Raw genomic sequence first — 144,179 nt, 5'->3', positions numbered from 1 at the left:
GCCACTCTGGTCGGCAACATGATATAAATAGTGTCATAATGAAGTCGACCTATGGCCTATATGAACTAAGGGAGATTACACTATTGGTCTATCTGGCTTAACAATAGGCGATTCAAGGTATTTGTAATTATGTTTATGATACTTGTGAATGAATTTGAATGGAGTTTAATTTTTGGCTTGATGAAAATGCTAGGAGTTAAATGGTGGAGCACATAACGATCCGTGAAGGTATATATTTAGTCTTACATCAGTTATACACTGGGTAGATCTCGAGTATATATATAGAGCTGAAAATACTAAATAATATTTTTTGACTAGCTTTTTTTAGCTTGAAATCTCGGGGTTGTTACAAATATCTATTTTAACTATAGAAGGGCACCCATGCAAATCTGATGGGTTTTTTTTAGCATGGATCAAGAACTGCCTGTCTAACCTCCTCAGTGATATTGGGAGGTTTGTCCCAATTAATATCTCGAGACTATTTGGGATGCGAAGTTTGTTCAAGCGTCCCAATTCACACGCAGTTTCGAGCTAGCTTTGCCCTCAAAGATCCTTTTGAAATGGTCATCAACGGCTGTTCCAAGGAAACTTTAGTCAAACACCTAATTATCCTCAAGCTGCAAGTCCGAGATGAAGTTGCTTCTCCCTCCACCTTTAGCAATTCAATGGAAGAAGGCTGTGTACCATCTCCTTCTTTGAACCTTAACGCTTAAAATCTGTCGCCACCTTATCTCTTCACACGGTGGCACTTGCTCTGCGCGTTATGATCCCCATCTCGTCCATCCGATCCACATTATCAACGGTTTGCAATAAGTCCATTTTCTCTAAATGTACACTGCCGAATTCTTCCTTGCTCCACTACTTTTAAGCCATATCCTTAGCCTCTTTTAACCTTCTAATTAACCAGAACTGCAGCTGGATCCCTTCAAGTTTTTTAAGCTTACCCACTGTTGGCAGAGCTGATCATCCAAGCCTTCCTTCAGTGTCCGGAAAGGCCTTCCCATCTGCAGCTCTTCCACTGTTTCTGGCCAAAGTGGTGTGCGATCCAATCCGTTGTCTCATCCCCGCGCGCAGGCCGATGCCCGCGTCGCGCGGAGGTATCAGACGCCGTTCGCCCTTGCTGTCCCTTTCCTTCTCCCCCATTCCACTTTCCTCTGTTTCCCCTTCGGGGCCCAACCGTGGAACCAAGCGAGCTCCATTCCACGTATCAAATGGTGGATGGATAGCTCACAGATCTCGTGAAATACACCGATCTCCTCGTACCCTATGGCGTGCAACTCCATTGTCGTTGGGCCCAGACATGGGATTCGCATTAGGACGCAGGCCCGTGAGTCGGCCGCGCATTGCGATTGGCACTGTAGTTGGGCCCATATATAGAATTCACGTTAGGACACCCGTGACCCCTCCGACCGAGCACCGCCAGCGCCCACGTAGCCTCGTTCGCTTTGGAGTATTTCAGCAAACTCCCAGCGTTGCACGGCAAGCGCTTCTTCTTGGATTTTCTTAAGCGACCGCTGGATCTAAGTAATGTAGAACGAATAATGCTTCGAACTAGAGGATGCATGGTCTTCCCTGACCTGGGTCCAACGCTTGCTGCTGCATCTTTTTAAGGATATACGACCATGGTTGGCGATCGAGTTGGTCCTTGGCGTTCGGAGTTGGTCCGAACACCATTAAAGACTCGTGTGGAAGTACTGTTTTCATTCCTCGTAGAGTGGAAACGAAGTATATGTTGTGAGTTGTTAGATTGTTCATCTGCAGTCATTAGCTCTTCGTAGGAAAGAAAGAGACAGGTGAACTTGCTCCGTCGAAGCATGCGTTGAAGAGCTGCTTGTTTGAACTGTACATAAGGAATAAGATCTTTCCTCACCAGAATGTTGGTTTAGCGAGCTTTAATCGGTAATTCACAATTATACAAACCTTTTAATTTATAGAACTTACATATCATCAAACTGTGCGAAAAAGTGGGCCTGTGAATGCATTCATCTAGAAGAAAATGTTGCAAATTGAGAAGTTACCACCGATGAGAAGACAGAACTACTTTCAATTATTAACACAATTACTACACAAAGGTCCATCAATTATTTCCTGACAAAATTATTGGAGGCGGTGACATATTAGGACTAGAGATACCCGGTGTTCTGTGAAAGAACATGTTGGATTTGTTTGTTGACGTTCGACCCTTTTTCTTATCTTTTTTTGATATAAAAGATTCAAATGTTTTTCCATAATTTTGTCTTATGACAACAACAAACGCTGAACTTCGATTATATTTCTGCCAGAGAAAGCTAATACTTTTCTAGATATATTATGGAAGCTAATAATTATATTAGGTGTCATTACCCGCACATTTTTGTATATGCAATATGCATGGTTACCCTTTGTTTTTCTATGTTGTGCTTGCAGTTTTGTAAAGGGGCATGTTTCCTGCCGGGGTTAGTAACGTTTTTTATTTAATTTTATCTAATACCTTAGTCTTATTATTTTTTGATAAATATAATACATGATATAAAGGAAAAGGAAAAAAGGTTGTAGTTTTTATAAATTTTATGTTTGCCGTTTAAGTCCAACGTAAAAATTATGTATATGTGTAACAACTCAGGATCTCATCTAAAAATATTAACCATAAGTTATTATTTATGTTTTTTAATCCTGTGTATGTATCCAAGATTTACCTATCGAATAATCGATGTGGGACTAGATACACGCTCACACAGGTTTTTACATATTCCTCCCGTTTAAGCCCTAACGTCCGTATTTGGCTAAGAGTCCAAATCCATTCAAATCTAATCACAAGCACCATGATCGACCTGTGGTTAGTCTCAATGAGTTCGTGCTGCATTGTTCTCTAGTCCACATGAGTCATAGGCCGGGTCCATTCTGATACTATTATATAACATATTAATCAGGCTATTAGTACCTTATTAACTCTGAACCATATTGTTTATTAACTATTGTTTAATATGTTACATAATATCTTGGTTGGATCTCCCACTGAAAATTTTCCAACAAGTGGACTTTTTTGCATGTCGTGCTTTCATGGTGCAGAATCCTCAGCATCCTCTTGATCGACCTGCCTTTCACCTCGGTTCTGGCCGACCTCAGTATACCTTGAGCGGAGACCAACCTGAACCTCGGCTTTGGCCGATCTTAGTGTACTTCAAAAGAAAACCGATCTGAACTTAGATTCTAGCAGCAACAGCGAAATTGATGTCTAGTTTTCCCATTCAGTCTTCAATGTGAGACAACAAAGGAGACACGAAGAGAAGAGTAATATAATAGTTAAAATCAGTTCTATCTTTATCATGATTAATGCAATCACTACTAGAGAATGACTCCATATTTTCTATAGATTAGGGTAATTGGCTTTGGTTTTTTCTTCGAGAAGAACTGCTCTCAAAAGACTCGCCGAAGGGGGTGTAAAGTGGAAACGCCATGAGGACTAGGATGTTTTCAGGGACCTAATAATCAATTTCGCCCCAAACAAACCACGACAGGTCCGGATTTACACCTCTACAAAGCCTTCGAGCGGACAGGACATCATTTTCATTCTTCCGAGTAGTATAAGGAAAAAAAAATATAATAGTCTTTTGCTTGAGTCTCTTAAAATTTTTTTGTCTCATAACACATGGATCGAATCCATGGACCCAACCCCAGGCCCAAGGCACAAGCTTTGCTTCCATCAGGATCGTCCCGGCTAAGCCCCCTAAAAAAAATATAAAATATATAAATAAATCTATCTCTTTCTATTAGCATAAATTTTTGGGACAAGTGGTGATTTTAACGTGGTATCAGAAAGATCCAGAGTTCGAATCTTATTTTCGCATTCTTTAACTTCATTATTAAAAAATTCATATATTGGACTTAGAGCTGATCAAAACCCAAACCGGGCTCTACAATATAAATTAGACCCGATGGCTATGCTCAGGCCCGGCCCGGCCTGACTGTTGGGCTTAAATTTTTGTTCAGACCCGATCCGACTTTAAAAATCTGATCCCAGGCTCGACCCAACAGGGTCCGATTTTTTCTTTGTTTGGAATCTGGAAATGGGATGGAATGGCCCAACAGCTTAATGGGCTCTCTAAAACTGGATGTATTTTTCTATCTTTATATATAAAACACGACTCGGGCCGGTCCGAGTTGGGCTATATTTAAAAGTTTTCAGGCTCGGTCCGTTTTTTTGGTCGGGCCGCTTTTCTTGCCGAGGTCCAATCCATGGGTCTTTTTTTAATGTCCAAGCTTGAAAAATTCTGAGCCGAGCTGGGTCGGCTAGAAGGCCCGTGATCAGTTATAGCTGGATTCATCCATTAGAAGAAGAAAAAAAAAGACAAAAAAATATATATAAAAAATATAAATAAATTTATTTTATTTTATTAGCTTAAGTTTTTGAGACAGACTGATTCAACCGCTCTAACACGCGAACATCCTGCCGAGAACGGGGTTGTTGTTTGGCACCTCACAAATGACAATCCCTTGGTGGTCTCCAGCCTGACACATCATGTGGCGTCTTTTTCCCGACTGTTATGCCGTCAGCTCCCTCCCTAAATCACGACCGTTCATATCCGGCGTGCGCACGCACCGTGGCCCTCCAGTTCGGTAGATCTGGCCACGCGCTTTCGAACCGGGTCGTCCGCGGGGCAAATGAGTGGTCGGTTACCGACGATGACGGACGGCCGCTCGTCCGCACCGCTCTCATATCCTATCACCATTTCACCATGCCTTTTTTTATTTCATTTTTTTGACCTTTTATTAGTAGGTGCGGTTGCCGAGCCCACGTACCGCCCGCGTGGAACTAAATAAATGCGTATATGGCAATTAATCCGCACACGAGTCTATATTTTATTTTTCTTTTTTCCCATCACGTGTATCCTGAACAGGATTGATTTTCTCCGGCTCATTTCAACTCCAAATTATGTATGAATTTTAGATATAATACCTAAAGCAAATTTAAATCGAATAAAAAAATTAAAAATATATTATTCATCCTGCTTATATTAAAATTTTATTTTTTTCTATTTTAATTTTAATAAGGATAGTTCATCTTTTAATGTGACTTCATTTTAGTTAAGTTAAACCATATAATTAATATATTTAAGTTACTTTGGATAGTGATATTTTTGTCTTGTAATACAAAAGAAAGTGTAGCTTTACAAATAGAAAGAGAGAGTTACGTGGATGGTTGGGGATAGAATTCTTTTTGTGTGTAGAACATTTTTTGTGAGGCATCTTATATTTATAAGAGTAGTTGAAATTATTATTTCGATCTTTTATTTATTTTTTGAATGAATTTCTTATCTCTCCCATTTTTTTCTTCAACTATTATTTTTTTTTCTTGCAATTCTTTACTGCTACTTTTTTTTGGTTTTTGGTGTTTTCTCAAAACCTTGGGCTGGTACAACCGACTTACTTCGGATAGTGTGTCATTCTACGTAATATCAAAGACGGGCTTTGAGGTTGGACAATGGTTAAGTAGTGTGCAGCTTCGATCAAATTTATTCGAACCGCAATATTTGGGGTGGTGACTTAATTGTTGATACTTTATATGTTTGTAGTTCGGTGCAGTGCGGGGTGGTGCAAGCGTGTAGACTCTTGTGATTCAAGAGAAGAACTATTATGGTTTATGTTACTACCTTCTCTCTCAATAATTTCAACATGCTTAACCTCACGAATATTAATATGGTTATTTTTGTTACCATTGCTTCTCTTTTTAAACAACACCTGTCATCTAATGTAGAAGTCTAGTATCAAGTATTATTTTAAATGACAAGATTTATGGGATATCCTTGATGAGTCAAAGACGATCTCAATAGATACTCTTAACAATACCATTACAAGAAGAAAGTGGAATTTGAAACCTAAAAAGATGATGTGGATCATGTTGATAGAGAAAACTATCTTTATATCTAAGATATATAAGAGCCGAAAAAAGTATGGAATATTCTTACGACCGGCAACTCAAGTTCTAGCAAGGTGAGATATCTCAAACAAAAGTTGTTTGAAAAATAGATTTTGATTCTTGGTTTCTCCGAAAATCTGAAAGTGGAACAAAATTGGTTTTGAGATGAAAATCTAAAGTACAGGCAGCTTAATTAGGTAGAGACTAGATCAAGTTTGGAAGACTTGGAGCATAACAAAATTAATCAGCTTAACAATTACCCAGGTCCAAAAAAAAATATGGAGCAGGAGAAGCTTGATTAGATGGATTATTATATCAAGTTCAAAAAAGATCATGATTAAAGGATCAGTTGATTCTTAAACAGCTCACGAAAAGTCAAAAGATACTACAGTTGATATAGTCGTAAAAAGTTAAATTGAGGAATCAAATCATGCAGAAGAGTCTTGCATCAAAGCTATCCAAGATATAGATATTGCTTATAGAGATTTACTCAGTCTTGAGGATGACGAGCTAACTAAATTTGAAATAGTTTCAGATATCAAGCAACAAGAAGATATACTTGGTACAAATGGATTTTTGTTGTGCCTCGGTGTTCGACAAGATTATTGGAATATCATTTAATTTTGAAGTTACTTCAAAGTTCAAGCTGTTAGAAACTCTGTGCATAAGAAATTGATTTTATGTATAGAAGCCAACTGTATCCAAATCGTTGAAGCTGCTCAAGTTGATATATGTGAATACAACCAAAGTTTTTCTACCGATTTCATAGGTGTGTAGGTAATGGCCGATGCACTAGTAACCAGTGACTATAACTAGCAACTTGACGTTTGTTGATATAAGCTTGATATTTTATGAAATCTCGGTATAGTGACCATAAAATCAATATTGAGAGGAAGTGTCTGAGTATATCGTTAATTTTGATGTGCGTATTGAAGTGTATGAGCAATCAAAAGAGTTGGTGTTTGGGCCAATAAAGGAGCTTTATTATTTAATTGGTTCGATAGGTTATTGCATGCTGCTGTTAATATTGGCAATGGCTACTCTTATTGGTATGGACTTTACAATAAAGAGAAGTGGAAGTTCGTTGCTTGTCCGACTTACATTAGGATTCTGTTCGTAGTTACTTTTAGTTTTATATTCCTATTCTAGTTGGGATATTTTGTCTTTTAGTGTAACTCCATTTTAGTTGGGTTAAGCTTTAGGCCCCATATATTTGAGTTTGTTTTTTTAGTTAGAGTTGGATAGTAATATTTTTGTCTTATAGTAGGAGAGAAAGTATGATTTTATATATAGGAGAAGAGAGTTATATGAAAAGTTGGGAGTGTGTAGGGCATCTTTTGTAAGACATCTTTTGGAGAGAAGCCGAATTCATTATTTCGGCTTTTTAATTTTTTTTAAATAAACTTATTTTCTATGTCACTTTTTGTTCCACTATTTTCTTTTTGAAATTCTCTGCCAATATTTTTTTGATGTTTGATGTTTGTTCTGCATCTTAGTTTGGCACAATTGATCTATTTCAGTAGCATGCCATTCTAGAGGAAATAGTATGCCCCTTCCTGAATTCGATCCTATATAATACAACCTTAATCCCCTCTCTCTTTTTAGTTCACTCCGTAGAGGATGGCCTATCACAGCCCCATTAGCCCCTTTCGCCCTTCCTTTCTTTATTTAGAAATTTATTATTATTAAAATTTAGAATATATATATATATATATATATATATATATATTCTATAAAAATTACAATGGAAGATTATTTTTATTTATTTTGTTTCTAAGTCATCAATTAATTTAATTTATGTATAAACTATTTTTTATTAAAATATATTATAGTTATTAATGTATATTAATTTTTTTTCTATTTAAATCAAAAATTGAATTATAAAAAAATAAACTATAAATTTCTTCTATTCATATAGTGGCTATAATTTCATTAATTATATAGCTTATCGGATTCAAACCCATCCATTTTTTATATCCGTCCGTCACAAGTCACAACCCATCCTATCTAGTTTATTTTGAACACCCCCTACCCCATGCACCTTTTTCTCCCTATAAATGTCTCTACAGCCTTGACTTTTCTCTCCTTCTCCTGCGTCCCTTCATTTATTCTCTTCTCTATTTTTACATACTCACCAATCTCTCTAAGGTAAAATATTATTTTTTTCCTCCTAATTTGTTTCTCATCATTTTTTTCCTATTCTAGAATTTCTTCTATGAGTAAAACAAGATTATTTTTTTCTACATATCATCAAAAAAGATTAATTTTTCCCATTAATTTGATGCTTTTTTTTGGTGGATCTTGTACTGTTAAGGGATCTGGCATTAAATTCCGCCAGATCTGGCGTTTGTTTGAGGTGGAAATATTTGTAAGAGATTAAAGAAAGCTTGGGTTTGGGTTTCTCACTTGCAGATCTGAAGGAATTGTGGAGATGATGAATCGTTGCGGGGGTAAGAAGAGCGGCTTCGCTGCCTGCGAGGAGATGAGGGGCGTCGCCGAGCACCACGAGCCGGTGGCTTGCCCCAAGCCCCGCCGGCTCACCCAGCTCGCCGCCGGCGTCGACCCGCTCCGGCCACTGCGGTGGCAGCCCTGGTAATTTCCGTCTCACATGCCTCCTATCTCTTCTTTTACTTCCACGAAGAAAAATAATTAAAAAAAAACAGTTGATTTCTAACAAGATCTCTTCCAATTTATTTGACCCCAGTTCTCAAGCGGAGCTGCCTTGGGAATCCAAAGGCGACACGGAGCTTCTCGTTATTTTTCTTACAAAGGTAATAACAATTTTCTTTTTTCTCCCCCTTCTAATTTCTAGTTTCAAAGAAAAACTAGCTATTTTTTTCATGATATCAAACTTTTGGTGATATGATACCGATGGATCTGGGAATCTTTGCTCAAGTATCTGAGATCTGTGGTTTTTACTGTTAGATTTTTCCATTTTAGTTGCGATGAAACGGTTTAACTTGTGTTGGTCCAGAGATGAGATGATTCTTACCGGTCGATCTTTTTCCCAGGGTGGGGAGGCGAACCAGGTGGCGTCGTCGTCTCCGCCGCCGTTCTTCTGCGGGTCGCCGCCGTGCCGGGCGTCGAACCCGGTGGTCCACGACGCTAGATTCGGCGACGAGAGGGCCATCGGCCCGTTCCTCCTCCCGAATGCCATCCCCTCCGGCTCGCCCATGGGCGGCTCACCTGCCACGTCATCTTCCAGGAAGGGCTGCGGACCCACCAAGCTCGGGCTCAAGCCGGCCGCCATGAGGATCGAGGGTTTTCATTGCCTCGACCGCGATCGCGATCGCCGGGGCTGCGGCATCACCGCCATCGCCTAAAAGCCGAGTAGCCGTTGGAGAAGAGTAATTAACGGCATCCAAATCGACGTTAGGAGCTGAGAAATCCTTGTGATTACTGTACATAAACAACATTATTAGCCCTTTCTTGTTGATATTTGAATATGGGAAGGTGTGGATACGGGAATAATGGAGGAGGAGATTTGGCATGCCTTTTCTTCTCCTTCAATTTTCGTTTTCTTTTACGGTCCTTTTTTAAGCTAGTATTTGCATTTTAATTATTGTCCGGTTGGAGATGATCCAGTTATCTCCAATCCATTCTATTCTGGGTCTAGATTGAGGCGTGGAATTTGTAAAGAGAGTAGGTACGCAGTGTGGTCGAGCTTTCGAGTTATGGGATCTGTACATATAGATTTATTTATGCTTTGGTAATACTATTCATATTTTGCCCGGTTTAGCTGATTTCTGTAATTTTTATTTGTGGATTTGTTGTTTGCTCGCTAGAGCCGTTTGTGGTTGCAAATTTGACTGATTCAGATTTTGAAACTTAAATGCTTGGATTGTGGAGAGATTCTCAACGTTACTCTACATGAAACTGTAACGAAGTTGTGATATTCGAGGACATTGTGAAATAATTATTAAAGCATGAACATGCACACATGATGGTTTGTTCCAACCTTATCGGATCATTGCAAGTGCAATGCATGGTTTGAGTGTGCGAGATTCACACGCACATTGTGTGGAGATGGACATGATAGAGAATTGATTATTCCATCCTTGATACCATATCCTCCATGGGATATCTTTCATATTTGACATTCAGATCCAGGCCTGATAATCTGATACATTAGTTGGTTGGTTTAGGTCTAATCCGATTTAAGCCTCCATTCGGGTCGAGTTGCAGTTTTGCTCGCTAAACCCGTACTTTGAGGATTATCGCTAGCCCAGATCCTTGATGCTGATATGTATGGAGTTGGCCTAGTATTTTGCTATGCTGTATGTTATAAGTCCCAACGTACCAAAAATAAGAAAGAAAAGAAAGAAAAAGAAAAACTATTTTCTATTGGACAGAACTGGGGTGTTCTGGAGCAGCTCCAAATTTTGTGCAATCCATTCTCGCACCCGGTTTAAGTCCAGGACAGGGTCTAGAGCTTCGTCTAACATCGTCTCAACTTGGTTTAAGGGCGCAGGGTCGGGGTTCAGGCCATTCTCACCCCTCCTAACTCTCTATTCTACTGCAACTCAATTCTTGTGATATATTTCGTGGACCTTGACATTAGATCTATCTGATGAAATGGTCCCGTATATTGTTTTTGTTGGGGGAAATAAGATTTTTTCCCAAAATGACATAAATACCCCTAAGAAGCCGTATAACTTCCGACCCCGGACGGCCGAAGTCGGCGTCCGACTTCGGAACGCCCGACCTCGAGACCTCCGACCTAAGAAAAACCCCGATGTTCGAGGTCTACTCTTGTCAGCCACCTACTACGGCCGTGCGCCTCAGAGGTCCGGCCGAGGATCGTACCCTGACATTTATTGCGCATGGTCGCTGTAACCCTCCGGCTTACTCCACAATAAATGCGGATCTCCGGCTTACTCCACAATAAATGCGGATCTCCGGCTTACTCCATAATAAATGCGGATCTCCGGCTTACTCCACCATAAATGCGCATGGCTCCTGTCATCTACGGACTCTCAGCTCTCCACGGCAAATCAGCCCAGCAGAGTCTAGTCAACTATGATAAGTCTCCGACACCAATGCAATAATTCGTCTGACAGCGTGCTAGTTCTGGTTATACGACGCCCTCACCGCCGACATCAGAGCAATGATTCGCCTGACCATGCGCCGACCTGAACAACATGCCGAGCCGTACTACGGCCTCGCCCTGTTACATCGCAGGTAAACCGACCCCCGCCTATAAAAGGGAGCCGTGGCCTCTCAGGAGGGGGTTGGAAGATTGATACACTCTACAGACATTATTTATCTCCCTTTCTACACTATTTGCCCCCTCCCTGACTTGAGCGTCGGAGGGCCGGCGCCGGAAAACCCGGCCACCGGTTTGTGTGCAGGCACCCGGACGGAGGACGCCGCCAACTGACGGATCGCCGCTTCGCCAGGAGGACCTGCCGCCCCTTCTCTCCGACTGCCCCAGACGGAGGACGCCGCTCGCCGACGGACCGCCGCCCCACCGTGAGAACTCATCGCCGCTCCCTCTCCTCGACCGAAGACTGCCCCCGGGTCCAATTTCCAGCAACAGTTTTATTTTCTGAATGTAAACAAGACCACATAGGATCCTATACTTGAACACATCTAACTTGTCTCAAGTCGCAGATTTAATTAAGTGAAATATGAGTTTCAAAATTTTTTGTAACATGGCATTTGGATCCAATTTAAAATTAACGATTTGACTAACATTCTATTAAATTATGGGTTGAAGAATTGAATAGAAATAAATCTTAGGATAGTATGCGCATGTTTTGTATACTATTAGGTGCAAATATATTTTACTCCTAAACTTCCAAAGATTTTTATAATTTACTCAAAAACTTAGGTTTGGAATTATTGCAAAGTGACTCCCCATAGATTCTAAGAGTAATTAATCTACAGTCTTTGGAAAAACAAATCTTGCCTGCACCATAGATTTTTCTCCACACTATCGCTTCTATCGCGCTCCATGGCAGCTCTAGTTTGAATTAGATGCACAATAACTGGGAACCTCACTTGATGATTCTGAAACCAAATGCTTTCGTTGGCATGCCTTGCATGGACAAAGCCATTACTAGCTTTCTTCCGATGGGTCATGCAGGACCTCTTCTTGGATCAAAGGCTCATGAGCGACGAGTACATCATCCCAATATTCTCTTGGACAATCGGAGTTTGGTCGTACCGCTCTCTTTCCTGGCCAGTCTTTTGGATCCACAGCTTGGATGCCTAGTTTCTAACCCACAGTTTGGATGCATACTGATGGTACTGGGTGTGTTTATTCTCGGTGCCTGATGGATGTGGCCTCTTCCATATTCGGCCCGAATATGAAAGTTAGTCTAGTATGTCTGGTCTGACTCAGTCGACTTGCATCCCTGGGACAATATCATGGGACTAAAACAATTCTCGAGATGTTACTGTGCTGGACAGGAATTTTATTCTCCAGGGAACGGATTGATCATAAAGGATGAACAACAAGCAAGCACTTAGGATGCCCTTCTTCAAACTTTGGAAGTCATAACTTCAATTGAGATCCTCCTATATGATGGAACCATCAATAAGGAAAAGCCGAATATCTAGCACATACTTTTAGGATCGAATGTAAGTTTCTATAAGTAACAGAGGAAGTATCGACCCGTGAATAATAGAAAAAAATTTATGATCAATGCTATCAGAACACAAGTCAATATAAACATTGTAATTGCTGCTCAAATTAACTGACTTATTAATACCTGCAATAAGCTCATACTAATAATGATACAAGAAGCTGATACCACCGATGAGGGTTCATATTCTCGTTTTTCTGTTCCATAGATTGCTTGACTAAGAATAAGATCAAGAAAAAATTATTACTATTAGATTTGATGACTATTATTAGATTTGATGACTATTATGGGAAGGATCCAGAAGTCATCAAATTTTTTTTGGCGCCTTGTTTTCGAATCGTGTCATACGCGGCTTTATGACGTCCGCGATTAAACGTCATGGAAGATGCCTTGAGGCCCAGGTGGCGGCAATTATCGGGCGACGACCGGAGCAGCTCAAGGTCACCCTCGTCAACGTCTCATCCCTCTCGCAGGAATAGGATAATGCAAAGAAGCGAATATCTGCACTCACCAAGAAAAACGACCAATTTTGCGACACCACCTCTCGAGCAGCACAAGCTCCTGTCTTACGCTAACAATGGAATGCATGACAGCTACAAAAGGACCAGAGGTCACATTGCGGATCCAATATTGATACGAATCGACCGCGCACAAAAAAAAGGAAAAAAAAAAAATTTGGACTTCTCGTTCGGCTGGTGCCCGCCACGTCGGAAGATGGTCTCTTAATTTCCTCCATCACACAAATAACCCAGCGTGCTGCTGAGGTGGATGGGACCCGCAAATGGACGTGCGTCCGGAAATCCACAAGCGTCCATTGCTTGGAAAGTATGATCAATGGCCAGCTTTCCGCAACGTGGCGGATTAGTCATTGGCTTCCGGAATCTGGCTACATGAGAGAGCAGGAAAAATATCGGCCATTATTTTGTGGAAGATCACTGCAGGCTGGCATGTGATGAAAGAAACTTGTCACAAAGATACAGACCATTTCTTCAGTCGTTTGCAGGGCGCATTAACTTTGTTTCGATTTATAGTGTGCAGTTGGGTTACTTGTGATGTATATTTTTGTTCATTGACCTATATACCTGCTATGAGGTCCACGGGAGATGGTCCCATGCTTTGGATGAGGCTCATTGAAGGCCTTTTGCCATTGGCCGATTAAGATCTAGCTAACACATTCAGAAAGTCGCAGGATATTGTCCCATGATCGGGCACAACTCTTTTTGCTTTTGCCGTCTGATTCTTCAAAAAGAGACAAGCACTTGATACCAATACTGTGATGATTTGTGTGGGCGTATGCTTGGTTTCATATCGATTATTTGCTGGATAGATCTTAAATACTTATATACCTTCTGTCTAGCTATTTTAGGTATGGTTCTGAGTTGTGACAAATGTTATCAGAGCAGATCCGATCTATGACCTATGTGGATTAGGAGACACTGCAGCATGAGTATATTTAAGTAAATCTTGAGTACTTATATAAAATCAAAAATTCAAAAAAAATATTTCAGTTAAATAAGAAAAACCATATGACGCCCCGCCCCAATATGCTAACCCTCCTCATCTTCTCCTTTTAAATGGGTCTAGCAGAGATCGGAGCACCTGCGCATAGCACGTATCAATGATCCGTGAATATTGTTTAAAAATAAATAAATAAATAAAGTAACGGAGCCTTACCTTTTAAATATTCTACGACCGTTGTTAAAAGAGCCTTGGAGAAGAGCCGTTTGCGTGTGGAGCGGTGGTGCAGCTACGGAACTGAATATAATAATAAAAAAGGCAAAGCCGGAGTCCTTCGAAGCGTTGCTCTTGCTTGTCTATCAATTATGAGAAAGAAATTACCTTTAACGAGACAAATATAAATAAGATTAGAGGCCGACATTGTTTAATAAGTAGACCTAGCCACTGTACTGGTCCTTGATCAGTTGAACAATTCGTAGTTTATTATTAAAACCCCCGAATTTACAAATAGTTTACGAGCTAATAAAACAGTCGTGAATTATATGAATAAGAAGTCCTGTTTAATTGATGTTTCGCACATTATTCATTAAAAAATATTTTTTGAACCTTTTGCAATTATTCATTGAATGGTTATTTATTTAGTTATGAAGTAACCTATCCATAACAATTATATATTATTTTCATAATAGTTGCTCTTCTGCACAAACATAAAGAACATTAATAATTAATTTTTCACATGGAGATGATGAGGAAAGAGATAAAATCGACGTCAAAAGAAAAGAGAAGGTCACTTTTTCTTAGAATCTTCACTCTCTTTTTTTTTAGAAAAGAAAAGGCCGCCAATGAGGTTCAAAAGACGTCGGAATATTGGATCCTTCTTCTGGGAGCAACCAAGTTACGCGATACTTTTTCATAATATTCATATACTTTGCTTTCAAACTGGCAAATATTCCCATAATCCCATATCATGACCGGCAATATTAACTTCAAGTCCAAAAAAATAACTCCAAACAAGTTAGTAGGACAAGTCATTCCTAACTAAGGATTATAACAATTAAGCCAATCTGGAAAGCATTGTGATAAAATTATGATGTAACTAATATCATCCTTGATTATAATTAAGCATGAAATTTCTTTATTTTGGGAGAAAGAAAGGAAAGATCTACCTATTACCCAAGTTTCCAAGTTTAGATACTTGGGAATCCACCATCCAATTACAATGTAACTAGAATCATACTCTATTGCGAAGCTAATATTTTGTTTTTTGATAGACAAAGTGAATAAATCATCAATTAATTTTACTTTCAAATACCTGGCCGGCAATGTGCCGCTTAAGTGTAGATGGTAATTTTCAGAGTTGGTACCAAAGACCTAGACTTGAATCATGCTCTCACTCTAATTACAGCTGAAATTTTCCCCATTCTACATATAAAAATAAATAAATAAAACCATAGCAATTTTGATAAAGCATTCTTACAAAAAATTATAGTAAAATTAATAATGTACTTTATTACAAACATGGATATTATTTTCTTTAAAGAACAGGAGGAAAGATCCACCAATTTCGTTTGTTAAAATGTTCAAAAAATTGAGGCTGTACCATCTAAGACCTCTGTGACAATTCCTAGTTCATAATTTTTATTTTTTGGAACATGAATCTGATTGATCGTAAAATATGACTGTAGACATAAAATATGTTATAAATATTTCATGAAAAACTCAAGATTGAGAAATTGTTTAATGCGTTACCTTTTCTTATTAGAATTAAGCATTATTGTAAGATTAAGTTTTCCATTGAAGTATTGGGCATTGGATGCTGATGAACTGTGATTGCATAGAGAAACAGACACCCGTACTCAATAAGTCTAAAAAATCCAACCTTTATCCCGTAAGTAGAGAAGCGTGGCAAGCCCTCGACTCTTACGTACAGAAGATCATCGTTACAGTTTCTCATGCCTTCCAATGTACAATTTGAGACAGAATTAAGCTCACAAAAAACTACCCATAAAACATGATCTCCAAAATAAGAAGTCACCCACAAGCCTTCATCAACAAAAACATAGTTTCAACAAAGAGAAGCGCAGTTAGGAACAAAGTCTGCCATGAGAGCACAGAATTCATACAGTTACATAAAATCTTATTAATTCCAGTAAACGCTTTCTCTTTGTATTTTTTTCCTTCCCTAATGGAAATGTAAAGAGATTCACACGTGCAGACTGCAGACAAAGAGAACCAAAATGCTGAAAAAATCCTCACGAGCTCAAAGGTGGAAATGACGCGGTAGAATCACCTCCCGGTTCGGGTTTAGAGCGGCCCACGCCCTTGGTTTCCGGCTCCGCGTTCAAGTCGAGGCACCTCCCGTCGTCCTTCGCCACTCTCTCCTCATCCGCCACCTGCGTCCGCCTCCTCCTCTCTCCACCGCTGGTCTCCGCCTCGTTTGTCGGTGTCTCCGTCACATTAACTTCAACGACGCCACCCTCCTCGAAGTCCTCCCACTTAAACGCCGGCACCCAACTCGCAGCACCACCCCGTCCTCCGCATCTAACTCCTCGGCTGCCGTTTCTTGCGACGACACCTTTGGAAACTTCGCGGATCCGACGGAGGACGGCGTAGAACTCCTCCACCTCCTCCTCCGTCACCGTTCGATCATCGCCTTCGTCCACCTTAGGCTTCTTCAGCCTTTCCTCATCGTCGGAGCCGCTCCATGGCCGTTTATCGTTCCATCCCGTTTCCATTCTAAAGAAGACACACTTTGGCTAGTAACAGCGACCGTCTCTCTCTCGCTCGCTCGCTCGTTTGATTGGCTTGGATTCTTCGCTTCTTCTTATACTAAAATGGCCCAAAAGCGGCGGGGCCAACGGAAGGCGTTAGGTGATGTTGGAATGGCGTTGGTGACGTCCACATGGTGACGTCATCTCAGCGGTGAGCCTCCGTCTACTCGTGGCGCTGACGCTTCTGCGTCCCAAAGGTCAAAGTCGCTATCCCGGAGCAGATACCATCCCGAAGGTGACCGTGAAGCACGTGGGTAGAACGTGGAAGACTTTTCGATCATGAACATGCCCCGGAACAAAAAGTCCGCTTGGCAAGTTGGCATGCAGCCATCAAAGTTGATCGCAGATGGGCACTTTTTTTTTCTTTAAATATTTTTAATTACTTCATGCAGCATGTGCAGATTTAAACTTTTATTAATTAATCTCTGCCAACAAATGGGTTAGGGTGGGCTAATTGGGATTTCTTAAATGATCAATCCAACTTGACCTAGATTGTGATAGTTGGCGATCAACTGTGGGATGCCTAATCCTTTTTTTTGGTGTAAAATAGGAGGGGAGGGGGAGGGACCAGCCCACCCGCGTAGCAGCCCCATTACTGGGCCCCCCTTCCACTAGAGAATGTTCGATACAGGTCGCAGGTTTCGCGTGCCTTCTCCGACCCGTGGGCTCACCCCACTAGGTTCACCGCCTCACATGTGGGTACGTCACCCCAGCGCCACCTTGGTACAAGTGGAAGGAAAGCATAACCGCCAACAAGTTAGCCGGGCGTGGGGCATCCGGAGGGATGCCTAATCCTTACCAATGTACACAAAACCAAACCAGCATACTAATCTACTTTTGGTATTCAAGGATCTCAAATATAAGTTGATCATGTATTGATATGCCGATACTTGGCATTAGAAATGGATTAATGGTTTGACTCCACTTCACTATGATGCAACTCTATAGCAATTTTTATCTGGCTTGATGACTCTGTGCTGATGTAGAAAGTCTAAGTGATGACCGGGATGACTCTGGTCAAATCGAGAGATTGCCTTCTCTTTTGCTTCTAGGATCTTTATTAATTTGTTTTCTTACTTACTAGTTAGTCTTTAGATCTAGTTGTCTGATTATCTTATTTATTTTCATACATCCAAATTTATTACAAACTTTAACAATCATAATTTTATTTTTTTATTAGTAAAAATTCCTTTCAGGACAAGAGAGACCTTATTCGGGTTTTGCCATATTTATCCTAGCAGTTTGCATTTTAAATTATCTCTTATAGGCATCCTTAATCTATTGCTTCCATAAGATGAATTGCACAAACCTTTTGCTTCCATGTGCTATACTGATGGTATGCAGCCGGATCCCTAGTCCTCATGATTCCTGGCCTGCTTTAGCAAACGTCGACCTTCATCTTGTGTGCTTATGATTATTAACTAACCACTTGAACTCGAAAGCTTAAACTTGCATAAAATAGCTCGCCAATTTAAATCAAACTTAGCATCCTCCTCACATGCATCTGAACCACAAATAAACTAGAACCAGAATAATGAACAACTAGAAAAAATTAAACATAACCAAATGGCAGATGATTCAAAAGTTAACTAGTTAATTGATACCAAAAGCTTAAGCTGTAGTTGGTCTTATATACCAATGGACCCATTCATCTACTAGCATATGCTGTTTGGTTGGAGTTCAATGTGATATCAAAGCCAACTTTCCTATTTGCCAATTGATGCCTCACACTCACTAGTCCACATATGACCGCTATTCAGTTTCCATCCCTCGAATTATGCCTTCACGCCCTCATTTACTAAGTCACGTGTGATCCCTATTCCGGCCATACACATGAGAAAGGATATTGAGGACAATCTCTTATCATCGTAAAAGTTACAAATTCTAGTTGGTTTTATATACTTATAAATCTAGACATCTACTAGCTTAATCTTTTCGATTGTACTTAACAAGGAAAAAGTTTTTTATTTTTTTATTTTTTTAAGCAATAGAATTGATTGTATCCAATCCAAAATTTATTATGACTGCACGATTATGATCAAGTTTTGTCAACTGTAGGTGGGCTTGCTGCCTACACTAGCAACCAACGGAGAAGTGACCTTGCCCTTTCAGAAAGATGGCGGGGCGCCCCATCACCAATAGACCCCAGTAAAATGGCATCTCTTTGAAGTGTGGCAATCCTCGATCATCAGCGAGGGGATGCAGTTCAGGGCCGACCCAACCCTTAGGCGACTGAGGCAATCGCTAAGGCCCCGGCCGAAAAAAGACCTACCATAGGAAAGACCTCAAAAACAAAATGGAAAGAAAAAAGGCCTTCATATAAGTTCGCTTTAGATAGGCCCATTGCAGGAAATGCCTCAAAGACAAAACAACCTTAAGTCCCCAAATACATTGGGCTGCTCTTGGAACGCACAAGCGTTTTTGGTCTTCGGCCCCTCCTCTCTTGTTTTCGGTCGGCAGGCCAGTTGGCCCGTGCTCGCCTAAGCACAGTGGCCGCTCGGGTCCGACTTGCTTGCTTCGGAAATTATGGCTCCGGATGGCAACATAGATAGGTACGAGTCAGGTAGATCATTATCCATATTTATTCTGTATTCGTGATGGTACAAAATAGAACAGATCGAATTAGATGGATGGGTTGGATTAATCCTGTTGAATAATACTATAAAAATCATTTTTGGACATATAAATCAAACAAATAAAAAAATATAAAATTAAATTTTTGTACTTCACATCATATTTAACAAAATAAGAGTCGAAGATATAGAATATAATCATTCAATTTTCAACAATAATAAGAATATAACAGATAAATATTGTTATTTAAAAATAAAATATTTCTCGAACTAAGAAAATTAATCGACTAAAAAAAATGAACAACTAAGCATAATAGCTCATAATCTTTCATATGTTCAATCTTTCTCACGAGTGGAGCAACTGGGGCAAAAAGATTGGGAGGGGACTTATGAAAACCACAACTCCTATACGTGTCATTGAGAAATCACCTTTCTGGCAACAAAGGATGCATGCTCCTCTTCAAAATGCGATCAACCATCATTTCTGGGGAGTTTATATCCATTAAACAATGATCAAAACCTATAAACAGATCGCATAAGTTTGATGGTCATTAGTAATTGAACAATAAAAAGATTAAGAAAACACTTCATATATTTAACGGGAATGGAATGCTGAAATCCAAATGAAACAGTTGCAATGGCCTGAACATTTCTTTGCATTATAACTCACTGGCCTACCGGTTGACGCTTTATTGTTCAAATACTTCTCTATTTTTCAATAGGGGATTTTCCTTGATTTGTTTTGTTGTAATCATGTGAGTGAGATATGGGCAGTTTATTAATCAAATGATCAAGAGCTTGTTACTGCAGTATGTTCAATTTTTTTACACGCCTTTCATACGTTCAGATCTCCAACCTAGCACACCAACATGCCATCTTCACAGAGCATATGGTTTATTTTTTTTTAAAAAAAAAGGGGAAGTTTTGAGAGCGATTTAATAAAACAGATAAGTTTTGAACCAATAAATTGCATCAACATTTCGGACCCATAGATTTATATTTTCCAAGATGCATGCTATTACCAGGTGCTTACTCTGTCTATTGTTTCAACTCATTGTGACAATTTTCCATGATGCAGAGACAATTTTTATATAGTTAGTTCAAGAACATGTTTTGTTTCGGGCATCCTTACGAAACGACTATAATAAAATCTCTACTAACAAAAACTGTTTCTTAAATTTTAAAAATATATCCCGACGTATCATCGCCATATAGGCTGTTAAAATTATGGCAAATATAGTGCGGTGTGGATGTTTAATTTGCAAATTCAGACTTCAATTTTGAAATTTACAAAATGAACTTAGCTATATCTTTGCATTATATGATGGAAAAAAAATGTTATGTTTGTTTTTAAGGAATACAATTTTAGAGCCTCTCTTAGTAAATTCGATATTAGAATTTTTCTTTATGTTCATAATTTCAATTTCAATTCCATTCCCAACCTAATATTCATAATTTTGCAAATCCATTCTCATCCTGATTAGCTAGTTAAAGAAACAACCTTTTCAAATTCTATGATTAACTTTTTCACTGAGTGTTCGATAAAAATGATCCCTAATAATCATTATATAATATCAGCTCTCAAAACCAGTAGTCAATTGCATTTGCCAATATGAAAAGTCCTACTCCTTTAATATCTTTTCCTGAGGTGGGTAATTGGACAAAAAATTGAATCCAAATATAATCAATTTTTATCTAAAAAAATCTTATTTACGATATATTTTATATGTATATCAAGTTCTTGAAATCAAATCTGATTTAAAATAATTAAATACAGACAGAGTATATATATATATATATATATATATATATATATATATATATATATATATATATAAACAATTATTTTTGTATATTCATACATGTCACCAGCCGCGTCAGCCAGATGCTGGAACCGAGAATCTCTTCCAATTTCTCGCTTTGCAGCCTTGGTTGGATAGCCAAAGTCGTCATCACAACGTCACCAACCCAGGTTTGGCTGAGGGACATCCCTGACGCCATTTAGCTGACGCTGGACATTACTCATTTGGATACTAAACAAAAGACTCGGCCAACCCACTGACTTTCTAAGCTATCGAATCGCCCACCACCACCTAAAATCACCCTAAGGTTGCTTTCTTGAAAAAAAAATAATCTTATTAAAATATTTTTTAAAAAAAATTAAGATCTGAATATACGACACTTAAAACAATAATTTTTATATATTTAGTTAATTATGATAAAAAAAATAGATTCAAAAATATTTTATTTTTAATTGAGCATCTATTTTTCTAAAAAAATTATGTAAAGTTTCTATTATTTTTTAATTAAGAAAAAGATTTTATTCTATTTTATCTAAAAAATTATGGATATATTTAAAAAATATTCTGATTTTCGATCCTAGAAACTCGACTTTTTTATATTTTATATTATATTTTGTAAAAAAATAAAAAAGCTACTTTTTCGTCGCTCCTCTTTAAAAACTACAACCAAGTTTTGAATCTTCGCACCTTCAATTATAAATCTCAGTATTTAATATAAATTAATATATTATTTTAGCTGATATAAATTAGTATACCTTGCAATATTATTAATATGCAAACCAAAAATTATCATATTTATTTATTATACTTAAATTAAAATTTTAAAATGACAATTAACTATAGCTGCACTTATCGGTTGAAATTTTTGATCCTATATAATATTGAATATTTTGAGAAGTCTCCATCCTTTCCGCCTCATAATTTATTGGGAGGCTGGCGTTTATCCTGATTGGAAAATAAATTTACGCAAAAATAAAACATATACTAAAATCTTGATCAACAATTTAGAAATCAAGATATTAAAATCTCAGCTACCATTTGAGTATATGAATTAATTTCTATTTGGATGACTGTTGGATAATATCATCTCGGCAGCCTTGGCCCCTTCTGCAACGACCGGAAAAACCTTGTTATGGGAGGTCATTATTTTTCTTTTCTTTTCCTGTGGACGTTATCAATACGATACCTCTCTGAGGGGATTATAATATTGTGGGAAAGGATATTATAATCATATTGCTGAAATTGCGAACTTTCTCTGTGGTTTCGTCCTCGTTCAGAGGGAAGGCTCCGTGACATCATCTGGAACTCTTTCCTCTAAAGGACTTCCTCGCCATTCGTCGGACCTACGAAAGCCTCCGTTGATCTGATAGAAGGACACACGTCTCTCTCTCTCTCTCGACCAGGCCTTATCCACCATCACCTGAGAGGCTGAGACCAGAGAGAGAAGGGGGCAGTAGAAGCCGGCGATCTCCCTTCTTTGGCCTCTCCTTTGAGTCGAGAACAATGGAAGGGAGTCGGAGAGGAAAGCGGCCAGCTTGGGTTGCCTCCCCATCATCACCACGACCACAAACACCTCCGTTGACAGAGGAAGATGAGGAGGAGGAAAAGATTGAGAAGTTCTATGCTGTTCTGGGAAACATCAGAGCCATGAGAGATCTCTGGAGAACCAACCCAAGAAACAAGAGGCCGAGGAAGGAGGAGCCACTCTGGCGGCCAACTTTCGTGCGGGAGGACTTCATTGATCCCGACGAAGCTGCTGGGAGCCCAGAAGGTGGATCGGTTGCTTCCAAGGAGGGAGAGAGAAGGAAAGGGAAAGAGAAGGAAGCGAGAGGAGAAGACCAGAGCGGTTTGGATCTCACCCTTGCTCTCTTGTAAACCTCATTTGTGAAAGTGCTTTTCAAAAAATTTGACATCATATTCATGAACTTATTCTTGTTCCTTCTGTTTGTTTTCTTGTTACTTAATTTTCTTTTGAAAAATTTCATCTTCTTAAACCATGATTCCCAAACATCTGAGTATCAATCTTGGAAATTATGAGAGACAGCATCTTGTTATAACAATTAAAAGAAGTCTGGTTTTTAAAGACTTGGGCAGGACAGAATTCCTGATTCTCTTCGTCGTTAAATTGTATCCTGAAAAGGTCTCAATTAAGTAAACTAACCGTTATTAGTTTTCTTATTACATCATCTTTCTCGGTATTAACTCCTCCTCTCTCGGGATTTTCTAGAGAGAGACTGCGTTCCCCGCTCTTCCTTGAGAGAAACCGTAGCCTGACGCTCGCCGCCTGCCTCTTTCGGCACCTCCGGCATTGTGGTCGGACACCTCTCTCTTCTCCGCTCCGCCCTCTCCTCTCATGCTCCCTTCTTCGGTAGGGTCCCTGATCTCTGCTCCGTGGAGGGTTTCATCGTAAGGATCTCATGATGCCGCCGCCCCTTGATCTCCGGTCGTCTGCTCGAAAGAAGGATGCAATGATGGATTCGCGTGAAGGAGGGTCAATCCTTCTTTCTCTATTTTTCGTTTCGGTCGCGAGAAGAATTACCTCATTGAATTTTTTTTCTAACGCATAGGCATATACCAAAAAAGAAAAATAATTTTTGCATCTAACATTGACACAAAAAAATATAGAAAATATAATTTTCGGAATAATTGATATTTAATTGAGCACCTACTTTTTCTCAAAAATTATATAAAATATATTTTTATTTTTAAAAAATTATAAGAAAATTATAGTATATATATAATTTTTAGAATCAGATATCTGGAACATCAAGAACTAGGGATTTTAAAAGTTCAACACTAAAAAAACCATCGTCTATCCATAGTTTAATGGAAAATATAAAGATAATAGAAGTTGAATAAAAATTTATTGAAACATGGATTTATCTGCTGAAGCTTTGCTACTAAGAATTTTGAATATATCTACAGTTTAATGGTACGGACCAGTGGAAGCATGTTATTAGCAATTTGGAAGTATATTGCCATCCTAAAGTTTCTAAAGAAAGCATCTTAATCAAGCAAAATCATGTGATATAATATTTTTTATTTTTTTATCAATATTTCTACGATGGTTTAAGATTGTTTTTCAAAAAAAATTATTATAATTCTCAGCATGCAAAAAAATAGTTTTTTATATTTTATATTTTTTAATAAATATATTTTTTGAAAACTATATTTTTATCGTTTTTTTTTTGGAAACTTTCAATCAAATATGAGATATTTTTTTATTTTCGTTTTTTTGGCCTTCTTTTTTCCGCTCTCTTCCCTGCGTACTGAGAAAGTCCGGCATGGGTCCGAGAGTTTGAATTTCGTTCGGCTGCGGAGGAGCGGCTGACCTGAATTTAAAATTTGAATACGAGACATGCGTTCGTTGGATAGTTCCCCTTTCTTTTTCTTAAAAAGAGAAAGATCTCTCAGCTACAGTAAACAAAAGTGTGAGATACTAGTTTTTTTTCTCTTTTAATTTAGTAGATGTATAACTCTCGGTGGGGTTGTAGGATCATTTATTTTATTGGAGAGTAATATGAGGAGGGTAATGCTTGCTGATTGAAATCACATGTGAATTCTCTTCTAGCTTCTTTCTTTTGATTCGTTTGGTTAATGAAATGAGGAAGAGCAAAAACATAATTAATAAAAAAAATAAAGAAAAACTTCATAATGATTGAAGATTTCATAAAAGAAAAATAAAAATAGTTTTTTCATAAAAATATATTTTATATTTTATAAAAAAAATTTATGTAGGATATGTAAAAGCAACTTTTTTTTTGCTAGTTGAAAATTTTGATAATTCTTTTCTAAAAATACTTTTGTGCATGCCATTTTTTTTTCTTGTAGTCTATTTATTAAGAGCATAACAAATATTTTATAATTTTTTTAACAAAGTAGATGCTCAACTAAATATAAATTATTTTTAAAAAGTATGTTTTTTATATCACTTTTCTATATATAAGTCTCACTTTTCTAAGTATCAGCTTCCCATAAAACAATATTCTATTGAGACAAAATTTGTTTTGCAAACCAAATGAGCCTATAGTTACTTGTCAATTGCCCATCACTAGATTAAAGAAAAGCAGCATTGTTAGGTTGGAAATCCAATCACAAAGTTAGGTTTATATATTGTCCCATCTAGAAAGCATCAACGCTTATATATTCACATTAAAAGCAGCTTTGTTAGGTTGGAAATCCAATCCCAAAGTTAGGTTTATATATTGTCCAAGCTGAAAGACATCAGCACTTATATATCCACATTAAAAGCAGCATTGTTAGGCTGGAAATCAAAAAGTTAAGTTTATATCTTATCCAATCTGAAAATCATCGCACTTGTATATCGACATTAAGAGGGAAACAAAAATTTCTTAGCATTTGCATTGTTGATCCTTCTTTTTTTTTCTAACAATTATTTGCGAGTAAATTCAGGTTATGCTTTTATCTGGATCTTCTTCTCAAATCTCGTGCCATAGCTGTCTGTTTTGGAGTTGATGCCTCCATATTTACCCAGAGAAGATTACCTATGTGGGCAGGCGATCTTCTTGGCATTGCTATTGACCATGGTTATTAAGTAGGAAATTTCAACAACCACCACATAAATCTCACTGCAATAATTTAAAAATGTAATTTACCTTCAGATGTGGATCAATGGACACTCTAATTTCACTATTTGCCATCTTCCTGCATTTCCATTATATATCTCAATCAAAGGCTTCAATTTATGTTACACAGCCACGTATGAGATACCATGGGAATGAGATAAATAAGCCACACTTCCCTGGCTTCTCCCAATGTCATTTGCATTTTAGCAAAGTTTAATGCTTATGTGTTTTGTGTTCAATAAAAGAAATAAATGTCTTCAACCAGATGGCAAGTTAGGCAATTTGTTATCCAAGAAAAAGGAGAGAGCATAATAAGAGAAAAATGATGGTGAAGAGTGTAGGAAAAACACTCCCTCACTTGGTGACATCATAAACTTAACCAAATATGGCCAACTAAGTGTAAGTTTATGAATACAAAATCTACGGAAGCTAGTCACCACAAATACCAATGCTAGGCAAACAGAATGTATGGACTTATTTTAAGTGGTAAAACATCAAACAGATCAAAGGCATACATAAGAGACACAAGATTTGATGTGGTTCGGCATATAGCCTATATTCACAGGTTATGCTCCAATCAAACTTCTACTATAATAAACAAATTACAGTGGTTTTTACTCAAATATTAACATATATCACTTGAGCCAACACAACAAAAAAAGAAAAAAGAAAAGGGTTACCTCATGAGCTTGAACAAGCCAACTCCAACACCAAATCTTCCAAACAACTTGTTGGAAGAAACTCCAATACATCCTTGAAAACACAAGCTTCAATGAGTATCAATGGGCATAGGGATTGGACAAACAAGCTTATACCAAACCCTAGCCACTTGTCCACACAAAGAGTTCTCTCTCCTTTATTTTTGCTTTGATTGTCGTGCTTCTGTTTCTTTCTAAAGGAAAGGGCCCTCATGGGCTTGGACCAAAAGGAAAGGGCCCAAACCACGTAACAAAGAGATGGCGAACAAATAGGAAAAGTTCACTTTGTTATTTTTCCATTCTTCTTTTTCACATCCCCTCAATGAAATAAAACTTAAGTAGCTATCATCAGTGACACATGCCTTGCTGAGAAGAATAAGTGAGGTCAAGGATATCTCTTAAGTGGGAGGCGAATTTTGCAGCAAATTGGTTAGGTTCGAGGCATTCTAATTGGGACTTTCATTCGTCATTCACATTGGTTTTTGAGTTCTCTCAGGGTTTTCCCTGGTTGAAAGGGGCTCGAAGTTCCATTTTGTTTTGCTTCCGTTTTGTTTGCCTGTTCTTTTGTTTTTGTCCTTCCTGTTGCCATGTTACCAACAACAACAACAACAACAAAAAAGCTACGTACCGTCATTTTCCCCCCAAGAAAAGATCCATCATTTTGTTATGACAGAAAAAAAAATAAAAGGAAATTTGAGGAAAACTTTTTTTAATTGAAAATTTGGAGAAAACTAGTTTGTCAAAAGTGACCCTCGACAAAAACCAGGATGACAACCGTAGCAACTGGGCACTTTGAAGTCTTTTATGGAGAATTAGAAGGAACTTAGTTTTATAAAATACTTTTTCCTAAATTAATTATTAATTCCACAAGAAGGCACTTGCTCTCTTTACACTTGTCAAATACCTCTGCTTAAGCTGAATCTATTTGTTGACTTTGAGCAGAAGGTTTATAGTCGTCCACTAAAAAGGTTTTTTATTGGATTTATACCCTTGGAAGGCTATCAATTCTACCATGCCTCAAGGTAGACTGACTCAACTCTATTCTGCGAGCCTAAAGTCAAAATGATTGACCATTGTATAAGTATTCGGCCAAGGAAATGTCCAAGTCTGGGCTCCTAGCAAGAATGTTCTCGAGCCACCATCCACATATTTTGACATCTGCAGCCTCGCAGTGCATCATTCCTAAAATAATCGTTCAGTGGTTTCTCACGTCCTCAGGTAGGAAAGAATGGAATCGTTTATTATTATTATTATTTTTATTTCCGTTGTTTGGTTGGAGCGAACCTGAATGGAAGTCACTTTTTCTAAAATAATTTTGGTTCTTTGAGTATTTGACTGCAAAACGGAAAGATAAAAATCATTTTAGCCGCCAAAATAACTCTCATCCAGCATAACTAAAAAAAAATAAAATGACTTCAGCTATAAGATCGGAAAGTCGCTTGTGCTTACTTTTTTTCTTAATTTTGAATATTATTATATATTTTATCTTGCAATGCTCAAGGCTACAAGAATTCTTGCAGGGTTACGAATATTATTTAGATTTTTTGACCCTATATAAATACCCAAAATTTACTTAATGAATAACAGATGTGGAACTAAACACACACCCGCACAGGTTCTCACATGCTCTTTCCATTTAAGCCCTGACATATTCATCAGGCTATCAATCTAAATCCAATCAAATCTAATCGCAAGCGCCACGATCGGTCCGGAGTTAGCCTCAATGAGTCCGTGCTGCGGTGTCTCCTAATCCATATGAACCATAGGTTAGATCTGCTCTGATATTATTTGTCACAATCCAAAACTTCACTTAAAAAAGCTAACCGAAAGATATTATTTGGATTACTTGATCGCGTATAAATACTTAAGATCTGCCCAACGAATAATTGATATGAGACAAAATATACCTAGCGAATAATCAATGTGAGACTAAATACATCCGTACGGATCCTCACGTGCCCATTCTTTCTATAGAAAAACTAGTATGTTGTTTAAAAATAAGGCATAATGGGCAACAAATAGGGACAATTAAAGAAATAAATTTTTGTTCCTTCAACCACAGCCTGTAGTCCAAGCATGATACAAATAAATTAAAACGGTAAGAACAAAGACATATACTGCAAGTAGCAAAAGGACCGAAAATTTTAATGATATAACCTCTGTTGCGGGGTTTTCACCCCGGTAACAGTCCGCACACCAGCCGAGCAGGAAAAGCGACTGCGTCCTCACCGAGGTATTGTCCGCTCTGGGGATCGGGGATCGTCGACCGCTCCCGAGGATCCATCCTCTGGTGGCGCCCCGGGTGGAACCACCCTTTCCACCCTCACGGTTTTGCCCCCCAAAAGGCACCTCGGTGAGAAGAGGTTATTGAACCCCCCATTTAAGGCACAGACCTTTCCGCTGATTAGCCGATGTGGGACTAAAGTTCGAAACCCCATCCCACAACAACCTCTTTTCTTCTTTATTGCGAAACGTGACATTAGTTCGGCAACTAAAACAAGAGAGAGAGTTTATAGCCGATCTCGTAAGGAATTAAAACATTGAGCAGGCGAAAGATTCGGCTGGCATATATTGACGGGCCAATAGTATCACGAGGCCATGGTGCGAAAAAAGACGTCTGAAACACTACGCACGTAGTCGATTGGTCGGCGTCAGACCCTTGGGCCGGCTCTCCAAATGCTCGCGTAGGCTAACGTGTCTGTTGCAGTACTAGCCAAATTAGCCTGCCAACCACTCCCTTTATCAGGATTTGATGGTACATGGCAACCTCATCCTTTTCCTAGTGTTCAAAATCAGGAGACACGGGTTAGCATCGCTTGGTGAAGCTCCTCTCATCGGGCTTGGAGACGACTTGGCCGCATTTCATCTTGCAAGATAGGTTGCCTAGGACATCTCTTTTTTTTTTTTTTTTACTGCAAAGGATGATGCATATAAATCTATTATGAATGCATTCAAAAAAAAATCAAAAAATAATAAGTCTTGGAGTAATATAGACAGCTCCCTCTCAGCAATTCAGAGAACTCTCCTAGAGTGATTCGCCACAAATGAAGCCACTCAATCCGCAACTTCGTTGGTCTCTCTATAAATATACTTGGCTTGGAAGGCGACATCTCCACCTATCATGCCTCAAATGTCCCGAAGCAGTGGATGGCAGCCACCTATGCCACTGATCAACCCCTGAATCCAGCCAATCACCATAGTCGAGTCACCTTTGAGCATGACTGTGTTAGCCCGCATTACGCGCGAAACATGACACAGACCAGCCTAAACTACTCTTAGCTCCGCCCTAGAGACAAAAATAACCATTCCTCCTACTACCATCCAGCACACATCCGTCAAAGTAGATCTTGAAAAAACTCGGGGGTGGGGCTCCTAAGGATACACACCGTCCGTGGCGCTGCAAGAACAGATGTAAGGCCCTAGATCCTCAAGCTGTCAAAGGCTTGTTTGATGGACCTGCATGGGTAATCTTCGCAGCCTGCACACAGGCCCGCTCCACAACAAACTTAGGTGCAGGCTTACTCTCTTCAAAGGTCCAGGCAATCCTGGCCAGCGAAATATGGTAAGCAATGTAAGTTGCTATAATGGCCACATACCGAGTATAAGGGGTGGCAGTCCACTATCTAAGCACGTGGGACAAAGTGGCATCAAGCATCCAATGGGATATCAACAAGCTTCCAAACCCTCAAAGCTCGATCGCACTGAAACAGAACATGGTCCACGAATTCCTCTACCTAGCACCTAAGGCAGTGTGGTTGGATGCTCAATCCACACCTGCTCAGCATAGATCTTGTCGGTAGTCGGTCCCAAACCACCTTTCATAGGAACATAACAACCCTCGGGTGAAGACCGAACCTTCAAATCCAGGCGCAATCTTGCCTCGGCTCCTGGTCGTACTGAAAAAGGGCATAGATGTCTCCCACTCTGACCTTGGGTTTACAAGACGTGCTCTAACCCCTCATGTTCGGACTAGCACTCTCAAAAGCACCAGCAACTATATCCTCTTCACGAGGTGCTCACCAAACAAATGGCAGATCCGGCTGGTATGAAGATCGCGAACCTGTAGACCATCTATGACCTCAATGTTGACCATGGTCAACCAGAGCCTCACTGGAGAGTATCCATTTAAGAATCCTCCACAACATTCACACTGCACCCATTCCCAGTCGGCCATTTGGTGTTGGCCAAAGCAGTGGGAACGTACGTACAACTATCACACCAAACGAAGGAGCACCTTCGGTCACTTTGAGCTGCTTGACCTGCCGTAATCGATTCATAACAAACAGTCATCATCTGACTTCAGAAGCACTGTAGCTCAAGAACTAGCCTTGTATCTCTATTTTTAATGCTTTGATTACAATATGAGTTCCCCAGCCACTCTTTATACTAGGATCAGTACATTGGATCAAATAAGATGAAGGAGAAGGTTTTTGGTATGTGCTAGGTTTCTGCATGACTGTAGTAAACGGTGTAAAATGAGTTCTGATGTGAACTTTCTGAATTGGTTTATCTATTTTGGAGAAATTTATGCATAATTCTTGATTTGATTGTTGTTTAATAATTAGGATCCAACCATTTTTGATTTAACTTAAGCCAAAGGTGGAAGTTTGGCACACTTTTCTTGAGCAATCCCCAAAACAATTAAGCCTCAGCTCCATCGAACGACCAACCGAGCTAACAGCTGGTAACATAATTTATATATACTTAAATCTTATTGTTTACATAATAAATTTTCTTTTATACATGTCTATGACTTGTTATATTCAAAGGGCAGGAATCAAAAATTTAACAACCATCATAATAAAATGTTTATCCAATAAATCTTAAACATAAATTGGAAATCTAACTAGAAGGCTACATTTAGACTACATTTACGTAAGATATCCAGTGACATCTCAACTTATCGTCAAAAGAAAATTGATGAATAAGCAATATTAAAGTTCAATAAAAAAGCACTATGGTCCATAACAAACTTTGGTATTCTAGTAGTCATATGATCATTCTATCATGGATTTTTAGGGTGCGAGAATCTAGCTTGGACACCAATTTCTTCTAGTTATGAGCCAATAATTTGACGCACACTGGCCGTGGGTCGATCCATTCATCCATAATGGTATAAATATATAAAAGTAAATATGTACTTAAAATATTAAAAAGTTTGTATAGCTGAAATTTAAATAATAATTTTATTGCAAATGCAATATCTACATCAAAATATTGATACATGGCAATTAAGGATCGACAAAGCCAAACTTTAACTAGTTAAAATAAAGGACTAGATGATTGTGGTTAAAAGTTTATATAACCTCACAACTTATGTTTGAAAAGAAATGGCAAAAAGAAAGAAAAAGATATACTTTAACATCTCCTGCTTACTTGGGACATCACCTGTGGGTAACTTTTGACGGCAATGAAAATGAAGAAAACCAGGATTTAAAAGGAAGTTTTTCTTATGACTAATGATCATATCTTGATCTTACTCGGCACGGTGATTTTTTTCCTTTTTTTCAATTTCAGCACTTCTGGAACAAGTGATATGGTATGATCAGCTAGTTTAGAGCCATATAGATTTTTGGAATTTTTAGATTGGGAATCGATATGTTCGCTTCTAGATTATGGATTGAACTGATTAATCTTGTTCATTTGTTTGGATGTTAAAATATCTATTTGTTTTACAAACTTATTTTCTCGCGGGCAAATATTATTCAGGAATAAATCATTCTCAAACAACAAGATTGACCCTTAAATCGTCCTATTCTTCTGTTGTCATCCAATCAAGAATATGGATAGAAGCTGTGGGACCCCACCCCTCCGGAAATTACCGCAATTCTTGCCGTAACCGTACAGCTCACCCACACCTAGTGTAAACACAACCTAAAAAGTCAGATAATAAAAAAAAATATAGAAAAGACAAAACGGAGCCATGGGTCCCTCAAAAAAAAATTTTGGAGTGATGAACCGCATATGATGCTATCCAATCTATAACGCTATTGGCCTTTATGAAGACATGGGTGACTCGAAATACAACACATTCGCCTAACAAAAGGCAAATATCATGAAGCAACCACATCTCTCTGACGGCACTCTCGGGCCCCAAGATCCCCTCGATCCCCATTGCAGAGACTCCCTCAATCATGATGCAGTTTGCCCCTAGTACTTATATGGTGTAGAAAACACCCTCCCAAGCAGCATAAATCTTGGCACTTGCGACGAACTGATTGAAGATGCGCCGACCCTTGTAGCTACCAGCCTAGCTTGCTAATCCCTGATGACGAAATTGATGCCGCAGCGACCATGCTTCTTGATACTATCGTCGAAATTTATCTTAAGAAAATTAAAAGTGGGGGGTTCGAAAATATAAGCATAAGTTTGGGCACCGCTAAAACGTAATGAGAGCTCTATATTTTTCTAGTCCATCTAAGGGATGATGTTGCAGCGGTAATGAGAACCTCCGCTGCAAATAGGACTCCCACTAACTTTAGATGATACTTTTCTATTTTTAAATATTCGGATATTTTTATCTGGCCAATAATAGGTCATAGCGTTGTTCAAAGGCGTGTTTTTAGCGTCTGTTTTTGGGCATCGGGAAGGCTGCCCCAATTAGGATCCCGTCTTCGCATCAAGGAAAAGTTCTGCAACAATTTATCGCAATTCACGATGACGTCGGTGCCACGACGCCATTCCCCGCCGCGCCAACCTTATTCAAAGGAAAGAAAACCCCTTTATTTTTTTTCCTTTCCTTTTGTCCGGCGTAGAACTAAAGCAAAGTGGGCCACAAGCTCGCCGAAATATCATCGCACGTCCTGCCAAAAAGAAATAAAAAGAAATTATCGCAGAAAGTAAACATTGTGTCAAAAAGGTAAACTCAAAAATCAAAAGAAAAAAACTGGAGGAGTAGTGGGGGAGCAGCACGGGAAGCGGCTTTTCATGCTTGTTCTCACGTCTCGGTCACTCTCTTTCTTTCCCTCTCGCCGATCTCAAATAAGATATTAATATCTCGCCGGTGGTCATCACGACGTGGAACCGAGGGGCGCGCCCACCTCGAAGGCGTGATCCTCCCCACCATCTTCGCCGTTTCCACGCGACTTGCCGGCAGGCACGTGGCCTCCCGTCCGCCCCCACGGCGACCATTACACGCGTCGCCATGGGCGGCGACGTCGCGATGGAGGAGATGCCGCCGTCCAAGGGGGATGGATGAACGAGCGGACACCGTCGTCACACGCGTCTCCGTGGGCGGCGACGTCGCGACGGAGGCGAGGGCGCCGTCCACGGGAGATCGATGGATCCATGGGAGGTGGGAATTAAACACGAGATCCAGGTTAAGGTTCAAATTTAAGACGATGGGCCCTGCCGACTTGGCTCAGCCGACCATCAGCCAGCTGGCTATGTCGGCCTGATCCTGGTTAAGCTAATGCTGTTCTCGTTGGGAGCACCGGACAGCCGTTTTGCCACGGTTTGGAGACGTGTACGGCTGATGAAAGCCCTGCGATAAGGATGATAGAAGATAATGGCACGGTGATATGGGATCCAACTTGATTACAAGAAAGCATCGAGCAGGATGGATCTAAAATATTTAAAATGTTTTGATTATTATATAATAATCAGGTAGCTGAATGAATGGTTTCGAACAAAGAAGCTTCCAATGGTACTAGAGGAATATTTGATTGATTATTAGCTGATTTCTTCTTGGTTGTACCACCTCATTTCGGCACTTTGCATTATTTGTTGTAAGTCGTGGATGTCATGCAATACTACATGATTGTTTAAGAGAAAGGAATTATATAGCATTTGATACAAATATGTCATACCAAAATTTTTGATTATTTAGAAGAAAATACGATAAGAATTTTCATTTAGATTCGTGTATTTATTTTCCTTCTTAGTTATATAATGGTGAGTGGGTATCCAAGAAAGTATTTCGTAAAGGGGATTTATATATTCAGTAGGAAAAAAAAAACAAATGTCTACATGACACTGAAAGTTTAGACAGTACTTAATTTTAGACGGCACCGTATTAATCAATTGTAGTACATATGATGGATATACTGGTACTTAATTTGCTCGATGGATGCCTATGAATCGGAATTGATCATGGATTTTACGAAATCAAGTTAGTGATTACCGACATGACTGCAGCACAATTTGGACAATTCATTTAAGCTCTGATAGGTTGAATTTGATTTTATAGGTCTACCTACTTCAATCAAAGAATTTCTTTAAACACTTTGGAATTAAATCTATATCATATGTTCTAGTTCATTAATATAGGGCAATGTGTATGAGTTAAATCTAGAATTAACTGACTCAAGTTCGAACCTAGCTTGTGTAAGATAATTTAGCTTGAAATCTAAGATAGGTTTCAATGGTAGATAGCAACCTAAGGGCAACATTTAGCCTGATAGTCTTACACAAAACATAGGTTTTATTAATGCCAATAAGATGATTATTTTTTATTTATTCAAAAGTTATGCGTGTGAGTTTTGCTATACATTCATAATTTCAAGGACCTTGTATCTCATGTTTTCTTACAAAATATAAGTTTCTAGAATAATGTGCTCTTATTGTGTTCTTCTAACGTGGAAAGATTCGAATTGATTTTAATTTTTGATCGAGAAACGTGTAAGATTTGGTGACCGCGTGCATTACCAAGTTTTAATCATCATTCGAGGACGAAAAAAGTGGAAAAAAAAAATCATAGTGAGTCACGCGATTTGTCCCATTCATTCAAGATATTCTGTTATTGATTCTGTGGTCCTTTTTTTCCTCAAAATATCGATAAGATAGAAGAAAGTGGAGAATCCCAAGATAAATGACTTAGAAAACAGCTAGAATCGATACCTGTAATTGATGGACATCTGTCCAACAATCTAGTTCATACAGGCTGAACGTTCGCCCATCACAGAGCCCATAGTATATAACCAATCAAATATAGGCAAAACTGACATGAGAAATTAGATTCTAAAGGTGGTTTGGAGATTGAGATATCCCTGTAGAAATTTCATTCATGCTTGTAATTTTAGAAGTGGCATTGCATTTATACCTATTTTATTTCTGCAAAATTAATCCAATAGTTTCTTAGATCCCTCTAGATTCCAAACGTGCTTGCTTATTATCATGTTGAGTTATTAATGTCAATCTATTGATTGTAATTTTGTGCATAGTCGAACTTTTTTTTTTTGATAAAAATGAATAAAATAACAAAGAAGATGTGTTGTAGAATTTCATAATAACAAAATATAAAAAACGTAACGTAAAAATCATTCGCCAACAACCCTATAAAAGAAATTGAATGCTAATTTCAACGGAAGTTAGATTCGAAAACCATCAACAACTATTGTACACATTGAAGCATGGTGCCAGTGCTTCATACAATTTATGCTTTGAGTTTCATGTTTTATTAGCACTTATATCTATGGAGCTTTTTTTTTTCCTAGAAAAGATGATCGTAAAGTTTTAGTACAGATACATCTAATAAAGCAACTTCATCTCTCCGATTCACAAGATACTCTGAAATAATTAGTCAGATACTAAGCCACCCAGTCTCTCCCCATGGAGCACTCCTTCAAGTTGGGCTACAAGCCACTCACCAAACTTCTGGAACCGATAGAACATTCGCCCTACTAGAAAGTAACCTCGCCACGCACGCTGACGGAGCGCAATGGGAGCGCGTCCAACGCAGCCTTCTCGACCCCTCTCGAACGGAACGGTCAAAAAAAAATAATAATAAATGAAACGATACCTCTACTTTCGGTTAGAGTATTCCGTCAAACAAAACCACCTCCCCCCAGTTGGAAACTTATCAACGCCAGCCGAACCGCAAGGGACGGCCGAGCCAGCCGCTGACACGGTCGGTGACCTCCCAACTCCAACTCCCTAAAATTCAATTCAAACCCTATCAGTTATCAGCCGACGACGCACCATCCGATAAAAAAAAAAAGAAATCAATTAAAGGCTGGCGTCCGTCGTTACTTCCAGCATCCCGATTTCCACGCCCCTGACGTCTTCTTGCCATCTTTTTTCCCATCCTTCTTTTAAATTTATTACTATTTTAAAAAGCCAAAAAAAAAATCAACCCAAAGCCAGGTCACGAGACCCTGTCCCTATATAAACCCCAACCCCAACCCAATCCCCCCTAACTCGGCCCCAAACAAGCCTGCTCGCGTTTTCTTCTCCACTCTCACTCTCTCTCTCTGCTATTCTTCGCTAATTAAATTACACCCACCTATAATCTTGATGGAGGAAGTTTCCGTTTCCGGCAACAACAAGAGGTGCCGTGAGGAGTCGTTGGAATCGGAGGCGAAGCGCCTCCGCGCCGACTTCCTTCTCGATATCCTCGACGACGAGGAGGAGGATGGGGACGCCGGCGACCGGTATCCGGCCACCCAGGACCTGGCGTCCGTCATGAGGAGCCTCGAGGAGGAGATTTCCCTCCCACTTCCTCCTCCTCCTCCTCCTCTTCCTTCTCCTCCGGTGCCGGCGGGACCGGCGTCGGACCTGAGCGATCCTCCGCGCCTGGCCGAACTCGGTTATCTTCTTGCGGCGTCGGACGACGAGCTTGGCCTCCCGCCGGCTGCCCCGTCATCGTCGTCGTCGTCGTCGTCGTCTTCGCCGCCGCCGGAGGCGGAGGAGGACGCCGGGTTGGGTCAGATCTGGAGTTTTGATGACGAGATTTCGGGGTGCTACGATGGAGTTGGATTCGGGATCCGGCCGGAGGAGGAGTTGCAGGACGGCTTGGTCTTCGACGACGGTCTCTTCGATTATGCCGACGGATTGTTCTGTGCGCCCTCTGATTGCTCGTGGCGAGCGGAATCGATGCCTGCCGTCTGATGTGCCTTTCCGTGGTCTCTTGCTTTTAGTTTTTTTTTTACATTTTCCCCATAGAAGACCGTGTAAATTTTAGGAAAGAAAGAGTAGGGGAACGAGAGAAACAAAAAGAACTCGTGGAAAAGACTTGGCATCTCCTACAATTTCCCTTTCGTTTTCTTTTAACTTTGTGTTTGAATGCAAGTCTAGAATAAACCAAGGGAAGCAGACTCGATGAAATATCTAGTCTAGAATTAAGTTAATATGTTTGTTGCGAGAAAAGTGGAACGAGATCACGTGACGGGCTGTCCAGATTTTGGCTTGTCCGGGGCCCTTTTTTAAAAAAAGAAAACGATTCCTTTTCCCAGAAAAAGAAAACATCCGAAGAAAAGCGTATTTTGCGGAATAATGGATTCCGTCTGGAAAACTAGATCTTAAATTGAGACATCAACAAGAGGAAAACTTGATCTCTGTAATTAAATTATAAAATTTTTTATATGAATATCCTTCTGAATATCGAATTTTATATGAATACTCTTTTAAAATTAATATTTACATGTATACCCTCTTAAAACTCTGTTATTGTACAAATGTCCGTAATATAACATAACAGTTATTCTAACAGTGTTAAGAAAAATCATATTTATATTAATTAAAAATAAAATAAAATTTTAAAATTACGCTATTGTCTCTATCTTCTTTCTCTGCTATCGAGATTTATATGCATGTCTATCCATTAAAAATATTTTAGTCATTTTAATTCAAAACAGTTAATTTTTTAACGTCGTTAGGTAGCATGGGTACATATGCAAAAATAAAAATAAAAAAAGAATAGAATAGCAAAACAAGTGTTTTAAAAGGGTATATATGTAAATATCAATTTTGAAAGGGTATTCATGCAAAATTCGATATTTAGAAGGGTATTCATGCAAAAAAAAATTCTAAATTATATAATAAAAAATTATTTCATTAGAATGTACAGCCATCGGTCACGTGCGATACAAAGCAAAGGGAGCCGGGAAAGATCCAAACAAAGCTAATCACTTTAATTGACCGTGCATGTATTTTCCCGCCCGATGTTCGAAATTTCCAACATTTCTATGTTCCGAAGTACCATGGATTTTTTTCACTTGTTTGGTGAAGAGAAGAGGAGGAAAAACAAAAAAGGACTTAGACAGAAAAAATAAAGAAACGTCTCGTATCTGATTGGAATTTTTGAAAAGAAGGATGAAAAAGGTAACTTTTTTGGGAGAATAAATTCGAGCTTATTTGGCTATTTCTATAGAATTAAATTAAAAATTTTATAAAATTTATAAATTAGACTATTTATTTAAGTATAGCTATGTACCAACCAAGTTCCATATGGTGAAATTCTTAAGGCTCTTCATGAAAAATTTCAATTTCCAGAGGCTAAGAGTTGGGATAATTTTTTTTCAAAAATACCCTTAAGCTTTTAAATATAATGAGGTGTGATCTTATCCTTTATCAAAGAAATAACAAGTATTTTACATAACTTTTCAAAAAAAATAGAGTTCAATCAACCACAACCCATTCTAAAATATGATATTTTTCCATGATTAACGAAATATGCAAAAATTAGTTTTCCATACATCATATACTCAGGCATCAGCTTTCAAAAAAAAAAAAACAAATGAGTTCCTAGAATTTCTGATTGTTGACTATAATTAGAAGTGGATTGGACCACCCACTTTTCATTTAGAATTAGTTTAAAAGTATTTTGGTTCAATATGAACCAAAATTAGTAGAATCATATTTGAATTCAGATTTATATCTCTTTTGATTTAGATCATTAAATTTATAATCTGAACCAATTTAATTAAAATTAATATACAGATATATTTCAATATTTTCTTTGAATATAAGAAAATATTTTTATATTACAATTTTCTATAATTTGTGTTGTTTTATATATATTATCAATCAAATCATATGCATAATATTTTTGATAAAATCTGAATATTACTTATTATAATTTTTATTATAGTATATTTATAAATATTTAAGTAATCATATATGTATGTATTAGGATTTGTATTTGATTTATATTTGATCTGAAAAATTTAATGGATTGATAAAGTTAGTTTTATATCTCATCCTGATTAACTCGAAGGGTGTATTTAACTCCAAAATAAGGGGGAAATATCCTTCTAGAGGGGATATTTCTGGAAAACATCAAAAGTTTGCTGTGCCGTGTAGGGTTTAAGTGGGTTCAAGATATTCCAACTTTTAATGAGGCCCGGCTTATGCCACTAGGAAATTTTTCAAGGTTTAAAATTTTAATAAACAAAATAAAACAAAAATGCAGGCTAAAGAACGTGGGTGTTGTGTTTGGACTTGAATTTGGAATTAGTTGAGAAACACAAATTGCACCCACGAAATTATAAGAAACCTCGCTTGTTCATGAAAAATATTGCATCTCATTGCACTTCATTTGGAATTTGAATCCATGCATAATATCGTGCAAAACTTTAACAGTGATTATGGATATAATCAAAGCTTGTAATTTTGTTCGGTTATTTTGGTGGAATAGGGTTATACTATGAAATAAGCTTGCTCTTATTCTTTCAATTATCTTTTTATTATTATCAACTATATCAATTAAAAAATAAATAATAATTTTTATTTTTGTGTTAAAATTTTAAAACATCTCAATATTCAATGTGCAATATATACATTTCTTTCTTTATACTAATTTTTTATAGTAAAATTTATTCTGGATTCAATTGCTACCAGAAGGAATTGGATTGGATCTCAATTTTTCTTTACCCAAATTACATATAAATTGGACTTGGATTTTCACGTGGCCCATCTAATCTCACATGCATGCAACCCTAGTGCCAACCATGTTATGGAGTTTTAAAGCTTTTATCTCGTATTTGAATAGAATTTGTAAACAAGTTACACCACACGTATCTAGTTGAAAAAGGTTGCAACCTTAGCTTGATGCAATCATATGGATTGGGAGTAAATAACACACTTAAGATGCGTTTGGTTCTCGGCTGGTATTGAAATCAGAATGAAAATTGAAATGACCATATTTTTTGATGTGTTTGGTTTGCGATTGAAATAAAATTTGAGTACTAGGAGGGTGTGGGGATTGAGTTTTGACCATATTTTAACCCAATTCTTATAACAACTCAATCCGATCTTCTTGGTCGCCTTAGGATCATGTGAATCCAACCTGAATATGGTTGTTTACTTGCTATATCAACCTAAATATCCTAGTTTTCAAGTGAACCACAGCCATAACGGGAGCAGGCAAATGATTTATAATGTTAAGCCAATTCAAAAGTGCCGTGTTAATTGCATGCAACATTTAAGTTGGGATTACTGTTTTTTGCGGATTTAAATCAATGGAGACTCCATCTTAGGTGGAGTTAGAATCCTGGCTATAGCTTGTTTGGAACTAGTTCCTCTAGTCAAACTAATTATCACTGTCCATTCAAGTGGGTGAAAAATACTGAGCAACGCTATCCCACATATTTAGAGATGGGTGATGGTCCGGTCGATTGGGTCGCATCGTATGTTGCTCACCATGCTGGTGATTGTTTGTGAGTGTCTCCGGATGATTGTCTTGTAGAGTTTAAGGATAAGCTGTACTCTTTACTTTGCTTGGTGTAATTAGAATCGATATGGTTGGGTCGTAAATTTATCAGGAACACACAAGAAGGAAGGAAAACACTATGTTAGGGATAATCTGAACGCTCGACAAAGATTGGGTGCAAATGGGCTGAGCCATTCCAATGTCCAAAGTCGTTGACGGTTGACTCAGCATATGAAAGGATTGTTCAAGTTTGAGCCCATTTTAGTAGAAGCTGATCAAAATTTCGCTCGCATGTCATTCAAATCGGGTTTTTAAAACTATTTTTGCATGGCTATTTTCTAGTTGAACCGAACTCAAAAGAGCATGATATTGGGAAAATCCTTCATTGTTCATAAATAAGCTGTTTCCTTTGCAGCCTTAAATAAAGAACTTACAAAGTGTATCTGAAACCATAAAAAAATGCAATAATTGAATATCGTCTCTCTTTTACGAAAGTTTTTTGCTTCAATTTATCCATTAATCATGATTTATATGCACAAGAATTGAGTTAATTGAGATCCACCCCATATGATAACGACTATATCACATTGAAGCTCTATACATGGGACATTTCATTCCTGGCTCTTGATTTTTTTAGTCATTTTATACGGTTTTTGATCGATGTGTAAAAACAGACTGAATTAGTTGGGAAAACAAATCACATTGCATGCATGGAAATAAATTCCAAAAAACTTACTTGCAAGCATTAGTTGTCAAATGGCAATCAAACTAAGTGCTAGATTTTAAGTTTTGCAAATTACACTTGACTTACAAAACATATGTCCACTTTCCAAATCACAATTTAATGATTCTCGCTTTAATGCACTCATCAAGACCCATCTATACACTCTGATAATTGAAACCCACTTGTAAATTGTAATGCAGTACAATCAATCCTGTGTTAGTTAAAGGATTATTTTGGTTAGACCATGTCTTCGTCTACCTGGACTATGGCCCTGATTTTATATTTTTTTGGGCTATCATTGGGCCAACTGAACTTGAAAAATCTGAACTTTCTCCGCTTCCTCCAATTCTATAAAATATTTAGTTTTGAATCAATCCTTGATCTTGAAATGATGGTCTTTATTTATCAAGTGCTCATTTCATCATAGCCACTCTTTTCTGTAACAATACCATGGGGATATATTTTCTTCCAAGAATTTGTTTGGATGATTGCACTGAAAATCCTATTCGATTCATAAATTGGGTCAGTAAGCAAAATTATCGGATTAGAGGTTGGGTTAAACCTATATTCATAAGTACCCACAAATAGCTTTGGACTGGGTTAGCCCAATTTTTTTTTTTTCTAATGTGATTTGAGTCGGCATAATCTAAAGCTATTTCTGGATACTTATAAATATAAATCTTGCCCGGTCTATGAACTTATGATGGTTGTACTGGCCCAATCTACAAGTCTGATAGGATTTTCAGCCTAATATCCAAATAGACTCTAAGTTGGAGAAATCGAATAATCAGGTAGAATACTAGGTAGTTCCGTCTCGCTATGAGTTATATTAGGTTTATCCATGCAGGCCTGATTCGATACCACTTGCAGCAGTAGCATGCCTCAACAAGTCGTAATACCGGTCTTCCTAAGGATTAGTTTGACCATAAAACTTTATTAATCCTTGCATTTCTTTATGCCCCCTTCTGATGGTCCACCAAATGGGCCAATTTTAATATGGCAATTGCCTCGCCGATCACCATGTATTGATCCAATGGCCAACTGCCTCGTAGGATGTGGAACGGGTTGGGAGATGGAGCGGTGATCAATTACAGCGCTCGTATTAGAAACTGGTACACCGAATGGCAGATTTCAATGGATTTGCTAAATACCCGAAATCTATGGGAGGGTTGAATGTCTCAGGGTAGATAAGAACGGCTCATCTCAAGTTCGAAAATTGAAAAGTTGGCATACATGGTTGATGAGCCTGAGAGGTCGTTCAAATGGTAAGAGCCTGTCATCACTCATCAGTGAATTCCAACAACAAAAACTAGACATGAGATCAATCTTATGACAAGGTTGTGTCCTTAGGGGACCTGAAAGCTGCTGGACCGTTCTACGAGATGGTCCAAAGGGCACCAAAATTAAAATCTTGAAATTAATGGCTGGGGTCAGCCATTAAAGCAGTCCAAATATCTGACTCTACCACCATATCTAACAGCAGGTAATTCCCATCAATACGTTCTAACGGTGCGTGCATATCTGGCGCCCATTTGAAGCTTTCAGACGATTCAACCGTGCTGTCAGGGGATGCAGCCGTTTGAGTGCTGCTTGGATCTTGGAATCACAATGACCATGGTTTCGGCGTATTGCGTAAATAACACCCAACAAAATGTCTAGGATACCAAAAGTGGGATGTGTTTAGGGATGGAAATAGGTCCGAGAGTCTATTTTTTTTTTATTTGAGTCTTAATTTTGGATCCAGACTTAATTTAATAGAAAATCGGATCGAGTAATAGGTCATTCGGGTCGGATTGGATCCATGTATATCTTAGATCCAACCCAAAAAATTCGGATCCGATTCGAGTCAACCCATCCATAGCTTCCTAACTTATTTGCACTCCTGCAGGTTGCAGCCCAAGGGCCCAAAGAATTTGCCCGTCACCGTGTGGAAGATACAATTTCTTGGAAACCAGTGGCAAATGAAGGGGAAATCCAACAATGCATCCATGCATTTGAACGTGAAACAAGCAAGGCCGTATAACAATGTAATACCATTTCATACAGCTATATAACGAAGCTCACATGCAACTAACGTCTATTATCTACTAGGCATATGAAGCTTACAATCTTGGTAATTTGGTTTAGGATGCGGTCTTTGCGTCCATGCTTTTCGAGATCAACTCCTTACAAATAAAAGAATTAGGAGAGCAATATACAGAGAAAAATATCTCATTATCCAAGGACATGTTGGTCGCTCGGAAGAGGCATTGGAACCCTTTTGTTAAAAATAAAAAGATCTATTTGGTGCTGCTGTTTTTGTGTTCTTGTTTTCCTGTGGATAAGTGAAAAATGGAGATTGGTGCTAGAGATAATATTTTTATAGGCTTTTACCATTCCTTACTTTTATTTTTATTTTTCTTCTGACAGTCATAAATGTGCCAAAAGCTATTAAATGTTTTATTATATAGTTTAATAAATATAAGGGTTTCATTATTTATATTTGTTCAATCTAGTTCAATTTTTTATTAATTTTCGAAAATAAAAAATACTAAATAAAAAATAAAATAAAATGGAATGTTGTGAGCCTTTTGAGTCAAAAATATTAAACTGTAGAGTAAGGGCAAGACTTAAGAACATAATTTCAATTTTATCTTACTAGAATTAATTATCTGAAAAGCTAATATCTGGATTTATTATACTATAAAAGATTAAGGATAAAATCTTTTAGAAGGATATGTAACACCACTTCACCAGAACGAAGGAACGAGCAATTTGATTCATGCCCAAGAAACTTCACTAGTGTTGTAAAGCTACGTATAGTTTTATACGTCCTTTCATTTCCGTGTGAATTACGTTCTAATCCTTTAAAATTGCCTCAAATTGCGGCCATATCAAATGCGTTAAAGAAGAGTTCTTAAACTTGTGTTTAGGGCTTCGGCATAGGCTAGAATTCTCTCCAATTTTTGTTTGAATAGAGCAGTTGTTATACCCCTATTTTTTTTCGGTAGAAAAAAAAAAAGGAGGAGAGGGGGAGAGACCAGCCCACCCGCGTAGCCGCCCCCACTAGGCCCCCCTTCCACCAGAGAATGTTCGATACAGGTCGTAAGTTTCGCGTGCCTTCTCCGACCCGTGGGCTCACCGCCTCACGTGTGGGTACGTCACCCTAGCACTACCTTGGTACAAGTGGAAAGAAAGCATAACCACCACCAAGCCATCCGGGTGTGGGGCATTCGATCTCCTAATTTAATTGACGCCCGCGCGTTTCGAACCCGGACAACTTGAGCGGAATTATTGTCCCCTTATCACTACTCGGGCAACTTCAGTTATACCCCTATTCGGTGACCTACCACTACGGACACATACATCATGGGTAATTCAATTGGTTTGTCCAGTAAGATAGTTGAGCTATTACTATGATTATGAATACATTTCCATCCTCTTGCCAAAGGCACCAAATCTTCTTTTTCTCATCGCAGCAACTCATGAGAATAACTACATGAGCACGGTGCAGCTAAACAGATTTGAGAAATAGAGGTTAAGATAAATAAAATCTAAAAAAAAAATAATTGGCATGATGTAGCCATCGAAAAAATATTCTTTTTCACCATTAAAGATCTCATCCAAAATAGCTAGTCGGAAGGTATTATTTGGATTTCTTAATTCTGCAAAAATATCCAAGATCCATCCAGCGAATGATCGATATGGAACTAATTACTCGTGCCTGCATGGGTCCTCACATAGAATATCATGTTAAGGATTCAAATTCTTTCAAAGGGCTGTAGTATCTTTTAGTCTAGATAGGTTATAGGTCGGATCTGTTCTGATACTATTTTATCATAATTTAGAATCTCTTCCAAAATAGTTAGTCAGAATGTATTATTTAGATTTTGATTCCATATAAATACATCTATTCAGCAATTAAGTGACATGAGACTCCCCACGTAGGAACAACTAGGTGACTTTATATGAGTGATCTTTTAAAGTTACCAAGGCATTTTTCACCTCTCGCAGCCGTTGCCGACTTCGATTTTGCTGAATCAACGGCACCGATGGACTCCACACCTCGCGCAGTCGTTCCGTAAAATCAGATGACGTGGCAATTCCGGAAAGGCTCACCGCAGAACGACCGAACCGCAGCCGTTCCTCAAAGGCAGGGGAATTTTACGTTCTTTATTCTTAACTCCACGTCGGCGTCCATGAAGCCGAGGGAAAGCAAAGGCGGGGCAAATCCGCTGCCGCCTCGGTTTCGTCATCGGACTTCCCTTTTCCTTCCCATCATCATGGCAAAGTTATATTTATGTTCACCTTCGTGAGCACCAACTCCCGCACCCACCATCCAAATGGGCGGCAACAGACGCGCTGTCCATTTGTTGGCTAAGAGGTGCCAATCCGGGCGTTGTTCAAAGTTAGGGCCTCTTTTACATCGATATATTTTGTGATAGTATTTTTTATTCATATCGGTGCTCATGGTGCATGCATGTATGGTGGAATGGTCCATGGCATTAATATACGCAAACGTAAGTGGTATAATGTAAGGTAAATATCCGAAGCCTTTTGTATGTCGCCGTGTATTTTTTTTGTCTTAGTTGTCTAGTGGAACGTCTACTCGAGTTCTGAGAAGAATTTATAAAAATACAATCCGGTGATGTATCATATAATGGAGCAAACGTGAATACTATTTATTATGGGAGGGTCCAAATTTAATCCCATATTGTCTGTTCAGCGGAAATATCTATGCCTTATAATGGGGAGGACAAAACCTTTCCTCACCAGGCATATTTTGAAGGACAAAACCCTGAGGGCATCCCTCCATCAGCGCTGGACACGCGGGCCGAAAATATCTCCCCCCGTAGTGCTGGACGCGCGGGTCGAAGCGCCCAAAGCGGACAATACCTCGTGAAGGACGCAGTCTCTTTCTTTGCTCGGCTTGGTTGGGACTATGCTGTTTGGTAGGGGTACCCTCCCTCACCCCTCTCTCAGGCCCGGAGGGCTGTCCGGATAAAACCAGTACAAGACCTTCCCGCTGAGGAGGCTGTGTTGTAGGAGGCCCCGAATTTAGTCTCATATCGACCGTTCAGCGGAAAGCTCTGTGCCTTATAATGGGGAGGCCAAAATCTTTCCTCACGAGGCGCCTTTTGAAGGGCAAAACCGTGAGGGCATCCTCCCATCAGCGCTGGATGCGCGGGCCGGAAATGTCTCCCCCCGTAGCGCTAGACGTGTGGGCCGGAGCACCCAAAGCGGACAATACCTCGTGAGGGACGCAGCCTCTTTCTCTGCTTGGCTCGGTTGGGACTATAAAACCTCCGCAACAGATGGCACGCTAGGTAGATGTACTCTCCCCCATGCCCCTCTCAGGCCCGGAGGGCTGTTCGGATAAAACCGGCACAGGACCTTCCCGCTAAGGGGGTTGTGTTGTAGGAGGGCCTGAATTTAGTCCCATATCGACCATTCAATGGAAAGATCTGTGTCTTATAATGGGGAGGCCAAAATCTTTCCTCACGAGCCGCTTTTTGAAGGGCAAAACCGTGAGGGCATCCCCCATCAGCGCTAGACGTGCGGGCCAGAAATATCTCCCCACGTAGCGCTGGACGCACGGGCCGGAGCGTTCAAAGCGGACAATACCTCGTGAGGGACAACAGTCTCTTTCTCTGCTCGGCTCGGTTGGGACTATATTGTTGCGTGGGCCCAAAAAATCCTGCAACACCATTAAAACAACCATAATAGCAACATTGGAAGGAAAATGGAATATGATAGATAATAAGTACAAATATATGAATCTTGAAAAATAACTTTATCAAAGAAAGGAACAATTACTTTTGTTATAAAATGTATTTAATAATAGGCTAAAATTCAAATTAAATAATGGTTGTCTATGCCTATTTAATAATAGGCTATATTAAAGGCTGATCATAGCCTATGTCTAATACTTGCCATTGCGGCGGAGCCATGATGGAGGTTGGGAGCTACATCGGGCTTAGTTAGGGTTTGGTCTTGGATTGACTCATTGACCATGTACTGATGCTACGATGCTTGATTAGTCAATTTTTGTTTCGTTTTAGGTTTAATTTGGTGATCATGGCCGGTCGTTGCCTTGGTAGACTTCCTTTCTTATTTTGTATTTTGTGATGATTGTTGCCCAGCTGTGTGTTGAAATCGATGTGCAAGGCTAACGATCGATCTTTGACTTTGATAGTTTGATTTTTTTCCCTTATTTTTGTTTCTTATGTGACGATTATAGTTTAAGTGTCTTGGATTTGGCATGGAGGTTGGCCACCACTTTAATGCTTTGATTTTTTTTTTTCTTTTTTTGTCGTGTTTTCCTTATTCTTTTGTGTTTCACGGTGATCATGGGTTGAATCATGTTGAATTTGGTCGTCGTGGCTGGCGATTTCGACAGCTCAACATAGTGAATAAGATGGATGCTGGTGCCTATTACTTTCTTCTTTAGACTAACTTTTAGACTATTGTACTTTTGAATGCTTAGTTTTATCTTATTTTGCAGCTATAATATATTGTAGCTGAATTCGTTATTTCCATATAACCATGCGTTTCTAGTAACATCTCATTCTCTCTCTCAAAATGATGCTTGATGGGAAAATTTAGCTATATGACTCCTAGAACCTCTAACCTTAGTGAAAGTGGCATTGAATCCATTCCCAAATATCCTCCATCAATAAAAAAAAAAAATATTCCCAAATGTCCATTACAGCTCTCCATAGACTTTTCTATTAGCCTAGCTTAGGGAATTTATCGCATAGCCTCTTTAAAAGTTGTGACATTTGACTAATGAACAAAACTTGGGCCAAGCAAGTTCGAAATTTTGAAAAGCCTAAACATGAACTCTAGTTCTAGGGCTTTTAACTTTTTTCTTCCTTTTTTTTTGTGAGAGGCGAGGGAGACCAACTTGCAATATAATTATCCATATCTAGAATCTTTGGTTGCTAAATAGCAAAGTTATATCAGGATAAGCCTTTGTTTGTAAATATATCGTCTACTTTTTATGTACCCGATCCAATGAAATAGAAAAAAACCGCTGCTCTTTTGAATTGCTTGGTCCCAAGCGTTGCACACGCCGAACAACAGCCGAAACGATGTTAGGTGCTACTCCATCGAAGTGTGGTTCTGCGGTAGGTGCCGCACGCAACGTTTCCTGGAATCTCAGCCGCTCGGGAGTCCAAAATTAGGACTCAAATAAAAAAATAGATTGGATCGGAGTGACTCAAAATCTAACCCGACCTGACTTATTTGCATCTCTACTCGCAGCCGTAACCAACTACTTTAATGCCACCGATAACGGTAATCATTACTGCCATGTGTTAGCTACAGTTGCTTTCCCTATCAGGCCTTTTTACTCGTGCACACCGTTGGTTTTTTTTTTTTTTTCCTAAAACGGATATTTTATACATTATGAGTACTGATACATTCAGTAGAGTCAGCAAGCAATAACGCACACCGTTGCCTTGGAATATCATAAACGAACTTGTAAAAGAAGTATGGTAGACCAAGATTTGATCGATTGCATGATAATTGTAATTGAGAGGTTCCCATGCATGCAAACCCTTATTCTATGGATGATATGAATTCTCTTAATTACTGCTATCATACGATACATTGAGTGCTGTGATTGAGAGATTGGTTCCCTAGTGTAATCTGGAATTAGACAGCTTTCAAACTCTTTGATATTCTCTAAATAATATGGTGAATTGTAAAATATATTACTTTAGGCGGATAAATATAAAAAAATCGAATAAAATTATTTTTCCTTTCATCATGATTATTAAATGGGGATAACAAATAAAATAATGACTATCGCACTTTAACATAGGTGGAGCTGGATCCCGCAAATATCGCTTGCTACAATATTTAAATAGCTATGGTTTTGATCCATGATTTTTTTGGAGTAAAGAGAAAAATTACAGTTTATTCCATAAATATTGTAGAAACTTTTGAATTGTATAAGACATTTTGATAACGAATACTGATCCTATCTTTTATACAGGGAGAACTCGAGACCCTCGAATAAGACATTTTTTCTGCTCTACTTTCTCTATCTAGAAACTTTCTTTCTGTTCCACTATTTTTCTACAGTTCGGCTGACCAGAGCATTGGAGGTTTCTCGCCAGACAAACTCTAGAAAGAGAACTTCAGACAAACTCTAGGGAAAAAACTTTATTTTCAAGTCAGTCCGATATAGTGAAAATTTGGCCGGACTCATCTCCAATATCCAGTAGCTACGTTCCATTCGCCAGCTTTAATATTCCAGCTCGGAATGGAGTGGACACCACTTGTTGACCTCGGTTACCTACCGATCATGACACTCAACCCGGATTCTAATGGCAACCACGCCAACTTAACCTATCTTTATTTCTTTTTCTTTAGATTAATTTAATATTAATTTTAAAAACTTTAAGTTAGATATGAGTAACAAAGATACTAACCAATATGGTATGCTTCCCTATATCATCTGCACATACCTTCTATTGTACACGCCATCCGTGTATATATCTGTCAGGATGCAACCTGCCGGAGTTCAGGAATAACAAACTTGGAGTATGTTATCAGCGAATTGCTCCCGCATATCAGCTTTTCCATCCCGAACTGTATTCAGTAAACACGCGTGTAGACGGTGGAGCTCAGTCTCATCACATCTATTGTAGGGATCTTGACAGCTTAGGACATCCGAATCTTTTTTTTTGCTTCAGCAGTATTCCGCATGGTATTTTTTACCTGCGAATCTTCACCTCAAAATTTCCTCAAGGTCGATTTCGATGAATTTGTTTTTAGATAGAGGTACGTGGGGCGGTACATATTTTGTTATTCGGAACCTATTTACCAGGGTTGTGGCTGCAAGATGCAGTCAATTCATCGACACATTGGTTTCGGGTGGGGAGCTGCAGGCCGCTTGGGCGGGCCTTTGTCACGCCCAGTGCGTCTTACGAATTAATTCCATTGTCCTTGAAGGAGACTCGGCCACCGTCATTAGTCGGATCCGAGGAGTCCGAGGGGCTACGCTTGCGTATACCCTTTGCTGCGAGACATCTGGGCTATGGTGAGGGATGATGAGGTCTTTCAGGCAAAGCACGTGTTCCGTGAAGCTAATGGAGCTGCAGATTGGGTAGCTGCTTATGTAGCGAGCCACTCTAGTAACACCTTGTGGGCTAGTAATGGAAAGTTGCCCTTGGCACTCCGAGGTATTTTGTTTTTTAATTTTATTGGATATATCTGTACTCGTCATGTATGATCCATCCGTTTTAGTCAAAAAAAAATAAAATAAAATAAAAAACAAAAAACAGACACACCTTTCCCCCAAATCGCAAAATTACAAAAGGAAGAGTGTAAACGGCCACGCCCGTACAATTTTGGAGCCACGCAACCATGAAGGCTGACCGGAAAAGCTATTCTGCAAAGGCGCGTATATAAACGTATATGCGGGAAGAATTTGCATTTCGATCTTGCGGTCAAAAGCGCACCCATGCGCCGAGTTTAATGTTTGACCGTTATGGCTGTCGACGTAAATAGGGACTCCATTAGAAGGGCAGAAGCCAGTGTCCCATTTCTGGCTTACCAAGTAAGGTCCCTTTTCATTAAAAACATATTTAAAATAGAGATATACAAATAAATAAGGAAAACAAATCTTTTATCAAAAATAAGGTAAATAAAAGGTTGCCTTTCATTTGGACACGTTTGGTTTGCAAGAAAAGAAGAGAAAAAGTATGGTAAATAAGAAAATAAAAAAAATGCCTCTTATCTTATTTGAATTTCTAAAGAAGAAAGATGAAAGAGTAATATTTCTATAAAAATAAGATTTCCATATTTCAAAAAACAACTCATAAAGAACTTGAAAAAGCTATTTTTTAATTTGTTAGAAGTTAAAGTTTTTTTTCAAAAATATTCTTAAATCCATGAATAAGTTTTTTTTTCTCTTATTAAAAGTATAATAGGTATTTTATATAACTTTTGTAAGAAAATATATACTTAACCAAATAAAAGTTACTTTACAATGTACTACTTTTTCATAATTGCTAAATATGCAAAAAGTATTATATTCTCGAAAATCATAAAAAAATTGAGAATTTTTCTTTTTTGCCTACCAAACGAGTCTTCAGGGCTTGGCTGTAGTTAACTTCTATGAATCACTGTTTAGCTCAGTTAACTTACGTTTAAAATTAAGTTAAAAAGATAAGAACCCAATCTTCCATAAAACGCATAGAAATTTCCATGCGGCGCAGGTTTCTCCGAACTACCGGGACCCGTCAACCACACCGCATTATTCTCGATGAACGGCTCGGGCTTTTCCACGTTAGCAGCATGTACGGCAGATCATTCTCACGCATAGGAAGTACTTCTGCGGACTGATTTATAAAAGCAGGATCCAAACGGGCAGCACAGGGTCGGACGTCCACCAAATCCGGAATTAAAAAAGTCCGCACCGTTTTGGCGACCTCCATGCCGCGTGCGGCATGTACATCATGTCATGCACTCCATGCATCCACGCCATCTCATGACCCGTCCCTCGAATTCCGGTACAGATTATCTCGGACCTCTTCTTCTACTCCATTTGACCGAGGTTGGAAAGGGAATCGCCGTAAAGTGAGAGGCGGAAGAACAGAGAAGCCTCCTCCTCTCTCTCTCTCTCTCTCTCTCTCTCTCGAAATGCTATTTACTATTACCTTATTCTAGGATATTTCTTACTGCTTGTATTCGTTGGTGCCGTAGAGTGTACAGAGTAGAGCTAGAGGTTCACTTCTCGAGGGAACAAAGGGGAATGAGCCCCTGCAGATACGTGGAGGGAGAAATCAGAGCCATAGGCTCGTAATCCATCCAAGACACTAACTCATCTTTTCCTTCGCTGCATCATTTCGTCAAACATAAAGCTTTGTTCGCTAATCTCTCTGCTCCTCTTTCTGGGGCCTCAGGAGAGAAGAAAGAGGGAGGGAAAGCTAAGAGGAAGAGCGGTGGAGAGGGAGAGGATTGTGGATATATGTCGGCTACTCGTGCCTCGTATCTGCTGTTCCTGTTCGCTGGCGAAGACGAAGGCCGAGTTCTGAGGACGCTCCCTCCCTCCTGTATTTCTCCTTGCAAATCCGTTGGCTTCGTCTCCCTCCTCTCGTCGTATGCAACGGAGGCTGCTGGAGGGCTCACAGGCGGTTTCGATGCGCTTGAAATATTGTCGGTATGGAAAGATAATCTTTCTATGGTACTAAAGAAAATCAGAATCGGAATAGGAATAAAATTTTAGTTCTGTTGTTTTGGTTAAAAATATCTGTGTTTCCTAATTTGAATGTTGCAGCGTCGAATTCGGAGTTCTGCGCATAAATCGGTGTTTCTTCTTCTTTCTGTTGTAGAGAGGAGATCTCACTTGATAGAGAGTCCTGTTTTGACAGGAAGCCTCCTCTTCTCATCTTTTTTTTTTTATATATATATCTCCTCCCGAGCGAGCGAGATGCCGGCTCCGGCTCCTCAGAGCCCAGATAACATGAACATGGCGAAGGGGCAACCGGAATCGTTCAGAAGAAAAATCCGAGTCCTCTTCAACGATCCCGACGCCACGGACTCGTCCTCCTGCGAAGAAGAAGACGGAGGAGGGGTGTTGAGAAAGAGAAACAAACGAGTAATACGTGAAATCCTCATCACCCCCTCCCCCTCCTTTTCTGCTTACTTTACTCCCGTTTCTAAAAGCCTCAAAACCCGGAAGGTTAAAACCGTGAAGCCGATCAATTCTTGTTCTCCCGGCAGGTATAAGGGTGTCAGGCAGCGGCGGTGGGGGAAGTGGGCAGCAGAAATTAGAGATCCTATCAGACGTGTTAGGCGCTGGCTCGGAACCTACGACACCGCCGAGGCAGCGGCCGACGCCTATCAGGCCGCGTTGAGTCGTCTCCAGGAGGAGAAGCGGCGACTCCTCGGCTCTTCAGGTCCTTCCACCTCCTCCGCCTCCGAGACTTCGGTGGTCCCTTTTTCCGCTCCCTCCCCCTCCTCCGTTCTGGATGTTTCTATCGCCGGGAATAACTTGGTGATTGGCAAGAATTCTCCGGTCGTCGAAGAGGCAGTGGTGGGTACCAATCCTTCTAGTTATCCGCCGGCGAAAGAGTATTCGGCGGAGGAGAAGCCAATTTGCGAGCTTTTCGGAGACCAGGATCTTGGGATAACGGAGTTTGATTTTAGGCTGGATTCTGATGTTTTTCTTCTTGGAGACCTCGGCGTGGACGACATGCTGGGGCTTGATGACCTTCCATTGTGGGAGCCGCCGTTGGATGATCTCGATTTCTCCTTCGTAGAGGAGAGTCCAGCATGAAATTTTGTCCTTGGACGTGCAGCCGATTTTCGGATCCGTAGTATTCCAGTACTATGAGGTTGTAAGTAAAAAAAGAGCTTTGATGTCTTGCGTTATGGGTGGGGAGGGACCGAAAGACTGTATAACAACTGGCTAGGGAGAGATTTTCTCTGGGTTTTTCCTGAGCTTTGAGAGCCGTCCCCAGGGAGTTTTGTGTGCCCTCTCAGCTAATCATATTGTCCTCAGCTTTCGATTCTAAATTTATTTGTGGAATTTATTATTTTTTGTAATTTGTTGGTTTCCTATGTTGATTTGCGAATGTATTATGATATATTTAGATTTTTATGTTGGATGTGTTTGGTCCATGTTCTTTTCAGCTTAGCTCTTCTTGACTGCCTGACTGTATCAGCTTGTAATTCTGTTATAAAATTCTTCTTCTATAACACAATAGGGGACCTCAAAGGTAATGTTTTGGTCCTAAAGTTGATGCATGCCGACCTTGTTCTAATGCATGGCTTTTCTGTTTTAACATTGGTCACCAATATGTTAAGGGAAATATGAGCAGATCTCGGAGGTTATTTATTCGAAATCCTTCTTTTGTGTTATTCGGTGATAAAACATAGACGGTTCGGGTTGGTAGATTTTCTTTATTTTTGTGTATGTGTGTTATTCGGTGATAAGACATAGAGAGTGAATTTCAGCACAATGATAAGATTTTCTCCACTGTAACTTGGAGTTATGAGTTCAAAATATGAAAATAATCTCTCCGCATATCTCACAATCGTGGTAGTTTCGTGCACTTAAACTCCATTGCTTTTGATTAATTGAAAAAGAAATAACTTTAGATCCTTACATTTATTGAGCACTATTTATACCTAGATGGGGATGCTAGGTCTTTATATCGTTGTGTGCAGAAGCATTTACTAGGTGTGCGAAGGAAGGATTCTTCTTTTGCACGAATTCAGCATTGGTGTGACCAATGGATCATTCATTAGATGCTTTGAGATTGGTGCCGATAGATGAATGGAGTTTGGAGCGTATTGAGATCTGTCAATGGGTGATCAATCGTGATCCGTGCGAAGGAAGGTGAATCCTTCTTTTATGAAAAAAGATACAACTCTGGTCCGTTAAAGAAGCTTTAGGGCTTCTGCTGAATTATAAGAGTTTTGTTGATGATGCTTGAGCAGGTCGGTTTTCCAGCCATCCCTTTTATTAATTCATGCAAACCCTACTAACCACTCATGTGGCAGGCAAGATTCAGTTTTGTTGTGTATAAAAAAGATGCCTCGTAGAAATACTAATTTTTCTCATGGTGTGTCTAACCATTGTCAAATGCATTTATTCCATTGATATTTTTTTTGGGTGTCCGTAAGAAGAAAAAAAAATCATGCTTGCCTAATCTTCCAGATATAGGCAAAACTTAAATCCACGTTATTATTAGGCAAATTGATATCCACCTTACTTATTTGGTTTTCAGCTTTTAACATCCCTTCTATATAAAATATTATTCTTATTTATATTTTTATTATTAATCACTAACTATTTTTTTTATCATATTCATTCAATTGTGTTACATTGTTGCCCTCAATTATTCAAGGACCAGATATGATATAATACAATAGCAAAATTTTATGATTTACTATAAATACTTAATTTGAATATGACAATCTGATCCCATTATTTTTGGAGGTTGATCGGAGCTGTATACGTAGATTATGCATACAATATATGATAACTGTGATATCCAATATTATATATACTATAAGAGACAAGATTGTGCATGGTTCTGAGCTGTAATACTCCCACTCAAGTTGGTATGTGTAGATCTCTAATGCCCAACTTGTGTAGCAGATAAAAAAACTAATCACAACCCAAAGCCTTAGTAAAAATATCAGAACGCTGGTTGCCACTTTGAAGGAACTTGGTCTGGATTATGCCTGCTTGTAGTTTTTTTCGAACGACATGACAATTTATTTCGATGTGTTTTGTTTGCTCATAGAATATAGGGTTAGCAGCAATATGAAGTATTGCTTGGTTATCACAATAGAGAAATATAGGTTGAGGGTGGCGAATAGCCATGTCAGAGAATAGAGTTTTAAGTCAGACTAATTCATAAGTGGTAGAGACCATTGATTGATACTCAGCTTCAACTATGGAGCAAGAGATTGTACATTGTTTTTTTATGTGCGATGAGATAGGACTATCACAAAAAAAGCTGCAATAACTTATAACAGTACGACAAGTAGTGGAACAAATCATCCAATCAGCATCACAATAAATATTGAGATGAAAGTTGCTCGAAGCAGGCATGAGGATATCAAAGCGAGAGCGTGATTTGAGCTATCTTAGGACTCGAAGAGCATCATCCATATGGGGTTGGCATGGTGCCTGCATAAACTGATTAAGAAAATTGATAACAAAGATAATGTCTGGACGAGTGCTTGTGAGATAGATCAAACAGCCTATCAAGTGTCTGTATGATCTAGGATCATGCAAAGTTTCCTCAACATTGAGTGTTAACCTTAAATTTTGCTCCATCGGGGTATGTGCTGGTTTAGCACCTAGAATAGCTGCATCTTTAAGAATATCAAAGATATATTTCTACTGAGAGAGAAAAATATCTTTGCTGGAGCATGCAACTTTAATGCCCAGAAAGTATTTAAGTGTGCCAAAATATTTAATTTGAAATTGATCTTGGAGGAAAGATTTAGTGGAAGCAATAGAAAAAGAATCACTGCGAGTAATATCATCAACATCAACAAGCACAATGGTGATGTTGCCTTTGGATTTGAGGATAAAGAGTAAATAATCAACAACTGATCGAGTGAAATCAACCTGAAGCAGTGCAGTGGAAAATTTGGAAAACTAGTTATGGGAGGCTTGTTTAAGACTATATAAATATTTGTTGAGGTGACAAACTAATTATTCTCCTTTCTCTCTCCTTCGAGAAAAACTAGGTAGCAGTTGCATGAAAACTTCTTCATGTAAATCACCATAGAGAAAGGCATTGTAGACATCAAGCTACTATATATGCAATTGTTTGGCGGCTGCAATGGCAACAAGACAATGAACCACAACCAATTTGGAGATTACTCTGCTGAGACTTCTCTAGTTGGTGGAGTGCGATATAATTAGGCTTAAGAAATTTGACCCGCTTTTAGCATAGCTTGGATCATGTCACCAAGCTTTGTGAAGATGGAGAAAGGAATTTCATGGAGAACTTCGTTTGGATTATCCTGAGCTTTAAGCCGTCCGAGGGGGTTTCGCATGATTTCCCACCGAACCATTTGCACTTCTCTGCCACACACCTGTTTAGCTCCTATTTGAGCTACTTATTTCTCTATTAGTATTATTCGCCAAGAGAAGCTTCAGCGACTTTGCTTGGGAGTTTTTGAGCTTGTTCTCCTTGAGAGGAACCCGATGGTCTTTGGGCGTGCTCTATCTCAAGTCAGCTTTCCCCGGTTGGCTGGAGAGCGTGGGTCATCAATTCATTTATTGGTATCTTGGTTGATCAGAGAGAGTGAGGTCGGTAAACGGGAAATGGCCGTGGAAGAAAAATAGAGTAGAAACTAGATGCATTTAAAATAGAAATAATAAAAAGATATAGGATATCTTTATCGGAGGAAATGCTTGGCAGGGCAAGGTAATTAAAATCTAAATCTCATAGCAGGTTGGATCTCTATCACAATATGCTGTTTTTGGTACATAGCAATGATATACAGGTGTAGATTGAACTTTTTTACCATCCAAGAGCGTATTTGGAGCGTTGAACTTGACGGTATGATCATCTTAAAGAACCTTTATTGGTTTGCTTGCTGTGGCACCTATGGAATTGCGGAAACCTGGAGCTTTTTTCTAGGAATATATGAAACCAATCAAGCATTTATCCTTGTGTTACTTCGAATTTGACTCATGAATTCCAGCGCTTGAACCATCCATCTACCAGATTGCAAAACGGACACTGGGGTACCCCTGCACCAGGCTCTTGGCACATAGCCATTCATCGCAAGGCTTTGCTTGGTTACCCCCACCCCAACCGTGTGAAGGTGAACTTTGATGGCTCTCTTTGTCAGTTTTCAGCAGGAGCAAGTTTCATTATGGTCAGGAATGATGAGGGCAAGGTTCTTATGGCTGGTTCTATTTCACTGAATGGTTCTTCTGCTCCCAGGATTGAGCTTGCTTAACTGCATGGTATGGATGCATGGAAGTTACCGAATATCACGGTGCGATTCAGATATGGCTTGAGGGAGACTCACAACTGTGATCAACTGGATTAACAACTCTTCTTTCCTGTTTTCATCGATATGCCAGAGAAAATGGATCATAAACATGTTGGCCTAATTTAATCCGATTACTAGATAGAACTAAACAGACTATGCATACGACAACTCTAATCTTGAACTCTCTTCGTGTAATAACCTAGTTGAATTAATCTATTGATGACCTGAATCTATTATATCGCATACGAAAGCTGTTTATCCTGGATTGGGTTACGGATTGCCATCCTCGGGCGCCACAGCATTCTGCAGTCAGCACCTTTATGATGGTATTAAGCTATGCTTACTGACTTCCGGATTCCCTGCTGCCGCATAATTTTACAAAATTTCTATCGCAATTTTCAAGCTCAAGCTTGCACTGCTGCTAATCAAAAAGGGATTCACCAACTTTATATTCTGATTTAAAGTTCTGTTACTTTACTATCAAGTTCTAGTGTGCAGTGTATAACTATTGTAAAACATATTAGTTGCTAGTCTCCGCCTCATGGTACAAATCATTTGTTCAATTCCTTAGATCCCTTGAACTTGCAGGGCATATCAAGAGTGGTCATTAACTTTAAAACATCCGGTTGCTGTTTTATTGGGTGCGACAGATTCGAGGTAGCACAGATTGCTCCCGACTGGAAAGGAATAGTTAGGGAGGATGGAAGTACCCAATAGGAACCACAGCCAAGGCACCACAAGCAATACAACAGCAGATCAGTGATCGGAGGTTTGTCCATTTGGCATCACAACACCACCTCATGAAGTAATTGCTTTTTCAGACCTTTTTCAATGCCACCCTTTCCATCGAGCCAGATAACATCCATGTCAAATAACATCAGCATCCAAATCGTTTTTCAATATCAAAAAATGCCCGGATGGTATATATCAACTTATATTTTTTTTTTTTCAAAAAAAATATAAACAATAATAGAACACAAAAATGGTGGAGTCATAACGTAATATCTAGGTTTGGAGTGCTCATCTCCGGAAGCTTGGTTTGGAACAGCTGTTTGCTCCCTCAAGTAGTGGAGCAAGGTAGGACCAACATGGCTATCCCAACATCAGCGCTCAGGTTTTGTTTCACATCATGGATAAGCTACTAGCTTCATTTGCAGTGGTGGCTTGTGTACCTCTTTACTGCATCGACCAAGATGCATTCAGGATTTAACATTACCTACAGGTGTGAGAATTAGTGATGACTTTCAATGAGATCAGAAAGTGTGATCTTTCCGCATTTTCCTGTGTCTAGCCTATCAAACTGATCGCAGATCTGCATGGTGTCCTTCTCGGATACCTTCCCCATCTCCTTCAGTTTGTAAATGACAAACTCTGGTTTGCTGCATGTCATTTAGCAAAAAGAGAGAGAAAAGAGTGATGATTCAGCTAAAACAAATATGCGTTGTTTCAAATCAAGGATATGCCGGAAAAGAACGATCCAAAGTAAAAGCAGTGAAACATCCCAACCCTAAGATCAATGAACATTATTGTTGAGAAAGCAGATTGTTGAATACCAAGGATTAGGCCAGCATTTGCCATGGGTAATGCATATGAGTGACTTATCGACGACTATCATTCCATCACATATGGGCAGTATAAATCATGGCGACATTTTAAGAATTATGGATAGCTAGCATCAGCCTTGTCTTATGCATGGGAAAATTTTAAAAAATAAAAAAAATCATCAAGTACTAATCATGCATCTACCTGCTCTTTTATCAGCTGATAAATTCCTAGATTTATTTTTCTCAGGATGGGAAGTTGTAGAGATCTTACATGGAAATGTATATGATTTCATCTTAAAATAATGAATAGCCCATTTGGTATTCTAGGTAATTAATCCAATACATATGTTAAGCTATAAAAATGGTGGCAAAATATTTCTAAAATAAAGTCTAAACACAGCTAATCTGAACTATCCATTGATGACACAAAAATATTGTAAATAAAAAATTTTGAATTACATATTTTTTTTTTGCATTCTAACATCTAATAAACAAAAACAAATAAATTGGTTTGGAATTTACAGAAAATCAGAGTTATATAGATAGATTTATAACAAGAAATAGACCATGTTAGCAAAAACAAGAAAGACCGAACAAAATTGAAAAATAAAAGAATTAAAGGGGAAAGGAGAGAAAAGAAAAGTGGTAATTGAAGCATAAAAGAGAAATCACACATTTTTTACAGCATAAGTCGACACCATTTTCATCAACCCAGAAAATCCTACGCAATTATAATCTGTCTACACATTCCATAATCCACTATACCAAGCACAAAATTCAAAATCAAAAGAAAAGCGCCAGAAAACAAACATAAAAAAGGGATAATCAGGTTAAGATCCAAGACCGAGCTACGTAATCAAATTTACTTGAGGCTGTTGGGTTGTATTGATGCAAAGCTTCTTGTGAGATTCAATTGGCTGATAGTCTTTTTCAGTAAAAGAATAGCAATCTTTTCCTTAGAAAGCAGCAGTTATCCTTTGCTTACGTAATGCTCCTAGATGGTTTTGTGGCTCATGCATTTAAGAGGCCGAACCCCTATTTCGTCTCAAAACAAGGGTTCCTCCCCTGTTATGCCGCAACCGGAGGTGAGGAGGCTCAAAAGCCCACTCCCTCTTTCGCCTCTCTCTCTCTCCCTCTCCCTCCCTTCCTCACTCTTCCTCTCCCTCTCCCTCCTTCCCTCACTCTTCCTCTCTTTTCTTCCCCCTCTCCTCCTCCCTCACAGGTTTCTTGAACTGAGAGGGGCAGAACTATGCCGATCTACCTCCGGTATGGCTCGGTATGCCCTAAACTGAATGGTTTGGGATGGTACTGCCTTCCACGTCCATATGTTTGCAAAATAAGGGCATTTATTTAACAATAAATGCAAAGAAAATGGTCAGATTCCAATTGAATTAGAATTCACACCTGTCATCTTCTAGCATGAGTGATTTTTCCTTTCATTTTCTCTATAGTTCATTAAGATATCTTTGAAATGCCAATCAATGCATACTATAAATGAACAAATTGGAAACCAAACCTGTGAATGTTCAATGCTTCTTATCATATTTTATAAAGAACTCGCAGATCTCAATTTCCCATCATAAGCAGAGACAGTATCATTCTTTTGGGAGATAATACAAAGCTGGTGAACCTTCAACATCTCTTGTCATATTTTATAACGAACTTGCAGATCTCAACTTCCCATCATAAGCAGAGAGCGTATCATGCTTTCAGGAGATAACAGAAAGCTAGCGAACCTTCAATGTTTCTTATCATATTTTATAAAGAAACTCGCAAACATCAACTTCCCATCATAAGTAGAGAGTGTATCATGCTTTTGGAAGATAAGAGAAAGCTAATATATTATGCACATCAACAAAACAAAGGTGCATGCTAAAGGAAAATATATTTCCTAAAGGGGAAAAAACTGTAAATGAACTTCTCATATATCAACCTAAATTTCTTAAAAAAGCACAATGGTATTTTTCTCTTTTCCATTTGGATTGACTTAACTAATTAAATAAAAGCTCTTTTTGAGAAACCCATCCAAGATCGTAATGTGATGATGAGTGCTGTTTTAAACAACTCACAAGATGCTCAAACAGAATAACTAAATGGCAGGACAGCCCAGAATAATACTGAGTGCTAACCACACATAGGTTTCAACTGAATAAGAATTTCAAGGGTTCTTGCATACAGTTCATGGAGAATCAAGAGATAACAATAGCTCTAAGTATCTTGATGTACCCTTTCTTATAGTAAAGCATGGAAATACCGTGATGAAGACATCACAAGATAGGAATGGTGAACAAAGAAGAGACTAAACTTTTCAAATTAGGCGACACACTATTACTAAAATCTTGCTGTAACAGCTAAATGAACTCCCATTTTGCAGCGACATGTCATTTCTTTGCTTCAAAAAAGATGTTCATCCAAGAGAAAAAGAGAGTACCTATACTACCATGATGGTTATGTGCCAATTTTGATCCTATCAATCTTTTGCTGATTTCAATTTTAACATTTTGACCAAATATTTCGAAAGGGACATGGCCCTGATTTGTCATCAATTGAATGAGACCCTCACAAAAACCAAACAAAAAAAGTTTATATGGCATCAAGAAAGAGAGGAAAACAGGAGGGAGAGGAGAGGGAAGCTAATATTGGAATTTGGGTAGGAACCTAGGAGCAGCTTCAAGATGCCTCCAGCTGAATATCTTTAACTAGTATACACATCTCCACTAGGCTTTATTCCCTCAGCTTCTGCATCGACCCAGTGCGCTGCAAGAAAAACAGCTCCCTGCCCCTACTACAATCTCCCACTAGTATTCAAACCGGCTTGTCATCATTGATGGAGCCCACATCTTCATTCCCTTACTTGGAGGTCAAGAAAGGTTGGATTCAAGATTATAATATGTTAGAGTTCCCTACAATCTAACTCGATTTCTTTTCACCTGGGAATGTTGAATACCCAATCAGAATATATTGGCCAAGAAATTTGAGAAAAACATCGAAAAATTTTCTTTGGAGGGCAGTAAAAAATCAGATGAAAATTGTACAAGTCTTGTTAGTTTGAAGAGGTTTTCGAATGCAATCGGTATAAGGCTTAAAAGCACCTTATTAAGGAGTCAATTGATAAGGATCAATTTTAGAATAAATGTTGTAAATTTTTTAAAAAATATTTGTCTCAAAAACAAATTTCAAGTTTGTAGTAGTACTTGGCTTTTATCGTGGACAAGAAAATGGTTTTGAATCTATCTCGTCAATTATGTTTTCTGAAAACCTCAGCTTAGCATCTACCAAAGAAACTTACATAAGTTACAAATTGTATGTCACAGTTTTGAAATTTAATTTAAGTTAAATCCTCTAGGTAGAGTTTTGATTTCCACATTTTTTTGGTAGTTTCGGCAATTTCACTCCATGTTTTGGAACTTTTATAAAAAGAAAAAAATCAAAAAATTAAAACAATAAAAAGGAACCTATGTCATATTATTTTATTATGTTTTGGATTATTTAGGATCATAATGTAAGTAATTTCGGTAGTTCTAGGCTGAACTTAAACTATATTGAAGCTTAATACATTAAATATTACTAATAAGCAAAATAACAAATATTACTTGATCCAGCATAAATTAACAAGACAAGTATACAAGTGTAAAATTAATTAAAGACACCTACTGAGTACACCAAGGTGGGTAATGCAAATCATTATCATCTGGTGCATTGTTGGGAGAATTAATATAGATTCTGCATTAATATAGCCAGCTAATTATGATCAGTGCATTGTAGGATTCTAGATTTTGCATTTTAGGAAAGATTTTGGGGTGTCAATATGGAGATTGGTTACTTGGTTATTAAGAGGCCTAGATTATTTGTAAAACAAACCATGAAAAGGACACAAAAAGCCATATAGCCAGCTACTGCGGAAAGCATTGCACTTTTAAATGAAGGAAAAATACTTCTCTTTGCCCAGATTCAGGTCTCTTATCCCCTTGGTCTTCCCCATTTATTCCTTCCTCTTCTTCTCCTATGATCCCTTCCTCCTATGATCTCTTACCCTACCTCTCTAATCTAGTGCCACCGTCTACGTCTCTATCCTCCCGTTTTCTTGCACAATCGCTCATCCTTTTACCATTATCGCCGCACTAGTGATTGGGGTAAGGGAAGAAGATGGTAACGTAAAAGATTGGATAGCATCTGAAAGAACTAGAGAAAAGAAGAAGAAGATGGCGGGAACTCACGTGACGGAACCATCGTTGTCGATGTCGGCGGCGAGGAATTCGGAGACGGTCATGTCCCTGCAGAGCACCCACTTTGCGATCATGCGGTGCCTCTTGTCGATCCTGGCCTCCGCCAGGTAGAGGAAGGCACGGGCGACGGCGAGCGTGGACACAAGGAGCCACACTGACGCAAAGAGCCGGCCGGGCATGGTCTGGAAGGCATGGTCCCCGTAGCCAACGGTGGTGACGGACATGACGGAGAGGTAGAAGGAGTCAAGCCAGCCGAGTCGCTCGACGAAGCGGAGCACGGCGGTGCCGACGCCGATGCAGAGCACGACGACTCCTAGGGCGAGGGAGACCTTCATGCGAATGCGCATGCGGCCCTTCTTGACGTCGATGATGTAGCGGCGGGCGACGTCGCGCCGGTGGTGGTGGTGCCCGGCCCCAGCGGCGCCGTGGCGGTCGTGCTTCGGGTTGGCGACGGCGCCGAGGAGGAGGGACTCCTGGAGGTCGAGGACGTAGGAGACCATGCTGGAGAGGAGGATGTCGACGAAGCCGAAGCCTACGAGGACGAAGGTGATGGAGAAGAGCTTGGCAGAGGGGGTGGCGGGGGTGATGTCGCCGTAGCCGATGGTGCACATGGTGACGATGCAGAAGTAGAGGGCATCGACGACGGGGTGGGTGTCGGCGGCGGAGAAGTGGGAGCGGTTGAGGGTGTAGACGAGGACGCCGAGGGAGAGGTAGATGGCGAGGAGGGCGACGGCCTGCAGCACGATGGAGGGGCGGCGGGGGGAGGCCGAGGACGGCTGTTGGGCGTGGGCGTTGATGGCCGACATGGCGGGAGCGGTGCGCGACCGGTGGAGGTTGCTCCGCCCCTTCGCCGCCGCCGACGGGTCCGTCAACCATGACGACGACGAGGGGCCTTCGGCCGCAGCTAGAGGAGACCTTGGGATGGTGGGAGTCCGGGCCGCGGATGCGATTGGAGATGATGGGGTGGGGATGAGTAGGGATAGGGCCTCGGGGGAGATGGAAGATTGGAGGTCGGAGGAGGAGCCGAAAATGAGGCGTTCTTTGAGGGAGGGGGAGGCGGGGGCAGGGGAGAAGGGGATGGAGATCTCACCGTCTTCGGGGAGGGGCCAGAGGATGGAGGATGGAGGAGTGGATGGGAGAAGCTTTGTTCTTGGAGTGGTGGTGGGGAGGAGGGGCTCCGTTTCAGCCATCTGAGATGTTCCAAGTTCTATTTTTGTTTTAATTTTCCGCAGCAGAGGGAATGTGGCATGGCTGCGAGCATCAATACCTGCTTCGAAAGGGAGGAGGGGGTGGCGCTGCGTCTGCGATTTTCAATTGATTCAATGCTTCCCCAGGACCAATCAACCGTGATTCATGGAATGGAGTGGTAGGAGAGTCGCCTGAAGTACCGGAGGAATGGATCTCCCGTGAAAAAAAAGAGAAAGACAGGTAGGCCATTTCGTTCAATTGCTCCTACCTCCGCGCCATCAAAACGAAAATCACGGAAGACCCCGCCGTGCAGGGTACGACCAAATCGATATTCTTTTAATAAAAAAGATGAATCCGATCTCTACCGGAAAACAAAAATCTGATTGATTTCATAAATTAAATTTTACAGTATTAACCAACTTTAGAAGACTTAAGCAAATATGGAAAAGAATAAAAAAAAACTCAGAGAAAAAAAACAAAATAAAATCAAAATAAATAAATAAATAAATAAGCAGAAGGTAGAAGCGTCTCAATTTTAAATAAATTTAAATTTAAAAATAAGAATGATAATTTATGGTCCCATTGTTAACTCAAACGGTGAACGATCCTCTCTTAGGTAGGTTTGATTGGCATAAATTGGTTTGGATCATGGATTATGATAGGGGGCAAAATGGATCATCCAGCCCACAACAAAAAGGGCATCCAATTTCGGCCCAATAAATACCAACGCCGACCAGACGTGTCCTCGGTTTGGCCCAGAATCAGCCCGACCTCGAACTCCGCCGAAAGCTCCTTCAACCTCGAATATTCGCCGACTCGCCCGACCAAGTTCGGGGCGCTTCCTGTATTCACCGACTCGCTCCGACCGAGCTCGGGGCACCCTTTTCAGTAATACGCCCTGACCCTTGAGCTTGGGGCGCTCCACCGAGCACATCTCGGAATCCGAAATGCTAGGCTGGCCTTAACACCCGTCTAACTGACCTCGCCAAACGCCTGATGCGACCTCTCGATGAGCTCGGCCTCGCCAACGGCCGCACTTATGTGCATGCCGACACCCTCTTACGTGGCAGTACATTGCGAGCCACCACGCCATGCTTCGCTTACCGGCCCATGACAGTCTAGGACAGCGCCATGCTACTCCGGCCATATCCTGCTACGGCTATTAATGCCTTATCGTTCCCAAAAACAGACTCCACCGTACGCCACAAGTAAGCTCTGGCTGCGCGCCACTCCCACTCAATGAACCAATCGTACCCTACTACGGCTGTCAACGCCTTACTGTTTCCAAGAACAAAGTCCACCGTGCGCCACAAGCGAGCTCTAGCTACGCCACAAGCGAGCTTTGGCTACGCACCACTCCCACTCATGATGGAACGGGCCATGCTTTCGCCACCTAAGCGCTCCTACCAGAACTATAAAAACCCCAACAGGTAACGCCTAAGGAACTTTTGGCTGGACCAACTAGACTTCACTTTAACTTGATCGTTGGAGGGTCCTCACTAGAAACACCAATGAGGTTTTGTGCAGGTACATTATCGATCGTGGGAGGTAGCTTTCATCCTCTTCCTTAATACTTCGGCAGCTCCCCTGACTCCTCCGGCGTGGTCACCCTCGGGCCAAATTTGAACCACAACAAGTTAATCTACCTAAACTTATTTATTAAATCGGTAGATTCATATTTGAACTTTTAGCCTATTTAGTAATCAGATTGGATTATTTAAAATCTGTTTAACCCATTTAAAATATGCTTAACTCATTTCTATCTTATTTAACCAGACCCGCTTAATTTGTTTAATCTGTTTAAATCCATTTAATCGGTTAAAAAATTATTTAACTTGACTTAACCTATTTAATAAACGATTTACTGTTTAATAAATAAGTGGAATTCAGAACTAAATTTTTGACTTGTTTAAAAAAATTTGAATTGGATGAATTTTTGATTCGGCCCACATTCAATCCGATGCGACCCGATTGTCTCTTTACTCAAAAGGACTTTTCTAATTCTCTAAAAATAAGGGGCAAAGGGATTGAACTAGAAAATTCTCTTGTTATTATATATTTGGTAAAAAAATAATCATGTTCTTTGATTGTAAATAAAAATATTCAATTAGAAAATTAGAATATGATTAAATTAGCCTTCATTACTTCTTGGGATAAAGTGGAAGAAAGGAGGAAATTTTCGTACGAAGAAACAAAGTCCAATTACTTCAAAAGAAAGTTGAATGTGGAGCTCTATAAAATAAAAAATTTATGCATGGTTCTGTATTGTGGCAATAAAGATGGCTTATCTTTTTTCAATTATCATCCCCAAAACCCAAAACTCCACCTTATATGAAGTTGCTAGAGTACAATTGACCTTTGAATTTAAAATAATTGCTAATATTCTTGGTATTGGCCATAGCCTGCAAGAATATTTTGTGGTATTAGTAAGAGGATGAAGTTTAAGCATCGACCTAGTATGAGATAACATATTGTTTGAGGAAGCCTATACGCTGCTAGAGTAAAGAATCATCAACAAGGGCATTCTAGTGCAATGTGAATATTTATCCAAAATTAGAATCATTTGATGATGTCATACAGATCAATAGAAACATGTGAAGTTGATAGCTAACATGATAAAGAAAGTTACAAAAGGAGATCACAACAGGCTACTATGAGACAAGTGATTTTTTTTTCTAAAAAAATTTGATTCAGGAGTATTATATGTACAAGTTCACTTTTGAAGTCATCTAATAGATTTTTCCTTACTTTGCCTAGGTGAACAGACAATTTAAAACACCTCAACATTTTTAGAATATGTTTGAGTCAAATAGTAATCATTTGAGGCATTTCTTTGTCAATTATACTTTTTCAGAAATCTATGGACCGTATTGTATGGACATCCAAATTACATATCACAGATAATATAATTTTCATAATTATTTTCATTTTTTATTTCTAGAGAATAATCCCCAATTCCTAAGCAAATACTGATAAAAAAATAATCATATGAGATAATACTTAGTGCAATCAAGGAATGTAGTATATCTTTTTGCTCCCGTTTGCTTATCATAGATTTCACATTTATTCAATACTAACCATTCAACACTCTTTTATCATGCAAAAATGTATATAGAGATAACATAATAAATATACACATAGGGCACATACATACGTACGTACGTACATACATACATACGTACATACGTACTTACGTACGTACATATCTTCTGAGCCGAACCTGAGTAATTGCATGCATGCCATTGTTTGCTACATGGCTTTGTCATAATTATTTTATTATTTTATTTTTTAATATATCAGTGACAAGCCACCCGATGCAAGAATGCCATGCACGGTCCCCTGCGGCCATTTAAAGTGCGAGTTTACTTGCTCTGTACGTGCAATGCATGCGCAGCCGATTATTTTTTGATGCAAATAATGCATGTTCCATGGCAAACAATCCTCGATAAAAAATGGCTGCATTAATTTTACTTGCTCAACTTCTTACGTGCATATTGTCCATGTATATCTCCATATTCTGACCAATTCACTTCTTAAAAATTTTGTTGTTGAGCCGCTGGTAAGTCGTTTCCCTATTCTTTAAGGCAAAAGACATTATTTTGTATCAATAGAGGCCCTTCGGAAAATTGTTTTTTTTTTTTTCGTTCTCGGGCACTATTTGAATCTGGTTATATTCAGAGAATGCATTCATGAAGGTCGGCAGTTGATGTCCCAAGATTGCATCCATGAGCTGATCAATTTTCGAGAGCAGGAAGTTACAGGTCGGAGTAACCAATACAAACTCACTATTTTTTATTAGCTTTTTTTGACAAGTACAATATTGGCCAGCCAATCAAATAACTCACTTCGTGTACAAAGCCGGCCTCTAAAAGTTTGTTAACTTCTTGGTCTATGACTTGTTGCCTTTCTATAGGAAAGTTTCTTTTCTTCTGTCACATAGGTCGGTACACCGAGTTTGCATTGAGTTTGTAAACAATTACTTCGGAGCTTATTTCTAGTATGTCAGTGACCGACTAAGCAAAGACGTCAATATTGGTGCAGAAAAAGTTAATCACTTTAGCCCACATTTCTTCATCTAGGTTCAAGCAGATATGCACAGTTCGGTTAGGTGCTTGTTCTCTCAAGGGGACCGTACCAATTTTTTGGTTGGTTCACCTCATTGCTTTTTCAGCTCGTCCCTTATGTCCAACCTTTCAATGGGCAGTGTTTCACAATTTTTTTTTCTGTAAGGGTGGCCATATAGCATTAACGAGATAATAGTTGGTCACTCCGATTTTCTTCCATTTCGTTTCTAGTAGGAAACCGTATGGGCAAATGGTAAGTTGATACCACAGCTTGGAGAGCATTGAGGCCAAGTCAGCCCAAGATTGCATTGTAGGCAGAGGGGGTCCGAACTACTAAGAAATCCAACCTCATAGTATTGTCTCGATGCTCTTGTCCTGCAGTGATTGGTAAATTAATTGCACCTTTTATGGGGATAGAATCACATGAGAAACTGACCAGAGGTGAGTTGACTTTACGCAGTTGTGCAGCGGGTAACTTCATATGTTGTAAAGCATCATAAAACAATATATCGGCCAAACTTCCATTATCCACAAGAATCATTTTTACATCATAATTTGTAATTATAAGAGAAATAACTACAGCATCATCATGAGGAGTCTCTACTCTTCCTAGGCCGGCATTGGAGAAAGAGATAGTGTCTCGTGCACTATCTCTTTGGAATAGCTTCTGCCTCTTGTGGGGCTTGAATGTCCGAGGTGCTTGGTACCTTGGTAGTATCGCCAGTAATTGTGCTGATAAATGCTATTGTCGGGTGGTTATCAATCGACTCCAAGAGTGGTTGATCTGAGGCAGGCATTTCTCGATCACACCCAGCTTGTACTTACCGATCTAACCATCCATGTCGGATGAGTGCCTCAATCTCATTCTTGAGTTGGATGCACTCCTTGGTATCATATTCGTGGTCTCGGTAGAATCGACAATACTTCTTTTTGGGGGGTGTAAGTAGCCGTGGCCGTCAATCTCCATGAGGATTGTGTCCTTAGTGAAGTAAGGAGTATACCTCTCAAACTTTCGAGGAGGACTTTTCAGCAGACTGGAACTCTTTTCATCATGGGGTGAAGTTCTTCTCAGCATACCCTATTCTTCACATCTCCTCTGGCCCCCTCGGCCAGGTCGTCCCCCTGCTGACTCGCAATGGGAGACCATAACTTCTTCAGCATTAGCATGCGTTTTGGCCCATGCTAATATTTCGGCAAAGTCCACATAGATGCATTTCTCCAAAGAGAAAAGGAAGCAGGACGATTTTAAATTACCCTTCATCGCCGACGTCGCGACCGATTAATCTAGATCGCGGACTTCCAATGTTGATGCATTGAAGCGATTGACATAATTCTTGAGGGACTCTCCTTCCCTCTGCTTAATATTGAGCAATGCATCATAACCACAATGCTATCTATGGCTAGTGACGAAATGCGTTGTAAAGAGACATCCAAACTGCACAAAATAATGAATTGATTTAGGCCGAAGCCCTGAGAACCAAAACCAAGTTGCTTTGCAAGGAGTAGCGGAAAAACCTTTACAAAGCACAACGTCAGTGGCTTCATGCAATATCATGAGAGCGTTGAAGCTCTTCAAATGATCCATAGGAACCGAGGTGCCGTCGTACGGCTCTACCTGAGGTATTTTAAATCGGGGTGGGATTAGCTCCTTCACGTCTGCTAGGAAATAGAGGTTCCATGGAGCAGTTGAGGTCATTATTTGACCTCGAAGTCTGCCCCTTAAGTGCTGAAATCTGGTGACCCATGTCCTCGATCTTTCGATCGAGGTTGACTTCTCGTTGGAGCTGGAACTCGGTCCGATGGGAAGATGAATGACCTAGAGGGAAATCCTTGTCGGAATAGGGGCTTGGAGCACACCGCTTCCCATCCCGAATAGGACTCGTACGACAGGTGTGCCGGCTCTGTCAGGACCACTCATGACTTGAGTGTCGCCAGTGGTGGCTAATTTGGCGCATATGGCACGTTGGTCGTTGCGAATGATGACTAGGATGAATAGGTTCTGGCCGGGTTAGTTCTAGCCGTGCGTTTGTTTGCTATAAGCCTTGAACTACCACAATCAAGGCCTGCACATGTTGTACGAGTAGATTAGACTACTCAGTGCTCACAGGTGCAGCAAACTATTTTGACGGGGCATGTTCTGGGCTCTATAGTGAACCTCATGAGATCGGAGCTTGGCGTTGCGAGGTATTGGATGCTCCGCGACTCTTTTGTGACCTCATGATCATAATTTCTCCCCTCTTTAGATGTCAAAGCAAGGCCTTTTCTCTAGCGCCAATCTGTAGCTGCTCAATTCTGCACCGAGTTCGACAGCTGCTCGGCGTGCCTTGGGGTCGGTGTGAACCAAAGAGAAGTAAGACCGGATGTGATCGAGGTGAGAATAGGTTGAATGTCGCCGAAGCCAACCTGCAGGAAGTCCGCTTGCCGAAAGTTTTCCGGCGGAGGACCCTCTGATGTTTAAGTCAAAATAGTAGAGCAACAGTGTGCAAGAGAGAAAATTTATCGAGTGGAATCACAAAAAATGAACTTACTTGAGAATCCTTGGGCCACCCTTTTATATAGGATAGAATACCGATCTGTTATCTAATTTAGCGTGGCGTGCCTTAATTGTATGGTAACGGTCGGTCATACGTTAACAACGTAGTAACCGTCCCATATGAGCAACACATGGCAGCAATTATGCCGGTTGTACACTGAACTACAATGCCGCCATAACTGTGGTTTTTATTAGCACGAGCAAAATGGCAAGTGGTTATGATTATTGGTACGATATGTAGTGCATATCATAACATATAATTTCTTCCGTTCCGCTGGCCTGACCTGGAACCATATGGCATCCGCGTTGATTCCATAGAAGATATAGGTGGAGTGGATGATTACACGCAATTACTTTGGTACGGATGCTGGAATTTGCCCCAAATCACGCTAAGAATCGGAGAGACTGTACAATATGAAGCAGAAAGAAATTAAAAACCTCCCCTTATACCTTGGGGAAGCTCAAGCTCGAAGGGGGCTCTTCATAAAAAGGGAAAAGGGGGGGAGGGGGGCTCTTCATTCCTGCCTTGGTATGCGTATAAAAATAAAAGGAAAAGCACAAAGCGAAAGGGAAATCTTCATAGCTGCGTTATGGCCCCGGTTTTGTCCTGCTTTAATTTGTCTGTTTGCACCCACCCGATCCACTTGGTACAGGAACAGCAACCATGCGAACCATTTCTATGTGCGAATTTGTCAGGGTTAACCTTGCTTTAATCTTGATTTGGTGCGCACACCAAAATGTTGTTTGGAGTTCCTAGGCCAGCCTAGATGCGGAAAGCCTTGAACAAGCGCAAAATAAGTCTGGATGCGGAAAGCCTTCAACAAGAACGAAAAAAAAGAACATGAAAGCATGTTCCGATAGCTGTATCAGTCCCTTTTCATTTGAATGCATTTAGCGTGTTGCTGGAAGTTGGGGCATCATGAATGTTTAATGTGGTCCAACCTATAATCACGAATCGAGAGTTTGCAATTGGAACTGTGATAGTTACAAAAGGAGACGTGATTATTATATAAAAAATCGGGGTAACCAAACTTTCAGAACCTATGTTTTGAATTTGAGGGCCATTAAAACTTTAGTCCCTCACATTTATCAAACAAGCACAACTGATGTACCCAAAAGGCATAATTGTGTATGAAATATGCTTCAAAATTAAAAGTCGAATGAGACATTGATCATCTAATGTGTTAAGCATATTTACTATTTTGATTATTTTTGATTATTTTTTTATATTTTTCTTACTATCCTTATTGTCACGCGATATATTGATGTGCATATTATTGTAATAGTCAATACAATATACAGAGATTTCATCTTATTCCATTGCTTCAACATAATGAAAATTAATTTAACTGGCAAACGGCAATGATCTCCAGGCCACAACAATGAGGCAATGACGGCATTGATACTTCTAACCTAACCTAACCTAACCTAAGTTTAGTATGAGATGCAGCTTCAATATGGGGGAACCATTTCAAGAGGGCCCCTCCAACAGTATGCCTGTTTATAGCAGGAGCTCGGAGGACAAGAGGCTGGAGAAAATCTAATATCTCAGACACCACCATGACCCATTTTTCGGCAGTGGTGCTCGTCCTAGCCTCCTCACTATTGCACTGCATCGAGGCCCAGTGGCAAACATGCGACGCGGGCTTCTCCTTCTCAGCTACCGGCATGGCAAGGAACATCACCCACTGCAGGAGGCTCCGAACTCTCGGCGCAGAGCTTGGGATGAACTACTACAACACCACACCGAACTCGACCGTCGATGTCGTTTTCAGCGCACGGCTCCCCACGCCTCAAGGGTGGATCGCTTGGGGCATCAACCCTGGACGGCACCCTCAAATGGTCGGCACGAGGGCGCTCATCGCCTTCAACCGGCCATCGGGCATGCCGATGGTCGGAACCTACAATGTCACCGCCGACACGAGGCGCGGGTGCAAGCTGGAGCCTTCACCAATCGAGGTGGGGGTGGTGAACAAGGAGGCGAACTATTCGGGGGAGACCGGCCGTCTTACGATGGCGGCGAGGCTGACGCTCCCGCCGGAGTACAACGTGTCAAGGCTCAACCACGTATGGCAGGTGGGGCCGCGGGTGGCGGACATGGTGCCATCGGCGCACGCGAGGACCCTGCAGAATTTTGACAGCACGGAGACGATCGATCTCTCGAGCGGCGTCGGGCATAGCCGGCGGCACTACAATTTGGGACTCAGAGAGGTAAGTGCTCAACGTCACATATTCGCCCTCCCTCCTCGTCGCATCGGACTCCTCTCCAGTTCTCTCTCTCTCTCTCTCTCTCTCTCTCTCTCTCATGCACTCAAGACTGTTTGTTTAGTTCGCAAATGGGCGGCTGCTATTTGCATGAGGACTGAGGGAGAGCTGGGTGGTGGATTGCATATCTTTTAACGGTCGGTTGCATGCCTTCTTGCTGGTACTGACGTGATAAATTCGGCATTTGAATGAAATCGCTATTTAGAAAGATTACGGACTCAACATATATTCTTTCTACGCCTCCTACTTTGAGTTCAAATATTCCAAAATTGATATTAATTTGTGGCCCAACCTTATCCAATCCCTCTAGTGCATCATATTTATCAACCATCGATGGATGGTGGGACTTGAACCACTCCGGTTCCGAGTTCTACTGTATTATTTCAGTTAACTCCCTGCTTGAGTGGAACCTACATATATGAGTAACTGAACATGAAAAAACTGAGTGGAAGCATGAACTAGGAGAAATGCAAAGGCTCCAAATTCCGCCTTCTCTGCGTGCGCGCACTTCTCCTCAGCCAATTCCTCGCGTTGCAGCAAGTATTAAGTAGGTATTCGGCAATCTTTCGACCGCTTATATTTACATCTTATTACTGTAAGTAATCTCAAACTGATAAAAGCATATATATAAATATCTTGCAGATGCATTAAGTATATATTGATGACACATACACTCGTAATAGTGGTTTATATACCATGAACCAAAGTATAAACGATCACTAGAAATGGATCTTTTTAGTCGAAACACATATCATACCAACAAATATTCCATTTTTCTTAAAAAAAAAAGAGAGTCAACTCAATGGTTCGTTTTCCACTTCATTGAAGCAGCAAGTGGACTTTTTCTACTACAAAATTGTCAGAAAATCTCGAAGGGAAAATGTTAGATTTAGCAAAATATGCTCAGATGTTCACTTTAATTTCTAGACTGCAGTCTTCAGGAATATATAGTGACACAAAAGTATTTGTGGAGCAGGCGCATGGAATACTAAGTGTAATAGGGTGGGGTTTTCTGCTGCCGATTGGAGTAATAGTCAGCAGGTATTTCAGGGGTTCTCCTATCGATTCAAAGATGACTTGGCTCTACGTGCATGTAACAATACAGATTGTAGCATTCTCGATTGGCGTCACTGCATGGGGGATTGGGCTCTCGCTGATGGAACGCTCCAAGCGATACAGAGCCTTTATGGGCCATCGAATCATCGGGATCTTGGTCGTTTGCTTGGCTTCATTGCAAGTGAGTATAGACCACTATTCTTCTTTTGACTTCAAACAGTAGTAACCTTTTTTTTTTTCTTTTCTTTTCTTTTCTTGTGATCTGTTTGTGTAATTATAATTATCAGAGCCTAGGCCAGCCAATTTCTAGCACTTATCTGGCAAAGTATGGGCCCTCATTTTGAGTAGAAAATATCGCATGTATACCATATTGAATTGTTAGAGTTCTATATGTCTATCAAATGGAATCCTTTTAAGGGTTTCCCCAAGAAGGTGAAATAGAGACTTGAACCTAGTTTATTGGTATTGACCTACAGTAATTTTACTAACTAAAATAGTTGGCCCCATGATCTTATGCAACGCATTGATACAATCCTATATAAGTACATCTTTTCTTCTATTGAAAGCCATTCTGCAAATCATTTGAAGCTAAACTGAATAATGCAGAAATTTGACAAGATCTTGGTACTCCACTAATCTTAGACTACTTTTTCCTCCTCTATATTTTTATTTTGTGGGTGTTGTTTTTGCTACAATGATGATTAGTTTAATTTCTATTGTCAATATTTTTATTCTTTTTTATTCTAATTGGAGTGAACCAGCACCCGTAGCCCGCAGCAAGTCTCAAGCTGTCTTAACTTGCACGCCTTATCGTGTCAAACTCCACTCAACTTTGAAGAACCCTCTCTCAAATACATTGAACCGTGCTGATGCTTGTGTCTCATTTAATTCAATAAGTCGAAGGATAAACTGAGTTGATCACAATAAAAGCTAAGTAAATGATAGTGACAAGTTCATCATATGTTAAATGGCATGTGGTTGAATATTCTCTGCTGTATTTATGGTGACAAGCTAGGTTAATAAGCTAGTGGAGGGTCAGCTAGCGAAATATGATTAGAAAAGAACCCTATTATATATAAGCATTCTAATAACATTGAAAATTTGCACCATATAAATTTAGAAGTACGTGGTATGCCTAGAAATGTGATACTTGTAAACTTATAGTGATGAAGTGGTGGTTTTGTATATAATAGTTAGATCTTTTCATTGCCTAAGACCACAATTTTGAAATATATATATATATATATATATATATATATATATATATATATATATATATATATATATATATATATATATATATATTACATTGTTCCATCTTTTTTATCATAAACAGTTGCAGCTTATAGCATGTTTTAGACTAGATCATGGAGAAAGGATATAATGCATCTATTTGCTCATTCAATTTACTGATTCAAAAAAACACTTCTTAACGTAAAGATTTGGTTTAAAATCTATTTTTGATATTAATTTATAAAAACTGGTGCAGTGTAAATAATTCAATATATTAGATTATCCTTCTAAACAAATCCACCTATTTTTTTATTTATAATGTGAACGCTTACCTTTCCAATTAGACCAGCCACCAATATATTAGATTATCCTTCCAATTATTTATAGTGTAAATTACATAACTATATGATAAGTTATGATGCAGAACTTTTAATCCACAAGTGATTATATATATTTTAGCTTTCCCCAAGGGGAAAAACTCAACATGGATATTCAAAAAGTATTATTGCGCAAGGATCATTAATTATCATTTTTGGCAATTTAAATGAAAACAGAAAAAAATGTTGGATTTGATGCATTAAGGAAATATTTAGACAAGATAGACATGACAATTTAAATATGTTATATTTATTTTTCTTGAAATTATTCCATGTACTTGTTGATAATAGTCACCCAATATGAAGCTTATTCTTTTACTTTTGATTGTTAATCCAGATGATGGCTTTATGGCTAAAACCAAAAAGGGCGGACAAGTATCGGAAATATTGGAACATTTATCATCACTTCGTTGGCTATTCATTGATAGCTCTCATAATAGTTAACATCTTCAAAGGCTTTGCCATCTTAAAACCACCATCAGGATGGAAGTGGGCTTATATTGGAATTCTTATTAGTCTTTCATGTGTGGCACTTGGGCTAGAAATCTCAATCTGGGTTAAATTCTACTGGAACCAGAAAGCTGAACAACAAAAGGCAAGCAACCTAAGCAAGACAAGCAAGTCATAGATTTTCTTTTTTTATTTAGGAAAATGTAGGCATCAGTAAACCAAGTTAAGAAAGGTATCATGTTTTATCTTTTATTGGTTGCTATTTGGTATTTTGTGTTGGGCATGTTACATGGGATCATATGGTCCTAGGGTTAAAAGGATTAGTAATCATGATGCTAGGGGTTTTTTTTAATGAAAAAAAGGAGGAGTGTTTGTGCTGCCCCTCCTTCCTCAAAAACCTCCACTATCTTTATGAGATTTATTTTTAAATGTTTGCATGGCTCAATAATTTCACCAATTTTGAACTTCAACAGAAAATTTTACTCTCATATGCTTATTATTAAAAAGAGAGAAACCATAGCCTCGAGTTAATTTGGTGTCCAACTCAATGAGTGGTTTAAGAAATAATTTGATATAAATGAAATTCTTTATGTTTATCATGTTTTGAAAATTGAAATATGTTAAAGAAAACGAGGATAGCATATTCCTTGATTCAGAATGCTGCCGGCTAATGATTAAGAGCATCAGTTTTTTAATTATTTGTGACACAAACAAAAAATTATGTATATAACCGCAATAAAAGTAGTTGGGCCTCTATGTGTGTCCCTTCTAAGTTCAAAAAGACAAGGCGTTCATGAATGCGTGGTGCGTGTAATGGTCATAGATCTAATCCCACAACCAATAGGCTCTTCAGATTTGGTCGGAGCCAGGGCACTCTCCAAGTACTTCATAACCCAACTACCTATCTATCCCATCCAAATGCTACCTGCCCGTGATAGAATAAATGGAATAGATAAGTATTATTGGCTTTTAGGAAGCCATTTCACAATTTCGCAGCTTTCCTTAAGCTCCATTTCATTCATTTGTATACAAACAATCTGCCAAAGGGCTTACTGAAGGATTAAGTGACATGCTAGATGATATATAGGATAAGAAAGATCAAAAGTAATCACATCTCTAAGACTCTGACAACCCCACTCATCAATCTTTATACTTGCTCTTAAATCAATTTAAATCTTTCATAATGATCATGGTGTCTCGGTTTGTGGGAATACATTCACAAGTCCATCACATTTAAACCTCTTCAAATTATTCAATGGAGTGTGTCTTAGCTAGCCTCTTAAACAACACCCAAACAAGTTATTTACGTTGCTTCGAAAATAAACAATTTTTGGAGACATAGTAAGCAAAATTTATGCGAGATCTATGAAAATATCTTAAAAAGCAAGGCATTACTAGGAAGACCTCACAAGTTTATGCAGCTATAGCTAGCTACTTGTAGAATCGCTCTCATAGCTAGGTCTTGGGATCTGTGGGCTATAAATCTCTTTTGTGAGACAATTTTTTTATATCACAGCTCCAAATTGTAATATTTTAGAATTAATAACAAGGAAGAATGCAAGTTGACCCTTGCAACATGTGATCAATGAATATGGGTGCATATGCGCATATAAATTCTCAACTCTTCATCATGATTTAACATCTATATCAATTTTCTCGAGCCTTCAACTTCTTGACTACATATGATACCACAGCAGGATTTACTCATGAGACATCATTTTCCAAAGATATGCTCCTTAATAATTTGGACATATCCCAAACACATGAATGTTTTAGTGAGTCATAACAGTCATCCTAATATTTATCATTTATGAATGAAATTTGGCTAGGTTTTGATAATTCCAAATAGCCCATGGTTTTATTCCCCTTATTCACAAGATCAGTAACTGAGATCGACAAATAGCCCTTACAGCTCCAAAAAGATATTCTGCAGAGCATAGTAATCTGTATGCGACTTAAAGTGGGTCAAACCCAACACACACTTATCACAAAACCAGCAATTTTGTCTAAGTTTTTTCACACTATTACTTATATGGATGTTTATTATTTGGTCAAATTGATACCACAAAAATCAAGAACTTAGCTCGTATATCAAAAAATAAAAACAGTCAGGCCAATTACTAGGTTAAGAAAATAACAGGCCGCAGCTAGGGTTGCTAACGGGCCTCGACCACGGTGTGCAGCCCACTCATACTGTAAAGAAGGCCTTTATGATGTGATTGTGCTCTAAACTCTAACTCTAAAGCGGGCTTTTTCTTTTAGACTTTGAATAAATATCCGCTCTTCTCGGATCGTTTGCCATAAAGTTTAGATAAATGGTCAACTAAAATTGTGAAAATATCAAAAAAAATCCCTGAGAAATATAGAATCTTACTATGTCCTGTTTCGACACCATCCCATGGTTTCACTCTATTTATTTATTTATTTCCGATATTAACTGGAGCTCCAACGCGGCACTTTTCTCCTCTTTTCTTGGAGGGGTGGGCCGGTAGGGACACTACGACATCACATAGAGTTTAAAGCTCTGCTACATGGGCCCGAGCCATTCTCTTTTTATTTGACCATTGGATTATGTTCTGCATAGAGCTCAAAGCTTTGTCTCCGAAAATATTTTAAATAAAATAAAAGTATTTAATAAAAGAATCAGAAAATTATTTTAACTTTGCCAGAAAACAAAAATAGCTTCTTGAGAGAAGCTCCAAACTACCTATATTTTGGAAATATAGGTATTTTAGCATGCGTGAAAAAACTGTTTTAATTTATATTTTTTCTTTTTAGACCAACATACCTATGATAAAATATGATAATTACATAAAATATCCTTTTTGGGCCAAAGTATTATTTTTTATATTAATAAAATATTAATATATAATGATAATAATTATAATATTTTATATCTTTATGATTTTATTATACTATAAATATAACATGATATTATATTATATCATAATATATTGATTTGTTATGTTGTATAATATCAAATTATGTTATATTATTATGCTATAATATACAATATTATATTACTATATTACAATAATATTATATTACAGTAATATTATACTATATCATATATTTATATATTAATATATATTATATTTTATTATGCTATGTTGTATGATACTATGTAATATTTTTATGGTCATTTTGTAATACTAAGAGTACTTTCTCACTTTATTTACCAAACATATATTAAAGTTTTACAGCATTTTAGAAATAAAGTTATCAAACAACAAATAGCTTTTTATAAAATCTCTACTTTAAAAAGCTCTATTTCAAAAAATTTTACTTCTGAAAGCTCTACACCAACAACTCTACCAAATAGGGCTTATTCTCTGGTGCGAAAGACATAACCCGAACAACAGCCTTTGGAATCTTTGTTCTCTCACCGGAGCCGATGAAATCTCTGTTTAGGTAGTTGTACCCAAAAAAAAAAAATCTCTATTTAGGTAGAACTGCCACGCCAACAAATAATCTTACAAATGACCCTACGAAGCAGGGTTAGCCCGTTTGAAACTTCTTTCTAAAGTATGATTAGACCGTTACTAATGCATGTGGCTAGCATCTAAAAACATGCGCTTTTAGAGAGTCCCACTATCGAAGGGCAGAGCCAGAAACTTCATGCGGAGGGGGCATCATTGTTCATCACTTGGCTGCATCACAATGATGATCTTAATTATCATAAATACTTATATAAAAATGTAAAATTTTAATAAGAATTGTATTAGACAATTGCTTCCACCAAATCATTCTTTAATTGCAATATTTCACAGCCTGCAACTGTTCTCAATAAATCAAAATTCTCAAAAATTGTTGCACGATTTTCTTGAATTGCTTTTATTTTTCTCTACATATCAATTTGAAAATATTATATTATATCTCTGGATAATATGGGATTCAAATTTTTAATCAATAAATTTTTGAGATTCATATTGTATTGACTTTAAAGTTCAGGGACAAAGTTGGGCAAATAAAAACAAAAAAGAGGAACATATCAAAAGAAAAAATGCGTGCATACCGAAGGAAAGCGCAACCTCTAATTGTTTGTTTTTCTGTCTCAATAAAAAAACATAAAATCCCAATTTGCTGGACTCCTAGTTGTCATGCAGAAACAAGAAAACTCGAAATTAATTGAACTATATTTTTTCATTAATCTGTATTTCTTATCCGTCTCTCATTTCTCTTTTTTTTTTTTTCCATTGTTCCCGGTCTCCACTGAAAAAATACAATTTTGTTCTCACAGTAAAAGTCTAGTTCAACAATCAAAACAATCTAGGCTTTTGAAATTAAATAAATAAAAAAATTCATGTATTGCTAAAGAGATCAAATAGGGACAACGGGGAGAAAAAATAAAATTGAATGTTAAAAAGATTAAATAAATTACCTTTGAAGCATGCTACAGCTCCCATATCAAGGATGGTAAGTTAGAGGGACCCTTTTTTTTTAATGTGAAATTTGAAACGGGAGTCAGAGAGAGAGAGAGAGAGAGAGAGAGAGAGAGAGAGAGATAGACGTGGGCCGGGAGGGTGGTGTGTTGCACAAATATAATTTAAAAGATAAGACTCTAGAGATATCTAGGGCTCGTTTGGTTCGCGGAAAGCATTTTTTGTCATAGGAATATGATTTTAAGAAAGCAAATTTGTAGGAAGAGGATGTCTGAGAAAGTACTTTTGACATGTTTGGTTGACCATGAAAAAATGACAGATTTCCAAAGTGCTTATGTTTAGTTGAACATCCATTTTTCTAAAAAAGTTATGTGTAATTCCTATTATACCCTTAATAAAAATTAGGTCTTTAATGCCTCTTTAATACTGAAGGGTCTTTTTGAGAAAAAATAAAATAGAGTGATTCCTGACTCATGGAAAAGTAACTTTCCCATGTTGCTCATGGGAAAGATTTTTCCATAAAATGTGAAAATCATATTTTAATGGGAATACAACTTTTTCATCTCTTCTTTAAAAACTTCAACCAAAAAAAAGACATCTCATTACTTTTCCGTTGACTACACTTTTCCTCCTCCTTTTTCCGCTAACCAAATGAGCCCCTAAAGATTTTGGGAAAGTTGGAAGAGTTGCAGAATCAATGGTGGACTTTTTTTTTTCCTACAATCCCTTCTTCAGTCCATGCAACAATTTTAAAAGAACAAAATTTATTAACATAAAAATCTTTTAAAAAAATGAAGTGCTAATTTGTAAATGCCCTTTCCTACTCAATTAGCCAACCTAGATGGTATTAGTTGCTAAAAGGTGACCATGTTAACGCATGCACTACTCCACAAAGGTAGGTTTCAACAGCTAGAAGAATTTCTTTCATGCCATTAATGCTATAGGAATGAATAGAACTGAAAGTAGATCGAATGATATCCATTTGAATTTCTTTTTTATCCAAACTATCCATAGATAAAAATTTGAGAATTTGACTAATATCCATATCTGTATCCATATCCGTCAAAATAAAAAAATATGGATATGTATAGTCAGCTATTCGATCCGTATCTTATTCCATTTGTATTCCTATTTAATTCTATATAGTACTCATGAATTTTTAAGAAAAAATAAAAATTATATTAACATGTTATTAATGTCATTTATCATCCATTTAGTAATATTTTATCATAAAATTTAATTATTCGATTTATATCTATATTTATATCCATACTCGGTATTCGATTTAATATAAATTTTTGCATCCGACTAATATCTGTATCTATATTCATCAAACAAAACAAATATGAATATGCATATACTAGTATCCGATTTATATCCTATTCGATTTCAACCCTAATAATGAACCAACAGAGCTACAATAGAGGACAATTATTTGGCAGGCTAAGCGGTTTTTTCTCTTTTATATAAAATAAGTTTTGAGTTAAATACGAGCCCTGCTTCGTAAAGGCCAAGTTGTCAGTTGTTATATATTAAATTATTATTCATAATCTTTTCCACCAAGCTCCCACTTTGGCTTAGTGGACTGTGCTACCTAACCTGGGTCTAATTTTTTCTCTTGTAGCCTTTTTTTACTCTTCTCGGTGGCGGTCGATCTCGTGGATCCCCTCCACCCTCGGATGTATTAACCCTTTCCGCTTTCTCATGTTCCCGTATTTTTGTTCTTTTGTCCTCAATGGTCCATGGTCAGGATCCCTCTTTTATATTCTTATCCTCAGTCATCTTTAAGTCCATGAAAAAGGAAAGGAGTTGGTATCACTCATACACCATATCGAAGGCATCTTATCGATCTTATCCATCTCATTGCTTCCGCATGTCCTACCACTATGCATGCATGAACTAAAGAGATATCCTACGTACAACTAGTAGTAAATTTGGAGAAGGAAAGGCATCTCACTTTCTCCCACCCAGGGCCAGCTGCTGCTGCGAGACAGTGAGGTGAGCGAAGGCATAGCAGCCCTTTGAGCCGTTGATTCCTCCAAAGTCCAGCATCTTCTCTTTCTTCTTTCCCGAAATTTTGAGAGCATGACATGCGTGGACAAAGGGGACTGCACCTGGACTGCACATTGGTCTCCACAAAAATTTGCCTTCGACAAACATTAGAGCAGCCTTCCCGGGTCTCTAGGGTTCGGGATATATCCATGCAAGCACCTCCTTCAACGTTGAAAGCATCAGCATTTGGTGGTCCTTGTTTCCTTTAATTTTGTTTTATTGTTGTTGTTGTTGAAAACAGCGGCGGCTTAAGATATAAGAGTTTCTTTTTTTTAATGGTCAGAACTATCTGATTTAGGTGACGTAGAGCAATATATATTTCCAGGCAAACTCTTAACCCAAACACTACCACAAAAACTAGGTAAGGGTATCATTGAGTGAGAGAGTAGTGCAGGCAAAGGAAATACTTGATTGATAATTCAGAGGCACACCAATGGGTCGAGCAACTCCCACAATTTGCTTGTTTCAGACAGGATAATCCAAGATTAGACCTACTGAAATAATGGATTTCATTTTACCAAGATATAGCTCAACAACATCCCTTCTAGCCATGAGTTTAATTCACCGTAGAAAGCTTTACAAGCGTCAGCTTGATATTATAGAACACAAGACATCTCGGAAAAGATAAGTCATCAAGTTATATCCATGCAATCAGAGGTCTAGGTTCATGGAAAAATTATCTATCGACAGCAGACAGAACAGAGGTTTCAGACTATAAACATGACTTCGATGATAGATTTTAATTTAGAATTGACGACATCATTGTCATCTGCCAAAGTAAAGTGTAAGTTTTATTTGCACACAAGCAAGATAGCTTTTGTGGCAGGTGCAACTTTGCATTTAAGCTGAAAGCCAACCAAGGGTTAGCACAAATATTGCACCATCTTTCTCTATTTGGTGGACCAGTGCTTAAATTTTCAAGGAGAATTGAGATTTTTACCATCGTTAACACGAGGGCAAAAGCTAATTTACTGAACAGATTCAGATCAACTAGTATTTATGTCCTACCCAAGCTAATATTAATATCTTGTTGGTGCAAGGATTGTTTTCAGCCATGTAATTGAGCCCCATTTCCATCAGAACCAATTATGGCAGACAAAGGTCAATTTTCTCCTCACCCTGAATATCTCATCAGGTATGATACGATGCAGCCAAGGACAGCACCTGCACAAACCTGCACGAAAAGTTGGGCAGATTAGATACTTCAAATTGTGCTTATATGCTCATGATATTCAGAAGGTTTATAGTAGGCTTAGAGCATAAAGTGTAGTGATTACAATCGCAGCCAAATATGTTTGGTACAAACTAGGTTCAAATACACTGTTCACACTATCAGCAAGTACAATATTCATGCATGTTCTTCGATCCCCAACAAATAATGTAAAAAGAGGTTTTGAGAAAATCTACCTAGAAGAGAAATTAACTACATAAGGTTTGCAATCACATAGACAAAACATACCTTAATTACACAAATATCTTTGTTGAGGTTCACCCATAAATTTCAAACTGTACACAATGAGTGCAAAGAAGGATTATAAAGTTGAAGCATTACCCATGGTGAATTTGCCTGGTTCCTTATTATGCAAGAGGCAAAAGATTTGATTGGCTATTTATAAGTGCTTGTGGTCTATGGCTGCTGCCTTGCACGGCTCAGACATCTCCAAACAAGAAACTATAGCATCTCCATTAGGCACAAATTTGTTCACGGTAAATTTCACCCTGCACGTCTTATTGAGCAGCCTGTCCTGATTTCTATAATCTCATGATAAGAATTTCCAAGATCATCATTGTGGAAGAATAATCTAGAGAAAAATGAATTTACATGAAAGCAAGGGTTTTGTAAGGTTGTAATTCTTAGGAATTCAGGTTAGCTCGCTAGAAGCTTTATGCGCTATTCAATTAGCATTGTAATTTGTAAAGGCATACAGGTTCAGTTTAAAGCAGCATCTTTGTATTGATTATGCTGTCGACTCAAGAACATCAAGGAAAGAATTCAAGGAGAGAGCTCTTGAGGGGAGGTGTTGATGACTTTTTTTATAATTATTTTTTTGTTGTAATGCATCAGTACTCTGCTGTATTTCTTGCCTGTTGGCAATATTTGTATGTTTCATGCAATCAGCCTTTAATTGAGCCATACCTGTTATAATCATAATCAACCACTTATTAAGAGCTATTTATTCTTTTTCTCCCTAATGGCTGGCCTCCTTATATTAATAAACTTTTTGCCACATGGACTGATGACCAGTCCTTGCAACATTCTTTTTCTCCATATATCTCTCATACGTCCCTCTCTTTTTCTTTTCCCTTCTCTTCTTCTCCCTCAAATTGCTCCCCTTGCTCCCATATATTCTTTCTTTTCAAACCTATGGTTGCACAGGTAATACCAATTATAATTAGAATACCTATTCAAGATACATTTACAGTCAATATCGGATTTCTTATTGAATTATGAGCAATTAATGCATTTCCTTCACACCGAAAAACTTAGAATTAGCAAAAAGAATTGATGTCTGCATCGTACGGTTCTTAAGAGATACTGCACAATACAAGAGTTTGTACCTGGAAATCACCCATGCTAGTCAAGATCGTTGTCTATCAGATTGAATTAATGCATAACAAAGCATTATGCACCCAAAATCAAAGTTCATGCATCCATAGTCAAAGAACTGTACCATGCTCGTCCATATATGTCTGCTCTAGTGCATTCTACAACTTGCCCTAGCGCCTGACAAAACACTGTAGTATGATCCGGTACCTTATTATGCTATCCTGTAACAAACACATGAATGGCAGACAATAAATATTATGTTCCTAGTTCTCCCTTCCTTGCCATTTTAGTTCCATGACTGAAGATGGAATAGCTGAATCTAAATGTTGACTCTTAAGGTTTTATGGTGGTGACGATTCCATCTTGTATATCTTTTTGAGTTCTATAATTTTCTTCCTCAAGTACCCTGTTCTAAACTGTTCCAGTAAAATATAACCCTAAAATAGTAAATCCTATCACTCACACTATTCTTTCTTCTTTTCGGTAATCATGGATCAGTTATAATTGCTGTGGGACAGAATATAAGTCAACCTTAAATTTACATCATTCCATCATAAAATCCTGTTCAAGATTTGTACACTAGACTCAATGCGTCCGTAGCTTCAACAGAAGCTCTCTCTTTAGTTCAATATTCTCCAAAATTCCAAGTTATACCAAAGGTTAGAACCTCAATTTTGTTTTCTGTCAAACTTGTGGTGTTTTAGTTTCAACAATCTGGTGCATTCAACCATTTTGCTCCAAATTTCTTTCAATGACAAATACGAAAATATCAAAAAAAAAAATCAAAGATGTTAAGAAAACTTATTACACCACTTTTAAGTATATATGTGATATATAAGACCTTTCTCTTTTATTTGAATGGTTTCAGACTCTCAGTAGTTTTGGGTTGAAATTAGCACTGTACATAAGTTTTCAGTGGCTAATGTATCAAAATATTTTCTCACCATCATTTTAAATACAACATAATACAGAATCTGAAGTCAGGCATTTTTGTATCATATTTTAATTCATATGGCCATTTAACTAAATAATATAAAAATTCAAAATTTGATTACAATTATATATTCTATATAAAAAATATGTTCATTATCATTGAGAAGGTGTCTTATATTCCTTTGTAACTGTCACAAGTTAATAGTGCTGAAGTCCAGATCCCAAGATAAGTCAGTATTGATTGGTTTCCACCAGTTTTGGAGAAATATGAAGTTGGGGTTTTCTGTATCCATATTAGTTGAAACTTGAAACTAATCTGTCTCATTTCAGCTGCACATTGTGACGCTTTATCTTTTAATTTATGTCCTCAAGATCTTCATCATCCTTTGTAGTTCACCTTAGTTATATTATATGTAATAGAACTTACCATGATTCCCAGTAGTAAGTCGTCGGCAAACATGCTCTAAAGCATACCTGGTTGTGAGTTGGCCTAAAATTTCATCGACATGCAAGTGTGTAATAGAGGTAACTTACATGTGGTAAGGAAGCAGCAGTTCTTGATAATGACACAACTATAAGCAAATAAGAAGTTGCATGAGATGTTATGTAATATATACTATTGTTCTTATAATAGGAGGCTTAAGTTTTCCATTTCTAAACAAGAGTTTCAAAATTGGTGATAATTGTATGGGTGTTTCTTTCATGAGATGCAAGTAGTTGGGTGTGACCCCCTGTTAAGAAAAAAAGAAACAACATTTTCAAGATAAAGATTTGAAAGGAATACAAGTGCAAAAAAATTTTATACTCCTGAAGTCTAAGGAGATGTTTATCGAACAAATTAAGATTTTCTTTTTATGAGCAATTTTCATCTTTTATAGAAATTACCCCAATCTTTCTAACACACTCTCTGTACAGCACAAGCAATGAACATGAACCAAGCATGTTCACATGAAGCTATGCAAAAACCAGTGTATTAATGACAAGAATAATGCATAAAAAAGAAATTCTTCCAACTACTAAACAAAAATTAAATATACCAAAATTTACGTTTATTACAATTCAATTGATATTGTCAACATTACTTGTTTACTTCCTGTAATTGCTCTCTCTGACACGGGCATGCATACAGCCCAGCATAAAGCATTCGGAGAAAAATGTACAACAGCAACAATAACACATAGAAAGAAACAGTTCAATGAATCAAATAAAACTGCACAAATAAAATACATCTCTGATGTACCTGAAGTGGGGTGTGTCCAAGAGGTTCACGTAAAGGCCTAACACTAGATAAAGGGTGCTCTGATGGCAGTTCGCATACTATTTGATTCAACAACTGCGACAAAGATCACCAGAATAAATTTTTGAAACAGACTTGTTTTCTAAGCCATCTATTATTTCAGAACATGATCAGACGTGGATCTACAAAATGTTACAGAGAAAGGATCAACTAATAGCAAACACAATCATAAGTTTAAACTAGAATAAATCAATAACACTAGGGCAATCTAGGACTAAAGCTGATGCAGAATGTTACCTTTAATATTCTCTGTTCATAAAATGAAATCAACATACCATGAAGTACATTACAACAAAATACTATAACTTGGAACAAAAACTATATATTGGAATTTCTTTGACATGACACTTCAATTTATTTTCATATGCTTCAAAACATGAGACTAGAGTGCTATATGCATTCACCAGTTCGGTATCAGTGGAATTTGGCTATTAGCAAAGATGCTTCATAACGTATGGAGAGGACACCACCTAAAACTACCATGTGGGCATACTGTTAAAATTTGTTATAAAAATTCTGGAAGTGCAAAGAAACGTTCCCTTTATCCATGACAAAAGCATGGGGAAAGAAAAGGTACATTTGGTTCCAGCAGGGCAACAAAAAATATTATAATACACCACCCAAATGCATACTGTCATAAGTTCATGTATTTAATATGCTTCACTTTGAATGATACATCTATTTAACATTATAAGAGGTAAAATTTTAACTGTTTAATACAAGAGAACAAACAAGAGACAAAGAAACTGCAATTTGCAAATGTTTCAATCTGTTTCCTGTGTTTAAAGGCTTTGGAAACACCCAGCCTAAACCACAGCTTTTCAACTGAAACACTTTGGCTCGGGCTGAATCAATATTAAACCACAGAGTCAAGGCAATTTCTGGTATCTGATCTAATTTCACACAAAATTGACTGATTGGACTCTAGGTTTGTTCATTTCATCCAATTTTGGCCAAAACATTTTAAAACTATTCAACACAAGTCATTCAAAGTAATCATATTTTTCTTTTCATTTAAGTCGGTTGTGATAATTCAGCCTCTGGAGAGCATTTGCCCAAAGGTCAAACTTCGATTTTGTATCTTAATAGCTAGGTGTTCTAAGAAATCTCGGAGAAGGATAGATATTTTCAACCATTTCTCATAATAGAGGTTTAACAAACTAAGATCCCACAGATATTGTTTAAAATCTATGGTATACCTTATGCGAAGATATTTTCAACCGTTTCTTATAATAGAGGTTTCACCATGGTCTGCCGTACCGGTCCGTACCGGCCGATACAGGCCGGTACGTACCGGTCCGGCCTAAGACCGGTACCGGATCAGCGTGGAATCCGGTACCGGTAGTTTATTATTGAAGAACCAGTATGGAACCGGTTCGGACCGGTACGGGACCGGTCCGAGCCGCCACCGGTACGCCGACTGGTACTGGTACGGCGGACCTTGGGTTTCACTATGAAGAAATCCAAACCAGTTCAATGTGGACTTTTAAGACCATTAGTACTGATAATGGAAATTCTACTACAGCTTCTTTAGACAACACTGATGAACCTTACTTGGCTGAATAAAACCAGATTTTTTTTAAAAAAAAAAATTGTTGACAATTGTTCGTGAGTCATCACATATAATTGTTGTAGTTAATAATTTAATGTTAAGTTGTCAAGTCATTCAAGTCAATTATTTAGAACTCAAGCCATATAGTGAATAATCCAGTAGTCATGCGCAAAAACCATCAGTGCAGATATTGTTAATCATCAAAAATTGTTGCTGATGAAAACATTGAACCAGGAGTAGTATCAACACTCACATCCTTCCATGTACATTTTTGTTTACTATATAATACCAACTCTTATAGCATGCCCGTGCATGAGGCATGTCTGACCATCAACGTTTCCCCATGCATCTTTATCCATCCCCCCCCGTTTCCCACCTCATGTTTCTCTGATCTCCTAAAAACCACATAGCTAACTTGTTTGGAGCATGTGGCTTTTAAGCACAAGGCCAAAGGTACAAGTCCTTTCTATAGCATTTATTATTATGTTTTATTTGGATAATTTTTATTGTTAAAAGAAAATATATAATGGCACCCCAGACCCCACTGTTCCTTTAGTACTTATTAATTTATTTTTTAATAAAGAACATGTGCATCGCGCACACCATTCTAGTATGAGTTGAGATTGGCCTAGCAAGTATCAGATGGAAATATGGAGATGCTATATTCCTCACATATTTCTGCATGCTGAGGAAACTACAAAATACCCTCCATATATGTTCACGGCATGTGTTAGCTCTAGTTTGTACTAAGAGTAAAGATCTGTCAACAGAGCTTACCTCAGCTTGCTGGCCAGCATGCAATCTGATTCCAGATGCATCGTACATCACCTGCAGGAAAACATGGATGATTGAGAATGGGAACTAATCAAAGAAAACATGTTTGACTGTAAAAACATCTTCCGCAGTTTTTGCTGTTGCAGAAATTACAGGAACTAACAGGGGAAAAATGTATTGTATAAATAGGAATTGCAAAATCACAAGGATGGATATCCTTTTGAACTTTATACATGGAAAATGATAGATGGCATGTTTTAATGGAGAATCATAGTCACAGACAGAAAAAGAAATGGCAAGGCCAGCTGAGGAAAAAACCTTGCTTGAAAATAAAATTATTGTCTATCAATATAAAATATAAATTTCTAAAATTACACACTTTGCTGCATATAGACACAACAATTGCTCAAGCCACTACATGGGAGAGCTCTATAATTTTTGTTGCCTTCTCTGTACTGTTAAGATGCTTAATATTAAATTTCCAAGCTTCTCTACCATGAATTTACGCTAGCTTTAGAAATTTCTTCTAATTTCTTAATGTTGGGACAAAATGACTGTTGTCAAGAATATATTTCTAGGATTTATCCAACCTGAGTATCATCTCTGATAAACTAAAGTGCATTTTGATGAATCACCATGAAATCAATGATATTAAAAGGTTTCTATCGCAGTGATGTTCAAATTCGGGCAGCCTGTCTAGATCAGGGTCAAGGACTGAACATAGCCATAAGCTTGATATACATTGTTGACCCACTCCTTGACAGCTTAAGCGTTTGGGATCAACGATCACAGCTAAGGTTGCTAGAATCATAGACTCAAATCCCCTCCAAGTTGGTTATTTATTTAATTAACCCAGCTGTCATCTTTACTTAGTAGTTATCTTGACTCATTAATCCTTCCACATACATGTTCCTAGCCACACATGGAAAACACAGGTGAGAAGGTGGGGAGGTGTATGACCCATATTGCTTAACAGCTCATGCTATTGAGGTCAAGTGGTTAGTTAATAACTCGTATCAAATCAGATCACAGATAGTACCACAGCATATGATTATCAATAAGCTAAATGGGGCTTCATCCAGTATAATTGTAAACTATATGCATTACACATTATTTTTTCCATGCCTCAACATATAAATATGTATATAGATGTGATACACTAGGGTATGGGACTAAACATATAAGAAGAGGTAAAAAATACATAAGTCAGCAATCAGAACTACCAGGCTATGTACTAAGTTCAAGAAGGTCAAGTTCCCATCTCCCCCAAAAACAACTCCAACCTTTGTTGCAATCAAATTGAAGTTCCAATTGGTGGCAGCATAACACTGAAATCAAGGATAAATTCAGGACTAGAAGAAGTCAAAACAGGTTTAGGGGGTGATGAAGGCTCCTAATAACAAGGGCTGGATGAAGGGTTTTAAAGTGCTGATTTGATTTCATAATTAGTCTGATATTAATTGGGGGGTAATGCAACAATAATTGTTCATCAGCGAGAGAGAGAGAGAGAGAGAGAGAGAGAGAGAGAGAGAGAGAGAGAGGAGAATAACAAAGGGGGAAAATGAGATGGAGATGGATAAGATTTTTAAAAAGAAAACAGACAAGAGAATATAGAGGTTTGAAAATAGGGCTATTCTCTTACTCCGAGCCATCAAAATCTCATATAATAACGTTGAACCCCATTTAAAGAAAACACTATCAAATGAAAAAAAGAATAACCCAAAAATACCTACACTATCACCGCCCCCTATGATTTACAGGAGAGAACAGGTTAAATGGGGCATGCAGACACCCATCTCAATGACAATAGCCATCTGTGCATCAATAACCTTCTAAAAAGGTAGATGGGGTCTATGGCTACAATCACATTATTTATATGATCCACCTATGGAAATGGAATGGTCTTTGAATGAAAAGTGATGAAGAGAGTTTTGAACAACAGTTATTGAGGTGCGATCAATATGAGGTGGAGGCCATTAAGCCCCTTCATCAATAACATTCTCAAATCTCACGTTTTTGGGCTTTGCAACTGTAACTAGTTTAAAACCACTGAAGCATTTCAGAGCCAAAAATAGCTCAAGAAAAGACTTGCAGTACCCTAGACTTAACCATTGGATCCAAAACTGAGCTAAAATTCACCAAAATCCATAAGGCAAATAATGTGCAAATTTCTAGTGCCACTGTTACAGATGGCATCATAACTTTGGTTCCTATGGGTATCTTTCTGTACCTTTATCACTTGTTTTGTCCGCTAAGGCTTCTCACATGCACATCCTGGTCCTTCAAAATGAAAGACTTTCAAGGCAATATTTGGAGGAAAATCATATGGCATTAAAGTGGGGATAGATTGCTACCAAACATGCTCACTTATTCCATTGACAAAGTGTATATGTGTCATTATACATTTGCAAAGCCTTAAGTATGTAAACTAAAAATAGCAAGAGATTTCCAAATATGAGAACAAACTAACTGCCAATCCTATTTATTTTATTTATTATTTTCTCTTTATATCGACCAAATTTCTTAAACATTTTTCCTCATCATACAACATTTAAGCCTTGCAAGGCAATTGTTGTGAGCCAATTTTTGAGACATCGAAGTGAGTATAAATTGCTAAACAAGCATCCTAGCTTTTTCTTCCACTAAAAATATATGTAACTAAATCCCCATTTTGCAGAATTCTAGGTTTATTGAACATATAATGGTTAAATATACTACAAAAGAATGTAAACATTTGATTGAAGTTCAAAAATTAATTGAAAGCTAGTTTAGTATGACTGCATAAATGTATTGATTGGTGTACATTAAAATTTATAAAATTATTCAACAAGATGGAAAAAGAAACTACTATCAACCATGCCCAGTAGAAAAAGAAACGGCCATGGTTATAAAGTACATACAATAGATGCCAAAATCACAGCAAGAGCAAATGAAGAACTGCCAGTTCCTTCTTGTAGACCTATAGCCACAGCAAGAGCTGCCACAGTTGCTGAATGTGATGAAGGCATTCCACCTGATTCAAGCAACCTCTTAGAATCCCATCTCTTCTCCTTAAACCTGTATGTCTAGGATGAAAATACCAAAGACTTATAAATAAACATTTAGACTTTCAGCTCGAAGAAATCCAAGCAACAAAAAATTACAAAACAACATACATTTACTAGGTAAAATCATCTACAAGAATCATAACAGAGACTTTCCAAATTTAACTGTTACCTGAAGAACAATAATGTAAAATATAAAAGATAAATTATGGCAAAGTACTACCAAATATTTTTAAAAAAGTGCTCCATGAAAAAGATAGATAAGAAGATGGCTAATGATGACAAGGCAAAACGGAAACATGAGAAGTTAAATTATCATCTAATCAGCTATAAAATACTTAAAGAACACAGATTATAGCGAATTATGCTATCAAACAATTCAGAATATTCTCTCTCCTAAAATGTGTAACGGATCAGGATGAATAGAATATTTTGGGAATTGCACACCTAGAAGTATTCACTCAAGTCATTGAATATGATACCCCAGTTGTTGCATATGACATACATGCATGCACATTGTTTGCGCAGATATAATATTGGAACATGGAGCTCTGGAAAAGGTTGCCACACATTTGAGATAGAGTGTATCAAAGTAACTACTAGGAATGAGACAATGGCTAAAGCACTGCCTTAAAGAATCACAACCTTCTACGAGCATAACTAGCCAAATTCTCTCAGTATACAATAACCCTCCTCCATTAAGTGGTGCGGCACTAACCCTGAGGATTCAAAACTTGCTTGGAGACCTTTACAAGCCTAGAGAGAAGTAGTCAAGAGAAGAGAAAGAAAATGCATTGAAAATGTTAAACTGTTATGATTCATGTGCCCCATTTTCCTAGCCAAAACACCTTGGAGATGACTAAGAGTTCATGTAACCACCCTAATGGCTAGTAGCATAAGTTGGGTTGTAGGAGGTAACAATAGCCCAATCAAGGTTAGTAATAATACTTGAAGATGTGAAAATCATAGAAGAAAATTTGGATTCAAAATCTTAATAATCGGAAATAAGCATTCCTAAAATGAACTAAATCTCGTTGCAAGGCATTTGAGAGGTCAATTCAAATTTAAAATTGAAAAACCAACAACATGAACAACATATGAAGAGCCCAAACCCAATTAAGGCTGCAAATGAGTCGAGTTGACCTGTGACCCGATCCGACCCGTTTTGGAGGACCCGTGGGGCCGGGCCGGGCCAGGCTGGGTCTGGGTTTATTGAATTCAGACCCGATCCGACCCATTTGAAATTTGGATAATTTTGAGTTTTCAATCCTACGATCCGACCCAACCCGTGCAAACACAAGTTCTGAAGCCATGGATAGATTGACCCGAACCGGATCCAACTTGGACCCGAACCAGACCTAAACTGGATCCGAACCGGGCCCGAATTTTTGGGTTAGGTCCGAATTATACATGGACCCGACCCGACCTGACCCGTTGGGTCAAAAATTGTAACAGTGGACCCGACCGATCTTTGATCGGGTTGGATTTGGATCCAAAATTAGGATCGAACAAGAAACCGGATTGGGTTGGGGTCACTCATGACCCAAGTCGACCCATTTGCACCCCTAAAACCAATAGTCCAAATGCATGAAAGTCGTATAGCTTATATAGAGAAAAGCAAATGTGTTTTCCAACTTGAACCTTCGAACAATGTATAAGCATTCCTGTGGCATAATTCGTTACAATAATCATTTACAAAAGGGAGCACTCACCCATGATAATAACTTCTACACTTTTTGACCTTTGAAATGATTTCTCTTATGAAATATCCACTATAAAAAAAGTTCTATGATGTCATGGTGGCAACAAGGAGGGAAGCTCTAAAGTGAATGGATACTCATGACGTAAAATGTAACACAAATGAGCGAAACTGTGGCCCATGGGATGCTCTTTAAATAGAGTTTCAATAAGGAGAGATGCATGTCTCATCTACAGTCACGTAAAGAGTACTTCCAGCAGATCTTGACTACTCAACTAAATGCACAGGTCGAGTCAACTAATTTTCTGATGGCTATAAAAGGATACTTAGTCCAGGAATGCTCCCTCTGTTGAGATCATTAACTTAGCTAATAATGCTTTTAAGACCACAGGCACAAGGAGATGGGACAGTGAAACGAATGGTAACAACTCTCAAGGTTTAATGGCCCAAGAAAAGTCGAATGAAAGAAATGTCTCGATATTCGCACGTTAAGAGGCAAATTATCAACATTAAGGGGCCATGAAAACAAGTCTCAAAGGTTCTTTCACCCAAGAAAACTATAAACAAACCCATGTATAGCACCGGTTATTGTCACTGAGAGGGACGGACCAACAGCCCGTGGACAAGGTTCCATACATTGGCAACCAACCTAGCTGAATGAATCACCTGAAGATCAAAATGGGTAGGTTCGAATCATCACAACGAACTGAATTTAATTTTTATCCAGATGGAGAATGAGAATGCAACAGATCGTATGAATTAAGGAGATGAAAGAAAGAAAGAGTGGGGGAGGGGGGAGCAAAAGAGAGTGGGGGACCCACCAGGTGGTGAAAAGCTTGAGAAATTGGGCGAAGGAGAAGGCGAGGAAGGCGGAGACGAGGGAGGGATTGGCGGCCAGGGACGAGGGAGGAGAGGGCGCCGCCATCGACTTCATCGACGACGAAGTCACATCCGCCGCGGTCAATATCTCGTTCATCTTTCCTTTCTTCTTCTTTTTTCCCCTCCTACCACGACGATGATGATTCTGCAGGGCTGGCGGGCGGTGTGAGACCAATCGGCGTCAGAGACGCTGCTGCCTACCGAACCCTCACCTGGGCTTTTATTGGCTTGCTGCTCTTCTCGAAGGAGGACAGCAAGAAGCTGTTTTCGGCTTTTCGCCGAAATTGGATCTAGCAGCCGCAGCAGTAATAATAATAAAGATTAAAATATTAATTAAAATAATTAATTGAAAAAGATATAATATAATTAAAAAATAAAATAAATAATAAATAAATAAAATATGATATGATCGAATTTATACTTTCAGCTTAAGATTTTTAATTAGATATAGATTTGATTAGTCGAATAATTTGATTGGATGAGTCAGGTTAAGATTGGATTACTAATTTAGTAGGCTTTAGTTTTCCTAACTTGATCTTAGCTAAGTTGCATCCCGGTATGCAGCCCGTTTATTTACATGCAAATGACCCGGCCAATTTTGGACCAAATGTAGCTTTTTTAACATCGAATGGCTCTCAAGCAATTTAGTCTAATAATTAATCTCTTTTTTTATGGGATGAAATAATAATAAAAATTATATTACTATATCTTTCAAAAAAAATATGATCCTAAACAAAATGGAACGAAGAAACAAAATTCGTAAAATGGTTCCAACTAATTTAGAATTAAGACTTAATTAAATTGAGTTACTCCATTTTCAGTTATTTCTAATCAACTTAATCTATGTGCAAGTCATATTTCTAAGGAATCAATCCAAATATAATTTATATTCTAAAAAAAAAAGGGCTTTCTTTACAGACAACTTAAATCTTGCTTGGGCCACTTGAACAATCGATGACCATACATGTGTTCGGATTTAAAATTTTGACGGGATTGGATTTAAGTTTAGTTAGTTAAGTTAACTGATGGGTCCAAACAAATTACGTTATATATATTGTTAGTTGGATTGAATTTGATTGGTCCACGCTTGGATAAGAAAAATAAAGAACTAGTGCTGGATTGATAACTAGGCATAAAAGAACCGGTCAAATTATGATAAAATAAATTATATTTTATAGCATAGTATTATAGAAATATTATATTCACTATATTTTTCAAAAAATTATATTACTTGTTTCCAAAGAGGACGAGTGTACTACAACATCATGTTGCCACATGAATTTTAGCATCAAACAGCCATTGTTTTGTAGGTTGGCAAATGTAGGCAGCGTAACAAAAAATAATGATTCCTATAATTGCAGTTATAGACAAATCAAACAGTAAAAAATTGCTGCGATTTTACTTGCAACTGCAAGTCCATTGTAGGCAAATGAAGTCACAACTAAACAAACCGAAAATGGAGTACAACTTCAATTACAAGGGATTCCTCAAAAAAAAAAAAAACCCTTTAATTAAAAGGGAAAAGCTTACTTCACATCCAACCCCACGCTCCCAACCTCCTGCCAAATCAAGAGCCACCCCAACGCAAAGGGGAAAAGGCAAAAGAAAAGGAAAAAGAGACCGGTATGATAAAAAGGCCATTATAACCATAGTTTTAGCCCTTTTTGAGTTTCTCTGAAAATAAAAGGTTGCCTTCTTTTGGTTGGACCTTTCTGGGCTTCCTTCCTCCCGTTAAGAACTTGATAAACAAAAGATTTCTATTAGGGAAATATCCCTAGTCATGACCTGGTCATTAAAACAGATCCTTAAGTGCAGACGCATTTCATTTATGGTCAATATATATATATGGCGACATATATCTAAATACATATATAAATATATATATATATATATATATATATATATATATATATAGACACACACATATAAATACATATATACATATAAATACATATATACATATATATACATATACACATACACACATACACAATTGGAAATTTGCAAAATAATGATAAAATACGAATAATTGTCTCAATATATAGACTAAAGATCCATTAGGACGAACAACCAAGTCTGAGTCTTGTCTGGCGCAGCTGCCTCATCAGGACGGTCCCATTTCAGATACTGAGAGAGATCAGCATGGTTAAGAGCAGTTATTCTTTTGAAGTCAAAGACTTCTGGCCAATCAATCAGTTTGCGCCCATTTTACCCCTAGACATTTACCCATTGTTCTAAAAACAAGCAGATGTCAGGACAATAAGTAACAGAAATGTGATGTTAATGAAGCTTTTCACCTTGAACTATAAAAAACTAACTTAACATAAAAAAATTAGTTAACGGCAGTAATGAACTCATACAACAGTAAACAGTTTGGTAGGTGGCAGCTTTACCACTCTTGCCATGTTTGGTATTAACGTTGTATACTGCATAGTCCTGCATCATCTTGTCCAAGAACAGCTCTGATAGATAAATAATTGTTTCAGATTTTGTACCCAATTGGTCGGACTGCATGTTTCTTGTTAATATCCTCAGGCTGTATGGTGGGATGTGTTCGCACTTGGATGGTTGTAGACTATTTGGAGATTGTAGAAGCCAAAACTATTTTGCCGCTGCAATGTCAGTGTAATGTGACTGTAAGTATGTAAAGGCCGAGATGGCGTGGCTAGGCGAGCACCAGGCTACTTTCCGTATAGAATTATTATATGAGAGGAGAGCTATTATGATCACGATGAACTAAATAACAAAGCAGAAGTGTCAAAAGGCCCAACTAATCCCTCATTCAGAAGGCGTATGGCAGCACCCCGGGAGAATTTCCTTGCAAACAAGAAGCAGGGAACAAATGCAACATTGCATTGGCACCACTCTGTTCGGTATTCTGTCTCGTAGTATACATGGTTGATATTCTGCAAAATTATGAAGCAATGAATAACCGGAGAATGATCCTCCAAATCTTAATCACAGGAAACCATAGATATGCATGAAGAGAGTATGATGATACAATCTGAACAAGTGTGGTGAAAGATGATAAAAGAGTATGAGGAGGCAGTCAGAAAAATTGTCATGGAGAAAAGAATTTATTTTAGCATGCATTTCAACAATTCCCACATTATTTCAACTATGAAGTCAAGAAAACAAAAAACAAAAAAAGCATAAGAAGCACAGACACTTTAAACTACATGCCACATACATATCTAATACATATTGGATACAAATCCTTGATCAATTAACCTCCCAATCAATTTCATCCATGGTCAGCAGGAGCTAAAAGCACCCTCATCAATGACCACAGTGACCTCTGAAATATTTGTGCCGCTCCTTGCATCCATTGCAGCTTCCCTTAAACTTTATTAGTCTTTTCTCTACAGAAATTGCATCAATTTCCTTTGGAGTTAAAAGTACTTAGTTGAAGGAGGCAAATCCAGTGAATTCCTAGTACCATCCCGCTCCCTGTTTGAACTACTGCCCCGTGGAAAGTTTAACACACAAAAATCGTTGCTGTGTGAGGCATAAAGGTGGAAAAAATATATGAAGGATGAGGAGCGGGCTTGATTGCCTACTTCTTCACTACATTGACAAGGAGTGTGAGAGTGCATGTTGGAATCAGCATGTTCAAGGAAACCAAATTAGGAAGATGCCTCTTAACTTTTCCTAAAAACCCACACTGTTTGGACTCTTAAGATTATGACCATTTCAAACATCATATGTAATATGTTTCAGGGAAGCTGTCATAGGAAATTAGAGTATGAGGGTTTAGAAGAAGCATACTAACAATGAATTGGGGAAGATACTAGAAGAAAGAAACCATGGTATTTTCAAGCAAAGTCTTGATGTGGAGAGGGGATGCATACTGTTCTCTGCAAATGTTTCTATTTCAGTGAAGAGATTTGTTCATGGAGAACTGAACCTAGTTTTTATATATTTTTGTTAAGGAAAGTTTTTCCCCTTATTTTCTTTATTATGATTTCTTTCATTTGATCTACTTTAGCTCATTGTCTTGTCAAGGATTGTAAGTCAGTTTTCTTTCTAATTTAATAAATTTTGAAACTTTAAAATGCAAGAAAAAGATATATCAAGGTGGGTTTTCTTTTCAACTTCATACAAAGTTTGCGATCTTCTTGCAATTTGGCCCAGTCCTTGCATTTTCCCACTTATTACTCTCTTACCCATCAAGAGAGATCATGGAGAGTCGCTCCCACATAGCCAGAAGAGAGATTTCCCTTCTCGTGAACCAGTCTTCAAAGATCAATGCAAATCCACATGCCAAAGTTCCATTGGCCAGAACTCCGGTACTATGTCACAGACATCAGTCAAATTGAGAAGAGGTTATGAATTCTCAAGCTTTAAACAATCATACTTAGATTCATTAAGCCAACATGATATAAATAAGGTTAGGCTGCCAATCTAAGGCATGAGGTTTGACATGAACAACAAAAAAGACACTGCCTGTCATAACATATGATACATCAGAAATACATTCTTAAGACCTCTATTAATATGAGTGAAGTCCATACCTGCAATTTTGCATTTAAAGAATATTACATTCCAGAACCCCATATTTCATCAGTTCTCACAGGAAGTTAAGAAGTATGAGTTCAAAGAAGGGAACTACTAAATCAGCATATATACTTGCAACATAACATAGCAGCAATATCTTATATGTGATGCCAGCTATGTCTCAAACGGAGACATAATGGTTATAGAAAGTCATAACATAATATTATGATCATGGCTAAACTCTTTGCTGACCGGTAACAATTGTAAACCATAAAATACAAGCAAACCAGCAGCCCATAAAATACAAGCAAACCAGCAGCCCTTGTCTATCTGCTTTTATCTCTATGAGAATGACTTTTGATACAAGAAATTTTGCACGTCATTTTGTGTAGTAGTTCATGCTCCAGCAAATGCATCATGAAAACAAAACTACAAACATAGCAGCAATATTTACAAATATGCAATTGTACGAATTTCCTAACATATTCATAAATTAGTACATATGACATTAATGCAAGCATGCTAGAACATATATTGCAAACTATGAAGATTTATGGCTGAGGAAGTGCATCAACATTACTTAGAAAGAATATAAATTATCCTAAAATTTACGAACTAATGAAAAAGGATACTGATACAGTTATGCTAAAACATCTATACAGTAGCTATAAAGATGATTATATCATAAGCAATTCAAAAGCCATGGAAAAGGGCATTTACCCTTATTTCATTTATGTGCTGAGGGCTCGCATCAACATATTCAAATGTCATAGGATGCCAACTTTGTCTTGTCTTATCATTTGAAGATTGGTTCCACAAAGTATAAGTTAAAGTTCTTCGCTCTAGTTCATCTTCAAGATCACTCATCTAGGAAAAAAATAAAAAAAATACTGAATGAAAAAAAACAAAAGAAAGAATCTTTGAAGTTAACATGTATAGTTGTGCTTGTTATGCACCATAGAACATCTCATCTCCAGTATCAGTGATTAGAAATTATAATCGTGAGGTGTAAACACAAAATGCCAATGCAATTAATGAAATCAAGGATTAGATGCCTAAATAAATGAAAAATGAAATATAAAATCTTACAGATAATAGTGTCTGCACATAGTGTTCATCTGGAATACAATCATGTTGCTTCTGGACAACTGCTTTCTGCACATTAAAAAAAAAAGATTATCATAGATAAATCAAAACGAGTGAAACAATTGGTCCCTTGAGAAACTAGAAGTCTAATACAGAAAAATAGATTTCAATCCGTAAAACAAACAAGGAACAGGATTAAGCCATATCTCATAGTGTGAGTACTAAAATTCAAGAAAGAAAATTATAAACTAGGCAAGATAAAATTTTCCGACCAATATTAACTTTTATCAGCAAATATGATCTCTGACACCATTGGGCATAACTTCCAACTAAAGCCTCATTATGATGCAAAGAACTTGACAATCTTCTTGGAGAATGCTTTTAGGTTTGCCAAGTTGCACTCACATAAATTTCTTCTGAAACAAAAATTTATGAAAGAAAATCATGAAAAAGGAAAATAAACATTTTATTAGCAAGAATGATCTCCGATAAACTTTTAATTAGCAAGTATGATCTCCGAGAATAGATAGAATCTTCAATGAGTGGAAAGGACTCCCAGACTTGCTCCGCAGTATGAGCCTCATACAGAGCCGCTGACAAACTTGTTATTTCCATTCTATCTCCCTTCCCACTTACCGTATAATAACCACTGAACCTTACTGGGCTAACTTCCCCTTCTAACTGTTAATAGTTGTAGGAATGGTACTAGGTGAAAGCTTGCATGCAGGAAGGCGAGCAAGCCGGTACAGATACCTCCAGTTTCAGAGCTACTACGGCCAATACTGCTGCGTGATAGTGATACCCCTGCTGAGCATGATTCTCTCCTGCGCACCATTGAGCATAGGTGCATCACCAGAAAGCCAAACTGTGGCTTCTCATGATGTCCAGTCTCTTAAGCATCACTTTGGCTCATCTAGCAATGCTGGCCACTTATTTTACAGTCATTGTCATACTTCATTACTAAACTACCTCTTTGACACTCCCCCTTCCAGACCAGTTTAATTCTTATAAAAGCTTTCTTAACCTAGCCTTGCTTCTACCATGAAATACCCTAACTAGACAATTTTTGAATCAGACCGATTGAAGCAAATATTCTTTTTTCTAGTAATTTGAGGAAAAATGTCATGTCTACTAGTATGTAAATTCAACAAGTAAATCTACATGCAAATAGAATAATTTTCCTGCTGCAAGAAGTATGCTAAGGGTGTGCATTGATGAACTAGGAAACCATGATATTTAGTGAATTTACATGGTTTCTTAAATTCCAAGATCTGGATTTATACATCTAGGTTTTAGTGTGTAGTTGAAACTCGTAAAATGTATGAAATCATGGGATTGGAAATTTCTAGTCTGAGTAGAATTTTCCAGTTTCATATTCCTCCCTTCCTATCACCTTAGTAGTTTATTCTATACTTTGCTCGATACAAGCCAAACATCTGATCAAAAGAAAACCCTCAAATATCAAAACTTAGACATTTTGAATTAAGAAAAAAGACAAAATCATGACTTTGAAACACAAAAACTCAAAATTCAGCTTAAGTCATATGGCAATTTAGGATCTAAACTGTTGGATAAATTTACAAAACTAGAATTCAGAACCAAGCAAAGTGATCATTATACTTGGACACAAGAAAATCATACTTCCATCATCACCTTGTTCAGGAATCTTATGTCTGATCAGCACTTACCACATCATCAAGAAAATACATCTTGCACTTTTGATTCTTATTTAATTTTGCAATATGCAACAGACAAATACATTATGCACAAAATACTAAATGTTCCTCATAATAAAATTAGAAAAATGTCAAATATACTAAAACCAGAAGGAATTTCATAGCCATCTATAATCTACAATGAAAACCAAAAAAAAAAAAATGTTAATGGAATACCGTATATCTACAGCTAAGAACCACCAAGAACAATAACTGTATCTTATGAGCCCCTTCTGAGGCAACTACAACAATCAACAAAAATAGGTAACTCACAATATTTTGCTTTCTCCCAGGGTCTAGTGCTGATCGTCGCTGCAAGAAGCAAAGAAGGAAAGATCTTTTAGATAATTATAATCAAGCTTACAGTCATACCAAAGCATTACATGCCAAATGTTTTTAGTTGAAAAAGTTTGGAAAGCGTGAACGGTGTCAGTTTGGAATAACATTGAAAAAAGGAGTAGACTAGATTTAGTCTATGGAAGGGTGTTCTCTCTTGATATCCAGAACTAAAAAATAAAAAAGAGTTCTGGGTTCTTTCTTCTCTGTTGAATATTCCCTGTGGCGAGCAAAGCCATCATAGATGACCTCTATAAATCAGGGTGGGGTTGAGTCTCCACGGCAATCAATGCAAATCCTCTAGGTAGCTGATTTTTCTTTTTAACCCATCAAATTACTGTCTAGCAACAGAGATATAAGTTCAACCTTGCAATTTTGGTAAGCAATTTTATTGTTATTTTAGTTTCAATTGGTTTGGGGCTTGATTGATATACTTCAAGTTGAATTATAATTGTTCAGTCATTAATATGTTGGTTGAATTCCCTGTTTGAGAGGGAAATACGAAAATCCAGAATTTTTGTTGCCTCAGTGTTATTTGAGAATCAAATTTAAGATTGTTTTGCATCTGATACGCATGTGACATATATGATAATGAGGTATCTTATACGCCTTTGGAAGAGAAAAGGAGTCTGCAAATGAGGCTGCAGATGTGTATAAAAATCTTATCAATGTTCTTTCACATATATAACAAATGAAACAGAATTGTGGAAACTGAATTCATCGTCAAATTTCTAAAGGACAACGATTCAACATCACACATAGAAGAACTATCTTTGTTTATTAAACATACTGCCTTACCCTGCAATATCTCTTGAATGCTGGAAAGATAGCATTGTCAGCAATGACAACCTCGGCATGTTTTCTAACTAAGGTTATCCACTGAAATCCAAGTGTTGATGCGATCAGAAACACACTTTTAACAGTTGGAATATAAGACCTCAATAATATTTGACTGTACATCTTATTAAACAAAAAAAGAAAAAATTGAAAAACCTGGGATCCTTTTCTCCATTTGTCTTTGGGAATGGCAGGAGACATCTTAGGATTGTAGCGTTTTTCCTTCTTGTCAAGAAAGCTAGAACAAGGAAAGCAATACAGCATAAAGGATTTTATAAATCCAGGTACAATCTCCTTTTTTCATTTGTTAAAAGCTTGCTGAATCATAACAAATGAACTTGATTATGATAAAAACTATACTCAACCTTTGTCATTACCTACCTGTCCACAAAACTTTTTGAAGACGACATCAAGTAGCCATATATGTAGCTGAAGTTGTAAAGAGGAACACAACTGCAATAAAGAATATCATAATCAAAAGTCTGAATCTGCTACAAAACTTCAAGGTATTCAAGTTTAATAATGCTAAAACATAGTTTAAATTGGTTAAAAGGTTGGGCAACAAAAGGGAAAAATAACATACTAATAGGATGGTTATGACTTTGGCCTCTAAAATATATGAAAATAATTGAATTATTTCTGGAATGATTAACTTCACGTAATCTGAAATTAATTAGTTAAGAAAAATGGCATTAACCAATCCAAAATGATTCATCAGAAAGACGAGGGAAACAAGGAGGCAAACATAATATCTGCAGCACCCAGATACTTAAACTTCTGTTTCCCCTATTCCTACTTGATGAGCTGATCCCAACTTGGCAAAGGACTTTCTTTGTTATTATATCTATATGATGGTTTACAGAATCTAAGGAGGGCAGGAGCAAATGCAACTGATTTGCAAGTCAATTTTCTACAGAAACAGACTCAACCATCGCAAGCTCCATCAGAGTCAAAGATCTTTTGTGATTAGGGAAACAAATCATTGTATAATATCTCTGATTTAAATTTCACAACACACATCAATGTTCTTAAAAGAGGCCACAGTGTGCAAGCATACTTGCATACTTTGTGAAAGGTCTGCGTTCAAATATAATCAGGACTGCAATATGGCCCACCAAGATTTAGTCAGTTGCCTTTAAACTTTAACCAATTAGAATGGTGTGTCCATTTTAGAGACGAAATTGTCAAAGTCTAACATTGTGAGGGGCCTCTCTAGTTGGACACTGGAATGGACTGAAAAACATCTTGGTTTTCGGTAAAACCAAAGATCAAACCACTAAAATGTAAGAAGGTTTGCAAAAAGTTTATGCCTCCTTTAATTCTCTTGCAACTAGAAAACTTTGCACTTTAAAATCCTCTCAAAACTAGCAAAACTTTGAGTTTAATCTCGCAAAATGCTTCTTAAAAGGTCAAATGATCATTGGTGAGCAAACTCAACCTAAAAAAATAGACGGACATAGCATGTAACTTGGACTTTTAGCCTTGTACAGATCAATTTTAGGCTTTTAGCTCAAATAACTCAGCTTAGGAGAAGCTGTAGAAACTGGCTGAAACGGATTATCTTTTCGGAAAGTAACCAAGCAAAATTACAAAATTTATAGGCTTCAGCCAAAACTTCAAAACTTGTCTAAAACAACGAAGGACACCATAAAAGCAATGGATCAACATATTACTTTAAAAGAAAAAAAAATTACAGAGATTGTGATAGAGCTGATGCTTGGTGATATGACATTCCACCTAGAATCACCAAAGAAATGGCACTTAAGATTCCTTAGGGGATATATAGAAATGTCTCCTACGTTATCCAAGATATGTGGAAGTATTGACATAATTTTACCAGACTTCATCAACAAATTAAGGCCCCATCTATCATAAATGTGAACTGAGTTGAGAAACCAGAGAAATAACATTTTGGTAAATCAAAAAAAAGAAAAGAAAAAAGAAACATCATTTCAGTATTCTACCACCAAAAATCGAGAGAGAAAAGAGATGCAGATCTTTAACAAAAGAGTCAAATAGAAACTAACAAGACCATTGACAAAACAACCTTACTTTCAACAAAAGGGCAACATGTTGATTGCAAACTACATGTTTCTAGGATAAGTTGTGGATTAAATAGTATGCTTAATGCAAAAAAGAAAATTAAAAAGGAAATAAGGAGGGCAACTATGTAGCATCCCTGCAGATTTTGATGGTCTAATCCCTCTTATTAGCACTTGAATGGTGTGTATCTGCGTATGAGTCTGCATACATGCCAAGTTATCCCTTGGCTTACCAGATAGTGTGCAACTCTCACAACGTGAATCACTGATTATAAGTTCACAAAGTCTAAAAGAGAACTTAGCCCATCGTACAACCATACAACAACCACAACATTCTTCCAAAGTTAGATAACAAAAGGGGCTTGCAGTTGTCCCATGCAGGTTCTACCTTACCTTCAAAGGAAGGACCTTTTGTTTTCATCTTACCACGTACAGGGATATCAAATGGTAGAACAAAAATCGAAAACCAAGTTGTTGAATTAGGGGTCGAAAAACATCAACAAAATAAAATTAAGCTTCTGTACTCCACTAAAGCATTGATGTTGAAGCTAAGCACAGAAGGTTGGAAATATAGGTGACAACTAATTCACAAAACTTGAAAGAGTAGTAATAGGAGTTGCCCTAAATCAACAGCTGAGGTTGAATAGCTGAATTGCACATTTTATCTAATTGCTTGGGAAAAAAAAGGATGATGTTAGAAATAGCACTATGGCAGCTATGATTTGCCAATTGCCTTTCTAGACTCATGAATCAGTTACCAGCTCAAATATAATTCAAGCACCTGTGCATTACTAATCTAAGCAAATGGCATCTGTGTGTTTGATATGAAGATGCAATAGCTAGACAATTAGTATAATAAACCTTTTTTTCCCTTTTTTGGTGAATATAGATTCTATAATTCAAACAAGAAACAAGACTAATCATATGGAAGACGATGCCCCATGCTAAATGCTTGCGGAAGGCCGAAGTTCACACAGAAGTTTTGATTTTAGCATTGGGACTGACTGAAGAAAATGAACATATTATTTCAGGCTGCAACAAAGAAATAAAAACTTGAATTTTTCACATAACATCCTAAGCAATTATAGCGCCAGCTTACCAAGGGATGGTGGAACACAAGGTACCTGTCAGAGATTAAAATAAAGCGTTGGTTCGCAGGATCCTCAAGTGCAGCTGCAAGCACCAAGCGCTCCGCGTCAACCATACTCGACTCTCCCCATGCCACCTGCACCATACCACAAACACGCCCTTCTTGTTAAAGAACAAAAATAGGAGGAAGATACCTCATTAAGAAAAGAGGAGGAGGAGGAGGGAGACCTTGACGCTCCCCCTGAGCTGACGGCCATAAAAGAAGGGGGAACTCGTGGTCGACTCATCGAAGACGATACCCGGCTCGGAATGTATGTAAATCGAGTAGTTGCGCTCCTCGGCATTCTGCAGAACACCAGCCAACCATCCATTTGAAACCCCAGAAGAAGAAGGAGGAGGAGGAAAAAAAAAACAGAGGGGACCGATGATTATATAGTCAATGTAATACGTATAATATGCACAATATTATACACATTATCTATATTGAGACTATACCTCGAAGAAGGCGTGCCAGAGGAAATCGAGAGGGAGATTGAAGCGAGCAAGGAAGAGGAAGGCGATCTTGGGAGTCCCTTGGACGGAGGAGGACCGTCCAAAGGAAGAGAAGGCGGAGGCAGAGGATTCGGATTGGGAGTTGATGCGAAGGAGGGCAAGGACGCAGACAAGGACGGAGAGGGAGAGAACCAGCTGCAGACCCAACCAGAAGTGCTGCCGGATCGACGGCGACGACGACGGCGGCAGCCTCTTCTTCATCGTCATCTTCACCGTCACGGCAAGGGAGGAAGAAAGAACCAAGGAGGAAGAGCAGAGGAGACGCTACAACGCCATCTGATTGCTTTGGTCATCATCGTTCCCGGACGTCATGTCTCTCTTTCCTCCCCTTTCTCACCACCTGCTCCCCGTTGCCTACTTGCCTCGCCTTGCCGCCAAACTGAACCCTTTCCTCTCTCTTTTAATTCTTATACTTTCTCTCTTGTTATCGTCGGGTGATTTAAACTGGGTGGGTCAGCGGGGGAGCGGTCTGGCTCTCTTCTCGTGCTTTCCATCTGAAGTTTTAAAAAGCGACTCCCAAGACTTCCCCCCTTAACATTACTGCTTCCTCTATGCTGTCATCCTTCTTTCATTCGTTTGTTTTTCCCGTGTCTCTCTCGCGCATTCCACGCCGCTTCCGCAGCTCCGGATTACTCGGCAGCAAATATTTATCTCGGTTAAAAAATTTAGTAACTCTACAAGCTGATAACGGCATCTTTGTTTTTTTTTTTTTTTGCCAAAAAAAAAAAAAAAAGAGAGGGGGAGGAAGGGACGAGCCCATCCCCGCACAGCAGTCTCCACCCCACCCGAAAAATATTCGATACAGGCAAAAATGACCATATGTTGGACATCCCGGCCAGTTTTACTCATACCCTTTCTATCCGTAGGCCCGGCTTGGATACCTCTCGGAGCTCTGGCACGAATACTGAGTACATCACACCTGGCACTACTAAGGCTACTAGCGGACCAGACGCCCATGCGTTTTGAACTAGAATCATTTGATTGAAAGTAAGTCTCCGTTCCACTAAGCTACCACCTCAGTGGCTCGTCATTTTTGGTTTTAAGTAACCTGCATTTATTTATTTCTATAGAAATGCGCCAGATTAGTCAGGTAAATGGCTTTTATTCATCTGTCCACCGGTTCACAACCATGTGCTGCCATCTAAAACGTGTCCGAACTCAAATAAAGAATTATTTTTTTCCGCTTAAAATATTAATTACATAGTTCGTATGGTTAGAGAGTAGAGATTGAATACCAAGGGGAAACAAAAAAAACGCCTCGCTTTGGTGGTGATAGCAATGATGACGATACAGTATGTAATGAAGTATACTTAGAATAAGTTCGTCAAGTTTGGCCTGTTTATATTTTAACACCAGTCCGCTATTTTGTTAGTTATCAATACATTCTTGGCGTTCGAGTCAAGCTATTGGAGCTGGCACTCCATAGCCTATTATTTTTTCCTTTTGTTTATTAAAAGCGGTTATACATGCCACATTCAACGGCGTAATGATGCACACCCATATAGTCATGATACAGTAGGAGCATTGCATCAGTTGAAAAAGAAGAGAAACGGACGATATTGCGCCGCTGAGCCCGTCCCATGTCGACCAGGATTGCCTAGGTGCAGCCCGGGCATGGTTGAGTGTTGTGTACCCTTTGATGTATGACGACTATCAAACAAGATATTTTATGGCAGCCATCCACAACTACACAACACTATGCTTGTCAATATATATGTATATGATATAAAAACATCACCTTCGTGTAGTATCTGAACCAAGTCTCACTTTCAATTATAAACCAGGACGTGTGATGGTTGGTGGCAAAACGCAGCGCCTCGAGGATGGCTGACTACTCCTTAAATCTTCAACCAACCTCACCGATCTTATCATGGAACATTTGGTTGGTGGTTCAAGTTGGCAAGTTTTGGGAACTCAAAACACTGGGCTATTTCGAATTAGTCTAAAAATGGTTCACTCAGCATTCAGCATCACTCTCTTGGAGCCCTTTCAACCAACCAAGGGAAGCTTATAATTGTTAACCTGGCTCTTTCAACTAACAGCCACCATGTCACAATATTATCGGACCGGGCATGATCATCTGTTGGATCTGTTGTTGGAGAGCTAAGAAAAATTGGCTTCGATACCCAAACAAATAAAGGGCTTTCTCAATGCCATGTAACATACACAATGATAAAGCATCACAGAAGTAGAACAAGAGAGTGTCTTTTCATTCTCATCTTCTATAAGAGAATGGTAGGCATCTAAATCATGTAAATATGAACCACGCAACTGAACCATCATATCACACAATAAGCTTGTAATTTGATTGCAAATAACAGTTACATTTTTGGTGATGCCTTTCAATTTGACCCATTTCAGCGCTGTTCCACAACGTGGAACTGAAGCTAGACTTTACATAACGCCGGACGAAGATATACAGCACCCATATATTTTTGCTCAAAGGAGAAACAGGCTAATGCACATGCGAGGCTGGCCATTTCTCCCATGCCACTTTCCATTGTGGTATTAATGTACAAGATAATATATCACAATGGTATATAACGCTAAGCTATGCTATAGTTGTTCCTGGATAGCATCAGGCAGGGACGGTGATGATGAACCATTGTATTTACTATGCGCTGGTGTACTCCTACGAGACTGCCGCTTGGTGGGTACCAGCACATTGTCATACTCTCGCTCATCGCCAACTGCAAAACTGTCGTCCTCCTCCCCATCTTTGAATACTGGGTGTATGTATGCATTTATTAGGTATGCTTTCAAGTCTAGGTTTGGCTCTTTGGCACGTTCTAATGTATCTTTCATCATTGCTTCCTGTGAAGGAAAATTTTTAGCAACATTTCAGAATCAAGAAAATAACTCATCATCTCACATGTATACCATACGAAACCATTCTATATCTACTTGAAGACATCCTAATGAGGATTTAATAAATAAATATGAGTAAACTCGTATACTAGGATGGTATTTGAGAATTTGTCCAGATCCTTCTTTAGCTTGTTTTGATGTCCTCAATAGTCATGCATTACATAACATGGTTGCAAGGAGGCTTGTTTATATTACAAGAGTTCCATCTGAAATAGAATTTGCCAGCATAAGTATAGAACCTTGAAATTCTTTGCAGAAGCATTGGATCTACAATGGCTGACACGTTAAATTGAAAGAATGGTTGACAAGCAGGTACAAGGTCGAAACCATTTCGAACCGGATGGTTCCAGCCATTCCGAGCCATCTCGGTGGCTGACTGGCACGATTCCGGCAATAGAAACGAAATCCGTTGCCACGGAGAGAGAAAGAGAAGGAAAGAGAGAAAGAGAACGAGCGGGTGAGGGAGGGAGAGGAAGAAGGAGGAAGAGAGAGGGAGGTGTAGGCCGGCTGGCGGAGGACGCTCCTCCGGGCTCCGTAGCCGGAAAACAAAGCGGATCCTCTGTTTCGTTCGAAACAGGAGTCCGGCCTTTTTTTTTATTTTGTGATTTTTAAGTGAAGTCGGCAAGCAATTTGCCGACTTCACTTAAAAATCACAAAATAAAAAAGGTCGGAGTAACGATTTGCCGACTTCACTTAAAAATCGTAAAATAAAAAAGGTCGGAACCCTATTTCAAACGAAATAGGGATCCACCCTATTTTTCGGCCGCGAAGGTTTCTTCCGCCTCTTGTCTGGGTCGCCGGCCTTCGACGGCCCTCCGCCGGCCTCTGCCACCCTCCCTCCCTCTCTACCCCTTCTCTCTCTCTTTTTTCTCCTCCGCCTCCTCCACTATGTCGGTACGGGCCCAGCACAGCACGATGAGGGCTCATACCGACTCATCCCGTCAGACAACCGGTACAGTACCCGGTACCGGTTCTGCCGTCCTTGAGCAGGTATGCCGATTGTATGTTTTCACATTAGAGATATGTTAAAAATTCAAGAAAGTTGTACAATGTTATGCAGGTTATTATAATAAAAATGATGGTATAATGGTCAGCCCTACTTGCAGCTCCTCACTAGAAAAAGGATATTGCTGAGGTATCGGATTAGCATAAGCTCAGTTGCTTTAAAGACAGACCTATCTATCACAAAACCCATGGTGGTCCTTCCAATTGAGAATCCACAATGATCCAAAATATTTAAAACGCCTAAATATCAAAATTTCTTATCCACACATCAAATGAAAAAATGAATAATATTAGAATATCTACAGTGCCACAGTGCATGATGGGCCATTCATTTGATGTTTCATGTAAGAAACTCCATTACATTGGGATTTTGTTTCTCAACATTTTAAATGGTGTAAATCATGACTAATACGGTAGAAGTGACGCCATAATGAAGTCATGGTTTCATCTACATTCTACAAGATACCTTGTAAGGCATTATTTGTATGTATACTCGATGCAATTTATGTTTTTTTCTGAAGAATTTGATGTAATTAATGTTAGTATGAGATATTTCATTTAGTAGTCATTGTTCCAGAAGGAGTTGCATAGATATTTCATTTAGTAGACATTGTTCCATAAAGGAGTTGCATACGTTTATGCGACTCCCTAGATGCTCCAACAGAGCTCAAGCAGCCTAATAGAGCATGCTTAAATGGCCCACGTAAGCAGAGTAACCCACATATACAGCTTAGGCATATGCTAGCAAGATGGGTTGTATGAGGGTATAAAATCCCTCACCCTTATTTGAGGTTTAAGGTCAAAAGAATCCTAAACCCTGACGTTGTAAGTCTAAGAGAGGTAAACAGCAGTGAACAGTCTTTATTAGCATTTGCCGGAGGTGAACAAGAGATGGCAGACAAAGGACACCATGATAAGTACTAGTCCATGTTTTCTTCTCTTCTACTATCTTGCTCCCTCTGCCATTTTCTCATCCACCTTTTCTTTTAACTTTTTTTGTTTTACAGAAGTTTCAATATTTTTTACTTCCATTTTTCTAATTAACATTTACTTTAGGAATTTCAATAAAAGTTGCAAATACTGGCCTCCTAGGTCCCAGCTAGGCAACTTTAGAGCTCAGTCTGCCTAGGTGCTATGCAATACAGCAACCACCCATATATCACGGCCAATACTTGGAACCTTGGGTAACTGAGCGAGAGTTGAGGCTAAAATTTCTTGTTTGTTACATTAGTTAAACAGTAATCTCCATATGACCTTATATTACACTAGTATCAACAATTGAGATTTTATTGACTGATTCTATAGACCAAGTCATAAGTTTATATTAAGTGCTCTATTTGGTGTGAGTGATTGTTAATTAGGTCACATGAGATAGCCAACAAAGGATCGACCACCTGATAAGGGTAAAAATTAATTTGGGTTAACAGTGGTGCAGTGAAGTTGATTGCATGACATCCTTCCAATCTGGAACTTGTCTGAAGCTAACCCAGCTCAATCCAAAACAAAGTTATTTGGATTGGGTTTGGATCGGAAAATATGACCCACTCCAAATAAGGATTGGATATGGATATCTAAGTTCTGAATCCAAGCCCACACCAATCCAAAACTAGTACTGTAGGAGAGTAGCACTGAACAGGTAATATGCTGTAATGTGCACACAATAGAATAGGCTATTATAGTATAATCCAACTTTTGTTTATATCTTGTATCTTACAAGCTATCTAATCACCAAAAGAATCTTAAGCACTTCTTGCTTCTCCTATCACATTATGCAACACTTCCCCACCCCCACCCCTTTTTGTGAGTGAAAACTCTGTACATGTTTATCTAACTAGTGTTGTTTCTTATTGCAAATTCCTTGTTTTCATTTCCTATGTCTCATGCACACATTTTCTGACATGTCAACCACATATAGGTGCACCCTATTTGCATAAAACATGTACAGATGCATACAGCTACATTTCACAAATCTTAGCCTTCCAAAATAAGATATGTTTTTAGTAGGGAGGGTAGAGGTCAAGAAATATTAATGGGAGTATAAGATGATGATGGTGGAATGAACTGAGAAACAAACTTCTCTCTCTTCATTTTTCATATTAAGTATCATATTACAAAGTCTATTAAACACTATGAGAATTGGTATCACAACCATAAAATAGATAGATACTTGTTTAAATGATGTCAAATTTGCATTATTTCAAGGACTTAATATACTGAAAAGCCGGAAAATTAGATCTAAGACTCATTTCTTCCTTCCAATATATATAAAAAAGATAAACTGTAACTAAAAATTACCTGAAGTGGATATTTAACAAAAGCAGGTTCATAGCGGCTCTTGCAAAACCTGTGAAACCATATGGTCAATATAGGAAGTGCAATGAGAAAAGGTGTTGACTGAGCAGCTTCTTTTGTACTTAGCAATCCAAGTAGCAGCAGCTGAGATATAATTAATGCAGTGATTATGCGACCATGGACATCTGGCCAAAAGGCTGCCCCACTTTCATATTCTTGATTGTAGACATTAATGATCTGTCACAATAGAAACTTCCATAAGAAATATCGGGATACGAAGCCCAACTTTTCAATGGAATACTAGCATGCATATTCAATAGTAGGCTGGTTTCCATTTGCTATATACAGTAACTGGAATAGAAGTAGAGTCCAGGCATGTCATTCTAGCTTCAGGAAAAATAGCATTGCTGAAGAAAGAGAGAAAGTTCAGAATCATGATCGGGACAACAAAAATCTCAAGTCTGTTGCATTAACGTTTTTCATGGTTTCTGTTTTACTAAAATCAGTGAATTTGCTTGCTTAACTATTTTCTCTAATAACTTGTGCTACAAGTCATTTGATACTTGAAAATGGAAAAGACCAATTCCATCATGTAATTTTTCATAAGGACAATGAATACCATGATCGATGCTTATCATGCAATGATGCACCATGGTTTCATCTTTATGGCATAACGCCATGATCTCTATGCACTTTTTTGGCACCATAGGTAGTAACATAAGTCATGCTCTGGGTGTTATTCTAAACTTGCATGTTCTAGTTCCTGTCCTCACTGAGCAAACTATAGGAGAATGATGTTGTTGTTGCTTCCATAGGCATATGCCTCCTTGTAACCATCTATAATTGCTTGTAGAACTTAATTGAATTTGGAAAATTTAGTTTACGTTTCTCACAAAAATAATGAGTGCATTGACCTTTTCTAGTATATCCAATCCACTCTTGGATGCACTGTTATTCTGTTAACTTTGTCTCTATTATCATGCAATTGCATTAATCATAGGAGATCAGACTCACATTCTTCATGAGATTGATCATACAATGTTCAATAGCCTGTCAATTTAATATGTAGGAAGTCTACTACCCTACTATGAGTCTCATACCCCAAGTTGATTATTATCATTCAAGGACATCAGTCTTATCATTGATATAACAATTTGATAATCAAAATTAACATTTGAAGTACTAGCTGTAAATAATCAAAATTAGCATTTGAAGTACAGGCTAAACCAGACCAAAAACTGACCAAAATTGATCATGCCTAATAAATTTGTGAAAAATTATCAGTGGATAAGTCGTTAATATAACATAAAAACAAGAATTTTAATTCAACAATTATTTCTTTTGTAATGATTGCAATTTTAATGGCAGATCCATGAAACCATTTGACCAAGCATCATGAATTTTGGAATGTCCAAACTATTTGATATATTGGATCATGGTAAGCCGTACCAGTCGGTACCGATGCTTATTGGGCGTATCGTACTATACCAGTACTGAAATGGTACACGGTATTGGGGGCGTACCAAGTGTTTGTATGCCGAACCGAACTCTGTACGGGCAATACTAACCAAGGTTCGTCGTCTCGGTACCGAACCCCATACTGGTGCCACATAGCACAGTGTCAATACGATACAATACGAAAATTTTTCGGCATATCGAGCGTCGCTACGTCATCGTACTAGTATCAGTACCAAACCGGTATAGTACGATATGTCCCATACCACTCGGTTCAGGCCGATACAGCGAATGTTGGTACTAACACTATACCAAGATGTTAGTGGTACGAAATCTGGTATTGAGATAACGAACTTTATATTGGATCATATAGATCTATTTAGGTATGTGATGAACATATAATGTTAGGAAAATGTCACATTCATAGGAGGCCAGGCTAAAGGTCACCGGTTTAACAACATTGGCTTTTTTGTAAATATACTATTTAGAACAAGATCCAACTTTCTCTACCAAAACAATAAAATTTAGGTCTCATCCACTGGTGGCACAAGTCTGATAAGTAGAGTGCAGAAAAAGACATAGGATGGATAGAGGAAGGAAAGGGAAAGAAAGACTTACAAGAACTGGGCCTAAAGAAAGAAGATAATAGAAGAGAAAGGAGGCACAGATTGGAAGTAAAGAGATGCCACATGACCCAGGATTAGTGGATGTGGCGGCCACTTAATGAGGTTTAGTGACTAGTAATATCCCATATTAAGACGTCTTACAGCCTTTAGACCTGCAGGGCTTGAGGCCATCCAGACAGGAAAAAGTAAGGTGTTAACAGGCAATATAGATGTTACTTATGGAACCGGTCAAATAATTGTCATCCAGCTAAGAATCCTCATCGTTCCCAACTAATGTGATTTCATCATTAGCTCATTTTTTCTCAATCTTTAGCATTAAACTTCACTAGGAGACTGTTTGCCTTCCATTATGCAACTAGTGCAACTTATTTAGTACCAAGTTTCTTCCAACATATACACCTTTAGGGTATTTATTATTTTTATACATGACTGATAGTACCAGTCACCTTACACATCCCAAAAGTAATCTCCATGCAGCCACACTTTCATGATTCCTCAATTTAGCATGAAGCAGCAAGTAATCTTCCACAGCCATAAAAAGATATCCAGACCCAAGTTCGAAATATGCCCGCATTGTCTCTCCAGCAAGTTTACTGATCACAAAATCAGTGGATGTGATTTATGTTGAAGTTCCTAGAAAATGATGCAATTGAACTCCATGAAAAGTTAAACAGCAACATAACATAGAATGGACCATAAAATTATGTGATCAGCAAACTAGATAAGCATATAATTAACTAAGAAGTTTTCATGTAAAAAATTTGCAGCATTATGAGCATCGTGATAATTGTGAGTTGCTTACCTGATGACGGAAAACAGCATATGCTAGAACGAAAAATACTATGATGAAAGGAAGTAAGAATGGCGTGACCACAGCATAGACAAGGCCAAGTAAGAAATATAGCTGTATTTGAGGCTCAGATGAACCAAATTCAATACTTCCTGGATCCATGGCTTGTTCCCTATCCTTTTCAGTCTTTACCAAGAAAAAATTCTTCAAGTGGTATATTATTAGAGGTTTCAATCTTAAAATTTCCCCAGCAATCCCAGCCCAACCATCAACCATGATATAGGATATGAAGAAAGTTGCTTTCATAGGAATGGATACACCTATTGTTTTTGGAATTCTGCATCAAAAGAACAAATTGGAAGCATGAAATCATGGCATATAAATAATATGTTGAAATAAATTTGATTGACAGTTCATGATTACTTGATTATAAAAGATGGGAGATGTAGTAAGTTTCATGCTCTCCACCAGTAACTGTTGCAACTTGCAACTAATTTCCAAATCACATTAAGGTTATATTTTATGAAGCACTTCAATTACAATTACTACAATTCTTAGCACAAAAATTCTTAGCATAGGCATCACTACAATCCTTAACATAGGCATTAAAGTCTAGATACTAAAAATACTGAAGTGCTTCATAAAATATACTCTTAATCAACCATTACTACAATTCTTAGCATAGGCATTAAAATATAGAGACAAATAATACTGAAGTAAAATAATATAGCTTGTAACTTCCACCACAAAAAATAAAAACTTTTTTAGCACAAAAATTTCAGAGAACCACTATGATTGCACTATGCTGAAACTAGTTTAAAATATTTTAATTTTAGACAATTTAATAAACCTTTCCTTTATAACTCAAGTCTGGAATCCAACCCTATAAATAACACAATCTAGCTCAGAGTAACATAAAAAAAAAAAAAATACTTCTTTCATATAACTAATTAGTTGCCAAAACAGAAGGAAGAATAAAACTTCTAGGTTCAATCCTTAGTGTAGATCCACCATTATTCAAAAGTGTGTTGTCTCACAGGGAAACATCAGCACACTGCTGCTCCATATATGTACCTATTCATATAAAGATGCTTTGTTTCAGTGCATAAAACACTATCACTCATTGCATAGTATGTCACACTGTATTTTTCGTGATTCTATTCTTTTTAAAAAAATCATAACGGAGATTTCTGGAAATAAATCCTTATTTTTTATTCCAAATTTTAATCTTTTGGTTTTATTTAATTTATTATTTTCATGAGACAGATAGTTTGACTTGCTGGTCTAGTCCAAGAAAACTTTACTAGTGAGCCCATTACTTCTTTGTACGTCAGAACTGCTTAGTGTCTATCTTTTGGAAAAATGTTGAAGTTCATTAGGAGAATGTTTATAGAAGGAAACCAGTTACAAATCACCTAGCTTTCATCATCCATCACAAAAATCATATTCTCCACAAATTAGAGGCACTTGGATCTGATACACATATCCTCATCTTAATTATGCATTATCTATGTCGAGCCTAATAAATGATATAAATAATCACAAGCTGCATAATCAGCACTACAAATTTGTTGATCATGGAACATTTTCTAATCACTCAATGTCTTTAATCAAATTGTCATTAATTGAAGCATGAGCTCTTCTCCATAATCATTATTTGAAAATTCTGACCACCTGACCACTTTATATGTATGTGAAATACCTGCTTTGTTTCATTAAGTACTTTCATAGCAAAGAACATCTTAGTGCACAAGGTCCCCCCACTCTAGGGCCCGAGGAGAATTAGATGTATATAGTCTTACCTCATATATAAAGAGGTTGTTTCCGTATTTCGAGAACATGACACCCGGATCACAATGGAGCAACCTTACCATTGCGCCAAGGTCCACCCTCTTAACTACTTTCAAAGAACCATTTTAATATATCAAAAGTCTAATTCTCAAGCATAAAAATATGGTTTTCAATATCCAAATTCTCATGATTGTTTGTCTATAAAGGACTTATATTCTCAACTCTAAAGTCTACCAACTTATTCTTGGCAAGCTCTGGCCTAGTGCCATTTTTTCTTAGAATAAAAAATATATTTTTCCTGTTACAAGAAAATCATCACTGTATAATTCACCAGCTCTACTCATGAAGATCACAAGATGCTCCTCATGCATGTGTTACTGCTGTTCTATTGTAGGCCACTGTAACCTTCAGAAAATGGACCTTGTTATGCTTCTATTTGTAGACATTAATATATCATGTGCCTTTCTCCGGTCGTCAACTATTTTTGCCTATGTAACCACTTAAAACCCACCACCAATAAAAATCTTCCCCCCTCCACAACCTTGTTCCTGGGCCCATCAATATAAGCATCTACATATATCTAAATAATGTAAATTTATTCATATAAGATGATTTTTTAATTTTCCATCACATAACTTGCATAATACATTGATCTACCAGCACAGTAATGTCATTTGCATCTGCTGTCATCTAATCAGTCTGCCTCATTATCAAGCTAGAGTATGAGGGTTTGACCGACCAAAAGCCACTGACAACTGTGGTGTTCATCTTTTAAAATTGCTTTTCTATTACATTATGTCTCAATTCTCAAGAAAACATTGTTGTGTCATGGGTTCTATAATTTTTAATCAATTTCTGATCCAACAGAAGAAATAAATATTCAAATAACGTGGATCACATATTTTTTATAAATTCGTGATCCAACAGAAGAAATAAATATGCAAATAACCAGATATGTTTAGCAGGTGATCCAAATTCGATGAAATATAAACATCATATATAGTAACCATAGACAAAAGTTTATATTATAGTAGATTGAAATACTACTACGCACTATTTAACAGACTTCAGAGCACAAATGCACATGGATGCGCACATGGGTGCATGCATCTGTGTGCTTATGTGTGTATGTGTGTGTGAGAGAGACAGATATATAAATATTTGATAGTGGATAACGCTATTTTTTAGACTATAAATGATTTTTACAAGTTGTTAGCCTTGTAGAAGGAATGGGGTACAGATCAATAAATTGTTGATATGAATTACGAAAACTATAAGGCATAAGCTAATATAGACAGTAATCTTGATGCACAACTATGGCCAAAAATTGTTACCTCCATGATCAAGGTTTAAGAAGAAGAGTACACATATTAGAAGTAAATTTTATGAGGTTTCAGACAACCATTTATCTAGTAAATGAGAAGGTGCACAAACATACTCATTTGCCGACTGATGAATAAAGGTATGCAGTTGCTGAAATGCAGTTCCGGCGATTATGCTCCCTAGAAATACATTAACAAGCAAGAAAAGGTAATATTTGGATGCAGATCTTCTCTCTAGAGCTGACAAGGATATAAATCCTTCAAACTTGGACATAAGCATCAGTATTGTTGGCAGAAATATAAGAAAGATCTTCAGAGCAATTCCAGGAAGGAAACCTTGGATGAACGACTTAATAATGTGCCTGTGCAAAGTCATATGCTGTTCAAGGCAAGTAGGAAGATATGGAATAACCTCATAATCATAAAATGGATATATCAAATTTTAGAAAAAATTATCAAATTGTCCAAACATATCATTTAAAGCTAGACATAATAATGCATATAATAATTCTTTGTTCCCATAAATTTCCTATAATAATTCTTTGTTTCGATTAATTGCCTATAAGTAATTTTCTATTAAGCAACAAGCAAATATGCACAGCAGGGGAGTTCAGAAACATGGTTGACAACAATGATGATGAAAAGGAAATATCTTGAATGGATGAGTGCAACAGTCTGCTAGCCAGTGCATACACGCAAATACTGAATTTATGTGATAGTAGAATGGTGGCCAGCACTGGGGTGGCCATGCCAAAACTAAAAGATTTTTATTCCTTTTGGCTTGGTTTTGAGCAATTTGTTTTGAATTGGCACAGACCAGCATGGACTAGCACAGGGCAGCACATAAATCCTTGCACATATTATAAATTATATGTTTAACATAGGCATGTGAACAATAATGAAACTATTATATCTGCAATAACTCTTCAAACTCGAGCAATATTGTAAACAATGGCCCACTTGGTTATGGAGGTGCACCTGTGCAGCAGTTAAAGATTCAAAATAGGAAATAAGGACAATATTGCCTCCTTTTAGTGTGTCCTTTCCTCTAGCATCTCTTATGCCAATGGACATATATTGTGCTCTTTGTTTCCATGTCCTGATTATGACAAGGAATTGTGACTTAAAGAAATGTTTAGAGATAGAAGATTATGGTTTTTTGAGTGTTAAGATTATAATATTCATTAGGTTTGTAAGATTCTTATATACTTTGAAATTGGGATTCCAGCAACCTTTCCAATCTTTTCATTTTTTATTACTAAAAAACACCACAAAATAAGCAAGCATTTTGAATTAATTCTGTTACTTTGAAGCCCTGATTGTCCTTTTTGCTTTAGTTTTTAACCTTTGCATATATTACACAGGTATCATGACTTCAATTATATCTAAATTGTATAGCCGTCAACATGCCTATTGCCTAAAGATTGGTAATTCTTAATAATTTTTTGATTAAAAAAAGAAGAAAATATCATTCACTAATATCACATTGCTACTTATGGAAGTTGACTGCAATAATATATATAAATGGGATAAGAAAGACACAACAAGGAAAATGAATAAGAGATTAATTTAGATTAAATAATGCAAACAAAAGTAAATAAAGTAGTAATAATTCGAGTATGGAGAAAATATAAAAAGGAAAAAAAATATGAGCACTCACAAGTCAATTATGGGCTTTAGAAAAGGAACAGCTTTCTCTATCCCCTCAATATTAGCAAGAGATTGCACGAAGGCTATTGGAATCATAAAGAAGAAGGTAAGAAAGAAGAATGCTACTCCAATAATCAACCTTCTAACTGTGAGGGAGACGAAAGGAATGGCTAAATTCTGCCAATATACATCACGAGGTTCTGGAGCCCACTTAGTTAACCATAGGGTTGGATTCCGGGTTTGTTGTGTCTGAGCACAAACAGCTGCCCCCCATCGTGTTCGAAATGAAACAAATGCCACCGGCATAATAGACTTAGGGTCCTTTTTAACCTTTTCATGCTCTGTGGCCTCCTGAAAGTAACATTGTCCACAAAAAAAACCAATAATGAATTTTTGAAAAAAATAACATGCATATAAGTAATTATTTGGGCACAACATAATAGCAAATACTGAACACTAGACTATGACTGATACCATTCACAAAACCCTACGAACTCAAAAAAAGTATGCTCTACTTTCATATGTTCATGACAAAATATTTATTCTTCAAATATTCTGTAAACACGCCTAAAAGATGAAAGTCACCTGTTTTACTTTTCAATACACAGCTTTTGCAAAGAAAATAAAATGCACTTTCATATAAATTGATTTTCTTCATAAAAATAATTTATATACAAGAACAAACAGTTAAACAATCTTTCATGAGCGAGTGCATCTGATCCAATAGCAGTCATGAAAAATATCTCATAATGCATTCCTTCAAAGATTTCCAAGATGAACCAATATGCAATGAATCTAGGAGGTAGTACTGCTTACCTTTTTAGATAGCCTCTCAACCTCAGTTGTGTAAAATTCTATTGCATCCACCTTCTTACCGTATAGTCCAAGAAAACCAGTCTGATGGGCCAAAAAAGGGAATAAAATATGAATCTTCCAAGAAAGTCAACAAATGCTTGCTATTCTAAATCTCAACATAAAAAAGACAATAAAATGGATCATAACCAAAAATAAAAATAATAATATCATTTGCTCAAATGACCTTTGCAGTTGGCCTTTTAGATGGATTCCGATCATATTTGAGTTGATAGTAGTCAAGCCAATTCTGCATTTGTTTTTTCTCTTTGACCAGCTTAGCAAGTTTGTTTGCATTATATACAACCTACAAGGCACAGTCCATATAAGAAATAAAAACAAAAATATAGCACAAACTAGTTAAATTGTGTCTATGAATAGAGTACAAAAAATACAGCATGAAAACCTAGGTGGCATTATATGACTAGGCTTTTGGAAAAAATATCGAGACTCTTAACCAAAAGCAATGATTCCTTTCTATTTTTGAATCTAGGGTTCATAATGTAATACTTATCTGGTCTTATAAATTTTTCAAATTTTCATTTATCGAATAAAGGACTGAGGCCCAGACAATTGAGGAGACAAATCAAATTGTATGTGAGTATTTGCACCAATTGGAGAATAAATTTAATGTAAAACCTGGAGAGTAAAATATATGAAATGTCATGTAAAGACAAATCAACATGGGGTAAGAAATTCACAGCAAACACACACATAAATATGCACATATAGAAGCAAGCATGGTAGCTCTGTTTCCATAAAAAAGATATCCTCAACACTTCCTAAAATCTATGAAAAATTAATGCAGGTGTCAACAATATAAACATGATAAATAATTGGTTCTCTGACAGATCATCCCCCTTGTGCAAGACGGATCATATACCTACAGTTTACCTAATGAATTTTAAGGCAAAAGTTAGTGTTGGACCTCATCAAGAAACACTAGCATATATTTACAGTTGAATTGCCACAAGTTAATGGATGCAAAATAAAGTCCCATTTTCAGCACAGTAAAGAACACTGTTGGACTGATTAATAATATGAATTAAAAAAGTCTGGACAAAGGACAACCAGATTAGGACAACTCCACCTAGCAACTCACAACAACTCTCAAGATCTAGAAGGGAAAGGAGGATCAGAGGAAACTTCACCAGATTATCATATATATGATTGTTTAGTAGGCAAGTGCATTTGGTTGGACTAAACTTACACTTGCGCTGTGATCAGTATCCAAAAAAGAAGGAAATACAAAAGCAGAATTTGTCATAAAATGCAGGACAAAGTCCTAATGAGTAAATTATTGTGCTATAGGGAAAAACTGAGGATATTATTGATTTGAATGGTCTTGAACAAGGTCCGCCGTACCGGTCCGGTCCGGCGTACCGGTCGCCGGCCGGACCGGTACGGTACCAGTCCGGACCGGTACCGTACCGGTCCGGACCGGTACGGTACCGGCCGGGCTCCGCGAGCCAGACTTTTTTTTTTTTTAATGTTGTCTCTGTTGGATCTTAAATTAAATGAAAATTGATGTTTTTTTATTACTTTTTTCATGATTTTTGATATTTTCATATTTAAATTTAGGGTTGAAATTTGAAACATATATGATGCATGATTGCATGTTATGTTTTCCTCCCGTTCGAAATGATAAAATCATACACATAAAATATCTTCGAATTAAGATACAATCATTTACATACATTTAAAGTACTCTAGGATATCTAAAATCGGGACGAGTGCCGATGGCTCTCGTAGATATCTGGATCATAAGTATAATCAGGAGGAGGCAAATCAACCCAATCAGAAGGAACACGCGCCAGGTTATAAGAACTGTCGGATCTCTCGCTCACGCTCTGGCTCTGAGAGGTGTCCTCTGATTGTGTAGGGGCCCATCCAAATATGGCGGAAGCAAAATCCAATGCACCATATCCGTATTCGTCAGGCTGAGGCTGTGGATAATAGAATCCGTATCCGTATGTCCTCGGATCTGCAGTCGTATCCTGTCTTCCTGAACGACCTCGAGGAGCCCGTCTTCTATATCCAATAATATCCTCACGATCTCTATCAGGTGGTCGACCGTGGTCCGTATCCTGTGTAGCACCCATAAATTGGGACTCACCGGTGAAATAAAGACCACCCTCCGTCTGTGTCTCATGAGCACCATACTGTCCTCCGCTCCCTCCATGGCTAGAAGATCCATCACCACCAGAACCTTCATCGCTACTAGTCCAAGTCTCTTCCTCGACACTCTCCATTGGGATTCTTTGTTTTCCTTTCCTGGCCCTCTCTGTCTGGCTCCCCTGTGCCTGCGGCTGATCAGCTCTGGGAGTGCGTGGAATATTGCGCTCAGCCCATTGCTCTGGATCGACCCCAGCTTCGGTGGCTATGAAGGTAGCTGGTCGTGGAGGCGATCCTGGCTCGTCAAGCTCGGGCTCCTGCTGCTGGCCTACAAGCCAGCCGAGTAGTGGATCATCGTCATCAGCGGTGAAGGACCCGTAAATCGGATCTGTATACTTGAGCTCCACTTCCTCCTGGATACACTTTAGCGGTTTTTGCATTATCTTATTATTTAAGTAATTTATAAACTATTTTTTTTAAGTAAATTATTAACAAAATTAATAAAATAATATAGGATAAAAAAACCGCACCTTAAATAGTCTCCGCTGGATTTTTTGGGCAGGACCTCCTCCTCGCTATCTCTCAAATCTTTCCGTCTCCGCACCTTAAATAGAACCCATTTCTATCATAAAAGGACAACTTATCAAAAAATTAAGCTAATAAAGTAAATTTTTGCATTATCTTATTATTTAAGTAATTTATAAACTATTTTTTTAAGTAAATTATTAACAAAATTAATAAAATAATATAGGATAAAAAAACCACACCTTAAATAGTCTCCGCTGGATTTTTTGGGCAGGACCTCCTCCTCGCTATCTCTCAAATCTTTCCGTCTCCGCACCTTAACTAGAACCCATTTCTATCATAAAAGGACAACTTATCAAAAAATTAAGCTAATAAAGTAAATTTTTGCATTATCTTATTATTTAAGTAATTTATAAACTATTTTTTTAAGTAAATTATTAACAAAATTAATAAAATAATATAGGATAAAAAAACCGCACCTTAAATAGTCTCCGCTGGATTTTTTGGGCAGGACCTCCTCCTCGCTATCTCTCAAATCTTTCCGTCTCCGCACCTTAACTAGAACCTCTTAAGTCTCAACCTCAAATTGTTTGGGAAAGAAGTGAGCCTCGTTCGGTTTTTATAACCGAACGAGAGGCTTAAGATCGTGCTGTTAATCCCAGATTAACAGAAAATTCCAGCTTAATATCGTTAAATTGATACGGAAAGAAGTGGCCGGTCGGCCACTTTCTTGGTTTTTAATGGGAAGGAGTGGCCGAGGCCACTCCTTTTCCCATTAAAAAAAGGGAGAAAGCTGTGGCCGATTATTTTTTTTTTTCTTTGAAAGAAGTGGCCGGTTGGCCACTTCCTTCTTAAAACCACGCGCGGCGCGTGGTTTTTGAAACCACGCGCCGCGGTGGTTTTGGGAACCACAGCGAGGCGGCCACTTCCTTCTTAAAACCACGCGCGGCGCGTGGTTTTTGAAACCACGCGCCGCGGTGGTTTTGGGAACCACAGCGCCTCGCTGTGGTTCCCCAAAAAAAAAAAAAAAAAATTGAAAGAAGTGGCCCACGGGCCACTTCTCCCTTAAAACCACGCGCCGCGCGTGGTTTTTGACCACGCGCCGCGCGTGGTTTTTGAAACCACAGCGCGAAGCTGTGGTTTCGAAAAAAAAAAAAAAAACCACCCGTACCGGTGCGAACCGGCCGGTTCGCACCGGTACGGGGTCCGTACCGGCCGGTACGGGGTCCGTACCGGCCGGTACACAGATGAAAACCGGATATACCGGTTTTCATCGCTCTCCGGTACCGGTCAAGCACCGGACCGGTTTGTACCGGCCCGTACCGGCTGGTACGGACCGGTACGGCTTTCCTTGGTCTTGAACATAGACTACGGCAGGCTGTAATATAAAAATGGAATCGACTTGCAGAAGCATCAAAAGAAAGGCCAAGAAAAATCTGTTAAAGCCCATAAGGAAATCATTCAAAAGACTTTAGCTTGGTTTGAGTAAGGATGGTTTATTAATAGCAAAATGAGAAAGCATTAAACAGCCTTCACCAAATGAACAGGATTGGGCTTGTCCTAAATGATGTTTAAGCATAAAGAAGAACAAGTCAATGTGCATTCAATAAAAGTACAGAAGTATGTTTAGCCTAAAGTAATGGATCTCCATATCTTCCATCAAAATATTTTTAGACGGTAGATCACCCATGGATATATAAGAATATAATAGTTAAAAAAATTCTAGGAACATGTTGCACTAATTCCTAAATCGTGCTAAACCCAAACCCTCCTGACACTTCCAACCATATTTTTGACCAAAAACTAATAATTTACATCATAATACATCAGCAATAGCAATAGCTCAATATATGTTAAAATTTCATTCCATGCATCAATGTATTATTTCTTACCAAACTGTGTCCAATCCATTAATTAAAATAAAGAGAGCTACAAAACAGGTGAGTTATTCGTGATTCATAATATTATTATTATTCATATGGACATATTTTGCTAGTAATTCCATGCTCTTTTACATTAATAGACTTCAACTTAAACTACAAGCAACTTAACATGAGACCAACAATCACTGGAGTGAAGTAAATAATTCTTCCAGAACTCAGACAGGCAACATACCATAAATCGTTCAAATGAGGGCGCTCACCTTTATAGGGATCTCATAAATTCATATGAGAACTAAATCCAAAAAGCTTCTAATAACTATATAATAATTTTGATGCAACATGCATATTCATAGTTGACATAGGAAGAAGAGATCTTTATTTTTCTTTTCTTTTGCATCTTTTGGATTTGTTTCTAGGTTGAGTATCACAGAGTCATTAAAAAGTTCCAAGTTTGCTGATCCAAATTAGGATTCCATGGTGTTCCTTGACCAGTATGATAAGTTGCATATTTGTTTTGGAAGTTGATACTTTTACACAAGATACGTTGTCTCAGTACCGGACCTTTTACCGGTGCCACACTAGCACAACGTCGGTACGGTACAGGACAAATTTTTTTTTTGGCATACCGAATGTCGGTATGCCATCCGTACTGGGTACTAGTACCGAACCGGTATGGTACAGTACGCCCCCATACCGCCTGGTTCGGGCCGGTACGGCGCACCTTGTTTTTACATGTAATTATATAAGTCCCATTTTTAATAGCCAATGTGTGTCTACAGTCATTATAAATAAGTTGAGAGTACTTGTAGGATCCAAAAACTTTGTCTGATGGTTATTTTTGTTGGTAAAGTCATATGTACACTAATGATTTTTGAAGAATTGACTGGTTACTTAAGCAAATTAATTTTCTTTTTGATGGAGTCCACATTTCCCTTCTCATGTCCTTCATTTTCTTTACCTCTTTCACTTACCACCTCTGACTTGCATAACCAATTAACCATACCTACTCAGCAGTTTGCATCGTAGATGTTTGAATATTATTGTGCTTTCCTCCTTAGTAGGTTTTGAGATACTGTAGGAGGCTCCATGAGTTGGTAACAAAAATCCACAATTTTAAATTAGATTGCAAAAGATTATGATAATATAAACATGTACCAGAAAAGCAGCAGCATCCATAATGCATATAAATTGCTCATGTACAAGAAGATCACTCATTTAAATCTACTATACAAAAGGGTTTTGGCATTGGCATATAGATAATTGAGATAAGAGGGTCAAGTTCAGTTTGTTAAACTTGCCCTGGTCTTTTTAAATACGTTTGATACCTGTCACCCAAACCAATTAACTGAGTTCCCTAAAAAGCATCGACAGACTTTTACAATTTTAGACTCTGTACAAAAACATTGCATGCTTAAATTATGTCTACTTATATGCACAAAAAAGAAACATATTAATTATTAACTTATTAAAAACTTTATTATTAATAACTTATAAAATATGTAATATATCCAATTATGGCTTTATAAAGGCACCTCTCCAACAAGTATTTAATTGTTTGACAGATCCAATTGGGGCTGATGCATCTCCAACTAGTCCATTATCTTCTGTTTTACATGTTTGTAGCTCCATACAAGTTAATATCAAGTATCAACAATCAAATTAATCAATGTTGTCGTAATGGTTTAAAATTATTTCCACATTTTGTATTTTGGGATTTGAAATTAAGGATGATGATAGACAATGAAGGTGTAATCAAAAAAATTTATTACTTGCAAATCACAATGTCGCTGGATTCTTGGTTAGTGGAGTTGTATTAACTTTTTTTGTCACCTAAAGACATTCTCATCATAGAAGTCCAAACCTACATAAGTGTAACTGATAAAGGTGGCCAATGGTGAAGGGCTTCATTCAGTCATTCTTCATAAGTGACCACCCTAAGATGTAAAACAGGCAGGCAATAATGCTATGGATTGGACGTTACATTTATTTGGTATGAAGTATGAATCGTTTTGCTTTTTCGCTCTTTCTTTGCGAGCTGCTTCACATTGCTTCTTAATCTTGCAGCCACTTGGACGCTTCACTCCACTTGGCCCACAACATCACTTTCGATGGGCTCTCGGTCAAAAATCCAAATTTATTTTCTTCTCATGCCTAAGATTGGATATTTATAAAAGTCACTCCTCAGGAGTGCATGTGAAAGACTGCTACTACTGGTCTATACAAATATGTTTCAGCAAAAGATGTAGGTGGCATTAAGATAAGTGACTAGGTGCACCTTGGAAACACAACTATTTTATGAGAAAAATATAAAAGATATTATTTAAGATTATATAGATCAGTAAGATTACAATTAAAAACATAACACAGTTCGAAAAGCCTTCAATAAGTAAACGCTATAATTAGTGTAAACTAATTCTTGAGATAATCTCATCATTTCCTTACATCCACCTATCCTAAAGCTTCAAACTATGCCAATTAGTGTAAAGTTGTAAACTATAGCCAAATATAACCTGATGAGTTAAATAATGATCACGATGATTGACAAGGAAAAAATGTTCAACTAGCTCGCTGACAGACTCATCCGGGTCAGGTGGCACATTCTGTACAAGGACCTGAAACAAATCAATGTATACCATGAGTTATTCTAGAACCGAGTGAGTTGGAAATGAAAATTTACTTGAAAAGGGAAAGAAAATGTAAGAACAATCAAGAAAATTTGTTGTTAGGAACATCTTCACGTCCATTAAATGACACTAATACTACTATAAAGTAAAAACGGTCCCTTGGCATGCATGCATATGTGTAATTAATTATTTATGGTGTTTATACTTTCATAAAGAACACTGCATATTAATAAGCATACATATGAGAGCCACTGCACCAACTAACTAATGTTTGAGATTTCAAACATTCATCATATTGGAACAATGACTAGCACCTTACAGTAGCAGAGCAAAAGATCACCATCATTGGCCTCCACTATCGACCTTGGACCCTTATAATGTGATGATGACCACCTTGAAATTATATCAAAAATACCCCTTCTTCTGGTACTTCACAACATATCTAGCACTAATAGTATTGAGAAAGCTTTGGCATTAGCTGCAATTCAGCCATTAAGGCTTTAGTCTGTCCACTCAACATTCTTCATGAACGATCTTTGAAATTTCTGTAGGAATCAAATCTTGATAATCCTTTTTTTATGGAACGGGAGGCATACAGCTGCCCGGCCTTTATTAACAATCAAAAAACCAATCTTGATAAGCAAGGAGAAGATTTTGAACATTTTACATAGTGGAGTAAAATCTAATTTACTGTCTCTTCTTTGTTTCAAGTTCGACGAAGCTTCAGATTGGAACAAAGCAGGTTGTTCCCATCATGCACTTGGCGCTCAATGTCTAAGAAACCGTGTTGTTGTATTTAAAAGTCAAACAATTGTAGACAGTTGGAAACTAAAATCAACAACTCCACACCAACTTTTTGGACAGGCATATTGATTTAGTCAGTCAACCATTAGTTTTTTTTGTTTGCAGACACCACAAATATCTTGAGTTTTCTCTCTACCAAATGTCTCTAGTAAAAGGTAAATCTCAACTTCTACATCAACTCTGCTTTTTGTTGCTCTGGCTGATTCTTCTCAGATAGAGAGCTACACCCAGTCAAAGTCTTATCCGAAAAAGAAACTTTCGATTTGACCGAGCCCATTTTGGGGTCTAACGGTGGAATTTTATACCAATTCAACCTCTTAGTTGTAGACTTCGAAAAGATACCCAATTTCAAAAAAAAGATCATCTCAATCAGGTATCATATGACCAAATTATAGCCTCCTGAAGTTTAACCTGCAACTCGGCTTCCCAATGTGGCGAATCTCGCTCTTGAACCTTATCCAAGCCGGCTCGTAGGGGTCAAAGTGGTCCACATTGAATCTGAGGTTCATCCTTTGTCTTCATTTTTTTACTGTTGTTTTTTCCTCTTTTTCCCCTCTCTCTCCATTCCTTTTTTTCCTCTCCCAATTTGGATGCCGATAGCAAAAAGGGTGGGCACCATTTTAGTGCATCCAGATTGGTATTCATCCGTACCAGCCAATGATAATCCTCGTAACATTTGGTCTCAATTGACATGAATCAAGACAACCTAGAACGGAGAGCAAGTTTTGTCGTCTCGATACCAGACTTTGTGTCAGTATCATCCAGTTATTATGTCTAAACTCTCAGTACGGGGGCTAGTTTGGTGTACCGACACTTATTACGCCCTCCATACCACGTACTGGTTCGGTGCCAGTATGATACGATCAATACACACCAGTACCAACTAGTATGGCAAACCATGATGGAGAGGGTCAAGGCCCTAAATGCATTTGAGGAGTCCATAAGTCATAAGTCCGATCTGGGGTCACTAAATAAAATAGGTGCTAATCAGGAATGAAAACCATGTGTGACACAATCATTATTATCATTTTTATTGTTAAGCTAATTTTAATTATACTATAAAAATCAAAATTTCAGCTTAAAACATTGAAAGCATGCATCCAATGGTTCCAAACAGTACAAGATACTCCAAAATTTTGTAATATGTTTCTTATCTTTTATTGAATCTGAATTATTTTTAAATCTAGCTTTTGTATCTTTTTTGACTGAAACTATGGAACTTAGACCAAACTGTCAAAATTAAAATTCAATGAATCCAACCAAAATTGAAACTGAAACCAAGTTTTCAAGCCTCCAATATTTTTCCTTGAACATTTGTGATAACATTTTACTTTTGATAACATACAATGGAAGGCTTCAAATTTTGCTTACTCGAAGAGGGGCAAATAAGAGGTCAAATGTCATAATGGAAAATGTTATTCAACGAGAAGCCTAACGACACAAAAGCTTACAGCCATAGAAGAAGTACAGTGGTGTTTAGGTAAAGAAAAACTTTGCCACTAAAGAAAACACCACAAGAACAAGGCTTTCAGAATAGAATTGAACTCCCCATATTTGTAAGAAGATTTGTTATGAATGTCTATGAATCATAAAAATATTAGAAAATAAAGGCATTATATATGCATATGTATGCGCATATATATCTATTAACAGCTATTTTTTGGTCAATGATGATATTGCTTCCTTGATAGTAACCAAAAGCACAAATAGAAGCTTCATATTAGTGATTATGTTCAAAAAGACATACATATGTATAGAAACAAATTGGATCAAATCATTCTAGAATACATTTTCCTTCTTCAATTTTATGCCATACATTATGCTCCAAGGTTCGCTGGACCGATCGTACCGACGTACCGGTGAGTACCGGTACCAGTACGGTACCGATTCGGTATCGGTTGGAGCCGGTATCGAACCGGAGATGCGCGCGCGGACGCGATCGCCGCGGACGTCAAAAAACAAGCAAAAAAAATAAAAAACAACGCGTCCGCGAACGCGCGCGGACAGGTTAAATGCCACAGAGTGGGCACGCGGTCTGGCAGCCCGCGTGGACACGCTGTCCCGCACAGGGAAGCGCGCGCGGGCGCGATTCCTTGCTGGAGAATCGGCCGCGGGCTCGGTTCCTGCACGAGGAATCGCGCGCCCGCGCACTATTTCCAAAAAAAAATAATTACGCATCCCCACGCATCCGCAGACGTGTGCGGACACGTTTCCTCGTGCACCCACGCACTATTTCCAAAAAAAATCATTACGCATCCCCACGCATCCGCAGACGTGCGCGGACGCGTTAAATGCCACAGAGTGGCCTTTAATGCCACTCTATGGCATTAAGTGGCCCACGCAGGCTTCCGCGTGGGCGCTCTTCCCCGCGCGTGGGCACGCGAGAAAAATGCGTTTGGGCCGGTGCGAACCGGCGCAGTTCGCATTGGTACAAGTACGGAACCGTTTTTATATGTTGTACTGTACCGGTGCCTGTCGGTACCGGTTCCGGTCGGTTCAGCATACCTTGCTATGCTCTATGCAAAATTCTAGCAAAAAATGCATGTAAACATTAGCATTGTGATAATTATGTCAGAATGTCAAACCATAAACATGTAGATGCAGAAACCTATACTCCCTTTAAAATTATTATTTTAAATTACAAGAGAGCAACATGAGAGAAACCTAATGAATACAAAAGGACAACATAAATGCATTCCTTATTTATACAAAAATAAAATATGAGATGTACCACGTATCGAGTAATAAACTTCTTTCAAATCCAAGAAAAAAGGTGTCGATATAAAATTACAATTTATTTATACCAAAAATTATTTGACAAAAATTGAGGCAAGCTTACAGTAAATTGATCTGGACGGCGCTTCTCCGATGCAAGAAAATGCAACCTCATCGATGCAATAATTTCGTACTCTTTAAGCAATACATAGCAGGTCCAAAAGGAAAAGATATATGCCATCACCAAATGGGCCCAAAATCTGCAACAGAAAATAAACGGTTTTGAAGTATAAGCAGAAAGCTTGCTCTTCCATGGGACAAATCCAATTACAAGAAGACTTGGCAAAATGTTATCAACCCTATACATTCAAGTGTACATGGCATGAGAATAAAGATTTAAAGGTGTTTTGCAGTGGTACTTGTGAAAAGAACAAAGGAATTACATATTAATATTGACTACACAGTAATACCCTAACAGAAACAATTTTTTAGTAATCTAACACCAGAATTGCATGAAGGGCATGACAGAAAGATCAGTAATCAGCTCAGGAAGCAGAAAACTTTTGAAAAGCAGCCAGACACAAAACAGGAACCGCAATCAGTTTAACTAGCAACTGATCTCTTGATAAAATCCTTAAAGACTCACCTCTGCGATCTCTTAGGGATATTTGATATAGAAAGCTTGTCTATGTCACTATATTCTACATTTGAATTCTCCAGAGTGGCATTGGTCCAGTTGACTGGTACAAGCACAGCAAATGCCAGGATTGCGATCGGAATAAAGATTTTAAGCCTGGAAGAGGAAAAGGAGGAAGAAGAAGAAGAGAAGGAGGAAGGACATCAACACAAAAATGACATGAAATAATCAGCAGTCATAAATAAAATTTCATGAAGTTTTAAAAGACAACTAAACCATTAATCAAATAAGAGCAAAGTAACTACTTCAGGCAAAGTAACTACTTCAGATAAGATAAAGGATAACTTATAAGTTCAACCATCACACCTTGGAGTCACATACACTGTCTTGGAGAAAAAGTGAACCAAAAACCTTTCTACCACCCCCCAGACACACAAAAAAAAAGGTGAACAGAAAGCATGTAGTAAGGAAAATGGGATCAAAATCATGCTGTGTGGACTATTTAAGTCTCTAGCACTCTGTTCCTCAACTTTTAATAACAATTCTTCAATAAGAGAAAGTAGCAGTATAACCTCACCGATACATAGAGAACACTAATAACATGCTTGATGTTGCTTGTATTTTATAAAAAGAGAAGGAGAAGCTAGAAGCTAGGTTTTCTAGCTTCTTGAAAAAGGCTATTTTTTTTTTTTACTTTTCTTCTTGTAGCAGCACCTTTCAGATAATATTACCAGATGCATTTTTTCTTGGCTTTAAAGTCACAAAAGCATTTTCTAAAGAAATACCAAACATGCCCTATGCAAAAAATTCCATGCAACTCCTTTCCCTAGCAAGCATCCTATTCTCCATCAAAACAAATATATGTGTGCGTTTTGTATAACACCCATTACAAAATTCAATGGGCAGAGTTAAAAAAAAAAAATCTGAACTGTAGGATGTGATCTACAAGGTCAAATGAAAATTTGTATATTTTGGAGATCTCTCACTTATACATCAAATTGTCCCCAAGAAATAGTTGTTCTGGCATGATACAATGTGTTAATTTTTGAATGGCTTATTATAGGCCAGAAATCTCCAAAACATATGATGTTTTCCTTTTTTTCATTTGAGGCATTTTAGACCATTACATTACATCCAATGGTTTAAATTTTCATTTTTTCAACACAAAGCATTGAACTTGACTATCCACACAACATACACATATATGTATGTACATATAGAGTGCAGTTCTAATCAAGGTCCGCCGTACCGGTACCGGTCGGCGTACTGGTACCGGTCGGCGTACCGGTACCGTCCGGATCGGTACGTACCGGCCGGTACCGCGAGCCACAGCTTTTCTTTTTTGTTGTTTGAAAGAAGTGGCCCGTGGGCCACTTCTTCCTTAAAACCACAGCGCGAGGCACTGTGGTTCCGAAAAAAAAAAATCGTACCGGTTCGCACCGGTACGAGGCCGGTACCAAGCGGTACCGGCCGGTTCGCAGATGAAAACCGGATCCGGTACCGGTCAAGGACCGGACCGGTACGTACCGGCCTATACCGGCCGGTACGACATTCCTTAGTTCTAATACAAACAAGGTTTAAAGAGAGGACTTTACACCTACTACAAAGTTCAATAAATAAAGTTGCAAAATGAAAATCTAAACAACTGGATGTGATTTACAATCTCTAAAATGCCCATATCCCAAAATAAAAAGATCATATCTTTTAAAACCCTATCCTACACATCAAGCTCCCACAAAAATCACATACTACAACATATAATTAGAATTATACTATGTGGGAGGATTTGATATATATAATAACGAGGTTTCAAAAACATACGAATCTTTGTACATAGCCATCTTGGACCTTGTGGAACATATCTAATTGTTTAGTTTTCATTTTGCAACTTCAATCACTGAATTTTGTTGTCAGTATAAAGTCCTCTTTGCACCCTGTACGAAACTATAATTATACTCAACCATATATGTGTATGTATTTAGAGAGAGATAGCAATAGAGAGAATAGAGAGGAGACAGAGAAAATTTTGGGGCCCTTTCATTTCCATACATATATAATTTAGGTGAACATGTTGAATGTACACTTTCCCAACTATACAGATATATGTGGATCTATGTATGTATCCATATACATATTCAGTTTATTTTCTACATGTTGGTCCTCCTGTTGCATTCTGAGGTGATGCACTCATGCAAATGCTTTGCAATGTCTCATGCATATGACGGATTTAGTGAACAGGTCAAAGACACCGGTGGCTAGGCATACCTCAAGAACAAACCTTTTATTTTTCTTTTCCTTCTTTCCTATGCAACTATAAATGCAAAATTGGAAGTCTAATAAATGGAAACAAATACACAAAAACTAAGAAAGCCAACAAAATGATAAATGAAACAATAAACAAACTTATTAGAATATAACTAGAATACCCAATCAAGTATATCCTCAGGTAAACAGCAGAATCAAGTCCTGCATGGTCTATTAGCTCAGGTTCAGGCATTTTGAGGGCAGCTGGCATCCATCCCAAGAACCTCAAATAGGAGCGCAAGTCTAAATTGACAAACTTTCTCACAAATGTTCCAGAATGTGTTGGACTGCTTCTTACACCTTTAAGATACCATTTAGGAAAGTAAACCCTATCGTTTATTGGCTGCAGACGTAGTACAGCGAATGCGAGAAAGAATGCAAAGGCACTTAGTATGTTGATAGCTGCAGCAAGCCCTATGTCAGTAAGTGAAGCCATAACTTCCTCTCGGCTAAGTATCAATACCTATCTCCCTGCAGATATAAACCATTATATGCATCAGTAAGGAATTAATTATTTAATCATAGAACCAACACAAATAGGAATAAAAGAAAAGCACTTCACTTCTAAAACTAGTATTACCAAATGACCACAATAAACAACTACAGTGCCTAATGAGTTTTCTAATATAAATAGAATGGAAAGGAAAAAAATTTTAAATCATGGGTATACAAATAGATAATATACAAACATGACAAATATGTTGACCTTATCAAGAAGAGCCTACGTATCAGCTTGTATAAAACTTATCTAAGCAATAATATGAATAAATTTCAATATTCATAAAATTAACAACAGAAGGACAAAAGAAGATAAACAACCATGTAGTAAAAGCCAACTGCAATTCACTATTTAAGAGGGGAGAAAAGCCAAGTGCAGAAGTTTCAAAAACATGATCAACTAAACAATAGTGGCAAGCAGAAGGTAAGATTTTCATCAAATATGTCGGCTTGCCACCATAATCAACTAAACAAAACTAGCAAAAGAAGGTAACATTTTTATCATATACATAGGATTTCACTAATAAGCAAAAAAAAATTGCCAATTTTGGGCATATTGTTCTTCACCTTTGTGTAATCTATGCACCAATTCTACTTGCATTGCGCTCACATATATTCATGAGAGCTAATATATGGCATTTGCCCCCGGTAGAAAGTGTTGCACCCTTGTGCACCCAACTTCTTTCTTAAGTTTTAATGGTTAAAAAAGCACTCTGCTAGAGTTTTGAAGATTTTTGTGGGAGATTGGCTAATTCTAGAGCAAAACATAATGACAAATTTGCTCATTACATCAAGTAAAATGCATTAATTCTCTTATTTCTGCATCTGCAAATTACATACTAGAATCCTATTGGTAGTCGCCGATTCACCATCTACTGGCATTCCTTCTAGAGATTTTGTTTTGCTAGATGATTTATTCCTTTAGACAGCTGAGATGATACATCAGATTAATTCTGTAGCTTGCATTCATCTCAAGGTTCGCCGTACCAGTACCGGACCCCGTACCGATGCCACACTAACATAGTGTTGGTACGGTATGGTACGCAGTACGCCACCAGTATCGGTACGGTGCGTCCGGTACCGTCCGATACGGTACAGCATACCATGATTCATCCCGACCCATTTGACTCCAAAACCAGCTTAGATTGTTGCGGAGAAATGCGATCATTCATCTCTTTTAAACAAAACTTAATGGTTTGTTTTTGCTTAAGGAGAACTATCCATTTTTCTGACAAATGACCCTATTAAAAAAAAAAAAACTAGACTTATCTTTCTTTCACTATGTTGCTTCCAATAAGATATTGGTCATCTTTTGTTTTTCAAAGGACCAGTTATCATTACATTTAGGTCTCGTTTATCTTTTCTTTCCTTTTTTTTGGTTTTTATTTTGGACTTAAGATATTGGTCCACTATGTTGACAAATGATGATTGGTTTGTCTTGGCTTATAAATAGTCCCCTTTATCACTTGTATTTGTCAGGTAGTTAACTATCTCTTACATAGCTCACCCATTCTGATCCTCTCACCTATGCAGCTATGCTGAGATATATACGTGTGTATGTATATGTATATGTATATGCCTATGCATATGTATATTTATTTGTATTTGCATGTAAACTCTTGCAAATAAAACAGTCCACTGAGGCACTAAGTGCCGTTTAGTTCATGATAGATGATGTTTATGTAACATTGGCTTTATAATAAGATTTATGAGACCTAAAGATTTGAGAAACACCTTAGCATTTAAAAGTGGAAATTTTGATGTGACAACCAAAATTCTAGAATTTGTACAAAAATTGGTAAATGAACTTCTTATTATTGAGGAATTCAAATTTTTAGGTTTTTTATTGAATTCAAAAGGGTGGTACTTCTTTATTGATATTCAATGTCTTAAGCAAATGGAAATAGAAATAAAAATAAAAAATAAAAGAGAAAAAGACATATACTTAGTCCATATGACCTTATAATACACTAGTTATTATGTAAGGACTTAGCTAACACAATCCTGGTAGCCAACTGATGCAACGGGAATTAGTAAATGACGCAGCGGGAAAGGATGAAGGGGCAACTTGATCATTGAATATGGGACTTTAAAGCCTTCGCCACAAATCCATTGGCTCCTGCGAAGATCTGTTCATGGGATGGATGGCTTGCCCGGCCCTCCCAAGCTCGAAAAATTTTGGACGAGCCTAGGTCTGGATTAAAGCCCGGTGGGCCGGGTCAGGTATGAGCTCGCCTGTTAAAATGGGACCAGGTTCGAATTTAATTCAGTTTGGCCTGAGCCTAGTCTGACCCAAATCTTACATAATATATAATATATACTCATGCCTTATGAATCCAGTTTTTGTGACCAGAAAAAAATGTTAATAGCTCTCTTCCATGCACGAACACTCCTTATAAACAACCACAAACGCAAGTTGATGGGCTTTACCTATCCCTTTCAAATATTTAAATCTTTTCAAGTATTTTGTATATTTTTTAACTAAAAAAAGGGTCTAGAAAGCTCGAGGCCCGGTCCGAAGCCCGAAGCCCAAGTAAGTACCAGATTCGGGCCTGGAAAGTAGGCCCGAAGACCGTATCGGGCTAAGCTCGAGCCTAACTAATTTCAATTATATATCTTTGGTTAAGCCTGGCCTACCTATTGAACAGGTCTATCTGTGAAGCTTGGCATGACTCGGTTGGTCATAAACTCATAATACATGTCGTTGCACCCTATGCTACATCACCTACTTACCAACTAAGGTCGGAAGAACCGGTACCGGGCATCGTACCAGTTTTCTGGTGGAACAACTTGGTACGGGTCGTGCCAGACCTATACCGAGAGAGAGACCGTGCAGAGAGAAAAAGAGAAAGTAGAGCAAGCAGGGGAGGGGGGCCGGAAGAGGGTGGCGGAGGCCGGCAGAGACCGTCGAAGGCTGGCCTCCGCCGGCGTCCGCCCTCTCTCTCCCTCCCTCCCTCGCTAGCTCTCTCTTTCCTTCTCCTTCTCTAGTTCCGGCAACGGATTCCATTTCCGTTGCCAGAACCATACCGGTAAGACACCGGTACGGCTCAAGACGATCGGAACCATCCGGTTCGGGACTGTTCCGCCGACCCTGCTACCAACCAACCTAGGAAGTACTAACCTTGAGTGGAACCAACCTAGTAGGCCCCACCTATTTGAATTGACCTACCTGCCAATAAATAGAGGCAAGAAAGGTAAGTCAGGGGGGACGAGGAATGTTGGGTAAGCTTTTAGAGAGCACAAAAGGAAAGAAGAAGAAGAAGAAGAAAAAGAAGATGAATGAACAAAATAACTATAATAAGCACTTAAAAAGTGAGCAAGTATTCAAAGAGATTTAACACAAGTATAGCACCCTTACTAGAAGTTTCTTGTTAATAAGGTTTATATTTAATATTTCTCTTTGTCGTGCCTGTTTTTTATCTCTTAAGATTTATGGCTTCATAGAATGGACTATTTTCTTCTTAATCTAACTCCATAGGATACTAGTTGGGAATAGTATTTGGCTTTCCCTTTTTCATCTAGTGGAAGTCAATCTTTGGCTCCACTTGACTTGACGAACTCCAATTTTGACAATTTGCCTTGTTTCTTTAACATGTGGATTCTCTTATTATGAATGTATTGATAATAATTACATATATTTTACGCTGGTTTAAAGTGACATGCTTATAAAGATCAGTTTGGTTGACATATTATAGATTCTCAGTGCACCAATGCAAGCAAGTACCTCTCAATGGAGTTACATAATTTATGACCTCTCATGATGCCCTTTACAATGATCATATTGCTACACAACTCAACAAAACAAAGTTGCTAATAACAAGCACAATAATATTGTCAAGACTCAAGATTGCTTGCACATTTCTCAGTTTTGTTGCAATGCTTCTTTCAATATTGCGCTGAAGCCATCCTGACCTCCACTTGTATCATAATTAGAAATCCCCTCCACCACTCTTGTTAGTCACACACCTCAATGATGTAAATCAGAATTTCTATTGGAAATAGGTATTTGTCAATTTTTGGAACTTTTGATTCAGCTGCATTTTCTAAGGGATAACTTGAATCATACATGATAGACATGAAAGTACTAGTTTCAAAGCTGACTTCAAGCCCGCAAGTTTTCTATTATGAGTTTTAGCTAGTTTGGTTATTATGAGCATCAAAAGTTAGCATAAAGTTTCATCATGAGATTAGAGTGGAGTCCATGTCACTTTAGGAATGTGTTTATGTAGTTTCTGGGTTGAATTAGGAGTCCAAATGGTACGCTATCAATTCAGAAGTGTTTTACAAGTGTCCTGGTGTTCTTATGAATTCTTTTGATAATTTTATATGTAGTTGAAGCCAAAGCTGCAAACTGACAATGTATTTTTCTTGAGCTATAAATAAAATTTCTTTCTCATGATGGATTCTATGAATTCCCAAGGACAAACTCTTACTCCCTTGCACTTTTCATTCATGCCGGTTATTATCAAATTGTAGCACAAGTTTCATGGGAACGTGAACATCACTAAGTGTCAATACTACAAAGGATAGAGTGGTAGATATTGCTCCTCTAGCATGATGGTTCGTCAAGTCATGAACTACAATAAGCAGGTCACGGAGTTGGTTTCACATTTATGCGATTGGAGGATATAGCTGTTGCTGCAACACCTTCGATGATCCAGGAAACTGAAAGTCAACAGAGTTGCCAACACTGATTGCTACCACCAAAATCTCAGCATTCCTAAACTTCCTCATTAGGAATCATGGAGAATGGAGAGAGATGATTCTAAAATATTTCAGAAGATTAGTATTTCATGATCAGCATGAAGAGTTTCACAAATCTTGTACCATGATATACAGTCAACAAGTTAAATTTAAGAGTGAAACCATATCCAAAGCCTTCCATGACATCATTACTCGACAAGATTGAGATGTAATGATAATAAATCACTATGAAGTTTCTTTTTCTATAAATAAGAAATGTTTTGATGAAATTCTGTGTGATATTATGTATCAGGTGGCCAATTGTGCATCCATGTGCTAGATACTAATATAAATAACTGAAATGCAAAGTTGACCATACACACCTTAAGAATATGAGAGCAGCTTATAGAACGTGATCAATGAGAAGTAAGGCCAATAAGTGGGAGATGAGCCAATAATTAATCTCATACATGATCTCACGTCACTAACTGCTTGGAAGCAATCTCCTTAGAAGATCTTACTTTGATCGAACATGAAACATAGAGGAACGGGCTAAGGCTAGCCAATCTTAAGGGTATGGTTTACTGTCTTTTATGTTTGTCAAGCAAATCAAAAGGCAGAAACATATGTTTTCCCTCGCTTGTGATACACTTTCTCCTTCTTGTACTTCTCAATAATATTCCGAAATCAAGGGGAACATATATTGCATGTTGGTGTTAAAAAATGCACATGTTTGTAAAATTTTCAACAATTAAGGTGTCTTTAGGTTGGTTTTCTTTCACAAAGTTCTAATTGTGAATACTTCAATGCCCTAATTGCTTTCTACCGATTATATAGACCCCAGTCTTACTATCAGTTTCATTTTCAGCAACTATGATATTGTTGCGACTTACAAACACCATTACACGTTATGACGTTACAAATACAACTTCTGTTGTCATCAAAGCTTTTCATATTTGATTCACATTCCAATCAAAGACACTCTCTTTGCTGGTAAATGAAGAGTCGAAGATGCAGCAGAGTGGAGGTCCGCGACTCTATAAATCAGATGGAAAACATGCCTTACGGATTTTGTCCAAAGAACCACAGGGTAAGGCTAAAATTGCCACCAAAATCCATGAAATCCACAGGACAAAAAAAACGAAAACAACAAAAACAATGCTTATAAGAGAACTGGAAGTCAGAGTCATATTATTTCCTTTATTGCACAAGCACAGCATAGGAGACATCAATTAGCTCTATTCAGCAGATTCACCAAACCTGAAGCATGATATGTTGTGTCCATTACAAGTTTTTATGTCCCACTTTGCCGAATACAACAAAACAATTTATGTTATTTGGATTCAACTAAAAATTTAAAAAAATAATAATAATTAGGCACAGAAATCACTAGGAAGCCAGAGTTCCTACCAAGGAGATAGCACGAAATTCAGCTGATCAATTAGCTCAAATCTACCTCAGTTGGGTCACTTTTTGCGACGAAATTTGTCCCTGAGCACCAGATTGAAGAAATCCGTATGCTTATATTCACGAATAAGGACGAAGTAGGGGACGGGGGAGAGGAAAATGAGAGAGAGGGATCGCAATGCGTGTACCTGGAGAGGTAGGTATGCAGAGTTGAGTAACGGAAACGACGAGAATAGAGACCAGGGAGAGATCTTGAAACGTCTTGGTGAAGGACTTCCGGGCAAGGGGAAAGTTAGGAATTCTTCTATCGACAACAACCAACAACTCAGAATACGGCGTAAAGGAGAAGCTTGTGCTGCACTCCTTTCGCTTCTTTATCCTTTTGCCTTTGATAGTGGGTCAGGCCAGGCACCAATTTCTCCCTTTCCTTGCTGTCTTTCTTTCCACCGTTCTATTCTTTTCCCCTCAGGTTCGGACTTCAGAACGCGAAACAGCAGCAATACAAGCAAGAGTCTGAAAGGAAATAAGGAGTAGAAGGAAGTAGGAAGTTGGGACCACCGCTAGATCTTATTTGAGATCCAAGATCCCCAAGATCAAGAAACAGAGACAGAAAGAGACGGCGGAAGGAAATCAGAGTAGCATGACCATACTACTAGCGGAGACGGGGAGAGAACGCACGGATAGGGCGGGAGGCGGGGGGCGCGGAGGCCGTCGCCGTGGAGAAGACGAGCCAGTCTGCCGTTGGAGACCAGATAAGGACTCGCGAGACGACGAAAAGCCCCCAAGGGGCGGATGCGACGTCCCTTTATCCCTTACTACTTTCGCAACAGATGGCCTCCAAGGACGGAAGTCGGTCGACACGTGTACCGCCGCAAGCCTATCTGTAATGTGCTGTTGTGTGGCCACGAAGAAATAAGAATGATATAATAAAATAACTCATAAATTGTTGAGAGTAGTCTACGGGAATTAAAAGTAAAAGGTCAAAGCCCATCCTAGGGGAAGCCTTCGTATGGTAGATTTTGCAACACAAAAAATAAAGAAAATAAAATGAACAGGTAAATTATCTGTGGTTTTTGTTGGCTCTTTTTAGTTTATATCTATAGTGAGCACTCTCTTATATGATACAGCTGATATATAGGTTCTT

The 144,179-nt window shown here is 38.1% G+C and overlaps 9 protein-coding genes and 1 long non-coding RNA gene across 19 annotated transcripts; 5 read left to right on the top strand and 5 right to left on the bottom strand.

The window, feature by feature from the left end:
* The first annotated feature begins 7,893 nt into the window (after positions 1–7,893).
* LOC103717084 (uncharacterized) lies at positions 7,894–9,634 on the top strand. 2 transcript variants are annotated; one of them, XM_008805331.5, is made up of 4 exons: positions 7,894–8,044; positions 8,309–8,488; positions 8,601–8,667; positions 8,908–9,634. In XM_008805331.5, the coding sequence occupies exons 1-4, from the start codon at positions 7,932–7,934 to the stop codon at positions 9,217–9,219; spliced, it is 672 nt and encodes a 223-aa protein (XP_008803553.3). In that variant the 5' UTR covers positions 7,894–7,931; the 3' UTR covers positions 9,220–9,634. The 2 variants fall into 2 exon arrangements, with proteins under 2 accessions (XP_008803553.3, XP_088560639.1); XM_088704513.1 differs by having other exon boundaries at positions 7,960–8,044; positions 8,211–8,488.
* Positions 9,635–22,593: 12,959 nt separating this feature from the next.
* LOC149752906 (protein NIM1-INTERACTING 3-like) lies at positions 22,594–22,965 on the top strand. Its single transcript, XM_089925659.1, has one exon. The coding sequence runs from the start codon at positions 22,594–22,596 to the stop codon at positions 22,963–22,965; it is 372 nt and encodes a 123-aa protein (XP_089781785.1).
* Positions 22,966–36,490: 13,525 nt separating this feature from the next.
* LOC103717085 (uncharacterized) lies at positions 36,491–37,442 on the top strand. The gene has a single exon (XM_008805332.6). It carries the CDS (start codon positions 36,608–36,610, stop codon positions 37,199–37,201), a length of 594 nt encoding a protein of 197 aa, XP_008803554.4. The 5' UTR covers positions 36,491–36,607; the 3' UTR covers positions 37,202–37,442.
* Positions 37,443–51,966: 14,524 nt separating this feature from the next.
* LOC103717086 (uncharacterized) lies at positions 51,967–54,071 on the top strand. Of its 2 annotated transcripts, XM_088704512.2 has the most exons (3): positions 51,967–52,260; positions 52,365–52,621; positions 52,739–54,071. In XM_088704512.2, exons 2-3 carry the CDS (start codon positions 52,430–52,432, stop codon positions 53,738–53,740), a joined length of 1,194 nt encoding a protein of 397 aa, XP_088560638.2. In that variant the 5' UTR covers positions 51,967–52,260; positions 52,365–52,429; the 3' UTR covers positions 53,741–54,071. The 2 variants fall into 2 exon arrangements, with proteins under 2 accessions (XP_088560638.2, XP_089781577.1); XM_089925451.1 differs by lacking the exon at positions 51,967–52,260 and having other exon boundaries at positions 52,270–52,621.
* Positions 54,072–58,819: 4,748 nt separating this feature from the next.
* LOC103717094 (two-pore potassium channel 3-like) lies at positions 58,820–65,174 on the bottom strand. Its single transcript, XM_008805341.5, has 2 exons — positions 63,701–65,174; positions 58,820–59,318 (listed from the first exon to the last, which is right to left on the bottom strand). Exons 1-2 carry the CDS (start codon positions 64,897–64,899, stop codon positions 59,171–59,173), a joined length of 1,347 nt encoding a protein of 448 aa, XP_008803563.3. The 5' UTR covers positions 64,900–65,174; the 3' UTR covers positions 58,820–59,170.
* A 7,756-nt stretch (positions 65,175–72,930) lies between these two features.
* Positions 72,931–77,272, top strand: LOC103717095 (cytochrome b561 and DOMON domain-containing protein At3g25290-like). Its single transcript, XM_008805342.5, has 3 exons — positions 72,931–73,705; positions 74,736–74,996; positions 76,763–77,272. Exons 1-3 carry the CDS (start codon positions 73,055–73,057, stop codon positions 77,051–77,053), a joined length of 1,203 nt encoding a protein of 400 aa, XP_008803564.5. The 5' UTR covers positions 72,931–73,054; the 3' UTR covers positions 77,054–77,272.
* Positions 77,273–84,022: 6,750 nt separating this feature from the next.
* LOC103717088 (uncharacterized) lies at positions 84,023–96,336 on the bottom strand. Of its 3 annotated transcripts, XR_605636.6 has the most exons (6): positions 95,978–96,336; positions 93,314–93,470; positions 90,417–90,467; positions 88,031–88,123; positions 84,862–85,061; positions 84,023–84,483 (listed from the first exon to the last, which is right to left on the bottom strand). XR_605636.6 is itself a non-coding variant. In XM_008805334.6 (5 exons), exons 1-5 carry the CDS (start codon positions 96,130–96,132, stop codon positions 84,424–84,426), a joined length of 516 nt encoding a protein of 171 aa, XP_008803556.1. In that variant the 5' UTR covers positions 96,133–96,332; the 3' UTR covers positions 84,023–84,423. The 3 variants fall into 3 exon arrangements, 2 of the variants coding, with proteins under 2 accessions (XP_008803556.1, XP_088560637.1); XM_008805334.6 differs by lacking the exon at positions 84,862–85,061 and having other exon boundaries at positions 95,978–96,332; XM_088704511.2 differs by lacking the exon at positions 84,862–85,061 and having other exon boundaries at positions 93,314–93,478; positions 95,978–96,106.
* Positions 96,337–97,412: 1,076 nt separating this feature from the next.
* On the bottom strand, positions 97,413–108,925 carry LOC103717096 (glycosyltransferase BC10-like). Of its 2 annotated transcripts, XR_016396494.1 has the most exons (11): positions 108,133–108,925; positions 107,866–107,982; positions 107,673–107,773; positions 104,888–104,959; positions 104,663–104,744; positions 104,468–104,548; positions 103,607–103,645; positions 101,622–101,687; positions 101,253–101,399; positions 98,429–98,941; positions 97,413–97,820 (listed from the first exon to the last, which is right to left on the bottom strand). XR_016396494.1 is itself a non-coding variant. In XM_017845189.5 (10 exons), exons 1-10 carry the CDS (start codon positions 108,394–108,396, stop codon positions 98,762–98,764), a joined length of 1,149 nt encoding a protein of 382 aa, XP_017700678.4. In that variant the 5' UTR covers positions 108,397–108,925; the 3' UTR covers positions 98,036–98,761. The 2 variants fall into 2 exon arrangements, 1 of the variants encoding a protein (XP_017700678.4); XM_017845189.5 differs by lacking the exon at positions 97,413–97,820 and having other exon boundaries at positions 98,036–98,941.
* Positions 108,926–110,473: 1,548 nt separating this feature from the next.
* LOC103717089 (hyperosmolality-gated Ca2+ permeable channel 1.2-like) lies at positions 110,474–143,914 on the bottom strand. Of its 5 annotated transcripts, none has more exons than XM_039131747.3 (14): positions 143,714–143,837; positions 143,224–143,548; positions 143,039–143,119; positions 136,570–136,918; positions 134,153–134,299; positions 133,631–133,766; positions 129,874–129,975; positions 123,028–123,147; positions 122,805–122,885; positions 121,999–122,339; positions 120,455–120,700; positions 117,238–117,562; positions 114,358–114,591; positions 110,474–111,003 (listed from the first exon to the last, which is right to left on the bottom strand). In XM_039131747.3, the coding sequence occupies exons 4-14, from the start codon at positions 136,881–136,883 to the stop codon at positions 110,746–110,748; spliced, it is 2,304 nt and encodes a 767-aa protein (XP_038987675.2). In that variant the 5' UTR covers positions 136,884–136,918; positions 143,039–143,119; positions 143,224–143,548; positions 143,714–143,837; the 3' UTR covers positions 110,474–110,745. The 5 variants fall into 5 exon arrangements, with proteins under 5 accessions (XP_038987675.2, XP_038987674.2, XP_008803557.3 ...); XM_039131746.3 differs by having other exon boundaries at positions 143,686–143,817; XM_008805335.6 differs by having other exon boundaries at positions 143,224–143,855.
* LOC149752905 (uncharacterized) lies at positions 124,443–129,867 on the bottom strand. The gene is made up of 2 exons (XR_016396495.1): positions 125,723–129,867; positions 124,443–125,577 (listed from the first exon to the last, which is right to left on the bottom strand). It is a non-coding gene; the product is annotated as an uncharacterized LOC149752905 (long non-coding RNA).
* Positions 143,915–144,179: the final 265 nt, after the last annotated feature.

The sequence above is a fragment of the Phoenix dactylifera genome, chromosome 9 (assembly GCF_051530095.1).
Source record: "Phoenix dactylifera cultivar Ajwa chromosome 9, Ajwa_hap1_PhDact_Kaust_v1.1, whole genome shotgun sequence".
NCBI classification, from domain to species: Eukaryota; Viridiplantae; Streptophyta; class Magnoliopsida; order Arecales; family Arecaceae; genus Phoenix; species Phoenix dactylifera.
The sequence above is the reverse complement of the archived record's forward strand: the minus strand, read 5'-3'. Positions and strand labels throughout refer to the sequence as shown.

Coding starts and splice junctions, on each gene's coding strand:
- LOC103717088 (XM_008805334.6), bottom strand. CDS start 96,132: ATGAACGAGATATTGACCGCGGCGGATGTGACTTCGTCGTCGATGAAG. Junction 93,471..95,977: donor CTCAAGCTTTTCACCACCTG/GTGGGTCCCCCA, acceptor CTAGACATACAG/GTTTAAGGAGAAGAGATGGG. Junction 84,484..88,030: donor TTGGACACACCCCACTTCAG/GTACATCAGAGA, acceptor CTTTTCGTGCAG/GTTTGTGCAGGTGCTGTCCT.
- LOC103717089 (XM_039131748.3), bottom strand. CDS start 136,883: ATGGCTTCACTTACTGACATAGGGCTTGCTGCAGCTATCAACATACTA. Junction 129,976..133,630: donor GCCGTCCAGATCAATTTACT/GTAAGCTTGCCT, acceptor GATTTGTTTCAG/GTCCTTGTACAGAATGTGCC. Junction 117,563..120,454: donor ATTCATCAGTCGGCAAATGA/GTATGTTTGTGC, acceptor CTTTTGATGCAG/AATTCCAAAAACAATAGGTG.
- LOC103717095 (XM_008805342.5), top strand. CDS start 73,055: ATGACCCATTTTTCGGCAGTGGTGCTCGTCCTAGCCTCCTCACTATTG. Junction 73,706..74,735: donor ACAATTTGGGACTCAGAGAG/GTAAGTGCTCAA, acceptor TTTGTGGAGCAG/GCGCATGGAATACTAAGTGT. Junction 74,997..76,762: donor TTTGCTTGGCTTCATTGCAA/GTGAGTATAGAC, acceptor TTGTTAATCCAG/ATGATGGCTTTATGGCTAAA.
- LOC103717096 (XM_017845189.5), bottom strand. CDS start 108,396: ATGACGATGAAGAAGAGGCTGCCGCCGTCGTCGTCGCCGTCGATCCGG. Junction 107,774..107,865: donor AGCTCAGGGGGAGCGTCAAG/GTCTCCCTCCTC, acceptor GGTATGGTGCAG/GTGGCATGGGGAGAGTCGAG. Junction 101,688..103,606: donor CTGGGAGAAAGCAAAATATT/GTGAGTTACCTA, acceptor TTTAATGTGCAG/AAAGCAGTTGTCCAGAAGCA.
- LOC103717094 (XM_008805341.5), bottom strand. CDS start 64,899: ATGGCTGAAACGGAGCCCCTCCTCCCCACCACCACTCCAAGAACAAAG. Junction 59,319..63,700: donor GACAACGATGGTTCCGTCAC/GTGAGTTCCCGC, acceptor AATGACATGCAG/CAAACCAGAGTTTGTCATTT.
- LOC103717085 (XM_008805332.6), top strand. CDS start 36,608: ATGGAGGAAGTTTCCGTTTCCGGCAACAACAAGAGGTGCCGTGAGGAG.
- LOC103717084 (XM_008805331.5), top strand. CDS start 7,932: ATGCACCTTTTTCTCCCTATAAATGTCTCTACAGCCTTGACTTTTCTC. Junction 8,045..8,308: donor TACTCACCAATCTCTCTAAG/GTAAAATATTAT, acceptor TCTCACTTGCAG/ATCTGAAGGAATTGTGGAGA. Junction 8,489..8,600: donor CCACTGCGGTGGCAGCCCTG/GTAATTTCCGTC, acceptor ATTTGACCCCAG/TTCTCAAGCGGAGCTGCCTT.
- LOC103717086 (XM_088704512.2), top strand. CDS start 52,430: ATGTCGGCTACTCGTGCCTCGTATCTGCTGTTCCTGTTCGCTGGCGAA. Junction 52,622..52,738: donor ATGCGCTTGAAATATTGTCG/GTATGGAAAGAT, acceptor TGAATGTTGCAG/CGTCGAATTCGGAGTTCTGC.
- LOC149752906 (XM_089925659.1), top strand. CDS start 22,594: ATGGAAGGGAGTCGGAGAGGAAAGCGGCCAGCTTGGGTTGCCTCCCCA.